The sequence below is a fragment of the Neoarius graeffei genome, chromosome 15 (assembly GCF_027579695.1).
Source record: "Neoarius graeffei isolate fNeoGra1 chromosome 15, fNeoGra1.pri, whole genome shotgun sequence".
Lineage (NCBI taxonomy): Eukaryota > Metazoa > Chordata > Actinopteri > Siluriformes > Ariidae > Neoarius > Neoarius graeffei.
Genome location: NC_083583.1, coordinates 18,641,361 through 18,764,847, shown reverse-complemented (window position 1 = coordinate 18,764,847; position 123,487 = coordinate 18,641,361). Strand labels below are relative to the sequence as shown.

The 123,487-nt window shown below is 41.6% G+C and overlaps 2 protein-coding genes and 1 non-coding gene across 3 annotated transcripts; 1 reads left to right on the top strand and 2 right to left on the bottom strand.

Moving 5' to 3' along the window:
- Window positions 1-4,708: 4,708 nt before the first annotated feature.
- On the top strand, window positions 4,709-54,367 carry pkd1l2a (polycystic kidney disease 1 like 2a). Its single transcript, XM_060940640.1, has 42 exons — window positions 4,709-5,030; window positions 11,333-11,491; window positions 11,575-11,763; window positions 13,429-13,539; window positions 13,816-13,963; window positions 14,047-14,276; window positions 14,366-14,790; window positions 14,903-14,980; window positions 16,783-16,930; window positions 17,069-17,258; window positions 19,531-19,639; window positions 19,723-19,855; window positions 19,958-20,047; window positions 20,105-20,308; window positions 20,400-20,542; window positions 23,080-23,262; window positions 23,347-23,484; window positions 23,575-23,730; window positions 24,171-24,295; window positions 24,755-24,875; window positions 25,042-25,173; window positions 25,285-25,507; window positions 26,701-26,891; window positions 26,978-27,208; window positions 30,142-30,243; window positions 30,325-30,503; window positions 37,289-37,435; window positions 38,064-38,263; window positions 38,363-38,610; window positions 38,693-38,894; window positions 38,989-39,434; window positions 39,528-39,624; window positions 40,440-40,580; window positions 40,661-40,846; window positions 40,935-41,265; window positions 43,962-44,095; window positions 44,180-44,307; window positions 44,415-44,575; window positions 44,703-44,913; window positions 53,844-53,945; window positions 54,031-54,162; window positions 54,245-54,367. Exons 1-42 carry the CDS (start codon window positions 4,709-4,711, stop codon window positions 54,365-54,367), a joined length of 7,449 nt encoding a protein of 2,482 aa, XP_060796623.1.
- Window positions 54,368-56,147: 1,780 nt separating this feature from the next.
- ipo7 (importin 7) lies at window positions 56,148-118,793 on the bottom strand. The gene is made up of 25 exons (XM_060940952.1): window positions 118,565-118,793; window positions 106,944-107,025; window positions 101,554-101,707; window positions 101,311-101,469; window positions 101,074-101,230; window positions 100,888-100,977; window positions 96,011-96,105; window positions 95,760-95,844; window positions 95,526-95,660; window positions 87,626-87,725; window positions 87,439-87,515; window positions 83,297-83,413; window positions 83,084-83,173; window positions 69,050-69,215; window positions 68,773-68,933; window positions 68,462-68,590; window positions 68,052-68,118; window positions 67,840-67,965; window positions 67,325-67,422; window positions 63,853-63,948; window positions 63,517-63,737; window positions 62,880-63,088; window positions 62,545-62,751; window positions 60,366-60,482; window positions 56,148-57,221 (listed from the first exon to the last, which is right to left on the bottom strand). The coding sequence occupies exons 1-25, from the start codon at window positions 118,646-118,648 to the stop codon at window positions 57,124-57,126; spliced, it is 3,120 nt and encodes a 1,039-aa protein (XP_060796935.1). The 5' UTR covers window positions 118,649-118,793; the 3' UTR covers window positions 56,148-57,123.
- LOC132899798 (small nucleolar RNA SNORA23) lies at window positions 85,446-85,624 on the bottom strand. The gene has a single exon (XR_009656705.1). It is a non-coding gene; the product is annotated as a small nucleolar RNA SNORA23 (small nucleolar RNA).
- Window positions 118,794-123,487: the final 4,694 nt, after the last annotated feature.

The following is a 123,487-nucleotide window of genomic DNA, read 5'->3' as shown; positions in this document are numbered from 1 at the left end:
CAGACCCTTCTTCTATGCAGCCATGATGTTGTAATTGATGCAGTATGTGGTTTGGCATTGTCACGTTGGAAAATGCAAGGTCTTCCCTGAAAGAGACGTCGTCTGGATGGGAGCGTATGTTGCTCTAGAACCTGGATATACCTTTCAGCATTGATGGTGTCTTTGCAGATGTGTAAGCTGCCCATGCCACACACACTAATGCAACCCCATACCATCAGAGATGCAGGCTTCTGAACTGAGCGCTAATAACAACTTGGGTCGTCCTTCTCCTCTTTAGTCCGAATGACACGGCGTCCCTGATTTCCATAAAGAACTTCAAATTTTGATTCGTCTGACCACAGAACAGTTTTCCACTTTGCCACAGTCCATTTTAAATGAGCCTTGGCCCAGAGAAGACGTCTGCGCTTCTGGATCATGTTTACATACGGTTTCTTCTTTGAACTACAGAGTTTTAGCTGGCAACGGCAGATGGCATGGTGAATTGTGTTCACAGATAATGTTCTCTGGAAATATTCCTGAGCCCATTTTGTGATTTCCAATACAGAAACATGCCTGTATGTGATGCAGTGCCGTCTAAGGGCCCAAAGATCACGGGCACCCAGTATGGTTTTCCGGCCTTGACCCTTACGCACAGAGATTCTTCCAGATTCTCTGAATCTTTTGATGATATTATGCACTGTAGATGATGATATGTTCAAACTCTTTGCAATTTTACACTGTCGAACTCCTTTCTGATATTGTTCCACTATTTGTTGGCGCAGAATTAGGGGGATTGGTGATCCTCTTCCCATCTTTACTTCTGAGAGCCGCTGCCACACCAAGATGTTCTTTTTATACCCAGTCATGTTAATGACCTATTGCCAATTGACCTAATGAGTTGCAATTTGGTCCTCCAGCTGTTCTATTTTTTGTACCTTTTAACTTTTCCAGCCTCTTATTGCCCCTGTCCCAACTTTTTTGAGATGTGTTGCTGTCATGAAATTTCAAATGAGCCAATATTTGGCATGAAATTTCAAAATGTCTCACTTTCGACATTTGATATGTTGTCTATGTTCTATTGTGAATACAATATCAGTTTTTAAGATTTGTAAATAATTGCATTCCGTTTTTATTTATAATTTGTACTTTGTCCCAACTTTTTTGGAATCGGGGTTGTACTTTCAGTGATTGATATCTGGGGTAATAATATAATGTTATAAACATCTTATAATTATGATTTACTATCTCATAAATATGACTTAATCTCTGATAATAATGACATATTAAGTCATAATTCTGAGAAAATGTTCTCATTATTATGAAATAGTAAGTCATTTATAGGACAAATGTATCTCATAAATATTTTCTCATTACTATGACAGGCTATTTGACTTCATTTTTTTTTAAAGTGGCGGAAATGGGCTTCCATAAATTTTTGTTCACATACTTGTACAAATAACCTGCAGAATATGATAAAAACCAACAATGGATTAAAGGGACTGGCTCACCCTTCCCAGAATCCAGTTCACTGATTTTGTTTTGAAAGCAGGTGATCATGGCGGCACGGTGGTGTTAGCACTGTCGCCTCACAGCAAGAAGGTCCTGGGTTTGAGCCCTTCAGCCAACAGGGGCCTTTCTGTGTGGAGTTTGCATGTTCTCCCCGTGTCTGCATGGGTTTCCTCCGGGTGCTCCGGTTTCCCCCACAGTCCAAAGACATGCAGGTTAGGTTAACTGGTGACTCTAAATTGACCGTAGGTGTGAATGTGAGTGTGAATGGTTGTCTGTGTCTATGTGTCAACCCTGCAATGACCTGGCAACTTGTCCAGGGTGTACCCCGCCTTTCACCCGTAGTCAGCTGGGATAGGCTCCAGCTTGCCTGCGACCCTGTAGAACAGAATAAACGGCTACAGATGATGGATGGATGGATGGATGGATGGAAGCAGGTGATCGCTACTTTTTGAATATCCAGCCTCCCTAAGCTTTCTTGGCATTAAGAACATAAAATACCCCAACACATGATACATTTCTGTATGCATCATGTTGACTATCTATCCAGTCATTTACAATGAGCACTAACCTCAAGACCTTTGCAACTGCTAGCACAAAGTTTGCCTAAGACCATGCTTAGTCATGGAATTCTATTTACTTTTGACCTTGGGAAGCGTAATTATCTGTGTGTCACAGGTGTTGTCCAGTATCAATCAAGGTGTAGATTTTAGTCAGTCGATAACAGTGTCACTTGTGTGAAATTATTGCTGTGTTCCATTAGATGTCTCAGTTATTGGAAATTAAGCATGATTTCTTTTGCACAAACCAAGTGACCAGGTCGCCAGGTCATCACAGGGCCTATAACATGCTGTTATAGGAAAATAAATAAAGTTGATTATTTTCCTATAACAGCATGGCCTAATGTGTTTTATTCCTCTTATACCACAGCATTTGAAAATAACTACAATTTTTAATTTATTAATGAATGATGAAATACGTGTTTTAACTACAATCCCAGTTCCAAAAAAGTTGGGACACTGTGTAAATTGTAAATAAAAACAGAATATGATCATTTGTAAATCTTGGAAACCCTATATTTTATTGAAAATAATATAAAGACAACATATTAAATGTTGAAACTGAGAAATTTTTATTGTTTTTTTGAAAAATATATGTTCATTTTGAATTTGATGTCAGCAACACATTTCAAAAAAGTTGGGACAGGAGCATGTTTACCACTGTGTTGCATCACCTCTACTTTTAACAATACTTTGTAAACTTTTGGGAACTGAAGAGACCAGTTGCTGTAGTTTTGAAAGAGAAATGTTTTCCCACTCTTGCCTGATATACAATTTCAGTTGCTCAACAGTTTGGGGTCTCCTTTGTCGTATTTTGCGCTTCATAATTCACCAAATGCTTTAAATGGGAGACAGGTCTGGACTGCAGGCAGGCCAGTTTAGCACCTAGACTCTTTTACAACTGAGCCATGCAGTTTTAATACGTGCAGAAAGTGGTTTGACATTGTCTTGTTGAAAAAAGGAAGGCCTTCCCTGAAAAAGATTTTGTCTTGATGGCAGCATATTGCTCTGAAACATGTATATATCATTCAGCATTAATGATGCCTTCCCAGATGTAGAAGCTACCCATGCCATGTGCACTAATGTCCCCTCATAAAGTCCATTGTAAAAGAGCTCAGGCCCAGAGAAGGGGGCGGTGTTTCTGGATATTGTTTATGTCTGGTTTTAACTTGCATTTGTGGATGCAGTAATGAACTGTTTTCACAGATGATGATTTTCTGGTGTTCCTGAGCCCATATAGTGATTTCCACTACAAACGCGTGTCTGCTTTTAATGCAGTGTCGCCTGAGGGCCCGAAGATCACAGGCATCCAATGTTAGTTTTCAGCCTTGTCTCTTGCATACAGAGATTTCTCCAGATTCTCTGAATCTTTTAATGATATTATGTACCATAGATGATGTGATCCCCAAATTCTTTGCAGTTTTACATTGAGGATCGTTATTCTTAAATTGTTGCACTGTTTGCCCATGCAGTCTTTCACAGAGCAGTGAACCCCTCCCCATCTTTACTTCTGAGAGACTCTGCCTCTCTGGGATGCTCTTTTTATACTCAATCATGTTACGACTTGTTGCCAATTAACCCATTAAGGTTTTTTTTAAGCATTACACAACTTTTTCAGTCTTTTGTTGCCCCTGTCCCAACTTTTCTGAAACGTGTTGCTGACATCAAATTCAAAATGAGCATATATTTTTCAAAAAACAATAAAATTTCTCAGTTTCAACATTTGATCTTTGTCCAATTTTCAATGAAATATAGGGTTTCCATGATTTGCAAATCTTCACATTCTGTTCTTATTTATGTTTTACACAGTGTCACAACTTTTTTGGAATTGGGGTTGTATTTATAGTTCTGCTTAATGTTATGGAAAGTCCTGTTAGTTCCTGTTATCACTTAAATTAAACACCAGCCATTATTTATTATCTTTCATTAAAGTACTACAAAAAAAGAATACAGCTTGCTATGTTGTCCTCTGCCCTGAAGACTTTCCCATGGTGGAAAACATACAGACACTGGAGACTCTTTGCACAATTTCCATTCGACTTGGTGCTAATAGATTTTATTTTGTACCAATTTTAATCTTGGCCTCGTCTTTCCATTGCAGACATTCCAAAAGTGTAAACAAAATATAAGTTGTGTCATATGAGTTTACAGAACTAAAGAAACAGTTCCTTACAGAAAGTCTCATCATATCATTGATTGTAGATTTCTTAGGTAAATAAGATTATATTTTGTTTTAAATAATTTATTATGTTTATTATTAGCCTTATGTTATGTACAGCATCCACCATACATGTCCCTGTGTATGATCTGTTACTATGGAAATGATAATGTATTGGAACATGTGCATTAAGTTAACCCTCTGATTTGAATTATAGTCAGGACTCTCATTCATGCTCAGTCCCGACTCTTATCTCTGCCCATGCAGGCTTTGTTTGAGATGTTAAGGGATGCCTGTACCAGTAGAAATAATCTTATTTGCGCATGAGCCATTATTGCTGTTCAGCGACAATTCTTCTCATTGTCCTATTGAAAAAGCCCAAAGCCCAGCTAGCCAGAGCGCCTAGTATAATTACACTGTCTTTTGTCGGGCATTGACGTCAATCCCCTTTAAATATAGATGCACACCTGCCTGCTTGTAAAAGTATGCAGGAGAAGAAAGGAAGATGGATACGCATCTTCTCTCCACTCTCCTACTTTTGGTCATTCTCACAGTCAGTGCAGTTGATAGTGAAGAAGACACAGAAACCCTGTTCTGTCTTGAGCACCAAAAAGCTTTTGAAGGCTCCTGCTATGAGTTTGTGACCCTGCAGCGCAGCTTCGTCGAAGCTCAAACTTGGTGTGAGCGTGGTGGTGGACATTTGGCCTTCATCCGGAATGATGAGATGCAACAGTTTCTCCAGAGATATTTGCAATCAGAGCAGGACTGGTGGCTAGGACTCGCACCTGCCTCCTTCAACCTCAGCATGGGCTCCACTGCCACAGAAGGCAAGTGCTTTTGTCTTAAGTAGTGCTACATATTTATTTTCATATGTGCCATATTAGCCCTGTGATGACCTGGCGACTTGTCCAGGGTGTACCCCGCCTTTCGCCCGTAGTTAGCTGGGATAGGCTCCAGCTTGCCTGCGACCCTGTAGAAGGATAAAGCGGCTAGAGATAATGAGATGAGATGAGATGAGATGAGATGAGATGAGATGAGATGAGATGAGATGAGATGAGATGAGATGTGCCATATTTTAAGGTGTGTGTTAAGGTTTTTAGTCATTGAAGTTGTTGAATTGGCAAGGAGGAGCTCATTGTGGATAACTAGCCTTGGGTTATAATCTTAAAGGCAGCTTAACACACATCTAAGTTGCTTACCATAAAGTTCTACAGACAAAAAGCAAAATGTCTTAAAGATTAGAACACCTATCAAGCATGTCATTTTTAATATGCTAGGAATTTAATTCTGGTCAATTCTATTTATTGCAATAGGATTCCAAATACTCTATAAGCATTCCATTCTGTTATGATTCAGAAAAAAATTATAAATCACAGCACTTTTATTTTTTAAAGTACTTCATCTACCTCAACAATGTTACACAAAGATCAATCCATAACAGTTGTAAATGCCACTTAATTCCACAGGGTGTCGATAATGGTGGACACCGATGAAAGTGATCACTATTATCGACACCTCACGTGACTTATCAAACGCGCGTTTAGATACAAAATGGCGACTGTCAAATGAAAGAGTCAGAAACAAAGTAGGGTTCGACAAGGAGATCATGAAATATCAGTAAATTTGGTCAGTAAAAACATGTCCATGATCTTTCCACCATGCTTACCTGCGATGATAACGTCCGGGTTTTCCTCAAATTGCTGATCATGCTGAAAAAAAATTCCATCTCAGGTAACGAGCTGTCATCAGACGACAAGATCAAAGGGAGCGGGGGGGTCTTCCGGTTTATTAATTAACCAATAATAATTGTTGTAACTGAAACTCACCTTTGTAAAATAATTTTTTATTGGTAAAGCTAAAAAGGTGTCGATAATTATGGACTGTCGATAATTGTAGCCGCCGCTCTAGTATCAATTACCACATTATATATGTAATGCTGAATGACAATACAATATTTTAACATATTTTAAACACTTTATATTTCATTGTTTTTTGGTAAAAAAAAAAAAAAACAATGCCATGTGACCTCATCGACTGGATTTAGCAACTATTAATGCCTATACCGGGGATGCTCACTGCAAAAAAGCTCTTCGGAATGTTGCTATTAAAACTCCTTCTGACGACTGAGTTCAGGAAAACCACGTGCAGAGACAACGTTCGTTGCTGAAGAGAGTCTCTCAACTCTCTTTTTAGCTCAAAAGGGCAACGTTATTGCAGTCTTTTGCCCATGCAGTCTTTCACAGAGCAGTGAACCCCTCCCCATCTTTACTTCTGAGAGACTCTGCCTCTCTGGGATGCTCTTTTTATACTCAATCATGTTACGACTTGTTGCCAATTAACCCATTAAGGTTTTTTTTAAGCATTACACAACTTTTTCAGTCTTTTGTTGCCCCTGTCCCAACTTTTCTGAAACGTGTTGCTGACATCAAATTCAAAATGAGCATATATTTTTCAAAAAACAATAAAATTTCTCAGTTTCAACATTTGATCTTTGTCCAATTTTCAATGAAATATAGGGTTTCCATGATTTGCAAATCTTCACATTCTGTTCTTATTTATGTTTTACACAGTGTCACAACTTTTTTGGAATTGGGGTTGTATTTATAGTTCCAAAACGTGCAGAGACAACGTTCGTTGCTGAAGAGAGTCTCTCAACTCTCTTTTTAGCTCAAAAGGGCAACGTTATTGGGAAACCCACCCCTGACTGGTCATAAGATTGACCAATTTTCTAACAATAAAGCTGCTGTAATTCAAATCACAGGTTTATATTACAGCAATCTCATCCTGTATTTTAAGGTTTCTATAGTAACAGCTAATTTACAGGAACTAACGCCTGACGCTATGCATAATGTAAACTTTACACTAAACAGAGTTTAACAAGTGTTGCCAGGCAAAACAAACCTCACCCGGCAGCACTTATTTTATACCAAAATGTTGATAATGGTAATATTCCTCAATCATCAGCTATCAGGTTATAGTCTTCTGAAAATCCATGACCTTGAGTTTGACATTTCAGAGTCATTCAAGGTCAAAGATCATGATGCCAAATGAAAACCCATATGGCACTTCCTATAAGTTGATCATGGTAAATATCTGTCTACCATCAACTGTTTTCAAGTTACAGCCCTCTGAAAATCCATGACCTTGAGTTTGACCTTTCAGGGTCACTCAAGGTCAAAGATCATGGTGCCAAATGAAAGGCCATATAGGAGTTCCTATATGCTCATAATAGTAGTCATTTGTCTATCGGCAACCGTTTTTGAGTTATAATGGAAAATATGTTATTTTGACCGAAAGGTTGACCTTTCCAGTGACCTTGACCTTCATCTTGACCCGATTACCCCCAAAATTTAATCAGGTAATCTACAGACCATTTCCCACCTACCTTGAAAATTTGAAGTCAATTGGTGCAACCGTCTAGATGCTAGATTGTTAACAGACATACACACACACACACACACACACACACAAGCAAACAAATTAAAAGTTGTGCAGAGCACGATACTTGCGAAAATCACAAAGAAGTTATGGTCTATTAGGTGTTTTTACAAGATTTGACCTTGATGATCTTGACCTTTGACCTTGGCCCACCAAAAACTAATGATGTCTTTTTGTGGCCCTAGTGAGTTGTCCTGTGCATTTTGGTGAAGATTGGTCAAGAAATGACGACGCTAGAGCACAAACAAACAAACAAATGGACAGATCAACCTACTTGCCAAAATCTCAGATTTTCGCAAGTAACAAACCACACTGATTACAATACCTCGCCCCGCTTACTCCGTCGCAAGCGAGGTAAAAACAAAGAAAAACATATAATATAATAACTGCTCTAGTCACGTTTACTGTAAGAAGATGGTTATTTAGCATTTATAGCAGGAGTCTCCATTGTCAGTGTTTGCAGTCAGGAAAAAATTTCTGTCATTTACCAATAAGAGTACATCCCCAAGAGTTTTATATCTTTGTTACTGTTATCAGTAATGTGTCTGCAGGTTTAACAGGCACAGCTCACAGTTTGTAATCACACACTATCATGCTTTCCACTGATAACTGACAATCTACCTATTGTCTATTTCTTTCATTAGATATCTCGAATAGCCAGCCAGCACCCTTTTGATTGCTTGTTTGCTTCATTCACCAAGGCCCTAAAAGTGTCAGTCTCTTTGATTTGCTGGAGAGCCTTTTGTTGCCATGTATAAAGAAGCTCGTTTTATCATTCAGACACTCACACAGCCCCTATTGTGCTGCATGCTTTCAAATGCTGTTGATTTCCATTCTTTACATCCTCACTGTAGAAGATGGAACCAACAAATCTGTCAGCTTTTCTTTCTTTTGAGGTCTTTTCTGACTTTGGTTTTAGTACTGCATGATAAGAATGTAGGTAATAAATGCCAATGGTGGGGAATACATACCTAATTGCACTTTGCTTCTATATTTTAGCAGTATTTTGGTGATTTATATTTAAAGAAAAATTTTAACATTTTATAATATGTATTTTATAATTTTATAAGAAGTTATGTTCTATTAGGTGTTTTTACAAGATTTGACCTTGATGATCTTGACCTTTGACCTTGGCCCACCAAAAACTAATGATGTCTTTTTGTGGCCCTAGTGAGTTGTCCTGTGCATTTTGGCGAAGATTGGTCAAGTACATAATTTTACATAAATTTACATAAATTTTATATGTAAAAATAAAAAAGGCAACAAAATATGGAATAAAAGTATTTGATGGCTATGATTGGCTACTCTACTACTAGGCTATCAGCTTATATACCATGAGTAGAGAAAAACAAAATGGTGGAACATTTTGCTGAACCAACCGAAGATGAAATAAAAACTACTTGAAAACAAAACCTTCAATGTATTTGTTACAAAACTCAAAGGTTTCTTTGTCTCTCATCCAGCCAATGACTGTATGATGCACATTGTGCATTTTACATATGGGATCTAGTGCCTTTTATAAACAATTATACATTATATGTATTATTCTATCCACATTCAATGGATATGAGCAGTCACGTGCTCTGATTGGCTACTCTACTACTAAGCTATCAGCTTATATACCATGAGTAGAGAAAAACAAAATGGTGGAACATTTTGCTGAACCAACCGAAGATGAAATAAAAACTACTCGAAAACAAAAACCCCCAAAATAAAAAAGGCAACAAAATATGGAATAAAAGTATTTGATGGTAAGAACGTATCTTTATTTTTCAAAAATTAGTATCGCATTTTTCACAAATTGCTACTGTCATTTCACCAGTTTGTTTACATTCTAAGTGGAAATGATTTTGTCGGACGTTTTGTATACAGTTTTTATTTATCGAATTTGCTAAAAATAAAAATGTTCTGTTTCTCAAAATCCAGTGAATGTGGATAGAATAAAAGAAGTTATTCCACTCAATCTCGTCATACATGGCTTAGAGATGGCTATCTCTGGCTATACCTCGGCTATCAGCTTATGTATGACTCAATTTCGTGGAATAACTGTTAAATATATATTATTTATATCAAATTTTCATCTGCTCTGACCTCTCAAGCTACAAAACGTGAAAGCTCTCTGTGTACAAATGAATATGGATAAGTCACCATACTGTAATGTTGAATTTGAAGATGGCCCTACCTCAGTAAAAGGTATCAAAATGCTGGAGTAAGCAAAGACTTGATAAAATGAGGCATCTCCTTTGCTTCCCTAATTAAAACTCCAGTCTAACTTGAAAAAGCATCTTGAGGTAGGTTTTGGAAATTAATAAGTTAATGTTAACATTAACTGGATACTTAGCCTGTTTTCTTTGCTAATGCTAGGTTAGACTAGCATCACTTCCAATCGTACTATGGCTAGACAGCAAGTCACATTATCACTAATTCTTGTTAAATATTGGTTATTTACATCATATTTCTGGCAGCACGGTGGTGTAGTGGTTAGTGCTGTTGCCTCATAGCAAGAAGGTCTGGGTTCGAGCCCCGTGGCTGGCGAGGGCCTTTCTGTGTGGAGTTTGCATGTTCTCTGTGTGGGTTTCCTCTGGGTGCTCTGGTTTCCCCCAAAGACATGCAGGTTAGGTTAACTGGTGACTCTAAATTGACCGTAGGTGTGAATGGTTGTCTGTGTCTATGTGTCAGCCCTGTGATAACCTGGTGACTTGTCCAGGGTGTACCCTGCCTTTTGCCTGTAGTCAGCTGGGATAGGCTCCAGCTTGCCTGTGACCCTGTGGGACAGGATGAAGCGGCTAGAGATGATGAGATGAGACATCATATTTCCCTTCTGAATAAATCATTTTTCCCAACTTTCTTTTTTATTGAGTTTTAGTATAATCTGCATTACAAAATAGCTGCATTTGTAAATTATACATTAAGTGTATGAAATAACATTAAGAGCAATGAGACAATAGAGAATAAAATAAACAAAACAAACAAAAAAACAAAATAAAATAAAATACTAGCATAATATGACTAAGTTATTTCACAGGTCAACCAGATCAAATGAACAATGTAGTCCACACTCTAAAGTTTTTTACACTGTCAAAGTACAGTGTGTCCTCGCCCCCATACACCAAGAATAGAGATAAGGGAATGGCAATTTTAAAAAAAACCTAATTAACTTAGAATTGCAGTGAAATCCCGTTGCTTAACATAATAGAAAAAAGGAGTCCACATTACCCAGAATTTGTTCACAGACCCTTTCAATGTGTGTTTGATTTTTTTCCAACTTGATGCATTTTAAAATGTCTTGAATCCAAATAGCATGGGATGGAAGTGCAGGATATTTCCATCTGAGCAAAATTTGCCGTCTCACCAACAAAGTAACAAAGGTGATCACATCCTTTTTAATTTTGGTCGCAAGTAGTTGGAGGAACCCCAAATAATTGCCGTTATGAGCTCCGGTTCAATCTGTGTGCCGCTTATTTCTGAAAGTGTATTAAAAATATCTTGCCAGAAGCCAGCCACAGATGGACAACCCCAAAACATGTGCACCTGATTTGCAGGTGACTGATTACATCTTACACAGTTAGATTCCACATCATTATATATCCGGGATAGCCTTGCTTCTGAATAATTCATTAAGAAATTGCAGTGTGTATCATTAGTCATGCATATGACCAGCAAACTTCCTCTTTGCTTCTTGCATCTCTAGGTTCCTTGTCCTGGCTGGATGGATCTGATGTGAGTTACCCTAACTGGCTCCGTGAACCTGAATTTGGAGAAGCATGTGGTTACATTTTGAAGAACTCTGGATTTCAATGGGCATCAACCAAAAACTGTAGCCAAGAGTTCCACTTTATCTGCGAGTTTGGTTAGTCTTCTTTGAACACACGCAGGCAAGTCTCTGAGTCCCATTCCTCTAACAAGAATTCATATTACTCTCATTTGTTTTAGAGTCAGGACATGCTCTAGCCTGTTTGGGACATAACGCCACGCTACAGTGTGGGTCTGGTCAGGTTATAGAGATTGATGACAGCTTCTATGGCAGGAAGACTCTGCACTACTGCAGGGCCAGACACACTGTGCCTCATACATCCATACAGGAGGAGTGCAGCTGGGTCGACATGGTGGATACGGTGTCGGGTATGAAAGGAATAGTGGTAGAAATATTTTAAATATATACTCTGTTAGGAACACATGTACACCTGCTCATTCACGCAATTATTCAATTAGCCAAAGTTGAAGATTGAATAATGACCAGGCGACATTTGTCCTGTCCAGTTTCAGCTGACAGGAGTGGAACCTAACAAGGTCTTCTGCTGTTGTAGCCCATCTGCTTCAAGATTCGACATGTTGTGCATTGTGAGATGCTTTGCTGAACAGCACTGTTGTAAAGAGTGGGTACTTGAGTTACTGTAGCGTAGTTCAAACTAGTCTGGCTATTCTCCTCTGACCACTCTCATGAACAAGGCATATCCACCCACAGAACTGCTGCTCACTGTGTAAACCATTCTGTGTCAACCTTGGAGACTGTTGTGCATGAAAATGGCATGGGGATCAGCAAGCAGTTTCTGAAATACTCAGACCAGCCCATCTGGTACCAACAACCATGCCAAGGTCAAAGATGACAAGTACCCCCCCCCCCCCCCCATTCTGGAGTTTGGAGTGAACATTATCTGAAGTTCTTGTCCTGTATCTGCATGATTTTATGCATTGCATTGGTGCTATCTGATTGGCTGATTTGGATAATCACATCAATGAGCAGGTGAACAAAGTGGTCTGTAAGTGAAAATATTTCACAGTTATTCCACAAAATCGAGTCGTACATAAGCTGATAGCCGACGAGGCGTGTAGTGCTGAGTTGGCTGTAAGTCATGTACTGTACAATGAATCAAAAAAAGGTCAATCAAAGTCCCTCCTACACCATGTGGCACATAGGGCGGCGCCGATCCCCGTTTCTGTAGCCCTCAGCCTCTCGCCTATTACCTAGCTAGAGTTACAGTGGGGGGCTAGTCCTCTGGTAACTGTGAGAGTTTGACTCCCCACTCGTATCTGCATTGCAGCGTGCCTTGCCAGACAGCAGTAGGTACCATTTTTATAATGGTCTTTGGTATGACCCGACCGTAAGTAGAACTCGCGATCTCCCGATCAAGAGGCAGACACGCTAACCACTAGGCCAACTTGCAGTCTCATGTACGACGAGATTGAGTGGAATAACTTTTTCATTCTATCCACATTCACTGGATTTTGAGAAACAGAACATTTTTAATTTTTGCAAATTCGAATTGGAAGGTAAACAAACTGGCAAAATGACAGTTGCAATTTGTGAAAAATGCTATCATAATAATTCTTGAAAAATAAAAAAATTATATGTTCTTACCATCATGTACTTTTATTCCATATTTATTTGCATTTTTGTATTTTTTGAGGTTTTCTCTTCTTCTTCTTCTTTAGGGTTTTTTGGTGGTTGTCAAACCAACTTAAACGTGCATTACCGATACCGACTGGGCTGAAGTGTGGAACAGGAGATATGGGGGGAGGGGGGACTATATTCTTTTAGCTATTTCTGTTTCCTTTAAATACTTGATAGCAATTTTTTTTTGGGGGGGGGTTGAATAAAGTTTTTATTTCATCCTCAGTTGTTTCAGCAACACGCTCCACCATTTTGTTTTTCTCTATTCACGGTATATGAGCTGATATCCTAGTAGTAGAGTAGCCAATCAGAGTGCGCTATTGCTCATATCCAGTGAATGTGGATAGAATAAATTCATATGTACAGTAATTACTGCTACTTTCCTCTCTCTATAGAGCACTGCCATGGGTTGCAGGTATGCCAGGCTGTAGCCAAGGGAGCATTGTTTGGAGAACCTTGCCCAGGACTAGGAAGTTATTTATCAGTGGATTATCACTGCAAAGATGGTCAGAGACCTTTCTCAGTCTTTATCACTCTCCTTGTTTTAATATGCTGCAATAAAAATGAAGTCCCTGTAAATCTGTTTAGATAATTAAGATAATTTTGATTGCAGAGATGGGTCATGATTACAAGAGCAATTCTAATCATATTGCAGCTCAAGCAGTATATGAACTATAACCTTTTATCACAATAGTTATATCTATGATATGTGCCATATTACATGGCTTCAATGTCCTTGCATAATCTACTAGATTCAGGTCTATTGCTGTATTGCTTAACAGGTCTTCACCTGCTGATTAACAAGCAAGCTGCTGTCTTTGATAATGTCACCTTATCCATAAAGTGGTTGCTCCACCCTTTTCAAGGAAATCTCACATGCACCTTGAATGCCGGTGATGGACACACCATTGACCCCTACATGCCTGAAGAGTAAAGTTCAACATCTTTCAAGAATTCCTTTATAATTCATCAAAATGACACAAAAATTAGGCTAAGTCTTCTTTTCTTTTTAGGTTACAGAGTAATGTAGTGCACAGGTACCAAGATGCTGGAGTCTACACTGTTACAGTGGAGTGTAGCACCAGCGAGTGGCACGTGACAGCTCAGAAAACCATTACCGTCCAAGAACCTGTTGGGGAATTTTGCAAAATTGTGTGTCACAGCTCAAACCAGACAACAGACAATGAGACCTGTAAAGGTCTTAAACACCATGTACTGAGAATCCAAGTGCAGCTCAGTGCTGGTAAAATATAACACTCTCATCATCTTCATGAATGAAAACCTCAACAGCTATATTGATCCACTTTAAAATAACCACTTTTATTCCATCAGGTACGAACGTCACATACAAAATCCAACATGGGGTCACTGAGCTTGCCAACTCTTCTGAAGTCAGAGGGATCGTTCCTCACAACATCACTATCCCTCAAAAAGCTTTACAGCTTTTGGGCTTGGGATGCCATCAACTTACTCTCCTGGCCTCCAATGGAGTGACAGCTCCAGATGTTTCTACTACTCTGGAACTTTGCGTGATGGAGCCAGTAGACGGTCTTCAGGTCTCTGTGGCATCAAAACAAGACCTGTGCTCAGACTCAGCTCTATATTTTAATGTCTCTCTGGAACATGGTGCTCCAGTGGACGTGCTCTTTCTGGTGTCTGGGGATAATGACAGCTTCTCTGAAACCCATCACATGTTCAATGGGAGTTTACAGATGTTCAGGGTTTCCAGCAAAATAGAAGGTGCTGTTAATATTGCTGTAATGTTTTGTTTTTCCACCAGGCAAGCTATTCTTTCTAAGTTGTTTTCTTTCCTACTTGTTTTTAAAGTAACCAAAGGAATTTCCTGTTATAGGTCCAATGCAGGTAAAGGTCAGGGCATGGAACTTGTTTTCGTCAGTGGAAGTGGATGCCGGAGACACACTTTTGGATTGCCAGGTGGACAACTTGGTATGTAAAACAAACTGATTCCTTCAGTGGCAAACCGTTACTATGAGAACTGAGACTTCAGCTCAGCCAAAACTTAGCCAGACACACCAAAACAGCAACAGGGCAAAGGATTTTGCAAGGGATTAGTGGCAGGCCGCCAGGTAGCTCTGCTGTGTGTAGTTGTCGATGTTGATTTTAAAAGTAACTAAGTAAATTACACAGGGAAATTAATACTCAAGTCTGAGTGAAAAATACTGGGGCAAGTGTGTGTAATCGGCTACAACCAGTCAGTTAGTCTAATAATAACTAAAAGTTTTTCTGTGGCTAATAGATGATGCAGAGGAGGTGAAGAGTTGATCTGTCAGCATTTATTCTAGAAAACAATGAATGACAGAGCTATCAACACACGGAGACATGGGAAAGAATTCTGGCATCCCTGCAACATAATATACCGGTTAGCACCCAGCCAAATGGCTACTCAGATAAACACTCGACTTTTCACACGGAATTTTACGATGCTAATTTACATATTTGATCCAATACAAACAGCAGATGTGTGTCAAAACATTCTTACATAAAAAAATAAATATCATACTTTAGGAAAAATAAAAAATATACTGTATTAATGAATATTGTCCATGTAGGATTCATGTAGCCAGCTTCCCCCTTTCCAGACAGCCCAAGCACGATAATATCCACATGGGTGTTACACTAAGTAACGCTTCATCAGAAACAATAGTAGAACCATTAATGGAATCCAACATATTAACATATTTTACAATAGAGGGATTTGAGGAAGTTCACAAAAAAAACCTTTATTCATATGAAATTATGACATTGCTACATGTGCGTGGAAGAAGAGTCTGGTGATAGAAATCTTAATTTCTCAGTCATTAGCCTGTGTGGCTTGCTCTTGATAGCACTGGTTTGACCGCCAGCGTTGGCCTTCGAGAAGGCCTAGGGTGATAATTTTTGGTCCCTCCCACTATAAATCAAAATCTGATTGGTTAATTCATCTGTCACTTCCTGCATAAACATACACTGCCATGGCCTTCTGTCCTGGCAATGAAGTCCTAACCAATGAGTGAGCCAGCTCGAAACTCTTCTCAGCCTAGAGACAACAAACAAAAAAATCTCATTGGATAACTCGATTTTAATGTTTTCAGTACAGTAACCCTTTCATTTCTGAAGCAAATTTGACAGAAAATGAGACCAAATCAGAAGTAGAAGAGAATAATTATAATGAAATTATGAAATCAATTAAAGAATGAAAGAAATTAAATATAACATTTGAAATGCTGGGCGGCACGGTGGTGTAGTGGTTAGCGCTGTCGCCTCACAGCAAGAAGGTCCTGGGTTCGAACCCCGGGTCCGGCGAGGGCCTTTCTGTGTGGAGTTTGCATGTTCTCCCCGTGTCCGCGTGGGTTTCCTCCGGGTGCTCCGGCTTCCCCCACAGTCCAAAGACATGCAGGTTAGGTTAACTGGTGACTCTAAAATTGACCGTAGGTGTGAATGAGAGTGTGAATGGTTGTCTGTGTCTATGTATCAGCCCTGTGATGACCTGGCGACTTGTCCAGGGTGTACCCCGCCTTTCGCCCGTAGTCAGCTGGGATGGGCTCCGGCTTGCCTGCGGCCCTGTAGAAGGATAAAGCGGCTGGAGATGATGAGATGAGATTTGAAATGCTGATATGTTTGGGCCTTCTCTGAAGGCCTAGAAGGCCCTGACGGTTCCCCTCTGGATCCCTTCATGTCATCAAAATAATAATATACCAATCCTATTAATATCCATATTCCAATCCTATTAATAATTCCCATGTTTTTAGACAAGAGATCATATGGGAGAGCAAAGTGGCAATAACCTGATGATCACAGCCAACCCAGAGAGCCCAGTCATAGGCGCGAGTAGCGTAATGTTGGACATTACTGGCCTAAATGGAAATGCTAAACTTTACACATTTGCCTGGAACTGCAGTAAGTGGTCATTTATTTGAAAATTAACTAAATAAGATCTGCTGTGCTTTACAAAACTTCTTAGATGCAACTCAGTTTTCTGACCATACACTCCAGCATAATGTTATTGGAATTCACTGCCATTTATTTTTCTTTCAGGTGGATCTTGTCCTTGTAATGTCAGTACTCAGACTCAAACCCACCAGATAAATGCTACTTGTCTCCCTCCACCGTACAGCTTTTCAGTCTACTCTGTGACTGCTACAAAAGCAACAGGGCAGCCAGAGGAACAGACAGCAAGAAAATGCATCTCTGTGTCCTCAGGGAATGATTTCAATCCAGTCATTACGTAAGAGGATGTTTTATTTACTTTCTTGTGCAAAGTGTTTGATATGGAATTATACTGGGACCAATAAAAGTGTTAAATAAATCAAAATTATTTTCTATTTCAATTTCTTAATATTATCCCTGATGAAGCTTTGCACACTCTTGGCATCTTCTCAGTGAGTTTTATGAAGGAGCTTCACCCAAGAGGCTTTTCATATATGCATATACCCAAACAGGCCCATCAAATTCAACAAATGGACAAGTGCACTCTGAAAATTCCTACTAGAGGGCAACCTCACTCACTTCTTCTGTTTATGCACACCTGTTTTATGTCCCCCCCTTATTAGTTCATATATATACAGTGGTGCTTGAAAGTTTGTGAACCCTTTAGAATTTTCTATATTTCTGCATAAATACAACCCCGATTCCAAAAAAGTTGGGACAAAGTACAAATTGTAAATAAAAACGGAATGCAATAATTTACAAATCTCAAAAACTGATATCGTATTCACAATAGAACATAGACAACATATCAAATGTCGAAAGTGAGACATTTTGAAATTTCATGCCAAATATTGGCTCATTTGAAATTTCATGACAGCAACACATCTCAAAAAAGTTGGGACAGGGGCAATAAGAGGCTGGAAAAGTTAAAGGTACAAAAAAGGAACAGCTGGAGGACCAAATTGCAACTCATTAGGTCAACTGGCAATAGGTCATTAACATGACTGGGTATAAAAAGAGCATCTTGGAGTGGCAGCGGCTCTCAGAAGTAAAGATGGGAAGAGGATCACCAATCCCCCTAATTCTGCACCGACAAATAGTGGAGCAATATCAGAAAGGAGTTCGACAGTGTAAAATTGCAAAGAGTTTGAACATATCATCATCTACAGTGCATAATATCATCAAAAGATTCAGAGAATCTGGAAGAATCTCTGTGCGTAAGGGTCAAGGCCGGAAAACCATACTGGGTGCCCGTGATCTTCGGGCCCTTAGACGGCACTGCATCACATACAGGCATGCTTCTGTATTGGAAATCACAAAATGGGCTCAGGAATATTTCCAGAGAACATTATCTGTGAACACAATTCACCGTGCCATTCGCCGTTGCCAGCTAAAACTCTATAGTTCAAAGAAGAAGCCGTATCTAAACATGATCCAGAAGTGCAGACGTCTTCTCTGGGCCAAGGCTCATTTAAAATGGACTGTGGCAAAGTGGAAAACTGTTCTGTGGTCAGACGAATCAAAATGTGAAGTTCTTTATGGAAATCAGGGACGCCGTGCCATTCGGACTAAAGAGGAGAAGGACGACCCAAGTTGTTATCAGCGCTCAGTTCAGAAGCCTGCATCTCTGATGGTATGGGGTTGCATTAGTGTGTGTGGCATGGGCAGCTTACACATCTGGAAAGACACCATCAATGCTGAAAGGTATATCCAGGTTCTAGAGCAACATATGCTCCCATCCAGACGACGTCTCTTTCAGGGAAGACCTTGCATTTTCCAACATGACAATGCCAAACCACATACTGCATCAATTACAGCATCATGGCTGTGTAGAAGAAGGGTCCGGGTACTGAACTGGCCAGCCTGCAGTCCAGATCTTTCACCCATAGAAAACATTTGGCACATCATAAAACGGAAGATACGAAAAAAAAGACCTAAGACAGTTGAGCAACTAGAATCCTACATTAGACAAGAATGGGTTAACATTCCTATCCCTAAACTTGAGCAACTTGTCTCCTCAGTCCCCAGACGTTTACAGACTGTTGTAAAGAGAAAAGGGGATGTCTCACAGTGGTAAACATGGCCTTGTCCCAACTTTTTTTGAGATGTGTTGTTGTCATGAAATTTAAAATCACCTAATTTTTCTCTTTAAATGATACATTTTCTCAGTTTAAACATTTGATATGTCATCTATGTTCTATTCTGAATAAAATATGGAATTTTTAAACTTCCACATCATTGCATTCCGTTTTTATTTACAATTTGTACTTTGTCCCAACTTTTTTGGAATCGGGGTTGTAGATGATTTATTGACATATGGTTACTGAAGCAAAACGTGAAGTAATTTTCAACAAAAAATTTGTTGCTTAGCGGGTAGACGAGTGAAGAAAAAAGAGATACAGTATGCAGTCGAGAAACATTTTCACTGCAAGAAGTTGTCCCACCATATTTCATGTACCTTGGCCCGCTTTCTGCTTCTACTATGAAAAAAAATTTTTGGTCTATTTTATCGAGCATCATTATTAGGTTTTGCCTCGTTTTCTTGATATTTGATGCCATTTTCTCTTCAGATGTTCCAACTGCAACCCAGTGAATGTCGATGCAAAGGTTAAGTTGCAGTTGCAGTGTGAAGGCTGTCAGCAAATTGTTTGGTACTTTGAGGACACAAACCCTGTACCTGTAAGAGTATTTATATTTTCTGTAATAATTCCATATTTATATAATAATAATATTGCATCTAATGATTTGTTCATTTCTTACAGGATGTTTTGAGTTTCTGCTATTCTGAAAAAGGACAGAAGGTACTGGTGAAACAGAAGGAAGGTGGCAGCTCTTTCATAATTGAAAGTGCAACTCTAGTCAATGCACAGCAGAACATAAATGTTGTCGCTTATGGTGGGTATCACTTGACTTTATTTTTATTTGGAGTTCTTCAAGGATTTACAAATGAAAAGGCTACACTTGCTAATGAGACTTGCATCAAATTCTGGATTCTAGGTATAAGAGATGGCTTATCTGGATCAACTCAATTCACCATCCCAATATTTGGTGCCTCATCTACTTTGTTCCCAACATTACTACCTGATAGTCAAGCCACAAATGGGCAACTTGCATCCCAACCCCCAACCCAGGCTTCATACAGAGAGTCTACTATGACCACTTCCAGTATTCCCTTTAGTTCTCCCACCATTATGATTACTAATACCCTGCGAGACGTTTTCCATCCGCCATCCTGTAACATTAACCCCACTGTTGGAGACATTTTGTCTCCCTTCAACATCACGTGCACTGTGGCTCCTTCATTCTGCAAAGCTGGACCCTGCATGTACTGCTTCAGAACATCCAATGGTGTGAAAACCTTTACCCAATGCTCATAATGTTCTCATCATTTGCCAAAACAAAAGAAAGTTTACGACCCTTTGTTCGATCTCTGCTATAGATGACTACTTGTATTGTGGCCATAACCAGACAGCGGAGTCACTCTTTCTCCCTGTGGGGAGTGACGCTAACTACAGCCTGGTTGTTGCGATCATTGTTGAGAATGTGGCAGGACAGAAGATTAACACAACCTTATCAGTCCAGGTTTGCACACAACTATACCACAATCTGTAGCTATACTATCCTACAGGTGGGTTGCAGCCAACATCACATCCACCTCATTAGATATACAAGACATGAAGTGGTGGTCAGCTAAGCTCACTGTTAACAAAGCGTTATAATTGCTGCGGCACCTTGATAGTCATTAAAATGCCCTACGCTTGTGTTGTTTTGCACTGTTCGAATCAAACAAACTGTGAAACTGAAAAGTTTCTTCTGGGTTCCCCGTTAAGTGATAAAGGGTGAAAGAGCAAAGGATTTTCCCAAAAGACGATGAGAACCTTTCATTGCAATGGAAGGGAGCAGAGCCAAAGAACGCTCAAGTTTGCAGCGATCACTTTGTGAAAGGTTTGTAAATTCCTCTGATTTGTTTTGTTTGGATTCTTAAATGACTTTTCTCGCCATTTTCCATTATTTCATGGTGTTTGGAAGTTCAGAAGATGCTTAAGCCCTCAGATGTGTTTTTGTTTACCGTTTGATTGTGGTCGCCATATTGTAAACTAAAGTGTATGTTTTCACTTTATTTATCAGGATATCCTAGTAATCTTTACAAGCACAATGATGTAGATTGGACTCCTACACTGAACTAGAGAGATAAGATAATCGAGATGATCCACGTCAACACAAAAACAGAGCTCACAAGTGAACAGCACGAAACTCCTTCCCTGGCCATGCAGTTTCAGTGAGCCGTGATAACTTCTCCATCCTGTTTTACCAATACCCAGGTCTATAAAGGGGTTTCTGTGGATCTTTGTGAATGGTTTTATTTAGCTGGAAGAGAAGACCAGGGACAATTGAGAATTGAGCGGCTGTGGTTTGTTTACACCCGATACTAAAACTTGTAGCGTTCTAGCAATCATCGCAAAGATGCGTACAAAAAGCCCAAAAATGTGACTTACCCAGGCATAGTGTCCTGATCTCCAGATCTTTACCCCAGCCACATATAAAAAGTTGTATGCCTCCATGCTCTTCTAGGTTTTCATCTGTTTGTCCATGTAGAATGATGTCTGCAGCACCAGGTAGTTTGAGATGTCTGGGAACTCAATGGATGGATAATTTTCCAACTCATAGGAAAAATCCTTCTTTGTGAACATGTAAGGATCTATCCCATCGCAAAGAGCAACTTTTTGAAGGCATCTTGACCATGCATTGGCCTCTAAATTGCAAAAATAGTCATAGATGGTTTCACTAGTTCTTTACATGCCGGAGGCCAAATCAGTTTGCCTGACCACCACTTCATTCACCGGAAGTAAACTCGCAAGCAAAAGTCACATGACTCAATACAACCTATAAAGGCAAGCTATGGTAACTACATTAACACTGAAACTGTGTTGTGGTTAGACAGTTGGCATAAGACTTGCTCCAAAACAGAGCAATTTGTCATAAAATGAAATAGATTTCAAAAAGGCCATTTTCAATTTCATAAATCAATTTTGACCAAAGTGTTGTGATTGAATTTTAGGGGTTTCTTAATGAAAAAAAGGGTACATTTATCACCCTAATGTGTTATCAGCTGGTGAACCATGGAGGACCATGACTATGCAGCGACAAGTATTTCAGAGGCTTTTAAAAAATACTGTAGCAGAGACAAGAAATGCTCCTCTGTTGTGGTTTATTGAGTCACATGCATTTATATAGCTTATTTAACTGAAGGTAGGTCAAAGACATGCAGGTTAGGTAAAAATACCAAAGCCACTAGGGTTGCACAAGCCAGTGTATATTTAGTGCTGGCCCCAAGCCTGGATAGCTTGGAGAGGATTACATCAGGAAGGGCATCCAGTGTAAAAACTTATGACAAATCAAATATGTGGGAAAGGATGATCCGCTGTGGCTATCTCTAATGGGAGCAGCCAAAAGAAGAAGAAGATTTAGCTGAAGGTAGCTCATCAGACCTAGCGACATGGCTAAGGATATTATTTCAGAACTTTCACAGATTTTAAATTTATGTTCTCTGGTCTGATTGGGGCAGCACGCTGGTGTAGTGGTTGGCACTGTCGCTTCACAGCAAGAAGGTTCTGGGTTTGAGCCCAGTTGCCAACAGAGGCCTTTCTGTGTGGAGTTTGCATGTTCTTCCCATGTCTGCGTGGGTTTCCTCCGGGTGTTCTGGTTTCCCCCACAGTCTAAAGACGTAGGTTAGGCTAATTGGTGGCTCTAAATTGACCGTAGGTGTGAATGGTTGTTTGTCTCTATGAGTTAACCCTGCGATGACCTGGCAACTTGTCCAGGGTGTATCCCGCCTCTCGCCCATAGTCAGCTGGGCCTGCGACCCTGCACAGGATAAATGGTTACGGATAATGGATGGTCTCATTAGTTAACTCATGATATGGTTTGTTTAAGCAAACATAAGTGGACAACAAAAAGAGACAAATAGATAAGGAAATATGTGTTTAGACTTCACACATTAAATTCAAAATACTGTACAATGTTCAGAGAAAACAAAGATTTTTTTTCTACGACTGTCGTTCAGTTTCTTGTATTTTTTAAAATTCACTTCCTGTTTCTGTTTTTTTTAATGATCTTAGGTAAATGATGCTAGTATTGGGCCGACAGTGGGGGATCTGCAGAGCTTTGTGTCCAAACAGGTGGATCAGCTGTTGCAGCTTGGGAAGCTGACAGGGGCAACACTAGCCCAGATGTTCCAGTCTGTATCTAACAGGCTGAACAAGGACACAGCCGAGGGCCAAGAACAAGATGCAAAGATGAAGGTGCAAATATAATATTGTTTATAGATTGTTGATAATTTCACATATCCGCACACTCAGTAATAATTACGCCTGTCCTGACTGAAGCTACGAGAGCAGATGCTGTTAGACCTGGGTACAGCTGTGAATGCTGCCCCCCTCAGGAACCCTTCAGAAGTGCAAAAGACAGCTGACGCTGTAGTGGGCCTCACTACACAGAGTGAAGAGCTGACATCTACAGCTCAGGTAGTACTCCTGTTCCCAACAGTAGACTATTCTGGTTAATGTGTAGTTCTGTCAAATATTTTCCCTCAAATGTTTCTTTCTTATTTGCAGCTAGAGGCAAGCTCATTATTGTCAAACCTCAGTATGTCCCTGGTCTCTCTTACCCTCTCTGAGGGGGATGACAAAGAAATAACAAGGCAGGCGGTCACACCCATCATTCAGGCCGCCAGTAACATTCTCAAAGTTTCTGCCAGTCCAAACCAGCAGGTATCATACTCCAGCTAGTCTTTGGTCGAATCTCATTTGTAAATACCTACATATTTAAGGAAGAAAACACTTGGGGTATGCTGTTACAGGAAAATAATCAGTGACGGGGTTGCGTGATGTGGCCTGATGTGAAGCGGAGTTATTGTTACCCCCGGAAGTTAATTATTTTCATATTATTTTATATGTATATATCACAGCAATTTGCCAACAATGACAGATTTTTATTCATTATGTATAATGTAGTAATGAAAAGCATTAAAATAAGTACAATAATATAAACCAGTGAGTTTTAATTACAGACGGCACTGCTGTTATGGAAAATTAATCTATTCTATAAAAAAAATCAAACATCTTCAGGCCAGTCAGATTTGAGAATTCAGCAACATTGTTGTATAAGTTATTGCACCTCTCCTTTGGCTTTGGCTTTTCCTTTGTTGCAGGAAATCATTTCAGAAAACTTGCTAAATGCAGCGGACAACATACAAAGTGCACTGCTGGCTGGGGCAAGCATAGACCAAGAACCCATCATCATTAGCACCTCTGAGATCAGTGTGTACGTAAACAGGTAAGCTACAGGCAATGCAAAACTAGAGACCAGCTTGGCTAAAAACATGAATCATTATTTACACATAATACACAGAAAATACCACCTCAAAATATTATCTGGCTTTCTGTTCACAATCGTCAGTCAGACCCTTACCCAAACAGACCCATACCTCAAGCTCAACCTCCTTCCTACTCTACTTCCTATAAATCCCCAATAAAATCTTTCTTTACTAGTTCTCAGTTTTTCGGTTTATTCTAAAAATGAGGTTTTGCCATGTTTACAGTTTCATAATCACACTTCATTACCTTTAGTTGAGGACATGGTCATCACTTGCGAAATTTCACTTGATCAACAGAGAAGTTTTTCCATTTTTGTGTGATTTGTAACAAATATTACAGTACATGCACTGGGATTTAAGTTTGTATGGAAATTTATTCAAATTGAATGTCCTTTAAAAATCTTGTTTTATGTCATTAGAATGTCACCACTGGCACTTCAGAAACAGTCCTTCAGTATTGAAGACGACAGCTCGGCCAGTTTTGTGCTCCCATCTTTGGGTCCTAATGTGCTGCATTTTGAAGAGCCGGTGGATGTGCGGGTGCGAATTTCAAGTGCCTAGTTTCTGATTGTCTCTTTCTACCAAGAAAGCACTTGCTCATACCTGTCTTTTTATTTTATTTTATCCTTTAATTAATGTATCATTCTGTTAATTGTATATTCAATTTATAATATTGCCCATTGGCCATGTTTTTGTTTGGTCACAGATGCTTAATTTTGCATTAAACCCTTTCCCATGGAGGGAAGGTGAGCCCATAAATGGAGTGGTTGCATCTTTATCCATCACCCGAGAGAATGGTTCTGTTATCCCAGTATCAAACCTTAGTGAGGAGATTGAAGTAAGATGGGGGGTTTTTGTATTAAAAATCTTCATTAAAGCATTAGCGTCTAGGATTGTTTATCGCTACTATATTGTACGTACGTTGTATTTGTGTTGCTTTGTTTTCCAGATTATCTTACCAAGACCAGAGGTTGAAGTTAACAGTACATTTCTGGATCTGGGGAACTACAGTACCTTAGTCATTAATGTGACGACTCCAAACATATCTCTAGTTTTGAAATTGGACCCCTCTGAAGAGATACCTTTACATTTACTCCTGGGTTTTGAACACTACCCAAACAACACTCACTACAAGACCACAATTCAGCTTCCTCAAGCAGGAAATTCAACAGGTTATTCACTAACTGATATTTAGACAGGACTTAAAGGAAAAATCCACCCTGAACAACTTGTTTATTAATCTTTCTCATTAACATGTGATCTCCAGTGCAATGCAAGATTTATTTTGTAATGAAATTTGAGGGTTTTTTTAGTTTAAAACGTCTTTCATTGATATGTTGGCCTACTTTTGTTAATGGTTTCCTACATTATCCATAATGCCATTCGACCCACTGATAGTGGTGCCACTGGGATTTAGCCCTGGCTTTATCTCTACCTAAAGAGTAGATGCAGCAGCACTTTAGTCCTCCGTTCTGTCCAGCAATCTGACCTCCTCGCAAATCACTTCTTTTAGATTCTCTGCTGGGACTCAACACAGCTGTTTCTTTTAGTTCAGTGTTTGCTGTCTTCACTATTCTATGTTGGATTTCTCAGAAATATGACACAAAACATCATGTCCTCCTGTGACATCAGACAGCCACTAACCGCTCATGGGAATAACAGATATATGTTACAGGTCAGAATTGTAGGTCAGGTGGAGTTTTCCAACCTAGGTTAGAATTTTTAACCCAGTTCATAATTTGCTACTTGTATTAGGGAGACTTACTATAACTTGGGTTAGGTTTAGGGTTAGGATTTGGGAAGACCTGGTATTTTAAACTACTTGATGATGTAATAAGACTGGACTTGTTGATAAATTCAAAATATACATCACTTGTTCCATCACTGGTCTAATGGCTAAGGTGTTGGGTTAAGAATCAGAAGGTTCTGAGTTTGAAGCCTGGTTAAGTATGAAAAAAAGATATGTAAAAAATGCTGAATAGGTGGACAGATGAGAGGAAATACTAGGTAGGGGAAGTGGATGGAAGAAAGAGAGACAAAAGAACTGATGGAAAATCCCTTTTAAGAATCTTAGATAATCCAAAATTTTTACCTAGGTTGGAAATTATGAACTAGGTTAAAATTTTTAACCCAGGTATAAAAAAAAATCACCTAGGTTGAAATTTTTTGACCTGTAACATATATAAATACCAACCAATAATTTAGCACCAGAATCGCTAAGCATTCACATCACAAATATTTCAGTATAGATATATTTAATGTGTTTCAGAGTGGAATTTTCCTTTAACTGCTTTAAGATTAATATACTAATCATACTAATTTACTGTGAATGTATGATAACTGTGATTGTGTTTGTGTGATATAGAAGAAAGGTATGCATGGGTGCTGGACCACAGGAATATACCACTTGAAGTCGGGATGTACTATCTTCTGGTGAGGCCTATTGGCCAAGCAGGTGTAAACTCCTCGAATGCCACAGTGTACGTCACATCGATAGCTGCTCAGTGTAAGTACTGGGATGAGACTGAAACCAACTGGAGTGACTATGGCTGCAGGGTAAGTTTAACTAGTAGATGTTCTCAAAGACAGACTAAAAGAAGAGAATATCGATTATAGAACCATTCATTTATCTGTCTCCTCAGGTTGGACCTCGTACCACAGCAGTGCTTACTCAATGCCTTTGTACCCATTTGACATTTTTTGGGAGTTCCTTCTTTGTTATGCCCAATCTGGTTGACGTGTCCCGCACTGCGGAACTTTTTGCCACGTTCGTCAATAACCCTGTGGTGGTGTGTTTTGTGGGTGCCATTTTCCTTGTCTATCTCATAGTTGTGGTTTGGGCACGAAGAAAGGACATCCAAGATACAGCAAAGGTCTTCTTTAGTCCTAATTTTTTTGTCAGATTGGATTTTTTTTATCTTATATTCTGGTTCTAAGCAAGCATAAATATAAAAACAACATGTACTTACTAGTGTTGTAGTCAAGACTACCTAAACCAAGACCAAGTCATGACCAAGAACAAAGTGTATCGAGACCAAGACTTTAAAGGGTTGAGATCAAGTCAAGACCAAGACTTTGAATGGTTGAGACCAAGTCAAGACTTTGAGAAGAAACCTTTATTTGTCACATGCACACTCAAGCACAATGAGATTCATCCTCTGCTTTGAACCCATCTGAAGCAGTGAACATACACCCCCAGAGCAATGGGCAGCCATACTACAGCACCCAGAGAGCAGTTAGGGGTTAGGTACCTTGCTCAAGGGCACTTCAGCCCAAGGCCACCCCATGTTAACCTAACTTGCATGTCTTTAGACTGTGGGGGAAACTGGAGCACCCAGAGGAAACCCAAGCAGACCATGCAAACTCCACACAGAAAGGCCCCCATCAGCCACTGGGTTCAAACCCAGGACCTTCTTGCTGTGAGGTGACAGTGCTAACCACTACACCACCATGCCGCCCATGGGGTTGAAGAGAGGGGTTGAGACCAAGTCAAGACAAAGGCTTTACGTGGTTGAGACCAAGTCAAGATCAAGACTTTGAGGGGTTGAGGCCAAGTCAAGACCAAGACTTTGAGGGGTTGAGACCAAGTCAAGACCAAGACTTTGAGGGGTTGAGACCAAGTCAAGACCAAGGCTTTGAGGGGTTGAGACCAAGTCAAGACCAAGGCTTTGAGGGGTTGAGACCAAGTCTTTGAGGGGTTGAGATCAAAGCAAGACCAAGACTTTGAGAAGAAACCTTTATTTGTCACATGCACACTCAAGTACAATGAGATTCATCCTCTGCATTTAACCCATCTGAAGCAGTGAACACACACACCCAGAGCAATGGGCAACCATACTACAGCACCCAGGGAGCAGTTAGGGGTTAGGTACCTTGCGCAAAGGCACTTCAGCCCAAGGCCACCCTATGTTAACCTAACCTGCATGTTTTGAGACTATGGGGGAAACCAGAGCACCCAGAGGAAACCCATGCAGTCCTTGCAAACTCCACACAGAAAGGCCCCCATCAGCCACTGGGCTCAAACCCAGGACCTTCTTGCTGTGAGGTGACAGTGCTAACCACTACACCACCATGCTGCCCATGGGGTTGAAGAGAGGGGTTGAGACCAAGTCAAGGCCAAGGCTTTGAGGGGTTGAGACCAAGTCAAGGCCAAGGCTTTGAGGGGTTGAGATCAAGTCAAGGCCAAGGCTTTGAGGGGTTGAGACTAAGTCAAGACCAAGGCTTTGAGGGGTTGAGACCAAGTCAAGACCAAGGCTTTGAGAGGTTGAGACCAAGTCAAGACCAAGGCTTTGAGGGGTTGAGACCAAGTCAAGGCCAAGGCTTTGAGGGGTTGAGACCAAGTCAAGGCCAAGGCTTTGAGGGGTTGAGACCAAGCCAAGACCAAGGCTTTGAGGGGTTGAGACCAAGTCAAGCCCAAGGCTTTGAGGGGTTGAGACCAAGTCAAGACAAGACTTTGAAGGATTGAGGTCAAGTCAAGACCAAGACTTTGAGGGGTTGAGACCAAGTCAAGCCGAGACCAAGTCAAGCCCAAGGCAGGGCAAGACGGAATCAAAACCAGGACCAGACCAGTGGGTGTGAAGGGGGCAGGGAGGGATGACAGCCATTAACAGCAAGAAAATTTAAAATAAGCAATTGGTCACATTTGTAGCAGGAAATTTTACATCAAATCACAGTAATGATGTTAACAAATAAATCAGACAATGCACAGGCAATTTAGTGAAATCCCCACAGCTGTGGTCTTGACCTGTCTTGAAATAAAGTCCCAAGTCCTCTATGGCTGAAATCGAGACAAGTCTGAGTAAAAATGTGGTTGATTCTGAGACGAGACCGAGACCTTCAAAAAGTGGTTTTGAGACTGGTCTCAAGTACAATAACACTAGTACTTATTATTTTATGAGTGATTCCATGATTGGGGTCCCATTTGTGTCCCACTTTACCAATATGTATGTAAAGTAAGGGTAAAATACATTTTAAACATATGTAAAGTGACATTTGGAAAAACATATGTATATTTTCTGATAAATAGCTTAAAAGATTAATAAAACCTATCTACAGAATTTAGAAAACATCATTTTGCCCATACCAGTCCACTATAACTACACATTACATTCAAATTTAATCATTAAAATACATTAAATCTTATTTTTGCATTGATGTGTAAACCCATTGAACATATCATGCTTGAAATATCCTTTCCCATGAGTCATCCATTATAGTTTATGTAAAACGTACATTTTAGTTCATTGACCCTGATAAAATATTGGGAATATTCTGCAAGTCACGGATTCAACAGGGCGTTGTGTTATCCAAATTGTCTGAAGATCATCAGAAGAAGATAATTAAGTTAACTAATTTTTTTATTATATATATTTTATGATGTTAACTAGATCATTTGAAAATACAATTTGGTTACCCGAATAATAGACTGAAAGTAAATTATTAATTTAGGAAAACAAATTATAAGTAAATCATTAGAATGCCTCTAGTATTCTTATTCCATTAGCATAGATGCTAATCAGCAACATTTTGAGTATTTGCTAATTGTATGCTAAAATGCTGCCCTGTTATTTTAAAACCTGTTACTCAAATGTGATTACTGTCTGAGATAGGTTAGTATTTTTTTTTTCTTTTAAAGGATTTGATGTATGATTTCTTAGATTCAGTGAAAATAAAAATGATTTTAAAATGTTTATCAACAATAAATGAAACCCTAATCATGAAATCACCTTCATACCTTTTATCTAAATATGTTGTCTGAAGATATTGATGCATGATTTTTACGTATGGTGTAATGTGATCTTTAAAGGTGAAAGTCACAGTGCTAGAGGACAATGATCCCTTAGCTGAATATCGCTACTTATTGACCATCAGCACTGGGCATCGCCGAGGAGCTTCTACATCCTCTCAGGTCAGTGTGTCTACCTCATCCTGAATGTTCAATCAGAAATAATGTATAAGTATTATTCCATAATTACAACTGCTTCAACAGGTTACAGTGACTCTAACGGGCTCTGAGGGAGAGAGTGAGCCCCATCATTTAATTGATCCAGACAAGCCGGTATTTGAGAGAGGAGGAATGGACATGTTCCTCCTCACCACGCCTTTCTCACTTGGAGAGCTGCAGAGCATCAGATTATGGCATGATAATTCTGGGAAACATCCTGCCTGGTAAAATAAAATAAATAAATAAATAAATAAATAAAAACCTGTTCTGTACTCCCATCGCCTACATTTAATACATTAGATTTATACCACAAAACTGTTAAATAATCAAAATTAACTGATTAAATTTCAAAAGCAGCAACTCTGATAGTAGGAAGACAAATCAGATTTATATAATGCTCTCATTCTATTACATCATCTTTCTATAACAACAGCTAATTTGCATGGACTTGTATGGCAGATGCCCCACATAATCGATGCATAATAATAATAATTTTAACTTTAACAGTTTAGTTTAGAGTTTAGAGTTTATTGCCATTTGCACAAATACACTGCTGTACAGGTACATTGGAATTCTTGAGCGTTTTCCACATTATTAAAAAAAGGGGGGGATTACAAAAATACAAAACAACATACATTCTAAAATTTAAAAACACTATAATACACAATTATAACAATAACAAATTAACAGTGAGGGAACTAGATAGACCTATGTAAGGCTGTCATTAAACTGAATGCAACTGTATATGAATAAATATATATAAAAAAGCAGGGCTTTGAACCGGTTCAAGGAACGAAAACGAAAACCGGGAACTTTTTCTATTTCACATGGAACAGAAACGAAACCAGAAACTTTATTATTTTTTATGTTCCGGAACAGAAACGCTTATTAAAAATAATGGTAACCGGTTAATACCGGTTTTTATTTCGTTCCTCAAAGTTTCTGTAGCCTACAAATAGTCAGTCTTCTCCTGCGCAAGTTTCTATGACCCGCTGGGGTTCACTTCCTGTGTGACGTTCGCTGACTGAATGGAGAGAGCGGGAAGGTGGACTGCCATCACGTCTCCATTACTGAGTGTCTGAGCAAAGAAGAGCCTGAACGTTGCAACCTCCCTATTGGCTGTTTGTAAAAATGTATCAGTTGTTGCCCCTCCCACGGGAATCATCGCGGGCTCGAGAGACGAGACCTGATGAGTTAGTTTGTTGGTAGCAGAACAAAATGTCTGGACACAAATCGGGTTTTCAGAAAAGGAAAGAAAATAAACGGAGGGTCGAAAATACAAAAAAGGAGGCAGAAAATGCAAAACGAGTTTTAAGGTAGGACAAATGGTTACTTTTCTGAGGCAGCCCGCCGTGGCTGTAGGCTTATTGATTATAGCCCATTTAGTTAAAATAGTTGATATAAAATGTTTATAGTTATAGTTATGTGATGGTTGTCCTGATTTAGACTGTTTTTTTGAGGGGGTGCGCGATGTTGCACCCGGGTCCAGATTAGGGCAGAACCGGCCCTGGCTACATTTCAGCTGTAGTTTGTTATGAATGTATGTACTTGCATAGATGTGTACTTCCAATATGGCGCCTAACAAAATCTCGCGGTGCGGTGACATCATGCGGTAGCCCTCTATAGGGCCTGACTAGCCTTTGGTAACACACTAAACGAATTACCTTTCATTTTTGGCACTTTTTCTGTTTGTGTAGATGGGAAGACATACTGAGAATCCAAATCGCCAACATTTGAAATAATAATTGTTTTGAATTATTTCTTGTCTTATTTAATGAAGGTTGTAATAGAATTAGCCTACATTTGGCTTAAGCTGGATGAGACAGCGACATAATTTTATAGCCATTTGTTAAACAGCTGACAGGGAACGTAATTAACCGTTCCGGGAACGAAATTTTTTTGTTCTAACCGGTTCGGGAACGTCTATTTAATGGTGGAACCCAAAACCGGAAACGTTAAAATTCCGTTTCTGTTCAGAACGAACCAATAGGAAAAAAATTCCGGTTCAAAGCCCTGGAATATACTAAATTATACAGTGGCATGGTCTTCACCATCTGTTAAATTTGTTCATTATGATATACAAAGCTATATTTGACATCCTCATCCATCTGCATTTCTTTTCTTTTCCATTCTCCTTTAATAATACTCTGGAGACATTGGAACCAACATATTTCAAGTTCTCATTTGTTGCTCATTTGGTAGCCAGGTCTGCATCCCATACGTTAACTCTGATCTTACACATGATTCGAGGAGTTTTCTTCTTATACATAGATTACCATTACAATCCATCGGCATGTTCTGAAGTTCACTGAATTTTGCAGTAGTACTGGAAACAAGGGGTTATGTGAAGCAACCCTCTTTTGCATTCGTTATCACCTGTCCAAGGTATTTAAATTCTTTTACATTTTCTACGATTTGAACAGCCTAGTAGTGCAATGTGGCCTGATACCTGCTATTTTTCTCTGTCTGTTACAAAGTGCTGATACGAGAGTTTTTTTCCAAAAATGTTAACCAAACATCTACAACTTTTACCATTTCAATGACAGTATTGTCCTGGGCGGATGCACAGTGGATGTACAGTCATGTGTGTACAGTGCAAAAAGTTTAGGGCTGAGGCAGCAGCGCTGCGGCATCCCTGTGCTAAATGTAAGCTCAGCAGAGGGACGCTGCAGGGCTGCTGCCTTAGCCCTAAACTTTTTGCACTGTACACACGACTGTGCATCCACCCAGGACAATACTGTCATCAAGTATGTGGACGACACAACCATCCTTGGCCTCATCAGAGCGGGGGATGAGTCATCATACAGGGACTTGGGTCACAAGGTCACTGTCTATGGAGAGGACAATGATCTTATCCTTAACAAAGACAAAACGAAAGAACTCATAATAGATTTTAGGAGGAAAGCCCCCCCCCCCCCCCCCCCCGAAGCCCCTCACCATCAGGGGGACTGAGGTGAAGCGGACTGACAGCTATAAGTTCCTAGGCCTTCACATTTCAGAAGACCTCAGCTAGGCTAAAAACACTGCAACTTTAGTGAAAAGAGCCCAGCGGAGGCTGTACTTCATCAGACTGCTGAAGAAGGCTGGACTTAGATGCCAGCCCCTCGTCCAAGTCTACAGAGGAATTGTTGAAAGCATTCTCACCAGTGGTATCACAGTGTGGTATGGTAACATCACCCTGGCTGAGAGGAAATCACTGCAGCGGGTAATTAAAACAGCAGAGAAAGTTATTGGCTCTGATCTCCCCTTCACTGACACTATACACCCAGCGCTGCAGAGGGAAAGCACAGAGCATCCCTAAAGATAAACACCACCCGGCTTATGCTCTGTTCAAGTAGGTGAACACAGGCTACAACAGGTCTGTAAGTATCAGCACTCACAGGGCCCGCTTGTATAACAGCTTCTTTCCTTCTACTGTTAGGCTGGTAGCACAGGGCATTAAAGGAGATACGCAGAACCTTTATTTTTAAATACATTTCTAAGTGGATAGTATCTCCATCCTTGACTCTTGTATACTGCATAAATGGGAATAAAAAAATATTTTTGAGAGTTAAAATCGACTACAAAGTTGGCATTCGAGCTGCCCCACTGAGCCAGCCAGCCCTGAGTGTGTGACATCACAGCGGTAACCGGTTTTAAGGCAGAGGCCTTTGACAGCTATAGACCAAAGTCATATAAATAAAAATTTATGGTGAAAGTAAGAAATACCGTTACCGACTTGCTCAACTAAGACTGATTTGACTTCATTGATTGTGGGTTGACTCTCATTAAAACAGGATAGGTGTTATAACTTATGCAACATACATGTACATGCATGCATTTTCACTGATAAAACGTAAAAGGCTGATTAAATAATCAGATGAACTGAGACAATCACATTCTGAAGCAAATTAAATAATCTTATACCGGTAACTTAAACACACAATACAAGTTACATGTATTAATCTAAATGCAGGTAAACAATGAGTGTTGTTGTTTTTCTTGTTTTGTATCCAAATGAGAGTTGCAGCTTACCCATCTGTGTTCTCACTTCTTGAAGGCCGACCTTGTGGCCGATTGTTTTGAAGTAATCTGACTTTCAGTTGTTCGTTCAGTTCTCCGTTCATTTGCTTCTTCCATGTAAGGGCAAGATATTGCTGCTGAGGCAAGCATATCCAGCGGAGAAATCAGATGGCTGGTCCACTCATTCTCCATTTTCTCCATACTGAGTACTCCACCATTACTGCTCAGCTCAGGAAATTACTAAAACCCAGGACAAGACAGGACGTCACCGGTTTTAGCAACAATCGCAGGGAGGTCACTCCCCGAGCGATAATATGTCCCGTTCCGTCCCGAGTTTTAGCAACAACCCTCGGCTCACATTCTGGGAGAACTGGTGCAACTGAACTTACTTTCCTTTTCTTATAGTTTTATTTAATTTTTGGTACTGCACCCTCCTTCAGTACGGGCTTATAGCCAACGCTCCTCAACAGATCAGAGGTCTTGTACGAGTCTTCAGTAAAATGTGCAGAGCAGAGGAGAGACCACTTCGTAGGCGCCCAATGTGTCCGTGAACTTCTCGCAAAACACGTCCAAATCTTTGCAGTTTGAACATTCTTGGGCCATGAATGCAACGTAAATCCACCTTCTGTCGTGTTGCTGCACCGACCAGCAACACATCTACGTATGTGGCATGGCGATAAATTAGCTCAAAATGGAGGATCGGAGTTGCAGTCAGCTCTGTGTTTTAGTATAGCGGAAATGGCGATGAGATTGACAGACTTCCTGCTGTGACGTCACGGATGTCAAGGTCATTCACTCAGACCGCTACCTATATAAATCACTTTAATCGTAAAAATTACGATATTAGATTTATTGTTAACACTTAAAACTATTCCTGTGCCATTCTTGAGGTCTCAAGGCATTTATAAACAAAAAGTGAGGCCATGGTTCTGCATATCTCCTTTAAGGAGGGAATGAAGTACCTCTTACTGCAACCCACTCAAACTCTGGACAGCTAACTACCTCATTGATTACTCCCCCCCTCCCCCCCAAAAAATGTCTCTATGTGCAATATAACTGGATTTTCTAACTTTTGTTTCTACCTCCTCAACCAAAATGTGCCAATACTCACTCGATTTGTGTAATAGTCAATATGTGAAATACCACTTCAGATAGATACAGTATTTATTACTTTTTTACAGGGCTTTGAACCGGAATTTTTTTCCTATTGGTTCGTTCTGAACAGAAACGGAATTTTAACGTTTCCGGTTTTGGGTTCCACCATTAAATAGACGTTCCCGAACCGGTTAGAACAAAAAAATTTCGTTCCCGGAACGGTTAATTACGTTCCCTGTCAGCTGTTTAACAAATGGCTATAAAATTATGTCGCTGTCTCATCCAGCTTAAGCCAAATGTAGGCTAATTCTATTACAACCTTCATTAAATAAGATAAGAAATAATTCAAAACAATTATTATTTCAAATGTTGGTGATTTGGATTCTCAGTATGTCTTCCCATCTACACAAACAGAAAAAGTGCCAAAAATGAAAGATAATTCGTTTAGTGTGTTACCAAAGGCTAGTCAGGCCCTATAGAGGGCTACCGCATGACGTCACCGCACCGCGAGATTTTGTTAGGCGCCATATTGGAAGTACACATCTATGCAAGTACATACATTCATAACAAACTACAGCTGAAATGTAGCCAGGGCCGGTTCTGCCCTAATCTGGACCCGGGTGCAACATCGCGCAACCCCCCAAAAAAACAGTCTAAATCAGGACAACCATCACATAACTATAACTATAAACATTTTATATCAACTATTTTAACTAAATGGGCTATAATAAATAAGCCTGCAGGCAGCCACGGCGGGCTGCCTCAGAAAAGTAACCATTTGTCCTACCTTAAAACTCGTTTTGCATTTTCTGCCTCCTTTTTTGTATTTTCGACCCTCCGTTTATTTTCTTTCCTTTTCTGAAAACCTGATTTGTGTCCAGACATTTTGTTCTGCTACCAACGAACTAACTCGTCAGGTCTCGTCTCTCGAGCCCGCGATGATTCCCGTGGGAAGGGCAACAACTGATACATTTTTACAAACAGCCAATATGGAGGTTGCATCGTTCAGGCTCTTCTTTGCTCAGACACTCAGTAATGGAGACGTGATGGCAGTCCACCTTCCCGCTCTCTCCATTCAGTCAGCGAACGTCACACAGGAAGTGAACCCCAGCGGGTCATAGAAACTTGCGCAGGAGAAGACTGACTATTTGTAGGCTACAGAAACTTTGAGGAACGAAATAAAAACCGGTATTAACCGGTTACCATTATTTTTAATAAGCGTTTCTGTTCCGGAACATAAAAAATAATAAAGTTTCTGGTTTCGTTTCTGTTCCATGTGAAATAGAAAAAGTTCCCGGTTTTCATTTTCGTTCCTTGAACCGGTTCAAAGCCCTGGTATATTCTCAGTATCTTAAGTATGTTGGCCATGTCTGCAGAGCGGCAAACACTGCCATTACCAAGAAAGTCCTGTTTGAATCAGAATCAAGTTTATTGCCAAGTACGTTCTCACATACAAGGAATTTGCTTTGGTGGTTGGTGCTTGAACAGTTAAGATAGAAGAACTTAGCAAAGACAAAAGTAGCTATATACATAGAATAAAAAAAATAGAAAAATCTGAAATATACAAATTTCAACCGTGGGGGCATCCGGTGCTAATATGCTAATTTGCCAAACCCACAAGGAAATATTATCAGGGCCCCTGGTTAAAAATTGCCCAGTTGCCTCGAGTTTGTATCGATCAGGCAAAAAAAAAAAAAACTGACGCAGTCTAAGACTGAGTTCATTGAGCTAATCCAGCAATGGTTTAACTCAGCTCCATGACATCTGATGTCATACAGAGTAACTCAAATACAGTATTTGTAGTTGATTATTTTCCTACAACTGCATGTTGTCATGTTTTATTGCACGCATCCATTCCTAAACTGACATTCATATTAGAGCCATGTGATTACCTTGAATATCTGCTATTCAGGTATGTTAATAAGGCGATGGTCCAAGACCTGGAGACAGGGCAAAAGTGGCATTTCTTATGTAGTTCATGGCTGGCCATTGATGTAGGAGAGTGCACCCTGGACAAAGTGTTTCCTGCAGCAACAGAGCTGGACTTAAAAAGGTTTAGGTGTGTAACTTTGGTTATTTCAATGAACAATATCCCCCTGAAGGTGCACTATATGGCCAAAAGTATGTGGACACATTATCGAACATCCCATTCCAAAGCTATGGACATTTAATATTGAGCTTTGCCTATTTTGCTGTTATAATAATCTCCATTCGTCTGGGATGGCTTTAAACTAGGCTTTGGAACAAATTTTGGGTGTAGGAATTTGCTCATTCAGCCACAGAGGTTGGGTACTGATGCCAAGCACTAAGGCTTGGTGTACAACTGTCATTCCAGTTCATCTCAAAAGTGTTCAGTGTAGTTGAGGTCAGGGTTCTCTGCAGGCCACTCGAGTTCTTCCACACCAACCTTGGTAAGCCATGTCTTCATGGCTCTCGCCTTAGTTCCAGTGAAAGGAAATCTTGCAACAGCATACAAAGACATTCTAGACAATTGTGCACTGCTAATTTTGTGACAACAGTTTGGGAAATGTCCACACAAAGCTGTGAGGGTCAGGTATCCACATATGTTGGCCATATGGTGTACATCATACGTATAACATAGCTGATAGTTATTTTATCAGAAGTTATGATAAATACAGAAGTTATTTTTATATAAGTGTTATAACTTTATGTTTCTATTTCAACAGCAATCTGTTCTTTATGAAAACCACCAAGGATTTCCAAGATGGTCACATTTGGTTTTCGGTGATCAATCGGCCACCGAATAGTAACTTCACTCGAGTGCAGCGTGTTTCATGCTGTTTTTCTCTGTTGCTCTGCACCATGCTGACCAGCATCATGTTCTGGGGGATTCCCACTGACCCCTCTGAGCAGACCATGGATCTGGGTAATGGATGTTTGTACCCACTTATTTTACTACTAACTTTGTCATGACAATTTGAAGTGCTTTAATCACGAATAATGCTCTATCAACTTCTGACTACAGGTAAGATTGAGTTTACCTGGCAGCAAGTGATGATTGGAATCCAGAGCTCTATTATTATGTTCCCCATCAACCTTCTTATTGTGAGCATCTTCAGAAATGTCCGACAAAGGGAACGAAGAACAGATCAAACTCCTAAACAGTATAAGACTGATTCTGTTAAGCAAGCAAAAACAGGACAGGTGTCGCCAACCCAACTTCCTTCTCCACAGAGTGACCATAGGGAGATCACACCAGATGCTGTAATAAAGGTACACTGAACATTAAAAAGGAAGAGTCCCATTTTCTGGAATGTTTTAAATATTTGTTCTGTTTGCTCATGTACAATTTTAGGACATCAGAAGGATAGCCCAATCACTCTCCAAGGCTCTGAGGAGCCCCATGCCAAGGATAGACCCTGAGAAAATGGATATCAATGCTCTCCTATCACTAGTCGAAGATATTATTTGTCAGCAGAACCGTGCAGGAGGCGAGTTTTACTCTGATGCCTCCAAAAAGGAGCTTGCTGTATCTCTCGGGGCTGTAAATCTGCATGGTATGGACTGAAAAGCTAAACATGTACAAAACTAGTTTCTAAGATATCTTACATTAGTACTGTATCATTTTGTTTTTTTATATAACATGACCAGAGAGGAGTCCTGAACAGATGCCAAAAGAGAAACATAGTATCTACAGGCAGTATCTCTACAAACAACTCCAGAATGTGGAGAAAGAGTTGAGGCTGCTGGGTCCTTCCCAATTCTCTAAACCAGAGAGCTACATTCAGGCAGTGCTGCAGGTTCAGGGCATGAAAAGATTGCTAGAACCATATCTCTCCTCCAGCTCCAATAGAGACCAGGTATCCTGCAGCTCCAGTCTGGGGGAGGACCATGGAGGTGATAAGAAGTGCTGTCAGAAAGGCTTGCCCTGGTGGTTTGTGTTTGTTGGCTGGATTCTTGTTGTAGCCACTAGTGGAGTGTCAGCATATTTCACCATGATGTATGGACTGACTTACGGAACAGACCGCTCTATTAGCTGGCTCATTTCTATGGTTGTGTCTTTTTTCGAGAGCATCTTCATTACCCAGCCTATGAAGGTAATAGGTCCTGATTAATTTGGCTTTTTATTTTGCATTAAGGGGAATCTAAACAGTGAATCAAATTTTAAGTGTTGCTGTCTTTGTATTTAGGTGCTTGGATTTGCTGTCTTCTTTGCTCTGGTTCTAAAGAAAGTTGATCAAGAAGAATATGGAGATGTTCCAATTGAGGGTGCTCTATCAAGTACAGGTAACCCAGCCATCCATTATCCATAACTGCTTATCCTTTGCAGGGTCACGGGCAAGCTGCAGCCTATCCCAGCTGACTATGGGCGAGAGGCAGGGTACACCCTGGACAAGTCGCTAGCTCATCACAGGGCTGACACATAGAGACAAACAACCATTCACACTCACACCTACGGTCAATTTAGAGCCACCAATTAACCTAACCTGCATGTCTTTAGACTGTGGGGGAAACTGGAGTACCCAGAGGAAACCCACACAGACACGGGGAGAACATGCAAACTCCACACAGAAAGGCCCTCGCTGGCCACTGGGCTCAAACCCAGAACCTTCTTGCTGTGAGACGACAGTGCTAACCACTACACCACCATGCCACCAAGTACAGGTAACCTTTAAAGAAAATTTGCAAAAAAAAAAAAATTCTAATCAGTGTTGGCACATTGGTGTAGTGGGTAGAATTGCTGCCCCACAGCTCCAGCTCTGGTTTAATCCTAAGCTCAAGTGACTTTCTATGAATTTTCCTCCATGTGCATGTGGGTTTCCTCCAGGTTCTTTGGTTTCTTTGCCCCTCCTAGGACCAGTCCAGTAGATGTATTGACTATTGCCCCTAAGTGTGAATAAGTGTGTGAATGTGTGTATCCATGGACTGGAGTCCCATCTTTGGTATATTCCAACCTCATGCCCAGTTTTCCCAGGATAGGCTTAGATCTACCATAATGCTGACCAGAATAAAGGGGTTACTGAAGAGGAATGAAAGAATGTTCACAAAAAAATTATTATGTTTAGTGTTTTGCAAACATTCATCAATGTTATGCACCACAGATAACCCTGATGGCATATGCATTGCCAGGAGGGACAGCACATGCAGTTTCTATCAGCCTCCTCCTCCCTCTGATATTGAGAAGATGAGGAACAACATGATCAAAGAACAGAAAGTCTTTGCACTCATCAGGGAGATTCTCAGTAAGAAATACCTACTTGTAATGCCATGGTTAACTGGGAAACAGCCACAGCTGAGTGTAAGACAGTTGTTTCCTTTCCAGTTTATGTGGGGTTCCTCTGGATGCTGCTCCTGGTGGCTTATGGTCAGCGAGATCCCAATGCTTACTACCTCACTCAGCACATTCAACAGAGTTTCAGGAACGGCATTGCTGACAGTATGAACTACAAAGATGTGTTTACCTGGGCAAACACCACCCTCCTAAATAATATTTTTGGACGACAACCAGGTATACATTTTAACCTGTGTATAAAGTGCATGTCTACTTTTGACCAAATGTATTCATCATGTCCGATATACTTTGGTCATTGTGATAGGCTTCATCACAGATGGAAATTCGAAGCTTGTAGGCGATGCCCGACTCCGACAGGTTCGAGTGCACAAGGATTCCTGCAGGACCTCCAGCTTCATGAGTCATTTCATTCATGACTGCCATGCTCCATACTCTTGGGATGTGGAGGACATGGGGTCCTATGGTCCAAGCTGGAACCGATCAACAGATGTAAATGTGTCTAAGAGTCAGCTCATGCCATGGCGGTACCAAACCCAGTCCAGACTCAGGGCGCACCCTATCTGGGGTGGGGTGGCTTTCTACAGAGGTGGGGGCTTTGTTGTGGACCTGGGGTCGAACAAACAAAATGCAAGCAGGTACGGTATTGATATGTTATACTGATGTGCAGGGTTGAGGAGAAGCTTGTATTATTTTGTACAGGTTACATTTTAGAGACAGTGGGATTTCAATTGAATTGTCTTTATTGGCTACGACACTAGCCTGTCCTGGGTGTCTTTGAGTTTGTGTATGTAGAAGAGGGTAGATCGTGCTTCCCTAAAATAAAAATAAATCTATATAGTTTTACAACTATTCTTAACATTCAGAGGGATCACTTTCATTTCCGATGCACAAACCATATACAGCTTCCTGTAATTATTTGCCTACACAAAGAGCAAAACATGACAGGGCATACTATTATAGGAGGATCAGTGAGTGTGCTGTGATGCCAGTTTTCCAATAATAGTACATCCCAGAGTGTTTTATTCTTCTTATACCACAGCAGTTTGCCAGTGATTACATCATTTTATCATTTTTTTTAATAAATCAAGGAATGTCATACTTTTTATAATTATTATTGTGGAACGTCTGCGAAATGAGTTTATTTGTGGTATCATTACATTATAGTAGCAACAAACAGTTGGTCCTTCGCCAACTGGTTTTTTTCTCTCTTAAAGTGAACAAGACAAATTTTATACATACACACACAGTATATCTGTCCATCCATTATCTATAGCCGCTTATCCTGTCCTACAGGGTCGCAGGCAAGCTGGAGCCTATCCCAGCTAACTATGGGTGAGAGGCAGGGTACACCCTGGACAAGTCGCCAGGTTATCACAGGGCTAACACATAGACAACCATTCACACCTACGGTCAATTTAGAGCCACCAATTAGCCTAACCTGCATGTCTTTTTGACTGTGGGGGAAACCGGAGCACCCGGAGGAAACCCACGCGGACAGCATGCAAACTCCACACAGAAAGGCCCTTGCCGGCCGCTGGGCTCAAACCCAGGACCTTCTTGCTGTGAGGTGACAGCCGCCCTACACAGTGTATATATATATATATATATATATATATATATATATATATATAAAATTTTCTATCCACATTCACTGGATATGAGCAATTGTGTGCTCTGAGTGACCACTTTACTACGAGGATATCAGCTTATATACCGTGAGTAGGGAAAAACAAAATGGCGGATTTGTTATCAAGTATTTTTCCCCCAATATCTCCTGTTCCACACTCCAGCCCAGTCGGTGGTGGTAATGCACCTTTAAGTTGGTTTGCTAGCCACCAAAAAAAACCTAAAGAAGAAGAAGAAAATGGCGGAGCGTGTTGCTGAACCAACCGAGGACGAAATAAAAACTCTACTCAAAAAGAAAATCCCCAAAAAATAAAAATAAAAAACCCAATAAAATGTGGAATAAAAGTATTTAATGGTAAAAATGTGTCTTTTATTTTCAAGAATTATTATTCACAAATTGCTACTTTCATTTCGCTGGTTTGTTCACACTCTAAGTGGAAATGATTTTGCTGGACATTTTGTATCAAGTTATTTATCAAATCTGCAAAAAAAATAAAAATGCTCTGTTTCTCAAAATCCAGTGAATGTGGTTAGAATAAAACAGTATTTCCACTCAATCTCGTCGTACATGGCTTATAGCCAACTCGGTGCTACACACCTCATCAGCTATCAGCTCAAATATGACTCGATTTTGTGGAATAACTGTTAAATGTTTTCATGTTACCGAGTGTGGCAGCAGGGGCGTGGCCAAGCATTGGTTTGTGAATAGAGGGCGGGGTCAGGGAAGGTGAGTGGCAAAGTTAGTACACCTGCTGTCAATTAACGTTGTGTCTGTGTGAAGGTAGAAAAGGAGGGAGAGAGCGACAAGAGAGGATCTCTCCTGACCAGAACACGTGTGTGTGTGTGTGTGTGTGTAAAAGCTTAGTGAAGCTGAAAAGCAGCAAAATCAAAAATAAAGTTGTTGGTGAACAACATCTCCTGCCTGCCATGCTTCAGTATTCCGCCCACATCAGGGGCTTACTAGGTGCCGAAAGCCGGGATACTGAAGAGAACCACACATGGAGTCCTCCCCATTTCAGGACCTGATCCATGCCCTCGCTACCACCCAACAGAACCAGCACCAAGTGCTAATTGCCCTCCAAAAGGAGCAGGAACAATGTTTCAAAGCCTTGCTGTTGGTCCAGCAGGAAGATCGCCAGGTGTTCCAGCACCTGCTCGCGTCGGCCGGGTCTTTGACCTCCACTGCAGCAGGTGTACTGGCTTTGCCACTCACCTTGCCTGACCCCGCCCTCCATTCACAAACTACCACTTGGCCACGCCCCCGCTGCCACACTGAGCAACTGCAAAGATGTCTGTCCTGAAGAATTTCCTGTGTCTGAAAACTGTTGCAAAGTGCTGACACTGGAGACTCCTTCCAAAAAAATTTAAATAAACATCACAATAAACAAATGTCACCATATCAGCAGTCCATTTATGTGGAGACCATGTGTACTTGATACTATAGAAACGGTAATGTATTAGAATGAGCTACTGCCTGAGCCATGCCATTATAGATAATTCAAGACCTTCTGACCAATCAGAATTGAGCACCAAACACTGCTGTGGTATAAATTCTAAGCTAAATTTTACCAAGGTTCAAGTTTGTGGAATTCAGTCTAACCAGTTCCCCACTCAACCTTTTTGACTTCTTCACCACCTCTAATTTAGCTGTAGCCTATTCAGAACTGTCAGATATACTCTGAACCCTGGTGTTTCCTTTCCACAGTTTGCTTCAGTACCTTTTAGACAACATCTGGGTGGACAAATACACTCGTGCTATCTTTGTGGAATTCACAGTGTATAATGCTAATGTCAACCTCTTCTGTATCGTCACGCTGATGTTCGAGACCACAGCAGTGGGTGAGTCTCATTTTCTTGCAAATTCAGGGTTTCTTTGGTTTATATGAGATCCAAGAGCTTCCTGAGATATTTTTTGTTTCACAGGAGCATTTCAGTATCGCAGTGATCTCCAAAGTGTCCGCCTTTATCAGTCAACTGGTGGTTTTCATATTTTCATGATGGCCTCCGAGGCCACCTATTTTCTCTTCATTCTTTATTACATGTTTCAGCAGGTCAGTCTTCTCACATCAAAACGGTCAATAATTATGCTTTTTAAAATTAAATATAGAATTAGAGTGAGATGGATATCTTGTATTTTGTTTTATTTTGTTTATTACAGGGCAAGCTTCTGAAACAGCACAAGTGGGAATACTTCAGGAGCAAGTGGAATCTTTTGGAGCTAGCCATCATTATTTTAAGCTGGAGTGCACTGTGTGTTTTTATCAAAAGGAAACTGTTGGGCATCCGGGACATTGAGTACTATCAAAACCACAAAGACCAGTGAGTGCATTTAGCCATTTAATCCCTTGAATTCAAGATATGAAACTAAATATGAATGAGTTATTTATCAGCGAACATTTGCTTGTCAAATGTTCATATCTCCTGTAATCCTTTGCTCCTCTGCCAGACATGCTAGCTTCCACGAGACTGCCGCAGCAGATGGAGTTCTTGGATACCTTGTAGCTTTCCTGGTTCTGCTGGCTACGGTCAAACTGTGGCACCTGCTGCGCCTCAACCCGAAACTGCAAATGATCACAGCGACATTGCGTCGGGCGTGGAACGACATCTCTGGCTTCATCATCGTCATGACAATTATGTTCTTGGCTTACTCCATTGCTGTAAGAATTTTAGAATTGAATTCGATTTGTATTTTTTTTCCTCAGCAATAACAAGCTTAAGCTATGTTCACATTACAAGCTTCATTGCTTATTGCTTTGTTTTTTTGTTTTTGCTCAGCCTTTATCTTGATGGTTCATATTTGTAACTGCAAGTGACCCCTACCTAAATCTAATGAGAACACACCTTTCCCAGTATGCCCTCTATCGTTTTTGTGACACGTGTTTCACCACCAACAAAAAAATGTCATATTTGTAAGACAATCATGCATAGCAGAAGCAACACATGAATATAGCTGCAAGTGGCGATGAAGGGCCCGAGCACCTCCAGTACACCAAATCTGGCATGAATCCAACAAACTGCCCAGGAGGAGAATGTCAAAATGTAACGTGTCAAAACGCACAAAACCAAAAATAACTCGTTTCCTGTTGAGTATGGCTAATACAACATACATTACAATTTTTTTCGTCTTGGGGCACCCCACACACCTACCAAATTTGACATAGATCGGTGAAACTATATACCGGGAAAAAGTCTCAATGACATGTGGGAGCACGATGGAGTCCCCCGGATATACCCAGGGCCAAGCCTCTATCCCTGAGTAACGATGGCCAGGACTGATGTGCGTACCAAATTTCATGAGTTTTCACCCATGGGAACTACCTAAAAAATGACCAAGTCTTGAAGAAAAATAATAATAATAGGGTCATTCCATGTCAACTCAACCGGAGCCTCCCACCTCAAATTTTTTATTTTGCTTAAACTTTGCACACTGCAAGTAGCATGCCTTGGTAGTACTAAGGCCAAGTATTTAAGCTTAATTATTGCTAACTGTTGAGATTCAGCCTTGTTTTTGAAGTAGGGGTCATTTCCTTCTTGAATGCTTCAATTCTGGAGCAACTTTGTGCATCTAGAAAAAGTACTTGCAGAAGTGTTAGGTCTATGACATGGATTTTATTATCAGAAAAGTTGGTCCTCTCCTGATTTTAACCATTATTGTCTACATATTTTGTCCAGTTTAGCCCTCAGGTGGTATAGAAAAAGCAAAAATCACAGAGACGAAAATTCGCTAGTGTATTTTTACGATTTTGATTTCTTCATTACTCTTAGCTTAGTGATGATAGAGACTTAAAATTTTTAATGTACATTGTCAGTAAACTTCTTAAGCATATTAAACACGCTCGAGGCCCCAGTGGTTATATTCACTGACTTATTAACCCCTGAAGTTGGACCCAGAATGAAAAGTGATATTTTTGTCATAATTGGATACATTTCTCAAAAGGGACACATTATAGCAATTTCAGTTTTTTTTGTGCTTGAAAATATATGCCTTGGTAATAATATGTGAAAAAAATGGAAGATGTAATGCTCTCCCTTTTGTAGTTACAAGACAATTGGACCCGGGGTCTGACATTAACCAACTGCTAGAAATCCTCTGAAAAAGGGAACACTTGTTTTGTTTAACACAAAAATGTTTATTAACCTAGAGTCTAGCCATACTTCAAGTCAAACATATCTGGCTATCAAAGATAAATTCCGTACAAGCCAGATCATTGATCAACATGTATTAATTATCACAGCAAAATATGATAATTTCCAAAAAACTCTAGGTAATGTTCAAAACAAGTCACTCATCTCGTCTTCTTCTGCTTTATCCAGGGCCGGGTCGCGGAGGCAGCAGTCTAAGCATGGAAGCCCAAACTTCCCTTTCCCCAGACATCTCGGCCAGCTCCTCGGGAAGAACACTGAGGCGTTCCCAGGCCAGCTGAGAGACATAGTCCCTCCAGCGTGTCCTGGGTCTTCCCCAGGGCCTCCTCCCGGGGGGACATGCCTGGAACACCTCCCCAGGGAGGCGTCCAGGAGGCATCCGAAAGAGATGCCCGAGCCACCTCAGCTGATTCCTCTCGATGTGGAGGAGCAGCGGCTCTACTCTGAGCTCTTCCCAAGTGACTGTGCTTCTCACCCTATCTCTAAGGGAGCGCCCAGCCACCCTGCGAAGGAAACTCATTTCGGCCGCTTGTATCCGCGATCTTGTTCTTTCGGTCATTACCCAAAGCTCATGACCATAGGTGAGAGTCGGAACGTAGATCGACCGGTAAATTGAGAGCTTCGCCTTTTGGCTCAGCTCCTTCTTCACCATGACGGACTGGTAAAGCGACCGCATCACTGCGGAGGCTGCACCGATCCGCCTGTTGATCTCACGCTCCATCCTTCCCTCACTCGTCAACAAGATCCCGAGATACTTAAACTCCTCCACTTGAGGCAGGACTTCTCCACCAACCTGAAGAGGGCGAGCCACCCTTTTCCGGTCGAGAACCATGGCCTCGGACTTGGAGGTGCTGATTCTCATCCCAGCCGCTTCACACTCGACTGCAAACCGCCCCAGTGCATGCTGAAGGTCCTGGTTTGAAGAAGCCAACAAGACAACATCATCCGCAAAAAGCAGAGATGAAATCCTGTGGTTCCCAAACAGGATTCCTTCCGGCCCCTGGCTGCGCCTAGAAATTCTGTCCATAAAAATGATGAACAGAACCGGTGACAAAGGGCAGCCCTGCCGGAGTTCAACATGCACTGGGAACAGGTCTGACTTACTGCCGGCAATGCGAACCAGACTCTTGCTCTGTTCGTACAGGGACCGGACAGCCCTTAGCAAAGAGCCCCAAACCCCATACTCCTGAAGCACCCCCCACAGAATACCACAGGGGACACGGTCGAATGCCTTCTCCAGATCCACAAAGCACATGTGGACTGGTTGGGCAAACTCCCATGAACCCTCTAGCACCCTATGAAGGGTATAGAGCTGGTCCAGTGTTCTGCGACCAGGACGAAAACCGCATTGTTCCTCTTGGATCCAAGGTTTGACTATCAGTCGAATTCTCCTCTCCAGTACCCTGAAGTAAACCTTCCCTGGGAGGCTGAGAAGTGTGATTCCCCTATAATTGGAGCACACTCTCCGGTCCCCTTTCTTAAAAAGAGGGACCACCACCCCAGTCTGCCACTCCAGAGGCACTGTCCCCGACCGCCACGCGATGTTGCAGAGGCGTATCAACCAAGACAGCCCCACAACATCCAGAGACTTGAGATACTCAGGGCGGATCTCATCCACCCCCGGTGCCTTGCCACCGAGGAGCTTGCAAACCACCTCAGTGACTTCGGCTTGGGTAATGGACGAGTCCACCTCTGAGTCATCAGCCTCAGTCTCCTCAATGGAAGACATGACGGTGGGATTGAGGAGATCCTCATAGTATTCCTTCCACCTCCTGACAATGTCCCCAGTCGAGGTCAACAGCTCCCCACCCGCACTGTAAACAGTGTTGGCAGAGTACTGCTTCCCCCTCCTGAGGCGCCGGACGGTTTGCCAGAATTTTTTCAAGGCCGACCGATAGTCCTTCTCCATGGGCTCCCCGAACTCCTCCCAGTTCCGAGTTTTTGCCTCCACAACTGCCCGAGCTGCAGCACGCCTGGTCTGCCGATACCCGTCAACTGCCTCAGGAGTCCTGGAGGTCAACATGGCCTGATAGGACTCCTTCTTCAGCTTGACGGCATCCCTTACTTCTGGTGTCCACCACCGGGTTCGGGGATTGCCGCCACGACAGGCACCGGAGACCTTGCGGCCACAGCTCCGAACAACTGCATCCACAATGGAGGTAGAGAACATGGTCCACTCAGACTCAATGTCCCCCGCCTCCCTCGGAAGCTGGGAAAAGCTCTCCCGGAGGTGGGAGTTAAAGACCTCCCCAACAGACTGCTCGGCCAGACGTTCCCAGCAGACCCTCACCATACATTTGGGCCTGTCAGGTCTGTCCGGCTTCCTCCTCCGCCAGCGGATCCAACTCACCACCAGGTGGTGATCAGTTGACAGCTCAGCCCCTCTCTTCACCCGAGTGTCCAAGACATAGGGCCGGAGATCAGATGAAACGACAACAAAGTCGATCATTGACCTCCGACCTAAGGTGTCCTGGTGCCACGTGCACTTATGGACACCCCTATGCTCGAACATGGTGTTCGTTATGGACAAACCATGACTAGCACAGAAGTCCAATAACAAAACACCACTCGGGTTCAGATCGGGGAGGCCGTTCCTCCCAACCACGCCCCTCCAGGTGTCACTGTCATCGCCCACATGAGCATTGAAGTCCCCCAGTAGCACAATGGAGTCCCCAGTCTGAGCACCCCTCAGTACCTCTCCCAGGGACTCCAAGAAGGCCGGATACTCTATACTGCTTTTCGGCCCATAGGCACAAACAACAGCAAGAGCCCTCTCCCCAATCCGAAGGCGCAGAGAGGCGACCCTCTCGTTCACTGGGGTAAACTCCAACAAATGGCGGCTGAGCTGGGGAGCTATAAGCAAGCCCACACCAGCCCGCCGCCGCTCACCATGGGCGACTCCAGAGAAGTGGAGAGTCCAGCCCCTCTCGAGGAGCTGGGTTCCAGAGCCCAAGCTGTGCGTGGAGGTGAGGCAGACTATCTCTAGCCGGTACCTCTCAACCTCCCGCACAAGCTCAGGCTCTTTCCCCCCCAGCGAAGTGACATTCCATGTCCCAACAGCTAGCCGCTGTGTCCGGGGATCAGGTCGTCAAGGCCCCTGCCTTCAACTGCCACCCAATCCACACTGCACCAGTCCCCTACTGCTACCTCTGTGGGTGGTGAACCCACAGGAGGTCGGGCCCACGTCACCTCTTCGGGCTGAGCCCGGCCGGGCCCCATGGGCAAAGGCCCGGCCACCAAGCGCTCGCATACGAGCCCCAACCCCAGGCTTGGCTCCAGGGTGGGGCCCCGGCTGCGCCATACCGGGCGACGTCACGGTCCTTGGTTGTTTCTCCATAAGGGTTTTGGTGAACTGCTCTTGGTCTGGCCTGTCACCTAGGACCTGTCTGCCTTGGGAAACCCTAACAGGGGCATAATGCCCCCGACAACATAGCTCCTAGGATCATTCAAGCACACGAACCCCTCCGCCACAATAAGGTGGCAGTTCTAGGAGGGGCAAAACAAGTCACATTATATATTATTAATGCCAATCCATATACACTGGTAATATTTCTAAGAGTTCATCCATGCACACTTGTGAACAACTTATAACACTGTCTCTGATTTTGTCAATGTCCATCTGTTGGAACTTGTACTGTCTGCCTGTAGTTGTACTGCGAAGTGGCAGCAAGCACAGCACATGGCCCACAGGAACCCAGCACTCGTCCTTCTGCCTGGGCCATTTGTACACGCAAGGATTCTGTGTTTGCCTCATGAAAGTGATGAGTAGATCATCCTTGTCTTCGTCTACCTCAGGGGTTTTCAAAGTGTGGGAGAATCACCCTCCCCCTGAGAGCAAATAAACAGCGCCCCCCTACAATTTTTGTTGTTGCTATACTTAATGTTCCATTCGTATTTTTAAAAAATGGTTGTTGTACATTTTTATTTTTTTCTTTTACACATTTTAAGCATCTGTGCTTTTTGAAAAATCTTTTTTTACGCATTTAAAACATATGAGCTTTATTAAAACATCTTTTTTTTACACATTTTAAACATCTGTGCTTTTTAAAACTTTTTTACACATTTTAAAACATCTGTGCTTTTTAAAACCTTTTTTTACACATTTTTAAACATCTGTGCTTTTTAAAACTTTTTTTTTTTACACATTTTTAAACATCTGTGCTTTTTGAAAAATCTTTTTTTACACATTTAAAACATATGAGCTTTATTAAAACATCTTTTTTACACATTTTAAACATCTGTGCTTTTTAAAACATTTTTTTACACATTTTAAACATCTGTGCTTTTTAAAAAAAAAAAAACATCTTGTTGAGAGCTAGCACCTCTCAGCAGACAACACACTGTGGCAGTGGAGCATCTTCAGATCCAGTCCATGAAAATCCAAACTTTAAATAATCGTGGTCATACTTCCTGCTTTTTTTTGCTTGGCCCAGACTCTGTCTCCTCACTCACTGTAGCTTTAGGTACTAAAAATCGATCCACTTTGTCTCTGGCAAAGGCTAGCTGAAGTTCGCTAAATGTCCGCAATAGTAACTTATTCTGGTTTATTTTTCCTCACGTTGCGCCCCCCTGAAGAACTCTGGCGCCCCCTAGGGGAGGCACGCCCCACACTTTGAAAAGCCCTGGTCTACCTCTAGCACACTTCCTATGTACCAGACCTGGTCATAGACGGCTGCCACATATGCACCAGGCTTGTATTCTTGGATATCATAATGTGCTAGAGTCCCACTTGTCATGGAAATACACTACCATTCAAAAGTTTGGGGTCACCCAGACAATTTTGTGTTTTCCATGAAAAGTCACACTTGTATTTCCCACCATAAGTTGTAAAATGAATAGAAAATATAGTCAAGACATTTTTCTGGCCATTTTGAGCATTTAATCGACCCCACAAATGTGATGCTCCAGAAACTCAATCTGCTCAAAGGAAGGTCAGTTTTATAGCTTCTCTAAAGAGCTAAACTGTTTTCAGCTGTGCTAACATGATTGTACAAGGGTTTTCTAATCATCCATTAGCCTTCTGAGGCAATGAGCAAACACATTGTACCATTAGAACACTGGAGTGAGAGTTGCTGGAAATGGGCCTCTATACACCTATGGAGATATTGCACCAAAAACCAGACATTTGCAGCTAGAATAGTCATTTACCACATTAGCAATGTATAGAGTGGATTTCTGATTAGTTTAAAGTGATCTTCATTGAAAAGAACAGTGCTTTTCTTTCAAAAATAAGGACATTTCAAAGTGACCCCAAACTTTTGAATGGTAGTGTATCTGCAGAGATCCTGTACATTCTCAGGTTAGGCCCATCAGGTATGAAGCTGTGATGGCTTCTAATGCCAGGCACCTTCTTTGCACTGTTCTTCTTGGGCCTGTGATGCTTCTGCCACATCTTCCTTAGAGACGTACAAGAACTTGATACCTTAGATTTCCCTGACAGCCCATTCATAGAGTGCAATAGGCGACAGGATGTGGTTACTTGTAGCTTGGAGGCTTGCCCGACCAGCAAGCCTTTTTACGGTACCCCTAATGCGAGTTGCCGTGACTACATACTTTATTTCAACCTAGAAGCCACTATAAAGACTTTATTGTTTGAAGATTTAAAACCCTCCTGTGACCTTGAAAACAAGGTCAAGTAGGTTATACGGGTCAAAAGATCTCGTCAAAGTCTATTAAATCATATCACAAAGTAAATGCAACTTGAAAAGGCCACTGAAATACAGGCCCAAATCCTCCCCATTGGGAATACATGTAAATTGCCCCAAAAACAATTAACTTTGGTCTATAAAGTCAGTAAAATAGGTCACAGTGACCCAGTTTTTGGTGAGCTAGGTTGTGGTCACCCAAGGTATAATCAGGCCATATATGAGCCTCCTAGCTCTTACAGTGTCAAAGCACACCCTGCTAACGGACAGACGGATGCCGGACTAAGCTATTTGAACAGCTTTGCTGCTGAAGTCAGCAAAGCTAAAAATAAATTACCACAAATTTAAATACCACAGATCATCATAATTAACAATTTATGCAAGGTCAAAGTTGGCTCAGAAGAGAAAACTAGCATTTTTTTGTGTATAAATGATGCCAATATTTTTCTAAGAAGGAAAGACATTATATACGTAATTATTATATATTATTTGATATTATTAACCTACTTGGGCAGCACGGTGGTGTAGTGGTTAGCGCTGTCGCCTCACAGCAAGAAGGTCCGGGTTCGAGCCCTGTGGCCGGCGAGGGCCTTTCTGTGCGGAGTTTGCATGTTCTCCCCGTGTCCGCGTGGGTTTCCTCCGGGTGCTCCGGTTTCCCCCACAGTCCAAAGACATGCAGGTTAGGTTAACTGGTGACTCTAAATTGACCGTAGATGTGAGTGTGAATGGTTGTGTGTCTATGTGTCAGCCCTGTGATGACCTGGCAACTTGTCCAGGGTGTACCCCGCCTTTCGCCCGTAGTCAGCTGGGATAGGCTCCAGCTTGCCTGCGACCCTGTAGAAGGATAAAGCGGCTAGAGATAATGAGATGAGATGAGATTAACCTACTTTAAATATAAATAATACCAGCTATGTACTGCGTGTCTCTCCCTGGATTTTGACCCCCTAAAATAAGGGATAATTTGGCATTTTCATTCTGGGTCAAGTTTGCATGTTCCTTCCTTTAAGATATATAACATCTACAGCCATGCAAATACACGAATGGTATAAGAAGTTGGTCCACAATAGTATGGTGTTAAAGATATGGACAGCTGTGGTGTAGTTTTTTCATAATAAGCACTTTAACTTATTAGAAAATGCAATTATGACTGGGTAAATTATTTTTTCTATTTTTAACATGCTGCCCTTCATACATATGTTCAAAGCTGATGATAATGAGGCCCAAATCCTAAAATATACCTTCCAAACGTACACTACAAGCAAAATAATGAAGATATGGCCATCATAAATGTCTTTTTTTATAGCCCTAATTTTGCTCCAGCTTATAGGCAAAAATTGAAATTTTGACACCCCCCCCTTATACAAATTGTGCTGAAATGAGCTCATAGATCATCACAGAGACCTAATATTTGGGCTTTGGTCATCATATATGTGTATCTATCACTGGAAGAAAAATTATCAAAAAAATTTGAGGTGGGAAAACCTTTGACTTTTGGTTGATTTGACATGGAATGACCCAATAATAAGATCCCTTAGTAAAACAATAGTGCCTTGCACCTTGGTGCAGCACCTTCTGGTGGACACCGGAGGCCACATACCTCTGGTGCGCGAGCCCTAAATACACGAGTAGCCCGAGTCTGCAACACAGCTCTGACAAGAGTAATGGCGTACAAAAGTCATTTCCATCAAAAAGGTTTGAAGGACTCAGAGAGAGAAATAGTTTTCAGAAAAATAAGACTAATAATACTGATAAAATTTTGAACTTAAATCATGTTTCTCATCTGGTTTGTCCTCCCACAGTGTAATTTAATGTATGGTTGGAAGCTTTATTCATACCACACTCTTCTACATGCTGCCAAGACCATCGTAAGCTTACAACTGGGGATCTTCAACTATGAGGAAGTATGTGAGATCGTCATAGACATGTAACTCAATAAGGAATCTTAATGATCTTAAATCTTGTTTTCCCCCCCCCATAAAACCCCAGGTTTTACATTACAATCCTGTTCTTGGTGCATTCATCATCGGTTCTTGCATCATCTTCATGACGTTTGTGGTTCTGAACTTATTTATATCCGTTATCCTGGTGGCATTTTCTGAAGAACAGATCCACCATAAGGTACAGATATTTACCTGCATTTTTAATTAAACTATACAAAGAACAATTTAAACCCAGTTTTAAAAATTTGTCTATTTCTTAGCCATCTGAAGAAGAGGAAATTGTGGATCTGATGCTGATGAAGATATGCAGCCTTTTGGGAATCAAGGTTAAGAAGAACCAGTTGCCTGAGGAACCAAGAGCAACACCTTTTGCCATCTCATAAAATGTACAACCGAGAGAAATATAATCGTAGTATATGAAGTGGATAATAGAAGCTTTTATGTAATGCTCTTTTTGTCTTTGGAAATTGTAGAGTTATTAATATCTCCATGCACAACGCTGTAATTAGCGTTAAAGGCTTGATGTGAAAGGTGTTACATGTACTAAGTGTAGGCCTTTATTATATAACCTGTAAAACAGCCCTACAGGGTTCTGTACAAGGCTTTTAACTGCTTGATTTCTTTCTGGTGTCCTTAAATAATAATTAAAAAAAAAATCTACAAACCTTGGTCTGTGTTGAATAGTGTTGTAGTGAAGACCACCTCAACCAAGAACAGACCAAAGCAAAGGCAGGGCGAAATCATGTCACGACCAGAACCAGACCCATATGAGTGTGTGAGAAGGGTGGGGTGGGGAGGAGCGATGGCCGTTAACAGTAACAAATTTAAAATTAGCAATGAGTCACATTATTGGGTGCATTTGAAGCAGAAAATTTTACTGTTCATCCAATCACAGTAACTAACTATGTTAAATAAATCAGACAATACACAGGCAATTTCATGATATTCCTGCAGTTGTGGTCTTGACAGGTCTTGAAATATAAAATCCCAATACCCTCCATATCTGACACCGAGACAAGACCGAGTAGAAATATGGTCCAGTCTGAGACAAGACCGGGGTTGTACTTGATTGGTCTTGGTCTCATCACTAGTGTTGGATACATGAAGCTCCCCCCCATAACAGTAGGACCAGCTGTAATATCTCTTTCTAACTTGTAGCTGAAGCGTTATATAATCCAAGCTGAATAAACAATTCATTTACTAAATGTATAAATTATTGATATGAAGTTTTCTGTAACGTTTGTTTCAAACTAATGGAAGGAGTCTCCAGCGTCACTGCTTTCCAAGTCAGTTTTCCACCATGAGAAAGTCTTCAAGGGTGAAAATCTTGCACTTGCAGGTTTCTCAGTAACAATCCATCCATCCATCCATCCATCCATCTTCTGCCGCTTATCCGGATCTGGGTCGCGGTGGTAGCAGCCTAAGCAGAGTAGCCCAGACTAGCCCGGGGGGGGGGGGGGGGGGGGGGGGGGGGGGGGGGAATACCGAGGCGTTCCCAGGCCAGCTGAGAGATGTAATCTCTCCAGTGTGTCCTGGGTCCTCCTCCAGGTGGGGCACGCCCAGAAGACCTCCCTTGGGAGGCATCCTAACAAGGTGCCCGAACCACCTCAACTGACTCCTTTCGATGTAGAGGAGCAGTGGTTCTACTCAGTCTCTCCCGAATAAATAACAAGCGGCATCTTATTTACTTCAAGTGAAAGAAGAGAGAGGCTTACATTACATTACAGGCATTTAGCAGACACTCTTATCCAGAGCGATGTACAACATACCCTGGCAGTTAGGTACCTTCCTCAAGGACACTTCAGCTACTCCTGCTCGTCCAGGGACTCGAACCTTTTGGTCCGAAAGCTGCTTCTCTAACTTCTAGACCATGGCTTCCTCAAAGGTGATGGAATGAGTGTTGAAAGTAGCCATGTTTTAAGGTGATAACAGGAACTAGCTTGTTTTATTGAACATTGTTAAAGTAACTAACCTGATGGTAATTATTAGCAAATTGCTGTGGTGCAAGAGGAATAAAATTTCAAGGCATGCTGTTATTGGAAAATAATCAGTCCGTTTTTCTTTAACAGCACGCTACGTTGTGTTTTATCATTTACGTAGTAAAATAACTTTGAAAACCATCTCCAATGTGTTTGTAGGACACCATATTACCAAAGAAGCCAGTGAAGTCATTTTTCTTTTTAATGTTATATATAGATGGTTCATCCATACATCAACCAAATGCTTGAGACCTTCACAATCCAGCCCAATTGTACATGCGGCAATTAGTTACTCAAACCTTCAGTGCTCTTAACGCAAATGTCCTGAACTGAACGCCAAGAGCATTCCGTTTTCCGGAACCTTAAACATTTCCATTACAAGCAGCAGAAATACTGCCCCGCCACCGAAAACTAATTCATCGGACAACCAGATATCATGGGACAACCTGCCTGCCAAGTAACAGGTACTCTGTTTTAAATAGCATCGTGTTTTTAAAAAAAATTTGAAGTCTGATACAGAAGGCTAAGAGACCTGAACATTATGAAAGTGCTAGTTATTAATTTACAGATTTCAGGCATCACATAGTGCTATGACAAGTATCCAATATGCTACATTTGAATACACATTTGTCACCTTACAAATGCCTCTGGTTGGTTGTCCAGGCTGCTTAAAAATTAAGAGCCTTTCCTTGTATATACATGATTTCCGTTTATGCAGAAAAAAAGTGGACACTACTGCCAGAGGTATAATCTTACAGAGGCCCCTTGGCCAGAACAGTGAAAATGATGAGCTTCAGTCCCACGATCAATTTCAATTATTTATAGCCCCCGATGCATGTAGGTGGGAAGAAAAAGAGCTGCCGTCATGGTATCCCTCTTGTAAATGGATTCCATAAGACAACATTGTTCAAAGCTTCTTTTTACGTCTTGAAAGTTCATCGTTTTTTGTCGTCATTTGTTTTGTTTGTTTTTTTTTTCCCAGCCATTGGTTGCATTTAGTTGCTTTCCCACATCTTCTGGTGCTGTCTAGAGTGATAGTCAGATTGAAGAGTGAGTGAGAAAACCAGTTCCGGAACCACTACTTGAGGGAACAACACAAGCTTTTTTTTCACTTCACTACAATCAGTCACAGGGTAAGAAAGGGGAGGAAAAGGGACGACTCAGTTCATTCCAGGGGCACTGCCGCCAAAGTTGAAAGTGGATGGCACCACTGGAACCGTGAATTTGTAACCCCCGTGCTTCTCGATCATCTTTGATTCTGGAAACAGACAGGGAGAAATACACGGACACAAATTAGCAAAGACAACTCCGATTTCAATTATAAACCTTATATGCTGTTGATTCCATTAAAGAAAGTACTGCAAATGTCTGTAACCTAAATATGAAATGTACTGTGATGAAACGTCAATGCTGGTGTTAATGCTGACAAAATTACCGTCCCCCCCACTTTTAATTTAAAAAATAAAAAAATAAAATTAGCAATTCATGGGTTGAAAATTGGCTCAAAACACCATCTACTGGTTAAATCATCCTGAACCTTGCAAGGCCAATGATGAGGTAAAAGTTGCCCATTTCATACTTCTCCACATCATGAAATTTTGATTTAAAAACATTTCAGCACCCTCTGACCAGAGGTGGGTAGCCTACTTCCCCAATATACCCCCTATCCTTGAGTGGGAGACTGAAACTGTGCTCATTTTCAAAATATGCCTCATACATGCATGCCCCTTTTTAACATCTTTCAAAGCTAGACTGCCTTTCAGATTTTTCAAGTTTAGGTCATAAAAAGAATTTTCCCTGACACCCAATTATTTTTGTTGAGTGGACCGAAAGCTCCGGAATTCGAATCACAGACTTCCAATTTTATTAGTCTTTTTCTTTTAAAAAAAAAAAAAAAAATTAATGAATTTAGGGCCATGTGGCCCTAAATTCTCCATTTTTTTCCCCTGCTTCACTATGACCCAATTCAAGATACTACATTATGCACCACGTGGTGGGCTTTCCCCGTTCACGCAAGGCATTGTGGGATACAAATTTGAAACAAGAGAGGAAAATGGAGGATGCAAATGAAATGTGGAAGACTGACTACAGTCATGGAAAGCGAGAAGAAATGTGTTATTTACCAGCTGGGAGGTCCGTATCGTGAAATACCGTGACCGAGGTCTTGAAAGTACTCCGTATTCAAGGCTGAGGTCACGGTATTTCACCATACAGATCGACCTTAAGCTGGTAAATAATGTATTAATTTTTTTCTTTACCAAATTCTAACAGAAAACGAGAGCACCCGAAAGGGAAAACTGAGCCGAGCCGCCATTTTGAATCCTCATTCACGGCTGTAATGCAAATGGCTTCCTCCTCGGTATACAAGTGCACTTCCATGGCAGGGAAAAAAAAAAAACTACATTTTGCTGCCTATGTAGTCCCCTATTTATACAAAATTGAGTCATTCAGGATTCAGCCATGTTTTTGCTCGGCGTTAGCAACAGTTACAAGTTTTTAGCTTTCTCCTGAAATGTTTTCTTTTATTTCTTCTTCCTCAGGGTAGTAAAACTCGCTTTCGCTGTGAAGACTGTCGTTATTGCTATCCATGCTGTAAAATTAATGCTATTCTCCTGAGAAATGCGAAAATAAACATTGACAAAAATTGCTACGTTTGTTGTGAACGAGCGAGTCGTCAGAGGTCCGCATCGTAGGATACGGACCCGCTCGCCAGCCAATCAGAGTGCACGATTTGATGGAAACCAGACAAAAAAATATATATATATGTTATGTTGCGAAGGAAAGGAAACACAGGACCAAACTAATAAATATCGATGGTCAGCGAGCACCTCGGTGTGATCAGCTGTTCGTTGAGCGACAGAATGCTGTAACTGTCGGTGCACGGTCAAAGGTAAACCTGTAGATGGCAGTAATGCAACACTGGACGCCGCATGCCGGAAAACCCAACAGAAGAAGGGAAAAAAAAAAGAAGCAGGAGGGATCTGGAGCATGCACACACTGGACTTCCTCTGTCTGCTTGAAGTGAGTGATTTCATGCACATTATTTGCTGGTGAATCGCCGCAAATTAAACAACTTCCCAGCCACAGAATGGCCTGGGGTTTTTCTTGTTTGTTTTTTTTTTCTCTGAGATATTGCAGAAACAAACATATCACAATGACCAAATTTCAGTGGGAACTAAATTTCACCGATTTGACGACATCGAAAGGCCGTACAGCTTTAACAGATTACTCTTTGAGGCTAAAGAAGCAGGAAAGGAGAAAAAAAAATGCATTCATACTGAAATAATACTACATCAGAGGTGGGCAATACGATATTGATACTGTTCGACTTCCTCACAATATGCTTTCCTGACACATTGCAATCTCTCAGTTTTAGAACAACCCCCCTGACAAGGAGGAACTGACTCGATCAGGGTGTAATAAAGCCTAAGAACAGTTACATTTTTTTTTCCTCTTTTTTTTTTTGCTGGCCAGGAGTCCAAGAATGTAAAAGGCCATGCTCTGACAAGCAGTTAACAAGATACAAGATCCTTTACATCCAATCAGTGCAACATTAATCAATCATGTACAGCTTGCTTCACATTTCTCAGAGAATACACATTTTAGCCATCATGTGGATTTACAAGGGGGGGGGGTCTGGCTAGTGGGTGAGAATTAGCCAACAAGTGTCATGATATTCGTTTGTCATACTGCCCACTGATAATCTCTAATAATTAACACACACACAAAAAAAAAAAAAAAGACCTTAACTATTAAATAAGCACATCTCTGGCACAGTTAGTAGACATTTCACAGTAGGATGTTGTAATATTTATTAGTTTTTATAGTGATCGTAGGGCGTTTTACCATAGGACAAACTATTCTATATCGGTCATTTTATGTTGATTTTAATCTTGTAATGCACATATCTCATCTCATCTCATTATCTCTAGCCGCTTTATCCTTCTACAGGGTCGCAGGCAAGCTGGAGCCTATCCCAGCTGACCACGGGCGAAAGGCGGGGTACACCCTGGACAAGTCGCCAGGTCATCACAGGGCTGACACATAGACACAGACTACCATTCACACTCACACCTACGGTCAATTTAGAGTCACCAGTTAACCTAACCTGCATGTCTTTGGACTGTGGGGGAAACCGGAGCACCCGGAGGAAACCCACGCGGACACGGGGAGAACATGCAAACTCCACACAGAAAGGCCCTCGCCGGCCCCGGGGCTCGAACCCAGGACCTTCTTGCTGTGAGGCGACAGCGCTAACCACTACACCACCGTGCCGCCTAATGCACATATGATCATATGCAAATTTGTCCAATCGAAGCTTTAAATATTAAACTTATTGTAATTAGTGAATTTGAATTTAATGATGTATTTAGTATGCATGTTAGGTTTTTTCATTACGTACCATGTGCTGCTCTTCTCTGATCTGCAAGTGTGCCGATGTCCTGAAGCTGTTTACCCTGCTCTTCATCCAAAGCTTGAGTGAGCGCCTGGTACCATGTAGGATCACGGCTTTGGATATCTACAGAGGAGAAAACCCGTCGAGTTAAAGGAACAGTTAGAAAATGAGATTTTTCCATACCCCACAAATGCCGTCGATCATCCAAGATATGCCCAGGGTCAGCAATTCACGTTTAAGAAAGCAATGCAGCTAACATATGGGAAATAATCTCCAGTTTAATACCGTGATAACTACATGCCTGAATCACACTCTCGCTTCAAAAATAACCTGTATAAATTTAACAAGTATTCACACTAGGACTGACTGCTTGGTACTGCTCCTGAGAGAGATTTGCCCCCCCCGTAGTTTGCACTCACGTCACGATGCAGCTTTACTCGCCGACTACAACTCATGTTCATTAGTAAGGTGAGAACCAGGGCTGTAACGATATGCGTATCGAAATCAAAATCGCGATAGGCAGAGCCACGATCCGTATCGCGGTACACCCTTTCAAACTTCTCCTCAGCCCAAAAACAGAGGCGCTTCCAAACTTCTATTTATGAATACTTTACTTTTTATTTCAATTACATTTTAAACTTACTTAAATTACTTTTATTTTTTTATATCTATTAGTAAGTCGTTTTTTCGCCGACCTGCGACAATCTTCTGCGAGTCACGCAACGTCCACTCGCCACTGGCAGAGCATTCATTTCTTTTAAGCGGTCGCCATTCTGGTTGCGACGCGGGGAGCGAATCTGTAAACAAGCAGCTCATTGGCTGGCTATGTGCCACAAGCCAATCACAATCACTTGACCGTAAAGGCATGCAGTGTTGCCAGATTGGGCAGGTTTAGGTGCTTTTTGGCTGGTTTTGAACATATTTTGGGGTGGAAAACATTAGCAATATCTGGCAACACTGAAGGCATGTCTGCTTGGGCGGAAGCCTTCTGCGGTAGTTACATTTTGACACGCGAGCAATGTTTCACCTTAAAAATTCCGTAATTTCCATCTGTTTTCCGCGATCACAGAAAATCATTGGCCCTATGAGAGTGAGACAGTGAGAGAGCCACCCCTATACCCCCCCCCCCCCCCCCCAAAAAAAAATCTTAACGGATTTACACAATTTGGAAAAATGACTTTTTCAGAACCGAAAAAAACAGAGCTTCCGGCTCAACAGTATTATTTTGAGAAATTAAACAATCTTTGGATATACATTTGTTCATTTTTGCATACATATTACTCATTCTCTGCAGTGGTCTGAATTATTTGTTATTAAATAGTTAATGTAAGTAAGTAAGTAAATGTTAATAAGTCAAATTTACTACTTTAAAAAAACATTTTAAAAACAATCGTGGGCGTATCGAATCGTGGGTCAAAAATCGCGATACGAATCGAATCGTGAGTTGGGTGTATCGTTACAGCCCTAGTGAGAACCAGACCCGTTATTAACCCAAATAATCGCAGATGAATTGACACGTGCACGCTATAGCAGTAGAGTTCCGTGCAGTTAGCGATCATACCGTGCACAAGCCCAATTAACCACGGTACACAATGATTACACGAATGAAACTAATCAAACTTTGGGGGTCGAACGCGCTCGACTGTAGTACAAATCACCGAGTATGAACAGACCCTAAATAATAAACATATTGAACAGAAGGTTGAGAGTTCAAGTCCCAGTAGCTGCCACTGCTTGGCCTTCAAGCGATCCTGAAATGCTCAGTTTATATAGATTTGGATTTTAAAAAATGCTAACGTAACAATGGGTTCAACACAGATGCCACTATTGTTCAGTGCTGATGTCCTTTGCTCCATATCAAATTCAGTGATACTGGACATGCAAGTTGTTAACAACGCCAACCTTGAGGCAATAAGCTTCCCTTATTTATTAGCGCCATTATCCTCAGGATCTCATGCAAAATTAAACTTAAAAAAAAAATCTTGACTACTGGAAATAAACGAGTACTTTCAAGGCAATATTTGTGCAAACAGCATAAAATAAGGCCTCTTATAACAGGGCTTCTTGATTAAGTTCTCTCTAGGCCCCACAGACCTGAACCAACTTACAAGCCAAGTCCAGCATCATTTCAACGAGGCGTATAGAAACTTCGAGGCAGTAGATCTCAAATAAAGGGAGTTCTTACTCTGTAATATGGCTTTGAAGATCTGGTACTCATCGACAGGATTCTCGTCATCATCGACAGCGGTGGTGTATCCTTCTAACGCAGTCTCTTCAGCATCGTCTTCCTCCCAATCCTCATCACAACCATCTTCTCCTGCTTGCTTGGCGAGCATTTCAAGGTATTCTTGCCCTTCTTCGTCAATGTCATCCTCATCGCTTCCTAGTTCAGCTAAACACAAACGCCATGCTAAATGATGGGGGACACACCCTCAACACAATGCTAATGTAATAACCTGAGCAACACAAGTACACTATTTGCTACTTGGATGCTTTCAGTAGCACTTCGGTATCAGTTACCATTCTCATCCTCTTCTTCTCCGTCTTCGTCGTCCTCATCCTCCTCGTTCTCATGCTCGGCCCTGCAGGCGTAGGCCCTCTTTAAGCCGCTAAACAAGAGGATGGCAGCAGGGAGGAGCTGTCCAGCTACTTGATTGACAGCTTGTGGCCTCTGCTCCAAGTCCATTAAAGCGCACAGCCCCAGTACACACATCTTTCGGTCATGAAGCCTACAAGAGCAAACGGAGAACTTCTGTTACAGTAGAAGCACAGACACAGCCCCTTTGGCTTCGTGTGCGCCTCACGGCTCAGTTTAGCAGCTCGTGTCTACAAAAACGCCTACCTGCAACCCAAAATACAATGGTATGCTTGTTCGATTCAGAGTCAAAATGCTTTCTCACTGTAATCGAAACACTTGATTTCACTTGGAGCAGGACAGATACCACCTCACACAGACTTTGGCCAGTTGTTTCGATCTGCACCAAAGTTTGAATGCGCCAGGGTTTAATTCAAATGGACTAAACACTGCACACATTAAACCAACGATAAAGGTTTTGTGAACCCCTGCTCGAGAGGATTATTTCTAAAAAAAAAAAAAAGTCCAAACAAACTAATTAAATTTTGTTAAATGAAGAGGTTAAAGCCACAAGGCAAGTACCCAAGGAAGCAGTCGACATCTTTGAGCCACTGAGAGATAAAATGGTTGGTGATGGGCTCCGTGTTGTTGGGAAAGCGCAGATTCTCCAGAGTGTTGAGCAGCAGAGGAGGGTTATAGTACAGTGCAGCGATGGCCACCTGCAAGCACATGGTCCTCAGCTCACTGGTCTTCACCTCTCGCGTCAGACGCTCCAGCGCTGTAGTTACAAACAGTGGAACCACCTGCATGGGGGCAGTATTATTATTATTACTACTATAAGAGACTATGGATAATACTGACAGAGAGAGAGAGAGAGAGAGAGAGAGAGAGAGAGACAGTAAAGCTGCCTTAACGTACCTGGTCAATACCACGCCCTTTGCACTGCAGGATGATGACTTCAAGCAGCTTGGCAGCATGGCACTCTGGGTCCTCTCCTGGGTCACCTGATAGAACCTGGTAAAAGAACATACTACAATTTAGATGAAGCCGAAATCACTTGCATCCATTTATGATTATTATTATAACAATTATTATTAAAATATATACTAGTGCTGTCAAAGTTAACGCGATAACGCGATCTCAATTTAATGCGATTAAAAAAAAAAAAAGTGACGTTAACGCAAATTCTAATTTGGCCCTGCGAGTCACCCGTAGTTCCTGTTGAGGCTTGTCGCTTGTACTCTTCAATAAGAGTACGTGTGAGTGATGGAGAAAGGCATAGACATAGAAACATCCTCGCCGCCATATTGGATGGGGCAAAGTGGAGATTCTTCAGCCGTCTCTGGTATAGCGTCTAGACAGTAGCCGAGAATAAAGATGCCTCATTCATGTGCTGCGTTTAACTGTACCAACAGGTTTACCGTCCAAACGAGATCGCATGGGATTACCTTTCACAGGTGAGACTGGAAAAATACTTTTCAATACTGTTCCTTCAGTCTTCAGTTTCCCAGCTCATCCCCACCGGGTAGGTGTAGAGTTATAAGCAGTGAGAATTAGATAATACAGTGCCACACTATGATGAACGTTTTTGAACGTATGATGAATGTTTTTATTTTTATCTGTTTTTTTTCTTCTTTTATGGCAAATACTTCTCTTCAAAAGAAACTAATGAGTAAAATAAAACTTTATTTTTACAGTGATATGCACTTTTTCATCCCTTGGTTTTCTCATCGAATATGGAAGTTATGGATGTCAGTGGCTGTGACAAGACGCGTTATGCTCTGCAATTAAAAAAAAAAAAAAACCCACACATTGGTACAAAGCAAGCCCATTCACTTTATGCTGATAAGAGAATTACAATGGTTTTTCATGTGACAAAAATGTGCGATTAAATTGCGATTAATCGCGAGTTAAGCTAGCCGCACACTACGCCGATCCACGCGGTACCGAACCGACCCATTTCAGAGCCGACTCCCGACAGGGCACGCACATATCCCCAACTCACGACTGTTGACGAGTGCAGCCGCGATTGAAGCAACACCAAACGAGATTATGCGAACTGAGCATCATAAACATTCCGCTAAATATCACGTAACAACTTAATAGCTTTGTGATTGGCTATTGGATATAGTTACTGTTAAATCCAACACTTGAAGATGCTACAGGCTGAATTACAAAATGACACAACATGGAATATGTAGCGCACTATCTAGGCTGCATGAGCTATTATTTCCAACCTTAAATAGTGCACTTATATAGGGGAGTTAAAGCGATTTGGAATTCAGCCACACAACTTGAGCAGAGTGGCTTTCCAGCCCACTGTGTCTATGGAATTACAGTGTATACCTGCATTAAGTGCTACCAACACGTATTTCTCGTGCTAGAAATTGTGTTTAATGATGTCACGTGTTATATGCGAAAGATATGATTGGCTATTGCTAGCGACTCTCGCCGATCAGTCTGACTCCCGATTAGTTTTTCGAATCGGCTGTGAGGTGAGTCGGTACCATCGAAAACTAGTCTTTACACCTGACTCGCGACTTCAGTTGGCTCGGTACGCTGAAAAATCGGCGTAGTGTGTGGCTAGCTTTAACTATGACAGTCGCGACATTAATCATGATTAAATATTTTACCGTATTTTTCGGACTATAAGTCGCACTTTTTTTCATGGTTCGGCTAGCCATGCGACTTATACTCCGGTGCGACGTATATATGTTTTTTTTTTTTTCACCGCGGAATAACTGGAACTGATGCCGAGTCTGACGACAGCCACGCAGAAGAAGAGGAAACGGCGCTTCATCTGCTGCTGGAGGCAGAGTTGTTCAGAAGCGACACCGAGGATGAGGAATTCAATGGATTTGCTGATTTGGAGTGAAATCGCCAGCTTGATAAACTTGATTGACCTGTGTTTTATTATTAATGATAGGCCTATAGTTATTTAAATAAGTTATGTAATGATTTTAAGCAGTGCTTAATTTGTGAAGTGGGAGGTCCCGGAACGCAGGAGGTGGGTGGGTCCGGCGACTCAAAAAAAAAAAAAAGGCGGGGGGTGGTTTACTATAACTTGACGCACACGCGCTTATTGTGTGTGTAAAAAAAAAATAATAATATCAGACATTATGATCTTAGAAAACACTTTAGTGACGAACAGTTACAGACAGTAATATGTCGTGATATGTTATAAAATATTTTTATTAGGCTATATATTAAATTATATATTAAATTTATCTTCTAAAATAACAGACTACTCATATCACAACCGGTTTATTTCACCATTGGAGATCAGATCACACAACACATGAGTTAAATTACTCTTTTTAAGGATACAAGTAGGGGATTTAAAAGCGGTTGTTGTTTTTTTTTCACTAGACGGTTGTCTTTGGAGATGATATACCTATAGCCTACTTGACCTCTGATTTAATGAAATAAAATTCGACAAAAATGAAGAATGACACTCCTCGATGATGACTACAGCTTTAATAACAAAGATGAAAGAGCCATGGGGCGATAATAAGCCCTACCGGTAAAAATAATCTAAAAGCAAACTGATTAATGCATCAGTAATAGGCTACTAATATTAGTTATAATAATAATAATATAGGCTATTAGTAATAACGATAGTGATAGTATTAAAGATAGTAGTAGATATTTAAAATAATCAGACTAGGCTACTTACAGGGCAAAGGGCGCGTTATCACTGCTCAGCTGTTCGTTTATTAAATAAACAATGCAGTCGCGCAGTAACCACGCGCCGCTTATCAGATACAATCACAGATTCTATGGATAGAATAACCCTTCAAAAAAAGTGCGACTTATAGTCCGGTGCGACGTATATATGTTTTTTTCGTCTTCATAATGCATTTTTTGGCTGATGCGACTTAAACTCCGGAGCGACGTATAGTCCGGAAAATACGGTAATCGCTTGACAGCACTTATATATATATATATATATATATATATATATATATATATATACATACACACACACACACAAAGCTGCCTATTAGCTGAATCCAAATTAAAATAGAATCAATACATTTCCTTAAAAACCCTTAAAATGAGAATATACTAAACAGATTATTAAATCTAAATGAAATCCTTCTAACAGCCCATTTAAATTTGCTGTACTTGAAAATTCCAAGCAGAGTCACTGATACCACCAAGAAGTGGATCGTTTTCCTATAACAGCATGTCCGGATACGTTTTATTCCTCTTATACCACGGCAATTTCCACAATAACTACGATTTCTGATTTATTCAAAGGACAGTCCTAGTTTTATCCATTTACAGTTACATTTAATGTTGGAGTATCTGCAGCTCATGTGGAATCCACAATCAGAACAAATTCACTTGGACTGATTAACGCCTCTGCATGTAGAGGTGCTCGTACCTTTTTGCACATGCTGTAGATGATTTCAAGATACTTAGTGTCCGATAGAAGCGTGTCTGTGTCGACTGTAATGTAGTTGTGGAGGAGTGGCATCATGTCTGCAATTAAAGCATTTCAGTGTGCTTAGAGAAGCAGCAAACGAAGTTCCGTCCAAACCTTTATCTTTTTACAAGAAATCTCTTTTGTCCAGCTTTAAATGACGAGAATCCCTGTTTAAAAACTCCACATGGGCAGAAAACATTAAAAACACAAAACCTTTTGTAGAATTCACCATTCAAAGATACAAGTTACATTCTGAATCCAGAAGGGTCAGGGAAGAAGGTACACATGTACCACAAAACCATTAGGAAAGCAGAAATAACCAGAAGGACTTTTTTACTGTACTGGGAAGTTGGTTAAGCCATTTTAACATTTTGTTCTCCAAGATCTACACAGTGTAAGAGTTGTAATTCTAAGCTTCACGTTCAGGGTTTCTTAAATATAAAAAGCTATTTAAATCCGCAACCTGGATTTACCTGTGAAATAGTCAAAACCATCTTGCTGGAAGACCTCATAAACCAGAGGAAGGAGCTGCCACATTTGTGGGGACACTTGCTGACACGTCAGACTGTGAGCCAGTGACAGGATCTCTTCATAGAATTCTGTTTATTTAAAAAAAAAAAAAAGGCCAGAGTAATTAGAGGCTGCTTTGTGGAACTGTGGTAGTAAACTAAAATACAACACTCACCTAGGACGTGCTGCTGCAACACCGTGCCGATTACTTGCAGACAGATCCCTTCCAGCTGCTGCGTGATCTGGAATGAGCCAGTAAACTAATTAGCGATTGGCTAGCTACCTCCAGCAACCCAAGCTCAAACTGTACTGTAATCAAGACAAAATTTTCCTTTGCACAACTGTCTAAATATCAAGCACTGAATATTGCCATTATGCTATATTTTGAAAGCTTGGTCTTGCCTATGAGGCATGTTATACAAAGCTGGAGAAACAGTACGTGTTCCTTGGAACTTGTGGGTGGCAGGAAGTCAGCACTATGATGCACAGCAGGGAGAAGAGAAGGATGGACACACACACGCGCGCGCGCGCGCGCGCCTGTTCTGTTATGAGAAATCCAGCGAGTGGGCGTGTTGCTGCACTGACCTCTTTATGGTCCTCCACCACACTGAGCAGTGTGTCGATGGTGTTGAGGATGCCCATGGCTGTGACTGCTTTATCGTCACCGCCTTCCTCGTCTGGGCCAGTCTGAATCACCTGGTTGAAGGTCATAGCCTAGGATCGGAATATCAGGCATTCAGGCAAGTTTTAAAAAAATAAATAAAATATAATAATAATAAACAAAATATTCATAAGGAAACATTAGCAGCTACACTACGTACTTGTATTACATAAACCTAGGAGCAAAGTTTTAAAAAATATATATATTTACTTTTAAAGTCATTCCGTGACCTTACCAAATGCTGAGTCATCTCCACAGCGATGGGAGTCACCTCCTCACTGTACTCGCAGATCATCTTTTGGATGACGTTAGTGAGATCGTCATTCTCAGTCTCACGCACAATGTGAAGGAGAGCCTGCATCACTGGCCGGATGAAGGGGGTGATGTACTCTTTGGCTGTTGGGGGGGGGGGGGGGGGTTGTTCATTATCACTGGCATTGCTCCTTAAGAAACTCCTACGCTGCACTAAAGACGAAATGCTGAGGAGGAGAGTCAAAAGGAAAGGCGCCTACCTTTCTCTTGATTGCTGATGAGGACCTGCAGGGCGATAGCTGCCTCCACTTTGACGGGCATCTCGTTGTCGTTGATGAGGCAGAGGCGAGTCAGCTCCAAGGCTGTCTGCAGGTTCTGGTCACTCTTAAACTTCACCTCGCAGAAGTAGTGGAGCACCCAACAGGCCTGGGCACAGAGATGGTCATTTCATAAGCAGTTTTATTTTTTTCGTGGTGCGGTTTCCATCAAATCCTGCGCTCTGATTGGCTGGCGACTCGCTCGTTCACAACAAACATAGTAGCATTTTTTGTCAACTTTTTTTTTTTAATAAAAGATTTATAAGATTATCAAAAATCTTAAATTTTTGCCAGCATTTCTCAGGAGAATAGCATTAATTTTACAGCATGGATAGAGATAACGACAGTCTTCACAGCAAAAGCGAGTTTTACTACCCTGAGGAAGACAAAACAAAAGAAAACATTTCAGGAGAAAGCTAAAAACCTCTAACTTGCTAACGCCGAGCAAAAACATGGCTGAATCCTGAATGACTCAGTTTTGTATAAATAGGGGACTACATAGGCGGCAAAATGTAGTTGTTTTTTTTTTTCCTGCCATGGAAGTGCACTTGTATACCGAGGAGGAAGCAATTTGCATTACAGCCGTGAATGAAGAGTAAAAATTGCGGCTCGCCTCGGTTCTCCCTTTCGGGCGCTCTTGTTTTTTGTTAGAATTTGGTAAAGAAAAAAAATATATTATTTACCAGCTTAAGGTCGGGCTGTATGGTGAAATACCGTGACCTCGGCCTTGAATACTGACCTCGGCCCAGAAGGCCTTGGATAGTACTTTCAAGACCTCGGTCACGGTATTTCACCATACAGACCTCTCAGCTGGTAAATAACACATATATTTCTCGTAATATTAGACCCAAACTAGCTACACTCTCCACTGATAGCAGATGGTAATTATATAAAAGTAGACCTGAGCGATATGGAAGAATTTATCCTCATGAATATTCATTGGCAAAGGCAGTTCTCAAGCCATAAGTGGAGATACTCGGATGAGGGAGCAGCATAATTTTTATGAGCTCCCCTTGCGACATAGAAAGGGGAGCTAAATCTGGACTTGTTGAAGCATACAATTCCTGAAAAAGGCACAATGGGTTGTCTTATTTCTGAGTTTGTTGGATGGTAGACACTCAAGATAACCAAATGTATGTGAACAAGCACTGAAAACGTGAGTATTTCATAATAGGTGCTTTTTAAAAAGAAGCCCAGCATTACAAAAAAAAAAAAAACGATCAGCTCCAAATCCTGAAAAGCTTCAGCAGGTTCTCACAGTTGAATGTGCAGCATGGCACTGAAACCTAAATATGGTAACCGGATTCACAGCCAGAAGCAGCTCACTGACTGTTTTGCATGTAGCAGGATGTGTTGAGGGCAGCAACAGCACAGAAGGATGCATGCAAGTTCAACTGCTTCTAATGTCATTTTCAGAATGTGAAATGAAAAGCTATTCATCAGTTTAATAAATCTGTTCGACAGCATTAAAAAAAAAAAAAGCTGAATTACTTCACCTTACAATTTACGGTTCTTTGAGCTTTTAAAAGGCAAACATTGGCTTCAGAGTTCAACACCACATTTAAATAATAATAAGGCACAAATCGCCAACCAGGCCAGCATGATCATTGGACGGACCTAAACAAGTTCCAGGCCAGCATGATCATTGGACGGACCTAAACAAGTTCAATTCCAGGACTTGCATTCTCAGGTGTTAATTAAAAGCAGGGCTAGAATTTTGTAGGAATCTGTTTGGATTCTCGCAAAACCGTTTTGCGAGAATCCTGAGAATCCAATAAAAATAATTTCAACAACTTTTGTGTTTGTTGTGACTGTGTGTACGAGTTTGAATTCTTTTCACAAGCAGTCAGTTGGCCTCCAACTCAGCCCATACACACCATCAAGCTCATTATCACTTTATTTCACTCCTTAATCATCAACAACTGAAGAATGAAGCCGAGGACAACATCTCCAAAAGCCTGCCGCAAATACAGTAACTGTTACAGTAAACATTACAATACAGAGTTATTCACAGTAACAAACTCATCATTATTTCAATCCTTAATCGTCAAAAACTGAACAAAGAACATCTGAATGTCAGAAACCTAACTGCACCAATGTGTCAGGGTCATGCCAAACTATCATTTAGTTTACTCTGCCTCATCACTGACAGCTGAGTCTGAATCATCATCACTACTAGCAACGACACCAGAGTCAGGGTCAGGATGCAAAACGGCATACAAGTCAGTACTGGCAGAAGTACAGCTTGCACTGTCCGAGTGACATTCTGGGGTCAAGCCATGGAGGATCTTGTTTATGTCTTCTCATGTCAGTTTATCATATATTTATTCATTTCATTGGTCTTGTCTTTCTGATTCCGAATGACTGCACTAGTGTGTGTGTGTGTGTGTGTGTGTGTGTGTGTGTGTGTCAGACTCCTGTATAGGCTATATACATGGATTAAAGCAAAAAAAAAAAAAAAATCTGACTGAAAAAAAAAAGCTCCATGTCATTGGCCCCTACCACGTCAGCAATGCATCAAATTTTAAACGCCGTGTTGTCCATTATCCCCTAGGCCCCTACTTATAGTACATTTCCATAATTTTAACAATGACTAAAGCTAAGGCAAGACTTAACCAGTGTCATTACTGGCTATTCATGATGAAACATCAAGTTTTCAGCGCAAAGTGCAAATTTATTTCAACAATACTTTAGTAATGCACAGCAGTGGTTCAGAGAAAAGTGCAAGTGCAGTCGAACTTGAACCATGCTTTCAAAAGAGTGGAACAGAAAGAAAAATAGGAAAATCTGTTGAAATAAAGCCAGGAAACAAGAAAAGTAAAGTGAAAGTTCACTTTTTCTGCTAATTCGCAGTGAAGCCAAAGGCATCTAGTTTGGCAAAACCTGATGCCTGTTTTTGTTTCTTTTTCCTTGGCACAGCAGCAGGAGCTTGCCATTATCGCCCATTTCATTTTGCCAAGCCCATCTCCACTTATTCTTTACCGTTTTGTCGACACATCTGTGCCTTCATTTAAAAGAAGCGCGTCCATGCTGGCAAAACCGAAAGTAATTTGACGCGCTCTAGTGATGGAAATCGAAGGGCCTATGTCCGGTGAAATATGGCCTTATATGCAGTACTCGAGTTGAGGGGGGATGTGAGGGGAGGCATCCCCTTCTGAAATAAAAATCTCAAATCATCCCCCTTATAAAACGGCCATCCCCCCCCCCCCCCCCATCACATCCCTTGGGACATTTTACCAATTAATGTGGAAATTAGCCTACTATTATTTTAACAAATGTTACTACCATTTCATCATTAGAGGCTTTGCGCAGTGATGGCCTACATGTAGCCGGATAAAAAAGACACATTTATTTATTCGGTTGCACCTCTCATTCACACCTATACGGAGGTTTCAGTCACTGAAAACAGCTACTTTTGCAAACTCGGGGCAGAGTGGAGATTTCTGAAAACTCCATCTTCAGACACTCGTGTAAATCGGGAAAACGAAGCAACAGTGGGCGAGAGGGCGCGCGCGAATATAATGAGTCATAGGTGTGAATCTTTCACCGAATGCCAATTGTCCCGGTTCTTCATGAAATCGCACGCGCAAATTCATTAGGTTAACTTTCAAATAACTGTTCTTGTGCACTTGCGACACCAGAGACACTTTCCTGAATTTTGAGCTTTGGAGTATTGGCTTCTTTATCTATTTAATCAATTAATTTGTCACATACATTAAATTACTAATGTAAAACATTAGTAGCCTATTTAAGCAATAGCTGTTTTCTCCACTGTTTTCCGACCTCTTGTGCTTAGTGAATGAGACACGTCATTACACTCCACTGACCGACTTCCAATTCTGGACTTTTTTGAAAATGTAAAATATAGGCCTACGAGATGGTTTTTTGGCACTTAATTCGCGTTGGTCCTTCACTATTAATTTTTGAGACTGACGAGGCACTAAATACTGTGGAATTATTTTCTCCTTACTATGAAGTTTGGCATCTTAAACAAGTGTAGGGAAATCTTGCAGCCCGACTCTGCAGCCTCCAATGTTTAAGTGAACTGCTGAAACCATAATGTTTAAAGATTAAATCGTAGGCTAATCAAACCAAAGAGAGGAAAAGAAAAAAAAGAAAAGAAAAAAAAAAAACAGCCTTTCCAGAACGTTGTCTGCCGAAGCCTGTTTAACCTACAAAAGGCTTAATAGCATAGATCTTGCTGCGGCTTCAACAGGGCTGTTTAGATTTTTCACCTGATCACCTTTCAATAGGCAATTATTATTATTATTATTACTACTACAATAGGCCTAGTATTAGTAGTAGGCAAGTAGTTGCCTAGTAGTAGGACAGCCAGATTGTTTCATCAGTGGAGCCGCCGTTAAAAGGAAACTGATGCAGAGCGCCGCGGCTCGCCTCGGGGTGAATCGCGTCCCGAGGCGCGGGGCTGGCCCGCCCTGGCAGTGCTGGTTCGTTGGGGAGAGGGCAGAGGCTGGGACCTCTCCTGGCCGAGTTACGAGCGTCCAAAGTTTGGCTGGAGCCGCTGATAGAAACGAAACTCAACCCCCCTTTTTTTTCCTCAGATCTGCATCACTCTCATTATTGACCTTTAGCGCTCCCAGTTGACGGAAATCCGTCGTAGCGACGGAAAACTTTAATCCATGCTATACATCATTATATGCGTGACAATCAATCAATCATCGACCGTGAAACAGAATGCCCACCGTGCTTTGATTTTGTCATAGTGCAGGCTGCATGTCTTACACCTCGCTTTGACCGCGAAATAGTCTTCAAAAGTTGAAGTCATAATTGTCTAGTACAGTGTTTCCCAACCTGTCTTGAGCCACGGCACATATTTTACATTCAAAAAATCCCACGGCACACCACCAAACAAAAATGTCACAAAAAGTATATATAATGAAATATAAATGATCATCTAGTCTCAATTTACTCACAATTTACTTACTCAGTGTGAAACCTGGGCCTGTTTAGTTGAACACAAAGCTGATATACTCGCAGGAATTGAAGAAAGACACACGAAGATCTTCCTCAACAGCTCCGAGTCACTCTCCTTTTTTAGTTTTTATAGCAGTCATGCGTGAAAAGCCCAGCTCGCATAGATAGGTTGTGGAAAATCACTTTCTTCTGACCTCTACTCATACTAGGGCCTTCATCTGGGTCAGAATTTTCTCCAGGACCCAGTTTGGATTGTGTACTTTTTCTTTTCAAATATTTATCCATCGCCATCACCGCTGTCACACCCGAAGCATTACTAATTCTATTGTTTGAATGGCAACAGGTAGATACACAGGTTAATTAGCTACCTGCTGCCATCTAGTGGAAGAGTATTTAATTGTTCTGCCTGTCACTATACGTCACTGGCATAGATGAACGAAGACAAATTATTTGCAGTAAATAAATAATTTTCAGAACAATTAAGTGAAATTGGATAATTTCCCACAGTACACCTGATGATCTCTCACGGCACACTAATGTGCCGCGGCACAGTGGTTGGGAATCACTGGTCTAGTAGGTCATCGCCCCACGCCTGTAAACCGCGCCGCGATATTCTTTTCGTTTTTTCAACGGATTTCAAGGTGTTTGGCTGACTATCACTTGAGCTGGAGTACGCCATCTTGTTATTCTTGACAACAAAAGCCACCTGGCAAGTACTCGGCAGACTAGATGCAAGCGACACCAAGCGAGTGAAACACACTTTGCACATGCGCAGAACGTTTGTTTATCAAAACCGTTTGTGGAATTTGTGTTGAAGTGATTACTTTGATGTTTTACGATAAAATTACGATATTTCTTGAATATTTTGCATGAATCCGTTGAGATTCGCCTGGGGAACAGTTTACGCGAATACTCACACGAATTGATTAGCGCCAAAATTCTAGCCCTGAAAAGGACAACCCAGATCTATCAGGATCCCACCCATCCTCTCCAATTGGCATTTCAGCTGCTGCCATCAGGCCACAGACGACAACTTCTTTTGCACGTGACATCATGGCTAATTATGCATGAGGCTTTGAACCGGAAGTGGGCCGTGTTGGAGGATATACACACACGGCGCACATTTACTATAGAAGATATGCTTGAGAGCTTGTTGCGCTCAAGAATTTCTTTTGTTTCTTCGCTATGCCGACTTTGTGTTGTAACTGGATGCAAGCACAATTCTATTCGAGACAAGGGGACTTAAGCTCTAGAATTCCAGCAATTGTAAATAATCGAGAGAGAAAAAGAACCCACACACGAGAGAGAGTTGTCCAAGAAATGTAGACGTCAATGGCTGTCCAACATAAACCGGACTGATCTAAGCGATGAGAAAGCAAAACCCACACGAGTCTGCAATGAACATTTTATCAATGATGAGTGCTACGAACTTAGGAACGAACAATCGCAATATATATTAAAAATTTTTTTAAAAATAAATAAAAATACTGGATCGTTTAATAGCCTGGTTGTGCAGAAACTCGCTGCTGTCAAACGTGACAAAGCCGTGATCGGGTGCGTGAGCAGACAATCAAAGGCTTCTACGATTACTTCATTTAAAAAGAGCTGTATATCATTTGATGGCGCTGCTTTTATTTTGCTTTTTCTTTCCATTAGGGAAACCAAATGATCTCTACAATTTTACGGATCCAGACTGGGTTCCAACACAAAATCAAAGATGGTACGAAAGCAGTAGCTCAAAATGCTAGGCTTACAGAGTGCAGAAAGAAACGCAAAATTATTGAAGAATCTTCCCAAACGATCACAGAGTCAGTGGAGCAAGATTCATGTCAATCCACTACCTCAAATACCGCAGCCTCCTCGCCCAATGAGTGCTCTTTTATAACCATGTTATAGAGGAGTGTTCGATACCTGTCTTTTGAAGCAGTCAAAATGATGGTTTTTAAAATAGATTTGAGAAATGACGAGCTTCTAAATTTAACTCTCTTGGAAGGGCCATCCAGTGAGTTAAAATAAAAAGTTGAATAAGTTACGTTATCGCTTGGAACGCTGTTTACAGACGCTATATTGTTCGCATATCCTCAAACATGGTGGCAGTCAATGACACAAACAGTTTTGATCACGTGGTTGCAAATGAATAGTCCCAATGGCCAAGAAGAACAGCTACAAAAAGGTCTTTTATCCCATCAGCTGTGGCCATTCCAGGGATGAGAGTGGGTCCTGATGAAAAAAGCAGAAAATCTGTAATAAGGGGGGTCCGGGAGGACACCCCCAGGAAATTTTTTTCAAAATGAGACCTTACACACCCAATTTCCTGCAATCTGAGCTGTAGTTAATTAAAACACCTGATGCCTATTTTAGTACTTATTGAAATAAAAACACTATTATATAGAACAATATGTATCAAAATCAACATGTGTATTGCATTAATTCAAAATAATATCTACATTTTATGGGGATTGGTTATTACTCATTGTCAACACTTGTTTTTCTAAAAAAAATGTCCATTAAAATTCAGTTATTTACAGTTCCATTAATAATTCAAATTTTCATATATTCAATATTTTGAATTACCGTATTTTCTGGACTATAGAGCGCACCTGTATATAAGCCGCACCCGCTCTATTTATAAAAAAAAAAAAAAAAAAAAAAAAGAGATACAAGCCGCACCGGGCTATAAGCCGCAGATATCCATGTTGAAAAATTAGATATTTACTGCATGTACAGAACGATTTTGTACTGTAAATATACATGTATGTACCTGAACAGATTCTTTCCGAACAGTGCCTTTTAACACGGCAGCAACTTTGCTGATTAAAACGGAACAGAACCAAGAGAAAATAACCGGTATTTATCTACCTTCATTTCTCCTGTGTTTGAAACCACAAGTCACTTTAATCATCTTCGCTGAAACCCATGAAGCCGTCTTCTTCAGTGTCGGAGTTGAACAGCCTCAGAAGCGCTTCGTCACATCTGTCTCCATCAGTCTCGCTCTCCGTGTCACTGTCATCCTCCGGTGAAGTTAGCTCTGAAGGTGCGCCGCTCTCTTCGCGTAGCAGTCCAGCCTTTCGGAACCCGTTGGTGATGGTGGATTCTTTCACAGCACTCCACGCTGTTAGGATCCACTGACAGACATCAGAAAAGGATGCTTTTCGCATGCGGCCAGTTTTTGTGAAAGACTTCTCACCACTTGTCATCCAAGTCTCCCACTCAACCCGGAGTGCAGCTTTAAATGCCCGATTCACACTGATGTCAAGTGGCTGCAAATACTTTGTTGTACCTCCAGGAATCACAGCTGGAATGGAGTTTGTTTTCTTGATCGCTGCTTTCACAGAATCTGTGATGTGGGCCCTCATGCTATCCAAAACAAGCAGTGCTTTTTTCTGGTGAAAAAATCCTCCCGGGCGCTTACCGTAGCACTCTGTTAACCATTCATTCATTAGGCCTTCCATCATCCACCCTTTGGTGTTAACTTTGACCACTATGCCTTTCGGGAGTTGTTCTTTCGGCATAGTTATGCGCTTAAAAATCACCATTGGTGGAAGTTTTTGTCCGGATGTCGTGCATGCCAGAACGCAGGTCAAGTGCGTCTTCTCATGGCCTGTTGTTTTCAACAACACGGATGATGCACCTGTCTTGTTAACAGTCTTGGTCAGTGGCAGATCAAACGTCAAAGGGACTTCATCCATATTTATGATGTCGTCTGGTCCGATGGAGTTTTCTTGTATCTTTGTTTCAACGAATTTGTGGAAGTTTTCAATTTTTTCCTGATAGTCAGGGGGGAGTTGCTGACAGAGAGTGGTCCGTGCCCTAATGGACAGGTTTTTACGTCTCAAATCTGAAACACCATGACGGCCCAGCTTTGAAATCTTCAATATTCATTTCGTGGGCGATTGTTTCGGCTTTCAGTCGGATCTGTATAGTGGATACACCTCGGCCACCTGCTCTCTGTGTGTTCACCCAGTCCTCCAGGACATTTTCAAGTTCAGGCCACCTGCTTTTATGTCCTCTGAAAGCTTTTCTCAACTTTTGGCATTGCATGAGCTCTTCCCGCTGCCGCCTCCAACGTCTCACCATAGATTCATTGACGCCAAGCTTGCGTGCAGCAGCGCGGTTTCCTTCCTGGATAGCAAGCTCGATGGCCTTCAACTTAAAACTTGCATCATACGAACTTCTTCGTGTGGTTTCCATGATGAAGGGGCGAGGATTTGAAAATAATTACCGTACCAGTTAGCAATTTGTCGTGCGTGTTCTATCTGCTAAAGATCTGCTAATTCTTCTTTGCATTGATTTTTCGTCGATCTTATTTTTGATTCTACTTCCGGTTAGAGCGCCCCTAGCAGTGGAAGAAAAATCCACAGAATAGCCGCACCTTTGTATAAGCCGCATGGTTCAAAACCTAGGAAAAAAGTAGCGGCTTATAGTCCAGAAAATACGGTAAATAAAAACATTCATATCTTATGGAAACTGACCTTTTCCTAAATGTCCACATTACTTGTATATGATTTCTTCACAACGTCTATTTAAACTTAAGTTATATCGTTATCAACACTGTCAGCTATAATTCAAATTATCATATATTCAATGTATTGAATCAAACAAATGCATATTTTATGGAGACCGTCTTTATCTTACTGTTCACATCACTTGTATGTTTTCTTCAAAAGGAAAATGTCTATTTACACTTTTTACAGTTAAAAGCTATTTACAGTTCCCAGTTATTTTTGAAACAAATTTTCATTTGATCATTTAGACTTCAGCTTCTTGGCCAAAACCTTATCAGTCCTCTTTTTTTTCCCTTTTTCTTTCATTAGCCAGAGCCTCCTGTGTTTTTACATGCTCTAACCTGGCTCTCTTCTGCTTAAATTTTCATTGGCTTAAATTTTGTGAACTACTACAAGAATCTTTATAGTCAACCCTTAGCAGCAAATGTTAATCAAATGAGAACCTTTTTACAGAATCTTGATCTGCCATCTATTGGGAAACATCAGAATGACCTACTCACCAAACCATTTACAGGTGTTGGAAATAGAGAATGCAATAAACAGATTAAAGTCAAACAAATCCCCAGGTAGCGATGGTCTACCCTCAGAATGGTACAAAACATTTAAGGAACAACTTGTACCATTACTTTTGTCATCTTTTAACCATTCACTTGAGAAAGGCAAAATACCCCCATCATGGAAAGAAGCAGTGATATCAGTTATCCCCAAGGGGAATAACAACGAGACATGCTCAGGTTATAGACCTATATCGATTCTCAACGTAGATTATAAAATATACACTTCTATTATTGCTAAAAGATTTGACCAATTCATGAAAGACATTATTGACGAAGATCAGACAGGTTTCATTAAGGGCCGTCAAACACGACAATATAAGAAGAACTCTTCATGTTCTAGAACATGTTAAACAAAACAATATCAGTGCTGCATTTATAAGCCTTGATGCCGAAAAGGCTTCTGACTGTGTCAGCTGGGTTTTCCTTTATGAGGTTCTTAAAAAGTTTGGACTGAACACAAAGGCAATTGAGTGTATTAAGACACTCTATCAAAACCCAACTGCAAGGATCAAAATCAATGGCAGCTTGACAGAGACCATACAACTAGAACGATCAACCAGACAGGGCTGTTGCCTCTCTCCAACCCTGTTTGCAATCTTTATAGAACCACTGGCGCAAACAGTTAGACAGAGTAAGGAGCTTAAGGGCATCAGAATAGATGGAGAAGAACACATTATCGGCCTCTTTGCTGACGATGTGATCTGTTATCTAGAAGAACCGGATGTATGTCTCCCTAAACTGATTAGTCAACTGGAGGTCTATGGTTTTTATTCTGGATACAAATTGAATTTGACCAAAACACAAGTTTTAACATTCAATTACTCTCCAACCAAAAATATACAAGAAAAATTCAAATTTAACTGGAAATCAACAACAATGAAGTACCTTGGGGTAACTATAACAAAAACAACAGAAAGCCTATATGGCTCAAATTATGACAAAATAGATAAAAGTATCAAAAAAGACATAGATAGATGGACCGTCCTGTCTCTGGACTTCAGTTCACGAATAGCGACAATAAAAATGAATGTCCTTCCACGCCTGCTCTATCTTTTCCAGGCTTTACCTGTGGAAATTCCAGAGAAGCAATTTAGAGCATGGGACAAAACCATATCCAGATTTATTTGGAATGGACAAAGACTGAGAATTAAATTTGTGACTTTACAGTTGGAAAAACAAAAAGGAGGAATGGCATTGCCCAACCTCAAGGTGTATTTCCATGCAGCGCAAATCAAACACATAGTCTGCTGGTGTGATAAATCCTATGAAGCCAAATGGAAGAACCTAGAGCAGTTTGCGCAAAAGAGGGAAATCTCAAGTCTTATTGGCGATGCTGATGAAGCCAAAGACTTTTATAACCACATGGGCACCATCACCAAATTTACACTTAAGTGTGGTATGACATCACACGTAAACGTAAATTAGTGTCAGATACCAGGATGCTTAGATGGCCAGTATATGATAAATGTTTCATTCCAAATACCCAAGATCAGAGATTCAAACATTGGGCCTCATGTGGAATAACAGCTCTGTGTACTGTAATTAAAGAGGGGAGAATTTTGAGCTTTCAAGACTTGAAGGAAAGGTTCTCACTGGACAACCAAGATTATTTTAGATATTTACAGCTTAGAAACTATTACAATAAGGAGGTTAAACCAAACATAAATGTGGACAAAAATAGGGTAATCAAAACTGTAATAGGGGCATATAGCTTCAAGAGTAAAAGAATAATATCTGTGCTATATAAACAACTAACGGAGAGCAAAGGAAACACCACATATGTGAAACATAAATGGGAAAAAGAGTTAAATGTGGATATTTCTGAGGATGATTGGGTACAGATTTGGAGAACCCAGCACTCTACTGCGTCGTCTTGTACATGGAGAGAACATTGCTGGAAGAATGTAATACGATTTTTTATTACCCCTCAACTTAGAAGTAAGTACACATTTGTTTCCCAACCCTGTTGGAGAAAATGTGGTGAGATGAATGTGAATCATGCACATGTATTCTGGCTTTGCCCTAATATTGTTCAGTTTTGGGATGAAGTACATTCTGTTATTGTTTCGGTCTTGGGTTATCAAATACCCAAGACTTCCACAGTATTATATCTTGGTAACTTGGGAGGAAACATTGTGGTTAAGCCAGACAGATATATATTCAAAATCTTGATTGCAGCCAGCAAAAAGGCCATAACGAAAAAATGGTATAAGCCAGAACCACCAGACAGGGATGACTGTTTGAAACTTGTGAAAGAGATGTACATAATGGAGGACTTGACACATAGGATAAGACTGCAAGTTGACACATGCGTAGAAAAATGGATGAAATGGAATGTATGCATATCAATGACAGAATGACTGAAATTATACTATATTGAATACTTCAGAAACATGCCCATCCAGATTGTACCGTATATATTTTTTAATTTTTTTATTTTTTGTTGGTTTGTTCGTTTTGTTTTGATGTGTTTTTGTAATGGTAACTGATGGCAATTATTGTTTTTTCTTTACCCAAGTGTACCACTAAAAAATATAAAAATAAAGTGTTAAAAAAAAAGAATTTATAATAGCAGTCAATACACTAACACTTCTAGAATGATGTAGGCCCAGCTTTGTCATGAAAACATGTTTGTGCCATGAATGCGAGTTAGAAGACCTTTCAACTAGACTACAATGCACAGGCATCATATACACATCTGCACCCTGGTGACCAGATGATGAACTATTTGTCCATACACTAACAGTCCATACACTAACACCGGGGTCTGTTTGTGTACTGACTATTGTGTTAGTGTATTGACCAATTTGATAGGATGACAGTTTGATGTCTCTCGATCCCTTCTGTCAACCTACTAGTATATAGGCCTATACCTAGTACATGTATCCTACCAGGATATCTTTAAAGGTTTTCTGATTAGGCCTAGTCAATTTCTGAGAGTGTCTGTGTACTGACTTAAAAATTTGAATTTGCCCCTCCCCCCCAGTACTCACCTTTTACAAACTGTTAATTTTACTTCCAGCTTCCCCTACTTACTACCTGGTTGAATGATTGATCTTTACTGTTCTGCTCAAATAATCAACTTCGTTGTCTTATTTTTGAACGTCAGTACACAAACATGCTGTCAGTACACAAACGCTGCACCCTTTTAATACATATATTTATTGTTCTATTGTGATATACATTTTCAAATAGAATTATTTATAATAAGGCCCAGATTTGTAATTGGGGTCAATTACATTTTGATTTTGGTCAGAGTTTATGGATTTATTAGGCATTTCAGAGACCTGTTTGTGTACTGACAGAGACAAGGGCAACCTTGACCTTGAAATGACCTTGACCTTTGACCTTGAATTTTGCCATATCGAGCAATAAGAAGATACTTTGATAAAACTCCAAAATTGGCTACCAGAATTCTGCCTTATGAACTTATCAGTTTGCTCAAGGTCCATATCCCAATTTGCAACTCTAGTGGAGAACCACCCGTAAACATCGTTGGAGTTAATAAAGCTTGAACAGCATGAAGGAACATACCCCAACCCCCCAAAATTAATTAAAAAAAAAAAATTCTCAACGGATTTGACATAATATAAAAAGCTCGTTTTTCTCAGAAAAAGCAGAAATCTGTCAAAAAGCGGAAAACTCTCATCCCTGTATTCTCAAAAAGGGACCACTCAAATAAGTCCCACTCAGCGCACACACCCTTAATTTTCTCTTTTATTCCCACTTTATTTTTTCCCCATTCATTTAATTGCTTTTTAGACTAAACTGTGACAGACTCTTCCATTTGTTTATTTTACAGTATTTTATTGTAATGTATTCTTAAAATGTCTTTTGTATGACGTATTTGTCTTTTTGTCTTCCATGTCAGTGCCAACGACAACCTTCCATTTTGTCCAAGATTAATGGACAATAAAGTAGTCTACGACTTTTTTTTTTTTTTTAGAGAATTATCACATTTATTCTGGCCTGCTCCTTACCCTTGCTCTCATGTATCCCAGCTCACTACGGAAGAGAGGAAACACATGGCTCTGCAGCATGAACTCCATCTGGTCTTTGTAGATCTTTTTCTGTAAGCCAGAGAGGAAAAAAGAAAAAAAAAAATTTTTAAATGGATCGTGATATCAGCACAACTGGTTCCATGATTGACTTTAGCTACTAGACAGACAGATAAATAGGGTAGCTGTTAGGACCTTGAGCAATATCTCAGCCAAGGAGCCGATCATGTGTAGCGCACCGTCTTTCTTGCGGGGATCTGAGGTCAGCTCAGTGAGGATCTGATAACAGAAGCCCATGGTCTTCTGCAATACCTGCAATACAAACACAACATGCTCAAAAACATGCGTATCTTCAGGATTTCTAAAATGGACCAACTCAACAACAGCTTTTAAGTTTCTCTTACACCGGTCTTATCCGAATACCTGCAGATCTTGTTATAGTTATGCGTGTATTAAAAGAGCGCTTCAATTAGAACATTAAGCAAATCGCATAGAGGCTAAAGACGGAGCTCAGGTTTATATTTAAAAAAAAATAATCATGTATTCCTTTATGACAGGCCATTTGTTAGTATTTTTCATACAAGACGACCTGGGTACTGCTACCATTTGCATATCCTGCATTCCTGGTATTGTGTGTTCCATGGGTTCTGCAGCCATCATGCAGAATATAACCAGAACAACTAAAATAAGAGACAAACTGTACACTTAGGGCTGTGCGATATGGGAAAAAATGAATATCCCGATACATCATCTCCATTTCACGATATACATCTCGATATATTGAAATCTCCTCTAAAGGACCCCATGAAATCTAACTTTTACTCTTTACTGTTTTCACTACAATCCCTGCAGATTAAATAACATTCTTGGTTAACTTTACAGGTGGTTTTCAACAACACATTTAACTGTAAAATGTCTGCGACCAGGCAACTCATATTTGGGATCGAGTGTGTTTAGTAATTTTTGGAAGCCTGGTTTTTCCACAATACTAATTAGGATCATGTCTTCGGCAATGAAGTTAGTGCTTGCATCCGTTTTCACACCTGGTCCCCTTTAAAGGAACCAGACTCAGTCCTCTCTAAGTGGACCAAAAAGTGGACCAACAGAAAAAGAACTCAGTTCTTTTTGTGTTCACACTGAATTTATTACAAAGAGGACTGGGTTCTCTTTCTGGTCCAGTTAAGCTTTGATGGGGCCTCAGTCCTCTTTCTGTTCACACCAGGTCCTCTCGAGCCCTCAGACCCCCAGTGCACAGAATTCTGGATAATTTTCTCTTGAATCAAAATGTCTGCTGCCATGCTTGCCCTGCTGTATTCTTTGATCAAAATAGTGCGGATTAAGGAAAATAAATTTATTATATTAATTTATTATATCTCTCTCTCTCTCTCTCTCTCTCTCTCTCTCTCTCTTATATATATATATATATATATATATATATATATATATATATATATATATATATATATATATATATATAAAAAACACACACACAATCACGTGACCAACTACGGCAAACGAAGGTTAAACTACAGTGAAAAAGACGAAGTGAACCCGGTGTGCTTTTTGTTCACAATGCGCAGATTAGGCGAACCGTACCGTTGATTTTTAGCGAACCGTACTGAGACCACCTCCTGAGGTGGTCTCAGTTTGGTTCGCTTTAAAGGGGTCTGGGTACGGTTGGAGTGTTCACATATGCACAAAAAATGCTGAGTCATCGATCTGAGTTCGGTTAGATGGCTGAAAGGGACCAAGTGTGAAAACACCCTGAGAGACTCTTCATACTGTACCGGGTGAGTTTTCAGGTGATGGAACATATTTGTAGTGCTGCTGCCTTTCGTGATGACAGTTTTTTGCACACTTCACAAATTGGCATTTGCTGTTCTACGTCCTCCTCGCAATATCCAAAAAAAATGCCAGATGACTGACCCCTTACTAGTTCTTTTAGGAACCAATTCGTCCACTTCCATTTTTAAATTTGTCGCTGAAATTGACAGATCTTCCACGGTAGCCTATGCAACACCAGTTATTGCACGAACTGAGTCAGCACTGTAAACCGAAACTAGAAAATCTTCCCGCAAGTTCCTTTCAGCACCGAGATGTCGCCCGGGATTGGTTGGCGAGTGTGTGACGTTATTGGGTTTTTTTTTTTTTTTTACCCTTAGGCAGCCTGAGGGACAGGGAGAAAATCACCGGAAAATGTTTTCAACAAACGCAAGTCGGCAGATGACCATAAAATACTCGATAGTTACGATATAAAAATTTTATGTATCTCACACAGATTTTCAGAGATATATCGAGTATATTCGATATATCGCACAGCCCTATGTACACTATCCCTTATGAGTTTTGTAGGAGAGAATGGAGGCTGGCCAGTGGTGGAGGGTCACACTGACGTCACTAGACCAGTACTATGATCTCCAGTGGCTCTGTGGCTGCAGGTATGGTGTGAGCACAGTCACAGACTGTAAAACACAGACTGGAGACGGCACTAAACGCAGACAGGCACCACGCACACCGCTTTACCCACAGCCAGCAAGAAAATAACAAACAGGAAGACCCCAGCCATTCTGCTTGCCTTATAATCAATCTTCTACCAAGTTAGAAAATTCACAAGCTTTAACTTGTAGGAAATGTTCACAGTGCAAAGTTAATGAAGCTGGTTGTCACTCGGGCAAATATCAGACCCTCCAGGATTTCGCGATGTTGCGATTTGCAACTTCAACGCAAATTCAACCAATCCCCACGAATTCAGGGCGGTGTTGCTATTATATCCAATCACCGCAACTTTCCCGCAAATTTGACGAATCGTTGGCTTCGTCTTGAGGTGACGTCGACAAACTACCTTCCGCCTTACTTCCGTGTATACGTTCAAGAGAAGCAGCATGTGCGAGTCAGTGTTTATGTAGGCTTAAATTCTGTTACTGAAAGTGTGTTATGTTTACAGTGAAGGACTGTGTGCACTTTACATTATTTTTTTACTTAATACAAGAAATTAATGGATGCCAACATTTTTGCCAAAATGGTATTTTATTTTCCATTGTTTAGGCAGCTTCAGCATCATACTGTGAGATTCTGTTCAAATTGTTTTTTTTCTTCTATGAAGCCTGAGCCATTTATTTTATTAGTTTATAATTGTTTAATTTAGTCTTCGGGGCGGCACGGTGGTGTAATGGTTAGTGCTGTCGCCTCACAGCAAGAAGGTCCTGGGTTCGAGCCCCGGGGCCGGCGAGGGCCTTTCTGTGCGGAGTTTGCATGTTCTCCCCGTGTCCGCGTGGGTTTCCTCCGGGTGCTCCGGTTTCCCCCACAGTCCAAAGACATGCAGGTTAGGTTAACTGGTGACTCTAAATTGACCGTAGGTGTGAATGTGAGTGTGAATGGTTGTCTGTGTCTATGTGTCAGCCCTGTGATGACCTGGCGACTTGTCCAGGGTGTACCCCGCCTTTCGCCCGTAGTCAGCTGGGATAGGCTCCAGCTTGCCTGCGACCCTGTAGAAGGATAAAGCGGCTACAGATAATGAGATGAGATGAGATTTAGTCTTCAGGAGAGACTGCCTGCACACAGCACTAGTATTAATAGTTTTTTTCTTACATGAAAGCTGAGGCATTTATATTATATTTTAAGGTAACTTCATGTTGTGCTGTGAGGTTCTCTGCACTTTAACTTTGGAACCAACAGGTGCATTTGGATAAGTAAAGCCTATTTTTCTGCATTTTTGTAGTCCTGGTAATCTTTTATATTGGTAAAGTTGTTTATAGGACCATTTCTCAGTGTGTTTTTTTAAATCAATAGTTTTTCAGTAGTAACTTAATATTTAACATATCACTCAATTTTAATCACAAAAAGAGAAAATCGCAACAATTTCTTGCAACTTTCACTTCCTCCCGCAATGTAATCGCAACAAAAACCTAAAAAACACCGCAACTTATCACAATTTTTTGGAACCCCCCCCGCAACATCAGACATTTTAGCCCACAACAATCACAAAAAAGGCCTGCGAAATCCTGGGGGGACTGAAATATAACTTCCGTTTCATCTGACCACTCGTGGGTTAGTGTTTTTTTTTTTTTTTTAAAAACACCTCTTTCAATATCCTGGTTTTTGAATTCTACAAAGACTGCAATTCTGTCCATCCAAAAGGCAGTCCTATGTGATCTCAACCAGCCGCACTGTTCTAGTATTCTCAGCCCGCCTCAGCAGCTGCTCAACAGTGACGCTATAGGAACAGCAGGGCGCTGATTAGATACATCAGCATGCTGGCAGTGAGACCTATACACATGGAAGTGAGCCCAAACTGTCAGAGGCCTTGTAGTGCCAGATGGCGTTTTGTGAGCACTCACTTCTTTCCTTTTGTTACAGGCGGTGAAGAGCAGGGTCTGAGCAGCCGTCGTGGGCGAGATGAAGTCCTCGAACACATCTGAGCAAAGGCAATAATATAAAAATCCAAATAGTGAGGAGGCTCTCTCTTTCCTGTGGTTCACTTTACTATAAGTAGACTCTGCATCACGTTGGACTGGATGCTCTTACCAAACTTCATGCGGATGTACTCGTAGGGATCCTCCTGCCACAGCTCCTCATCACCGTCTGTGTAGCACATGAGGGGGAAAACCACATCCTGAATGATGCCCTGCAATCACACACATTCACAGGATCTAAACCACATCATCCATAAATTCCTTTTTTTTTTTTTTTAAATTGATTGATCCAGGTGTTAATCTAAAACCATTTCAGCCAAATTCCATCCAAATACATTTTCACTTTACTTCCAACAAATGGATTCTCAAAATCCATCACATGTAACAAAATCACCTCTGATGGTGTCCCCCCCCCCCCCCGTGTGAAGATTTAATTGTCCATTACTTATATTTCTTGTAGTTAAATCAAATTTTTTGACCTTGCTGTATATGCCTTACATGAGGCCTATATTCTGATGGACTTAAAAGCACACAAAGGACTCAGGAACGTGGTTTCCATTGGAACTTCCAGAGCCGATCCAAGCTATTGGGCAACAGTTCCTGCCACAGAGTGGGTGCTTTGTGGACCAGGAAATGTGTGTGTTGAACTAAACCATAGAGAATGCATCACAGCTGGAGGTGGGGGGGAATCTAAATAAATAAATAAATAAATAAAAGCTTTATTTCTATAAGGGGGGGAGGGGGGCATGCCACAGGGCACACAAATACACTGCCAAAATAAACATCAGGCGGATACCTGATGTTTATATACACAACAAAACTTGACGGCATTTTTTCCCCCCTTAAGGATGTATTTTATTTAGGGCTGCCTATCAATTAAAACATTTAAATCGCATTATTGGCCATAGTTAACTCACAATCAAATTAACTGTGCCTTTTTAAAATCTGTTCTAAATGCATCTTAAAGTGCATATTCTGGACCAATATATATATATATATATATATATATATATATATATATATATATATATATATATATATAAAGTATGTCCCTTTACACACTCATCCAGAAGGATAATTTTGCACAAGGCTATCTGTCTACAGCAGAAAAAAAAATTAAACGCGTCTGGAAAAATCCCGAGGGAGTCTGGAGCCAGATTCGTGACGTTACCTGTGAAAGCGCCAGCAGGCTGCGCAAGTTTGCGCAGTTTCAGTGCACAGCCTGTGTAGACCAAGCGCTCCCATTTCTCTCTCATTCAGTGCGTTTACATGCACATAGAGAAAATCGAATTTCTGCCGTAGCTCGACTGAAATTGAAGTTCTAAATGCCATGGAAACACCTTAGCTCGGCTGAAATCGAACCGAACTGGATTTCTCGTAATCGAGCTACTTAGTGCATGTAAACCCTATCGAGCTACTTACTTCAGCACTGCCCCTTCCAGAAGTGACGAGACCACAAGCAGGAAACACAACAGCCTCGGTCGGCATGACAACAGTAGTAGTAGGTAGCAGCAGGTCAGGAGGAACAAGGAGAACGAACGTCGTCGTTCTTCTTGTGAACACGGAACTGATAACTTTGTTTATACTCTTGAATAGCTCTTCTTCATGACGACAACCAGAAGTGTACCAACACAATGGGGCGTGTAGCGCCACCTGTGGCTCGGGTGCACAACGTACCTCACACAATAGCTCGATTTCCTTGTGTGCATGTAGGATTGGATTTCTCTGGCACCCCTGCTGGGACCCTTAGCTCGATTACCGACAGTAGCTCGATTTGGATGTGTATGTACACGCACTGAGTGTCCGGTCTTTTGGGAAACGATGAGTACTAATCCCATCAAGATTGGTGTTGCTACACCCTCCTACGATACATCTGTTAACCATTTTAATAATTACGCGATAACGTTGAAGAAATTTGCAGAAAACCACCAGGTTGTTTTCTCATAAACAAACCAGCGCTGGCGTAGGATTCCGAGCGAGGCGTCCCGCACGCGACGTCACAAAAATCAATGTTTGCCGGGAAATCCAAATGCCAAGTTCTCTCAGAGGCGGACCAATTCGCCTCAAATGGCTTAACTTCAACTGAATTTTTCTGGTATTGCGCAAGGTTTAAAAAAGAAATAAAATAAAAAAAAATAATAAAAATAATTGCACAAAATGTGACCGATATTTGACCAAAGTTTAATATAAAATAGGAGAATTACATTGATTTTGCTCCTGAATTTACCCGTGATGTGGACTTTAAAGGGATACTTTATGTTTCTGGGCAGTGGGAGTGGACAAATATGCTTGCTTTCTGGATGTGGCCAGGTCAGAAAGGATGAGGCTGGACACTAGGGCTGCACGATTCTGGAAAAAATGTGAATCACGATTTTTTTATACAAAATGTTTATTGCACAAAACAAAAAAAAAAAAAAAAAAAAAAAAAATTCAAATGGTCATTCAAGTAGAGTATCAAACGTTTGAACAATAGGCTTGTTAGATGGTGCCGGTTGTCCGTCCCCCCCGCCGTGCGAAGCCTTTGAAAAATTGAGGCTGCAATGGGACATTCTGAGGCTATCTGAGAGGGAAATTGTAACAAATTGTCTGTCAACATTGAAAAAGAAAGAAGTAATCATCTTCTGCCCCGGACAGTCTTTGGCTTTCTTCCGTTTCGTGCCGCGGGACGACATCTTTAAATGCCCAAGTGTCAACAAAAACAACTCGCGAACTACTTGTCAAAAGCTCCCGCGCCGGTGGGTGAAAGGTCATTCAGTCTCGAGAAATCTCGCTCTACAAATCAGCTGACCTTGTATGTAACCCATGTCAAATCTCGCGAGAGCAACCGCGACAAGTAAACAACATGGCGCCTCAGTCTGGAAAACGCCAATTCGGATCGTTTTTGCACCGTCTGGCGGTGTATCTACTATGATTGGAATATTTTGGAGTAATTATAACGTATTTGATGATCAGACATCGTCACGTGGTGTTGCTGGGATGTTTTCACGGAGAAAAGATCGTTTTGAGAAAGATTGCATGTTGTACAGTAGCATATAAGTGCATGGCCTAAGTGTGACTTGGGGTTCAATCGGCATTTCTGTAAGGGGGCGCACGCCGAGAGTAAGAGGGTGCAGTGCCCCTGTTCCCTGGTTTAGACGAAAGCCTGGAGGCACAGTAGTAGTAGCAAAAAAAATTGAGATGTGGCTTATTTTTTATTATTATGACTCTATAAAGGAACCTCACCTATTGCCAGCTGGAGTCGATGTCCAAAACATTGGAGCCTGGTCCAATCGTTGAGGGAGATGGCTTTTACTATGTTTTGACCATTGTCTGTTGTGATGCAGGTCAATTTATCCTCGTTCAGACTCCAAGATGCGAGGGCATCTTTTAATCCCTGTGCTAGGGCCTCGCCTGTATGGTCTTCGGGGAAAAAAAAAAAAGCTGTCTGTAAGCACCGTCTTTTGATAGTGAAATCAGGCGCTATAAAACGAGGCTCAAATACGGTTCCATGGTCCGACTGGACCATAAAATCAGACGTAGCGGAAAAATGATCGATTTCCCGCAATTCTGCCTCGACCACTGTACATATCGGGAAGCGCAACGTTTGAAAAGAAGTTGCGGGAGGGGATAGAGTACCGTTTGTCGAGTGTGTTTATCATCGTCTGAAATCCCTCATGTTGTACAGTGTTTGTCGGTGCCATATCTTTTGCCAGGTGATATGTGATAGCTGCTGTGATCTCCTTGTGTCGACTGGAGTTTGGTGGGTGTGGCGTTACATTGTACAAGGTCCTGGTTATTGTCGTCTGTGTTTGTTTCTTGCCTTGTACGGCTTCATCATACTCTACTTTGTGGTGACGTTTCGGGTGATTGTAGAGATTAGTGGTGTTGCCTTGCGGTGCTGCAACGAGGGCAGAACACACTTTGCAATGCACCTCAGACCGTTTGTCATCGTCTGGCTTAAACCCAAAATACTTCCACACCGCCGAATGCGAACCCTTTTTGGGCACGAGCTCGATTCGGGTCTTTGGGTGACTCTTGCCACTACCACCTGGGGTTTCTTCGCAATCCATTTCTTCTGCTTCTCTCCCTCACCGTTTCCACGCACTCAACTGCAGGCGGGCTTCCTCCACTGACAATCACGTGTTGTAAAGATGCTTTACCATAGGTCGAGGGAGGAGTCAGCGGCAGTGCTGCCTTGAGGGGCGCTTGAAAAAAATCCAGGAAGAAACGGGAGCATGCGTTTGTGATGCCGCTCATGAAATAAAATGCTTAAGAATCGTTGTGTTTCGAAATGAGATCACGTGTGTGTGTGAATCGAGATCGCAATTTTTTTTAACAATTTATCGTGCAGCCCCACTGGACGCAACATAAATAAAAATGTGGGCATTTTATTCCCCCCACTGCATTTAAAAAAAAAAAAAAAAAAAAAGCACCGTTAACGAAGTTTGAGGGTTTGGCACAATTCAGCATGAACAAAATCTAGTATTTTCCTCTAGTTCAGTCCTTAACTTCCAGCCTCAAACTATGCAATAAAAAACTAAACTAACACCGTGTTGTGGACTGTGGACAACAGTAGTGGCCATCTTTAAAGAATATAAATAAAAATACAAAACTCAAATCCATTTGTTAAGCCACACAGCTCAAAAAGATATCTTCCAGTAAAATGCAATAACTCACAGATAAATATACAGAACATTCACGAGCAAAAATTGCATTTATAAATCCTTGCATAACTCCAACTCTCTCAGTCTCGCTCCAATGTGCAGCCTGCGCGCTTCACACACACACGGCTCTTAAACACATCATCTTCTGGGCCATCAAAAGCAAAAGAAAACACATTTTATACATACAGTCAGAATGCAACAACACAAATTGATTCTGTACATAAGTACACCATCACGACTTACACCGACCAGCTACTCTCTACATCACTTGGCCGCGCTGTCTCACTTCCTGATTTCCCCAAACTACAGGTGAGGGTCACAGAATGTGCATGCGTTAATTGCGCATCATAAAATTAGTCGCGTTAACATTTAAAGTGGAATTTGCATTATCACGTTAACGTCAACCGTTCTAATTTTATTATATTTGCAAGACAACTCATTTTTGTAGGAATAGGTCTGTGAAGGTTCTCCATCATCCAGGTCATCGTAAACCGTAGGTGCTCAAGAAGGCAACTAGACTTGCCTGAAATCCTTGAAGACGTTTCACCTCTCATCCAAAAAGCTTTTTCAGTTGTCTGTCTGTCTGACTAGCAGGGAGTTCCAGGTATTTATCCTCTAGTGGACCAAAAGCAACTCCAAGGAGAGTCGTTGAGGTCACACGGGTCGTTGACCCTCTCAGGCCCTGTCCACACGGCAACGGATTCAGGTGAACCTGATAAAATTGTTTATCGTTTCGGCCTGGCGTCCACACGGCACCGGCGTTTTGGGTGCCCCAAAACGAAATCTTTTGAGAACGGGTTCCAGAGTGGAAAAAATCTGGCAACGGAGCCGTTGCGAAGTCGTCTGGATGAGTAGAACGGATTTGTTTACAATGACGTCACAACCACATGTGCTTCACGCCGGGTAGAAGTGTAACGAACTCGATGCGAGTTGTCAACAAATCCTATAACTTGGTTCATGAAACGCGCTTACAAAATATTTTCACTGTGAATATTTATTGTGTAATGGTGCAAAGTGTGTGAGAGAGAGAGAGAGAGAATATAGCCCTTAGGGCAGAGTCAATCCCGCCAGCAAAAATAGGGAAAAAAAAAAAGGAGCGATCTCACCTCTTCAGATGTTGGTTTAAGTCCAACAATACATTCCTCAAAAAGGGCATAGAAGAACAAAGTAATTCATCAACGTGTAGCATTCAATTTATTCTGGACCATTAAAGAATTCTGGAGGATATCAGAATGTTGGCGTACCGGCTTCCATCTACCCACGTTCATTCTTCTCTCTCGCCATCTACCCCCATTCATTCCGCTTTCCGCGTCTCCATTCAAAAAACGAGCACGTGATTTAAAGAGACTATATCCATAGGATAGGGAGTGAGAAAGTGTGTGCGTGTGACAGTGACAGGGATGGTGACTGTGCGCATGCGCAGTTATGCGCATGCGTCTACTTCTATTGTTCTGGTGTCTCCGATGGGACCGTCTTACAGCACACGTAGAGGTGTGGCATGTGTATTGCATCGTTTTCAGCAAGCGTTGTGTTGCCATATGAACCTGATATTTTACTGATCCGTTGCCCATGTGGACGCGATATTTAAAAAATTTTTTTTTTTTTAAATCTCGTTGCCGTTGTCGTGTGGATGTAGCCTCAGTCATCCTGTAGGTGTTCGGGTCACTGAGGGCCGGGTGTGAACCGTGTTAGTAGCCTAGAGGGTCGTTAGGGTGATCTGTGGGTCATTAGTTTTCTCTGCCATCATGTGAGTCACTGAAGTCATTTGAGTCTTGGTGTGGATGTGTATTCAGTTTTCTGGGAAGTGTGCCAAGGACTGCATTGTAGGTGACTGATAAGTGATGTCTCAGACCACCTCATCTGTTCAGTGATTGCTGTTCCAGGTTGACGAAGATGGCTTCTTTTACTCCTCTTTCAAACCACCCGTCTTCCCTGGCTAGAACGTATACACTGCAGTCCTTTAACAAGTGTCCTTTGTTATTGAGATGAAGATAAGACTGCAGAGTCCTGGCCTGAGGAACTGGCACTCCTGTGTTGAGTCATGCGCTTGTGAAGTGGTCGTTTCGTTTCCCCAGTGTACAGGTCTGTGCATTCCTCACTGCATTGCTGTCCTGTTTGAGTATTCTGCCTTTAGGGTGGACCAATTTCTGCCTTAGAGTGTTACTGGGTCTGAAGTGTACAGGGATGTTGTGTTTGTAGAAGATCCTCCTGGGTTTCTCACATAGTCCAGAAATGTAGGGAATGTAGTGACTTTTGGTCCATTACAGGATAAATACCTGGAACTCCCCACTAGTCAGACAGAACTGAAGAAGCCTTTCAGATGACAGGTGAAACATCTTCAAGAATTTCAAGCAAGTCCATTTGCCTTCTTTAGCACCTACAGTTATTTGTCGGAAAGTTGCACTTTGGTGCTAGTTGTATTTTCAACAATATAAAGTGCTTCAGTTAAAAAAAAAAAAATCATCATTTTAGATCATTTTGTGAAGTTGTCGTTCAAGGAAAAACATCAGCTGGGGCTTGATAATGCTGGATACTGAAAGTTTCTGTATCAGTATCAAAGAAAAAAAAAGTGATATTGTGCCATCTTGAAATAAAATACAAGACACGTACATTAGAACCACATAGATACATAAAGCGAACATTAATTCAATAAAGCTTGTTTTATATCCAGGGATGCAAACGGCGCACCTTTTGGCGGATGCCGCCTTTTTCACTGCTGAATCATGCAGATCCGATTTTTTTTTTTTTTTTTTTGGGGGGGGGGGGGGGCGTTGGAGTGTCTGATTATAATTTCATCAGCTTTCGCGCAAACGTGCGCAGCTTTCTGATTTACTGTTTTCTTCTCATACTTATACTTCCTATGTTTCATGGACTGTAACGGCATTTGCTTATTTAGTAATTTTAATACAGAATTTACTTTGATGAAATTATAATCAGACACTCCAACGCCCCCCCTTAAAAAAATAAATAAATAAAAATAATCGGATCTGCACGATTCAGCCGTGAAAAAGGCGGCATCCGCCAAAAGGCGCGCCGTTTGCATCCCTGTACATCAGAGGGACAACTGACAAAGCAAACATCTGATTGACACTTTGGTTTTAGTGGTTCAGGGGAGAGAAAAAAAAAAATGCCATGGGAAGGCATTCTGAACATTTCTAGTGCCACATATGTTGGCTTAAGTAGCCCCCCCCCAAAAAAAAAAAAAAAAAACTCCAAGCCCTAGAGTGAAAACTAACTACTTCCTCAAAAGATTTGGCGGAAACTTGCTGAACTGCAAGTTTCACAGTACACCAATGGCGACAACAAACCCTCAAGGAAAACATCATCTGACAAGTAAGAAGTCACACAAGCAAAGTAAAATCCCTTTACCTGGATGTGAGGCTTTAGGTTCTTCCAGGTGACAGCATGAGCGATACCCTGGTTAATATAGTTGAGGGCCTGCTGCAGGACTCGGGGTGCTACGTATTGCTTCTCTTTATAGTGATACAACACTTTCAGCAGCACCTGTGAGGAAATGCGGGAAGAAGATTTCAAGATCACTGCACCAACGATTCAAGGAGATGTCCAAGGTGACGGTGTATTCATCCTGTATTCACTCCCTACCTGCTGAGCAGCCACGGCATAACCCTTAAGGAAATGCTCGGCAAACTCCGTGTACTCTTTGGTCGTGTTGCCAGGGCTGCCATATCTTAAGAGACCAACAAAGCCATTGTGAATGATGTCAGTTTACAGTTTCAAAAAAACACAAAAGACTGCCAAAAATAACCAGTCCAGTATTTCACACTGTTCAGTGTGGGCTGCTAATTCAGCAGTGAGTTATCACCGAGAGTTGCGAGAGCGAGGGCGTGCTGTACCTTTCAAAGAGCCGAGCCAAGATATGGAGAGCCCACTTCTTACACTTCCACCAGGGCAGCTCAGGTCTCTCGTCCTCATCCACCTGCAGGGTCTCCTGTAGAGGAATACACAAGCATGCATCGGTCAGTGCGCTGTATAAGAACGGACCAAGACAGACAGACAGAGGTATCAAACTCTCAGTCAGCATCATTTTGTAAATAATTAATTGACCAAATGCCAAAAAAAAGTAGCTCAAAGCATGTTCTTACAGAAGATAAGCCTGGATGATTTATTTTCTCCTAAAAGCATGCAAAGAGATATGGTAGAATGTATACAAAATTTACGTAATCAGAAAACTAAATTTATGACCATAAGCATTAGAGAATGATGCTTATAATATACGATTCAAAGACTCTAAGGCCAAAAGGAAAGCCTGTAAGATCATCCCTTGTGAGGCTTTTATCACTTTTTATAACATTATGATATTCCCCCTGCTTGATTACTGTTCAGCTGTCTGGGATGGATGTGGAAAGACTTCAAAAAAATAAAAATAAATAATTTTTAAAAAGGCATGCGGTCATTACTGAGGGTCACAATCAAAACAGAATGAAAATCAGTTGCATTCTTAATTGAGATTCATTACGATCTCACAGAAAATATTAAATTTGCCTACTAATTTTCAAGTGCCTAAATAGCCTCGTATACCGCGAGTTGGCCTAGTGGTTAGCCTCTCGATCGGGAGATCCTGAGTTCTACTCACGGTTGGGTCACACCAAAGACCATCATAAAAATGGTACCTACTGCCGTCTGGCAAGGCACGCTGCAATACAGATGTGAGTGGGGAGTCAAACTCTTGCGGTTACCAGAGGACCAGCCCCCCACTGTAACCCTAGCTATGTAATAGGCGAGAGGCCGAGGGCTAAGGAAACGGAGATCGGCGCCGCCCTTTGCGCCACATGGCGTGGGAAGGACTCTGAAATAGCCTTGTGCCTTGCTTATCTTTTACATTACTTTTGCTACTCACACGATCTTCATACATATACTCTAAATAAAGATCTTCTCCGCTTGCCCCTTGCTAAAACTGCCAAATATCAGTTCTTTTCGCTTAAATGGGGCTAAAGTCTGGGACACACTTCTGAAGAGTTTGAGAAAGGAAGCATCATTCCCTAAATTCAAGAAGAGCCTCACTTTATTTGTGTCGTTTTTTTGGCTATACAAAATGTGTTCATATCCTATAGGTTTTTTTGTTCGTATAGAGAGCGTGCACGTGACGTCACGTGATATTTGTTTATCTGCCATGTTGGACGGCAAGGCCGCGCATAGAACTTAGACGAACCCGTTCTAATTATCAAGTGTGTGGGAGTAGATCTTTCGAGAATGGTTATATCTTGTTCAGCATTTGGTTGTACCAATAGACAGGGCCAAAAGGAGGGCCTGTCATTTTATAGATTCCCCGCAGACGAGGAGAGACGTGCAAAATGGGCGTCCGCTGTGCGAAGAGAAAACTGGTACCCCAGTTCTACCAGCCGAATTTGTAGTGAACACTTCATATCAGGTAGGTGTAATCTTCTAATTCAATACTCCTAGTACATCTGTTAAGTTGATTTTCGGATTGAATGATAACTGCATACTTAGAAACTAGACAGTACAGTGTTTGTGGCAGTCAGTCCGCTTGATCTCTAACGTTTAAAATGGCTATGCCTAGCCCTACTACCCTGGCCTAGTCTATGACAATCTTTTATCTTTTTGGCTCATATATGCCTTTGAAAGGCCAATCCATAGTAGGGATGGCGAAAACAAAAAAAATCTTGACCGACCACCGAGCCTCATTAGCCAGTTAAAGTCGGTTAACCTATGAGTTTAAACAAGGATGCAAACGGCGGATGCCGCCTTTTTCACGGCTGAATCGTGCAGATCCGATTTTTTTTTAAGGGGGGGCGTTGGAGTGTCTGAATAATTTCATCAGAGTAAATTCCATATTAAAATTACTAAATAAGCAAATGCCATTACAGTCCATGAAACAGGAAGTATGAGAAGAAAACAGTAAATCAGAAAGCTGCACACGTTTTCGCGGAAGCTGCGCAAATGTGCGCAGCTTTCTGATTTACTGTTTTCTTCTCATACTTTAGAGTTTAGATTTCGAACATTCCTACGATAAAATGTCCTGCATAGTCTCTTTATGATAAACGTCTTAATGCCACTTACCCATGAGGTCATCAAGTAGACATTCTTCTTCGGAACCTTCCAGAGGTATAGTTGGGATACCCGTCCCGCAACAGAATATTTATAACAGGGATGAGAATGAAAAATATTTAAAAAGTCTGAAAAAAACAGGGCGGGGCCCATGGCCCAGGGGTTAATGATTTTTGGCTATTTTTTTTATTTATTTATTTATTTTCTTTATTATTAGACAGGGAGATTATTATTAGACAAGGAGGGAGATGATTATTAGACAGGGAGGGAGATGATTATTAGACAGGGATATTATTATTAGACAGGGATATTCTTTTGTGTAATCTGAGCTGAAGTGGGTTTTGTACTTTGGTTTTTTGGGGCGAACGCGCGCTCTCTCTGCCATGCCGATCCTGTAGGCTGCACTGACTCAGCTGAAAACTCCGGTCCTCGAGAAAAGGGATAAAAGCCCGCCCACACTGAAAGCTGATTGGCTTATTTTGCTGAGTAACCCAATCAGGATGCTCTTTGTCTGGCATGCGCTACATGAACAAGCACACAGGCAGTGTTGCCACACTGGGCGGTTTTAAGTGCATTTTGGCGGGTTTGGAACATATTTTGGGATGGAAAACGTTAGCAGTATCTGGCAACACTGCACACAGTCTCCCTCGCGTGCGCACATTCTAAGATGCATGATGCAGACCTTAATGTTGCGCGCGCACGCTCAAAAACTATCATTTTGGTCTGAAAAAGTCGGAAATCCACCGATCGGCGGAAAATTCTCATCCCTGTTATAAGCTTCCAGGCTCTTGTAAGCTTTGAGGGCTTTGCCAGTGTAACACGATTCACGATTAACAAGAAAACTGTAAATGTCGTGGTAGGCCAGATCGGGCAAATCGCCGGCACTGCAGCTCCGAATTTCCCTGAACAAGGATTGTGGCAAGTTGTACGGATCTGCAATCCCCAACCTGGAACACTTTTCCACGTAACGCTGCCTCACGTCGTCTTCAAGATGCTGAACAAACTTAGGCAAGTTATCGCGCGATGTAGATGGGGTATTTTCCGAATTTTCTTGGGGATTACTCCCTGGATCCATTACGCTCGCGCAAGGTAAACAATCCTGATGCCGTCCAATATGGTGGAGTACACACGTGCGGGTCACGTGACTGCACATCCTCTATACACACACACTTATGTACCTTTTTAGGTGTTTGAATGTTTGGTTATATTACAGGCCTTCATTTAAACCAGCCTTAGCTGAACTGGACCTCCTGTTTAAGTATGGTTAATAAATAAATACAAAGAAGCCTTTGTCACGTGCACACTCGAGCACAGCAAAATTCGTCATCTGCATTTAACCTATACACACGAGCAATGAGCGCACACATACCCAGAACAGTGGGCGGCTATACTACAGCGCCCGGGGAGCAGTTAGGGGGAGGGGGGTTGGATACCTTGCTCGAGGGCACTTCAGCCCAAGGCCACCCCATGTTACCCTAACCGTATGTCTTGAACTGTGGGGGAAACCAGAGCACCCTGAGTAAACCCAATCAGAGACTGAGAAAACATGCAAACTTGACACAGAAAGGGCTGCGTCGGCGGCTGGACGGGGTTCTGAACCCAGAAACTTCTTGCTGTGAGGCAACAATGCAAACCACTACACCACCATGCTGCCCTGTGCAGACTCCTGACCATCACACCATCATGTGTGTCTGTTAACCCTCACTCTTCTGGGCAGGCTTTCCACTAGATTTTGGAGCATAGCTATGGAGATGTGTGTCCATTCAGTTCGTTAGTGTAGTGGAGGTCAGAGCTCTGTGGAGAACAATCGAGTTTGCTGAACCATGTCTTTATGGAGCCCGCCTTGTGTACAGGGGCATTGTGATGCTGGAACAGGTTTGCACCTCTTAGTTCCAGCGAAGGGAATTTAATTCTACACCATACAAAGACATCCTACAGTGTGCGCGTCCAAATTTGTGGCGGTACCCCATACGGTTGGAACAGTCAGGTGTCCAGTGCACATCAATTAGCTCAAATATTCTCAGTGTCAACCAGTAAATTGTATTGACTGCCATAGTTTCAGACTTTAAAGGAACAGTCCACCGTACTTCCATAATGAAATATGCTCTTATCTGAATTGAGACAAGCTGATCCGTACCTGTCCGAGCTTTGCGCGACCTCCCAGTCAGTCAGACGCAGTCAGACGCGCTGTCACTCCTGTTAGCAATGTAGCTAGGCTCAGTATGGCCAATGGTATTTTTTGGGGCTGTAGTTAGATGCGACCAAACTCTTCCGCGTTTTTCCTGTTTACATAGGTTTATATGCCCAGTGATATGAAACAAGTTCCGTTACACAAATTGAAACGTAGCGATTTTCTATGCTATGGAAAGTCTGCACTATAATGACAGGCGTACTAACACCTTCTGCGCGCTTCGGCAGCGCATTGACTGCGTCTGACTGACTGGGAGATCGCGCAAAGCTCGGACAGGTACGGAGCAGCTCGTCTCAATTCAGATAAGAGCATATTTCATTATGGAAATACGGTGGACTGTTCCTTTAAAAGGTGGAGAAAACAGATGCTGGCCAGCGGTCGAGCCTGTGGCTGCAGTTGTGGTGCGAGCGCAGTCATAGACTGTAAAAGACAGACTGGAAATGGCACCACACACACACACACACACAAACACACCACTCCACCCAGTCTGATTAAAAACCTGAATAGCCTTACCGGAGGCACGTCTCTGTCCACGACGGTCTTCAGGATCTCCATCCATTCGGTCAGGTTTTGCCTATTAATCAGCTCCAGAGGGAGATTGTACTGTGAGAAAAGAATGAAGATAAAAGTGTTACATGTCCGAGTTAAACCCTAGCTCAATTTTAAACTTAAAAAAAAAAAAGCATCAGGCAAGACTACCTGAAAGAGAGCGTAGAGGATCTTGAAGATCTGTTTCTGCACCAGCACCGAGTCGCTGGAGGGGTCTGGGAGCAGTTGGATAAAGCGGTCTTTCAACATGGGCATGAAGATTTGCATGGCAGCGATTAATGGCTGCCGCTCATCAGGTTTCTTGTACCTGTCATGCATAAAGTCAAATCAGCGACTCGTATCCAAAGGACAGTGTACGAACATGTCCGATTTGTGCTGTAGTCTTACTCGTAGTTCTTCACGAGCTGGTAGAGGCACAGCAGGATGCCCAGCCAGCAGGCACTGTTGTCAGACTGCAGGTAGAAGCCTATCTTGTCCACGATGGCTGTCCATTTGTTGGGGTAATCGTGCTTAATCATGTGGTGAATGCAGGTGGTGAGCTGCACCCTGGAAGCGAACAGGAAAGCAGTTAGGAAAGCAATTAAGGAACAAACCAATCCCCTCTGTAGCTTGTGTGCACACGCGTGTTACCTGATGCGCTCTGGGGAGTGAAGGATGGCCTCCACGATGTTGTCTCGGATGAACTGGCGGTCCTCTTCGGGGATGTTGCTGCCGGGCACTTCGTTGTGCGTGTTGTCGCCTTCGCTCCAGTACTGTGTGACCATGTTCTTCAAATAGATCACGCCTAGATGAGAAAAATAGTTTTTAAAGTGAATTTTTATGCAATCATAACAACAGGAAAATGCAGTCATGCATAAAAACAGGTTTATACAAGCCAAACGATATTTGTGTTCTCATTATCTGAAGCTGCTCCTCACAACAGATCCAAGGACTCTGTGCAACACGTACGACAAAGCTAGACAGACGGTCTTTTCACCGATTTAAAAACACCACAGTCTTGACATCTGTTAAAAGCAATGATGCCAAACCTACACAACCACCTTACCAAGTATATGAAGGAAATTCGGCACGGACACGGTGCATGCCTTACTCACTAAACTGAAACAATCCTAAAAATAAGAACGTGGGTGTTTTGGCAACGTGAACGACTGGCTGTGTTCAGTTGTCTCTTGAAAGGTTGATTTATGGCAGGCTCCCTGCATCAGTGCAGCTGAGCTTGCACTCAATACGAGCAGGTGTGCTTTTCAGGCACAGCTCCTTACTGTATTCATCTCCAGACACACACACACGGTCAGGATCCGTTACAAAACCTCCATCCACTCGTGTATTCAGACAACGGCTTGTGGATCAGCCTCTCCTTCATGTGGAAATCGGCACTGCAGGCCAGATGACGGGAGGGTAAAACAAGCTCTGCCTGATGACAATGGGGTCGCTCTGAAAGAGTGTGTGTGTGAGAGAGAGAGAACATGTGAAATGAGGGTTTAGACTCATTCTGTATGGTCCATCAAGCCACCCTGTAGCCTCCAGCTATATGGCTATGAGATGCTTTCGATGGGTGTGAATCAGATCGCAGACTGCTGACACGGACAAACCCGCGGAGCCGAAATCCTCCCCCCTGCTGATTCAGCAGCTCCATGTCTGCATTACTGCATGAAACCGGTTGGTAGTTACAGAACCCTCTGTAACTAGGAAGTACCTTTACCAATACACAACGATGTGTGAGAGATGGTTCTCCGTAGTGGGGGTTTTGGAGACAAAGCAGCCGACCAAACAGAACTTTCCAAGTCCACTGTACTTAATTACTTGATCGAAACATTAGATACTACAACAGTGGAACACTGCAGATCTAATGGAATGGCTACTGGTCAAAATGGAAAATTATTTTATAACTGAAACTAAGCTATGTCCCAAGCCACATGCTATATTATTCTAAGTAGCATTATAGAGGTTTTTTTTTTTAATTCCTCTCCTAGAAGGAATCCTGACGGCTTCCGCAGAACGTTTCACCAATCCTACTTGCTCCTGGAGTCATTTCTGTTTTCATCCACCTGTGATATTTTATCTCTAACAAGCTTGGATCGCAAATAAACTGCCACCTAAAATAAATAATTGTCATTTAAACCTTTGCACCCGTCTCGGATGGTACAGCGCTCAGCGTAAATGAGGACACCCCCTTTGAAAAGTAACATTTTAAACAATATCTCAATGAACGCAAGAAATTTCCAAAATGGTGGCAAGTTTAATATAACATCTGTTTAACTTATAACGGGAAACTAAGTAAGGTTAATAATATAACTTAGATTACACATTTTTTCAGTTTTACTCAAATTAGGGTGGTGCAAAAATGAGTACACCCCACAACAAAAACTACGACATCTAGTACTTTGTATAGCCTCCATGATTTTTAATGACTGCACCAAGTCTCCTAGGCATGGAATGAACAAGTTGGCGACATTTTGCAACATCAATCTTTTTCCATTCTTCAACAATGACCTCTTTCAGTGACTGGATGCTGGATGGAGAGCAATGTTCAACTTGTCTCTTCAGAATTCCCCATAGGTGTTCGATTGGGTTCAGATCAGGAGACGTACTTGGCCACTGAATCACTTTCACCCTGTTCTTCTTCAGAAATCCAACAGTGGCCTAAGACGTGTGTTTAGTCATGTTGGAAAAGTGCACGACGACCAAGGGCACGGAGTGATGGTAGCATCTTCTCTTTCAGTGTAGAGCAATAAGTCTGTGAATTCATGATGCCATCAATGAAACGCAGCTCGCCGACACCAGCAGCACTCATGCAGCCTCACATAAGGACACTGCCACCACCATGCTTCACTGTAGGCACCGTGCATTTTTCTTTGCATTCCTCACCTTTGCGATACCATACAGTTTTGAAGCCATCAGTTCCAAAAACATTTATCTTGGTCTCATCACTCCAGAGTATAGAGTCCCAGTGGCCTTCATCTTTGTCAGCATGGGCCCTGGCAAACTCTAGGCGGGCTTTTTTTGTGCCTGGACTTCTTTCATGGACGGCATCCATGCATGCCATTCCTCTGCAGCGTACGCCATATTGTGTCACGGGAAATAGTCACCCCAGTTTGGCTTTCTACTTCTTTAGATAACTGCAGTGAACTTGCATGCTGAGTTTCTTCAACCCTTCTCATCAGAAGACGCTCCTGTCGAGGTGTTAACTTCCATGGACGACCTGGACGTCTCTGCAAGATGGTTGCAGTTCCATCTTTCTGAAATTTTTGTACCACTTTTGCTACAGCATTCTGACTGATGAGTAAAGCTTTGCTGATCTTCTTGTAGCCTTCACCTTTGTGGTGTAAAGAAATTATTTTCTTTGGGGAATTCTGAAGAGACAAGTTGAGCATCACTCTCCATCTAGCATCCAGTCACTAAAAGAGGTCGATGTTGAAGAATGGAAAAAGATTGATGTTGCAAAATGTCGCCAACTTGTTCATTCCATGCTGAGAAGACTTGGTGCCGTCATTAAAAATCATGGAGGCTGGGGGCGTCGTGGCTCAGGTGGTTAAGGCGCCATACCATGAATGCGGGCGACCCGGGTTCGATTCCGGCCCGAGGTCATTTCCCGATCCCTTCCCGTCTCTCTCTCCCGCTCATTTCCTGTCTCTACACTGTCCTATCCAATAAAGGTGCAAAAAGCCCAAAAAAATATCTAAAAAAAAAAAAAAAAAAATCATGGAGGCTATACAAAGTACTGGATGTAGTAGTTTTTGTTGTGGGGTGTACTCATTTTTGCACCACCCTAATTTGAGTAAAACTGAAAAACGTGTAATCCAAGTTATATTATTAACTTTACTTTCACGTAATCAGATGTTATATTAAACTTCGTCTTTTCAACATTTTGGAAATTGTTTGTGTTCATTGAGATATTGTTTAAAATGTTACTTTTCAAAGGGCGTGTACTCATTTACGCTCAGCACTGTACATTTCCTAAAGATAAAATGACTGACTCCTATAAATGAGTCACAGCATGAAATAAAACAACCAGCTTCTCTCTGGGTACTTATAGTATGGGTCAGTTAGCAATGGAAATGCCAAGCTGTAGAATCAGAGTCGTTACTGTACCACGCTGTGGTCTAAGTGTGCTAGAATCATCCTAGGGTGTCCAGCTCCAACCCTGGAGAACCAATGTTCTGTTCAAAGCAGCTCAATTTAACTCAACCGATTCTCATTCGAGTTCAACAGCTTTAGATGTTTTCGAATTAGCAAGTCTGATGGACTCTAAGAGTTGATCTCAAATCACTAAAGAAAGAACGGAGAGAAGCTTAAATCAAATGTGCATCTGGACAATCCTGCAAACATGACCAGGCTTTCATCTAAACCGGGGAACAGGGGCGCTGCGCCCTCTTACTCTCGGTGTGCGCCCTCTTACCGAAATGCCGATTGAACCCCAAGTCACACTTAGGCCTTGTACTTGTACGCTACTGCACAACATGCAATCTTTCTCAAAACGATCTTTTCTCCGTGAAAACATCCCAGCAACACCACGTGACGATGTGTCTGATCATCAAATACGTTATAATTACTCCAAAAATATTCCAATCATAGTAGATACACCGCCAGACGGTGCAAAAACAATCCGAATTGGCGTTTTCCAGACTGAGGCGCCATGTTGTTTACTTGTTGCGGCTGCTCTCGCGAGATTTGACATGGGTTACATACAAGGTCAGCTGACTTGTAGAGCGAGATTTCTCGAGACTGAATGACCTTTCACCCACCGGCGCGGGAGCTTTTGACAGAAGTAGTTCGCGAGTTGTTTTTGTTGACACTTGGGCATTTAAAGATGTCGTCCCGCGGCACGAAACGGAAGAAAGCCAAAGACTGTCCGGGGCAGAAGATTACTTTTCCTTTTCCATGTTGACAATTTGTTACAATTTCCCTCTCAGATAGCCTCAGAATGTCCCATTGCAGCCTCAATTTTTCAAAGGCTTCGCACGGCAGAGGGGGGGACGGACAACCAGCACCACCCCCCCGCTTCGCTCCCTCACCATGGTGAGCGCCCTCATACTAAATTTTTCTAGAAAAACCCCTGATGACCACTTCCAAACAAAGGAAAAATAGTGACGCTGAAAGAGCTTCGACGTCCTGACTGCTTTTCTTGCATGACCAATACTAGCAGCTCATTTTACACCTTCGTAAAGGTTCTCGCATTGGAGGACAGAGAAAGCCATGACCTAATGGTTAGAGAAGCAGCTTTGGGACAAAAAAGATCACCGGTTTGATTCCCCAGACCAGCAAGGGGAACCTAACCCCCAACTGCTTCCCAGGCTGCTCTGGGTATGTTGTACATCGCTCTGGATAAGAGCGTCTGCTAAAGGTCATTAATGCAACGTTGCTCAGTTCTCAGAGCGCCGAACACACAAACGACTGCTACAGTAACTAAAGCTGTGTTCCTGTGCACCCTCCGGGTATTAAAACCGCTCCATATTACGACAGCGTTATTCTTTTCCCTGAGCGGTGCGTGTGACAGCTGTGAGCCGACAGATGTGGCAATTCAGGCAGCAATGTGCTGAATTGAAAAAGCTGCAAATGGTAAAACCAACTTAAAAAAAGGTCATCCGGCTTTCTCGAACTCAAAACGTGCCGAGCAGCTGTTGCAAGCGCTTCATAAAGAACTCGACATACACTGGAGCAACATAGGCTCCTCCTGACCCCAGACATCCAGTCGATCTGTCTTACAGCAATATAGTGCTGAACATAACTGAATTAAGGCCAAAGACAGGAAAGAATGGTGCTGAAGGAACGTCTCAGCGTGCGCATGTCACCGAGCCATATAAAAACATGCAAGAGTGTATAAACTAGGCATATAAAATCACAAGCAGACTGCACGCCAGCTGTGCAACAACTGTACTACTCCACTTATTAGACGGCCACAGGTGGTAGGCTGAGCTAATAACACAGTCGACGTGTTGCATCTCTTTCAGTCGTGAGAAAGGAACGGGAGGGTGTTGTGTCTCGAGAGCAGACGCTGGAACATCTGTGAATGCATGTACCTGCTTGTCGGACCGGCAAATCCAGCTGTTCGGACATGGTCACCTGCAGTAACGTGGATGTGAAGTTCACCTGCGTGTGGCCCTGTTAGAGGGGGGAAATACATACACAGATTAACTCTTGGCATGAAAAGGTTGAAAAACAGATAGAAATCCAAGAGGCAATTAAAAAAAAAAAAGAATTAGATCTTCCTTCCAAGAACTGGTCATGATCCTGAAATGCAGTAACGCGAGACCATGGATGAACTTCTGAGTCCTTAGCGAACCCTACGATCGAGCTCGCAGTAAAAATTCCCTGTTTATTAAACCCTTTGTCGCCAAATGAACCCGCTAATACGTGATGTAATACTGACAATCTTTTCTACTAAAGTAGCTAAAAATAGTAGCACGCTCACTGGGACGCTCCTGATTAGCCAAGGGAAGACTTAAAAATAGTGTGTTTTTTTTTTTTTTTTAATTTAAAGGCCTCACTTACAGACACTTCACACAGACTCCCAGTGCAGCCTCTACATTTCCTTTTACAGAAAATATTTCATTAGTGATCCTTCAACTGAACCATAAAAAAAAAATGGAAGGAAAGTGAAACGCTCCGTCACTGGTGCTGCATGTTCTCTCTCTCTGCACAGAATGTATCAGCACCCAGGAATCTAAGCCTGCTGTCCACATGGAGCGTCTGGAGCAGGGCCAGCACAGTGGCTTCGGGAATGGAGAACACATACCCCGTTCGAAATGACACTCATTTACAAAGCATTTCCTCTTTAACAACCGAGTGCTTGGCACATTAGGAGGCCACGGGGAGGACGAGGAACAGATCACCACAAATTATTTGCAGTAAACATATTAGACTGAGGACATTTATACAGACAACGGGGTTGGACTGAATCCCAGATGGCTTGCTGTGCAAACATGAGAATGATTAAACTTCCTGGTCGAATTGAAATAAACACGGACATGAATACGAATGTTACAGAAGGATTCGCATTTCTTCAAGTAGGGCTCAGCGAGAAGGCAAGATAATTATCGTGATGCCTTGACAGCATGTTTTTCTTGCGCCTAGGCCCGTCACGATAAATTTTGTTGGATGATATATCGTCTCAGAAATTATCGCGATAAACGATATTATTGTTGACGTCTTTACGAGAATTTTATGCCACGAGTAAAATAATAACGATCATGCAAATACACCCTTTCAAAGAACAGTAAACTTTTTAATCAAGTCAACTTATTCAATTCAACAGTGGAACGTAAAAAAAAAAAAAAAATCAATAAATAACCTAAAGAAATAAAAACCACCACCAAACAAAAATAAATAAAATACAACCTATGGCTCTTAAAAATTGCACTTAAGTAAATATTAACTTGGCACAGGGTAATAGAAAGACAATTCTTTTCTTCACAGGCAACATTCTGCCAGTCCAGTTTCTCAATGGTTAGTACCCAGATAAACAAAGTGCAAAGTAACAACGTATTGCCAGCCATCATTTGGATAAAAGTAACAATTAGAACGAGCCAACGTGTAGGCAAGGACGTGGGTTTGGTATTAACATTGGTGGGGACAAAAACCCAATGCCAACCCCCAGTGGCGCCAACTTCAGGTCAACATTAAAGGGCCACAATATTTTGCTCCCTTGTGTTCCACCAAAAGAGTATCCATCATCCAAAGTCCAGACTTTTAAAATTTGAAGTTCAGAACAGTAGTAACTCATGAATAACAAAAATATGCAACTTATTTGATTAATTGCAAATCTTGCATGTGATGATTAATTCATTCTACCAAGCTGCAAATGTGCTTTACAAGCGATAGCACCTGACTGTCGGGAGGGTGTATATCCTTTTCCCCTCATAAATGGAAGTAAAACACATACGGAGCCTTAGGCTACGTTTACATTACGTCGAATCAGCGGATCATCAGATTAATGTTCTTAAAACGATTCGCGTTTACACTAAAACCGTTAGCCGTGCACATAGCAACGCCAATACGCGGATACGCTCGGCTCCGCAGGCATCCTGCGCTCCAAATCACTCCGCCCTGAACAGCGAGTACCCTCTGGAGGGTGTGCACTCCGGCCCTGCGCAGCTCACAGAGCGCGCGAGTGAAGTGCACAAGCCACGATTCGGGACTGAGCCGCTGTGTGTGATCCCAGCGCATATCACTTACTACTTGCAAGTGGAAGGATGGCAAGCCTAAAGACAATCATAACTACACAATGGGCAGTATTTGCATCAGTATTTGCAGTATTTTCATACTTTTATACTCTTTAATGAAAGGTGATACAAGGCGGAAGTCCGCGCCGTTTTTCAGCAGTCGCGTCACATGACCAACGCCAGCGAATCAGGAAGGTGGATGTCACAGTGACGTCCAATGAGACGCCAGCTAGAGCTCAGCACAGCGTATCCGCGTATTCTGAATGTTTACACAGCACCGGACCAGATACGATCTAGATTGAATACGTGGACGCTGGCGGATTCCCGTTTCCTGGCTTTTCCAGGGGGTTTAATGTAAACGGACAGTGCATCCGCGAAGAAAACGAGACAGATACGGTCTAATGTAAACGTAGCCTTAAAGTGCACATCACGGGTAAATTCAGGAGCAAGATCAATGTAATTCTCCTATTTTATATTAAACTTTGGTCAAATATGTGTCACATTTTGTGCAATTTTTTTTACCTTGCGCAATACCAGAAAAATTCAGTTGAAATCAAGCCATTTGAGCCAAATTGGTCCGCTTCTGAAAAAACTTGGCGTTTGGATTTCCCGGGAAACACTGATTTTCATGACGTCACGTGCGGGACGCCTCGCTCTGAATCCTACGTCAGCGCTGGTGTATGAGAAAACGACCGTATTATTTACATCCCCGGTGTTGTCTCCGTCGTATTCACTACTTGAATCATCCAAAGGTGAAGTAACATTGTGCTCAGGTGACAATTCCATATTTCAATGCAAAATCGCTAGCTGCTAAACTTGGTCTACACAGGCTGTGCACTGAGACCCCGTCCACACGTAGCCGGGTATCTGCTAAATCGAAGATATTTTTCTACGTTTTGGCCTGTCATCCACATGAAAACACATCAAAAACGAATATTTAAAAAAAACTCCGGGCAAAGTGAAGATTTTTGAAAACTCCGTGTATGCCTTTTCGTGTAGACAGAGATAACCGGAGTTTTGCGTTTTAGAACGTCACAATCTGCCCTGACGTCAAACGTGCGACCTTTGTTTACTGCAGAAGCCAGATTAAGCATGGACAAAGAGTAATGGATCGGAGTAATGCCTTGAAAGCGTTAATTATTGTGCAGGTGCTATTTACATGTTTAATTTTAGAAGCCCAACTACTGCTCCAAAAACAGGGTCAATATGTCCACATATTTGCTTTGACAAGATTCCCAATCAACATTTTCTTGCGTCTTTTGAAGTTTATACTCCAAAATTGTGTTTAGAAGCAATTCTGTCTCCGAGTCTGTCCAGACGAACGAGCTTGGCGCCATGTTTTATGTTTAGGCGGAAGTGACGCCAACAGAGGGCTATTCTGATGTGATTAGGGGGTAGGATTTGGGGAAATAATGCCATCTACAGGTTTGGAATGCTTATGAATGTGATTGAAAACGCAGATGTTCGGTTATGTGTGGAAGGGATTTTTTTCGAAGACGAGGTGGTGTGGATAAAACATTTTTATAAACGGGGGGGGGGAATGTTCGGTTTTAAAAATACCCGGCTACGTGTGTACATGGCCTGAAACCATGTTAGCTCTCACAGTCTGCTGGCGCTTCCGCAGGTGACGTCACGAATCTGGCTCCAGACTCCCTTGGGATTTTTCCAGACGCTTTTTATTTTATTTTTTTCTGCTGTAGACAGATGGCCTTGTGCAAAATTACCCTTCTGGATGAGTGTGTAAAGGGACAGACTTTCATATATATAAAAAAAAGCACGAAATTGGTCCAGGATATGCACTTTAAACACTGCGTTCCATTAGTCTGGCAGGGGGAGTGGGCTCTCTTCTGTGTGACCTTTAACTAGTTTTAGAATGCTAGTTTAAGCTGATATGTGATTGATCTAACGGTAAAACAGGACGAGGGCTCGAGAACTTTGACACGTTGAAAGGTTACAATTTTACTTGGCAACAGAATGTATCTGAATTCTGATTGGTCGTTATATTATTGCCCTTTTGTTGTCTTCTTGAGCCCAGAGCGGAGACGGGAGGGAGAGGAGGGAGGGACAGGGTTCTACAGAGAAAAGTTTTTAGCCTACCGCTTTCATATGAACCCCCTCGAAAACCAATCAGTTCAGCGTATGTATGTACTCGGTATGTGACGTTTTCAAAAGAGAGGCGGGAGTAACCGAAAATTTCTGATCAAGAAGGCGGAGGCTGTTATTCTTATTACGTGAAAATGTTTTATTTGATTAAAAAAAAAAGTGTCTGGGCCACGAACAATGTCCACATCACAATCGGGTTGTTGCTTACATGGGTCATGTTACACGAACTTGGTCAGGACTCTGCAGGTCTTAACTGAAGCACTTCGAATTAAGGGTTAGCGGGCTGCTAAAGTTTGCAGGCACTTCACAAGCAAGACTCGGTGCAATATTAGCCAACATTATTAAATCATATCAAATTGTGCTAATGTCTTTGTGACCTGAATGAACACCAGTTGTTGGTGTCAAGTCGGATTGTTATTTACATGCCACACAAACTGTTGTTAACTGATTAATTTTACGAGCTAATCTAACGGTACATTCTTCAAGGACAGTTTGCTAGCTTACTAGTTAGCAGCCGGTCACTGCACTGCAACCGCACTTGCTAATTGACATGGCAGCTTGCTGTTTTCACGACCACGCCCCCAGAGCGAATATTCATGAGTGAATTTTGACTGGTTTCACACAGTGGAACCCTACAGTAACCATTTGTGTCCAGCACACGGAGCGTGATATTTTTTTTCTTCTATCAGAAATATTGGTAGGGACACGGCCATTCCTAATTCTACGCCTATGGTCTGTACAACGGAGCAACGTGTTGTCTTTTCCCCCATTCGGTGGATCCCCTGGCTGGATAACTGTTGCATCCTGGGAGGCCCTGCCTCTGACAGACAGCCGCGTGAGACGACAGAAAACAGCGCAGTGTTTTCAGTCAATGGGTCAAGCTAATACTCTGGCAACTTCCCTTTGTAGATGTAAATGCCAAAATCGCGGTTAAAAAAAATATTTACCGAGTGCATTTTCATTTACCGTACGATAAGTCGGTATATCGAATATCGCGACAGGCCTACTTGTGTCAACATTCATTTTATGAGAAGTAACTCTAGTAACTCAAAAAAAAAAAAAAAAAAGTTACAAAAGCACCGACACACAATAACTACAATATATGATGCTACATCAATATTGGCATAACAAAGCTCAAAGACAAGGATCTGAACATGACCGCAGTGACGTATTTCTTAAAAGAAGTGAAAAATCCTTCTCTCATGAAAGTCTTTTCATTTTCACAACCTGAGGAACCGAGCTAAATATTCGCTCACAATCAACACTTCTAAATGGTAACAAAGGAATTTTCTAAACTCGGAGACCAAATAGGCCAAAATGACTCTTATAGATTTTATATATATATATATATATATATATATATATATATATATATATATATATATATATATATATAGATAGATAGATAGATAGATAGATAGATAGATAGATAGATAGAGAGAGAGCACTTGCATGTGACGTCACAGCCGATCCAGATTGTGACAGAAGCCATCTTGTCGGGCAAACGCCATATTCCGCCTTCTACTTCTGCTTTTACTTCTTCTACCTTTTCTTCTGGAAAACCCTACTATATACAATTCTACTACAACGGCTGCGGCTACAAGCTCTCCCTACCTGTGCACGTTTATGTTTTTTGTGTGTATTTTTGCGTGTTGTTCGTCTGTACCGGACTTCAATATCCACTACAACCATATGGACTTACTGGACATTGGTTTCCAGCAGAAAATGACGGTTTGTAGCGATTTCCATCGCATGCACAACATTCCGGACGAGATAGCGAGACCAGCGGGGTCTTCGTGGATTGTTATCGGAAGCAAAGCGAAGGAGGCGGCGCCAGGAGCGGAAGCAAAAGCGACCTGTTGACCAAGCTCAGAAAACAGCCACTCAAATCTCCACTGCCAAACCTCTAACTCTCCAACTCCAGATCCATGTAAACAAGACGGACGATTTGGAATTACAGCTGGAATTACCTTATTCTATAATCGGCTGGTCAGTGCTCTACTCAATACTTAAGTGACTTACCCATCCAATGAGGATTCTTGTTTACAAGATGCCACATCTGAGTCGCTGACAAATCCTGAATTTCTGTAAAGATAACTGTCCAGAGATTTATAGGCATGCAGTGCTTCACCACTGAACAGCGAGGGAAAGTTAATGAGGTAATTATACACGTCCGGGTATTCCACTGGCAGTTCAAAATCCGGTCGTGAAAACTCCGTCCAGTAAGCCATAAGGGTCACTAATCTGTAGATCGTTTATTTTAGACATATATCTAGTTATCTGTTCATTAGAAAAATGAGCCGTGTAGTCCGTCGGTTGAAATTGATCCATTCTGTACACAAGTGCAGCAGTATTCAGCGGTGTTTTTGACCAACAAGATGGTGGTTATGTACTTTCCAGTCACGTGACTGCAAGATCTCTATCTCTCTCTCTATCTCTCTCTCTATCTCTCTCTCTATCTCTCTCTCTATCTCTCTCTCTATCTCTCTCTCTATCTCTCTCTCTATCTCTCTCTCTATCTCTCTCTCTATCTCTCTCTCTATCTCTCTCTCTATTTTTTTTTTGCAAAAATCCCAAACAGCTGATGGGTCAAGTACTTGGAAGCATTTGAGTATAGCTCCAATACAAAGTATGAGTAATTACCACACATCAGCCCGATTGATAAGGACCACTCAAGCAGCATCAGCGCATATCAACAACCTCATCCATATGATCATCACTGTTCCTCAGCATTAGAGCTCCTGTAGGCTTCAGAGATACAGGGCATGATCCATCATGCTGTGCGCTCGAGATGCAGCTCTTATGTAAGGAATAAAACACTTTGGGTGCATGCTGTTCTCGGAAAATAATCCACGATCGGGTGGCGTGATGTGGTCTGAGACAAAGCTGAGTAACTGTTACCAACCCAATGTTTAATCTTTTCCTATCAAAGCATCTCTGAAGGGTTTCAGTCCTTTATTGTTGCAGCAATTTATGTGCACTAACAATCGATTAACTCATTAACCTCCCCCCGCTCGTCTTTTGCGGTGAAAGCAATCAAAACCAACCTTTTATTTTAAACAAAAAACAAACCAAAAAGGCATGACAAGTGCTTGTGTTTCCTACTCCCCAAAAACAGACGTGCATCCAAAAGTCTTCATATCTAAATAAATTCTCTCAGGAAGGGCCACATGACCCATGAAATGTACACTTATTGCTTAGTAGTGAGCAAAACAAGGATGACGGCATACTTTTATCTGTTTACAGGGACATTTCATGTTTTGGAATGTCAAACAATACGACGAAGGAAAAAAAAAAAAATGCAGCTCGTCATGTTACACAGAAACCTACAGAGACTTTCAGGGTTCCCGCTGGCACTCGTCATTGACAAACATAATCCATCAGTGACGAAGAGAAAATTACTCGCAGTTGTCACAGTCATCATTATCATAAGTCATCTTTTCTATAAATCCCTCCACAACCCCCCCCCCTTTTGCCAAAATCCAACCACAGTGAAGACGGTGGGAAGCCAGAGTGTAAACAATGAACACGTGCTTGTGACCAAGAAAAACCGACTGCACATAATGACCAAATGAGCATCAAGCTTTTGACCAATCGCAGTGTGTCTTAATTGGCCTGGTGTAGTGGTGTAATTATTTCTGCATGAACCAAACAATGGTTGCAGTCTAAAGCTGGTGAACATTTTTTGGGCGAGCTTCTTTGAGCACTGAAGATAATTGAAGAGGCGAAACAGGCGCGGTGGAGGTACACGCAGAACCCCTACCACCATCCCTGAGCACACAGGACAGGGTCAGTAATACAGGGATTCGGTTATTTAAATTTTAAAAAAAGGGGGGGGGGGGGCGTCAGCTGGCAAGAGACTGACAGGAGGTATATTTCAGGCGGCATGGTGTGTTGAGTTCCCATGGCGAACACAGTGATGTCATGGGAGGGATATACCCTGGGTATTTTCACCCTCCCAAAAAAAAAAAAAGACTAAGGCCATTATTAAAAAACGTTCTGTTTCCGGTCCACCGGCCGGGTGAGTGCCGTTTGTGCGGTTGAAATTTTTTTTTTTAACACCTGTTTTTCAACATTTTTTTCGGGTTCGTAAATCTAAAATCGAACTTGACATTTCCGCATTCCCAGGGCTTTCCGCTAAGGCTCATACTAGCCAGCCATGACAAATAAGTGGGGGGGGGGGGGGGGGGGGGGGGAGACACAAAAACTCCTGTGCACACAGTTCCCAGGATTAAATTTATTTTCCACAGACCATTTATTTATTCACTTTACTCAAATACAAAGTAAAATGGCAGTAAATCTTCTCTTTTTTCTTGCGTACTGCATCATGAGGCGTTCCTGGCTTGTAAATCTCTTATTTTCGGTGCATGACACATTCACGCAACTGAGCATGCTATGAATTAACAACGACACTCAGCGAACAGTTCTCCATTAGTGTATGAAAATACACTCCAACCACTCAGTTTGGTTTCATTTACAACCAACGGTGTCTTTTGATGCCAGCACGTAATTGAACGAGAGAAGACTGGTTTACCGGAGACAAAATAAGCGTAATCTCTGCTTCTGTTCCCTCCGACACACTACTGCCTCCGCCGAGTGCGCGCGCACTCTGAACTGAATCAGCTCTGCGCATGCGCCGTGCGGCACAAAAAAAATGGCAGCCACCATGAAGGAAGGAGATCCGGAGTTTTCAAACATTTGCTTAAGTGTGAAATCGCAAAATGGTATTCTAGCAAACAACAAAATAGTAAAGATCAAGAAAAACAAATCATTCAGTGATCGTTTTAGCGTAATTTCATCCGAACTAGGCCTAACAGTCGATTTAGAACTACAAAAAGTCCGTGTCTCGGACATTTTAAGTACCTTTGTAAAAGTTTTGCAAATGTTGCAGTCAGCATTTAAAATGCTAACAAAGTTTTTGTACAAGTTTCAGTTGATTAAACTGTCATTTTATTAAATGTGTCTGCTTTTGTAATAAAAAAAGTACTGAAAGCAAAAGCAAACAGCATTGCGATTTCTTATCCATCCATATATTTAAAAAAAAAAAAACCTCCCTCCCTCCCTACTGAAAATTTTTTTGCTCACCCGGTGGACAGGAAACGGATTTTTTTTTTTAAGGATGGCCTAATAGAAAACAACCGACTTGGATGCCATCTGGGATTTTGAATGTTGTAATACGATAATTCCTCTTAGAATTGGTGTCTTTGTGGTCCTAAACGGGATGTATGCGAGTCGGAAACAAGATTTTTTATTAAATTGATAAATTTTACTAGCGATATTTAAGTCAATGCCTCAGAAATTATGGGTGTTAACTTAAGAATGAGATAGAAACTGAAGTACACGCATTTAAAAAGATCAGTACAAGAGTCAGTAATAAAGATGTCATAACCTTTGAAAGCGTGTGAGTGATCAGATCTTGTAAAGTTAGATTTCACCTCCCCAACCTATTAAATGCCAATCTCCTTTAAAAACATGCAATCTCCAGGAAAACCTGACTGAACCCCTGGGCTTTTCAAGAACCAGAAACACCACTGGGCTAACGAACGTATGAAGAAGAACGCGGTGTCATTCTGTGTTCGCCTTCTAAATCGACAAAATTCTGATTCCTTCGCTGCTGTTTGTTCCAAGATTCTTCTCGATTCTGTTCGACTGGGAGTCAAGTTTTGCGCTCAAGTAAAGGCGAAAGGGAGTCCCAATACCGCTTTTGAATAATTCCATGCTAAAATAACCTTCAAACTAAAAGAAGTTTATTTTAGCTTGATGGTACACAGGCTGCCCAAAATCAAGTCTCTCTTATTAGAGGCTGGAGTGGAGCCTAAATTTTATATGTAACGGAGAGACTTGGCTGTATCTGTACACATTTTGTTTGGTATAAACATGTATTAATTCCACTTTGATAAGTCGGTAACTAAGAAAAAGTGAAGAATACTTTAACTATTTTTCAAGGGGGGGTGTAAAAAAAAGCCGAGAATATTTTTCAGAACCCAGGGTGAATGCTAGACTTTCCTGAAGTGGAAAACTTGCTGACTTATTATGAAGTGCTGATGCGAAAGACTCCTTCCTTACCGTTAAAGAAAAATAAAAAATCAACATCATCTGATCAGACAATACTATGGAAGTATACATTACACACACACCTCATTCCTTTCTTGCTTCCTCACACACATGACTCACACAAGATGACACTAAACATTTCCTCAACATTGTTTACTGCTGACTTACTTTTTAGTCAAACTATTCATATAAACAGCTGTAAAAATAAATAAGGAACAATGTAAGAATACTGCATTAACCAACTTGACTAGGTATTAAAAGAGGAGTTAACCAAAAACTCAGTTAGACTTCACATAACTACACAAGAGGGGGAAAAAAAAAAAAACATTTAGGGATCCTGAACACAACTTACAGAGCATTTAGCTACTTCAGGTCATTCTGCTTTGTCCATTAGAAAAATAAATATCACACCTCGACAAGTTCTTAGCTAACATCGATTAGCACCTCAAAAAAAAAAAAAAAAAAAAGGACCAAGACAGTGCGTTTAATCCTAACCAAACTAAACTAAACTAAACTGCTTGCTAGTGCTAATAATGAAGCTAACTCCTGTATCAACTTAGCACACGGCCCAAACAGTCCTAGCTGCATAGCTAACTTTTCCTAATGACATTTTATTGCTGTTAAACACTTTGCTAACATGGCCGACAGGGTCGAATGGTGAGCTAACATTTATCAGGGTGTTTAAATTTACAAAAGACGGTCCGAGTCGCCACGAAGAGGAGCAAGAACAGCAGCGATAGCAGCCACATGACACGTGAGAGACTCGGGGAACCAAGCTAAGCTAAGCTAAGCTAGGCTAACCTAGGCTAAGCACTTTAAGCTAAGCTAAGCCGCGCGCAAGCTACATGAATGTACGTCAGTAGGGAAATGTTAGCGCGTGAACGTTTTGCTAGCTCGAAAATGAACAGGCTACACAGCGACCGAGCCAAAATAATCTGTCGTTAGATAACCAAGTAAAGAACTAAACAACGCTGCCATTTCTGTTTCCACTACAAGAGCTCTGCTGGTTCATTTCTCCTCGCTATGCTAGTTAGCTTTCTGGCTAAAAAAAAACGAAATCAAAGTGGCCTCGCGTGATAAAATCACTAGTGATTCGTCGATTCAGTGACAAACTGCTCGCAGTGCGGGCCAACAGCGTCCTGTAACCGCGTCCTGTAACAGCGCCCTGTAACAGTAACAGCCCCCTGTCCTGCGCGCTGAAACCGAGGGCCGGAGAACAGAATCACGCGCTCAACACAGACTCCATGCTGCCCCGCTGAGCGCGAGGCCCGGTGTAATATACGCGCGCGCCGCCACAACCACCACCACATCATCCACTTTACCTCATTGAGCTGTCTCTCGGCGGCCTCCCGCAAACTGGGGTCCATGGTGCCCCGAAGGGCCTCGATCAGAGAATTAGGATCCATATGAAGGATTTTAGAGAAAGGGCTCGGGTGTGGAAGGGGATCAGCGAGCTTCACAAGTCCGGGGCGATGCGCACATGGGACGCGCGGCTCTCCAGCTACCGGCGCGAAAGGAAGAAGGCTGTGACCGGGCCGGATAGATCAGCGCCAGAATTTCCCCATACTACTTCCGTTCGGCGCGTGAGGCATTCTGGGATATGTAGTTTGTTTGGTTTTGCCCCGTCTTCAAGTGTTTCAGCCTTTTCACCCCGTCTTCAAGTGTTTGGGCCCATTTTTCAAGTGTTTTAGTCTTTCCACCTCATCTTCATGTGTTTTAGCCCTGTCTTCATGTGTTTTGGCCCATTTTTCAAGTGTTTTAGTCTTTTCACCTCATCTTCATGCATTTTGGCCCCGTCTTCAAGTGTTTTAGCCCATTTTTCAAGTGTTTTCGTACCATCTTCAGGTGTTTGGGCCCATTTTTCAAGTGTTCAAGCCTTTTCACCCCGTCTTCAAGTGTTTTAGCCCATTTTTCAAGTGTTTTAGTCTTTCCACCTCATCTTCATGTGTTTTAGCCCTGTCTTCATGTGTTTTGGCCCATTTTTCAAGTGTTTTAGTCTTTTCACCTCATCTTCATGCATTTTGGCCCCGTCTTCAAGTGTTTTAGCCCATTTTTCAAGTGTTTTCGTACCATCTTCAGGTGTTTGGGCCCATTTTTCAAGTGTTCAAGCCTTTTCACCCCGTCTTCAAGTGTTTTAGCCCATTTTTCAAGTGTTTTAGTCTTTCCACCTCATCTTCATGTGTTTTAGCCCTGTCTTCATGTGTTTTGGCCCATTTTTCAAGTGTTTTAGTCTTTTCACCTCATCTTCATGCATTTTGGCCCCGTCTTCAAGTGTTTTAGCCCATTTTTCAAGTGTTTTCGTACCATCTTCAGGTGTTTGGGCCCATTTTTCAAGTGTTCAAGCCTTTTCACCCCGTCTTCAAGTGTTTGGGCCCATTTTTCAAGTGTTTTAGTCTTTCCACCTCATCTTCATGTGTTTTAGCCCTGTCTTCATGTGTTTTGGCCCATTTTTCAAGTGTTTTAGTCTTTTCACCTCATCTTCATGCATTTTGGCCCCGTCTTCAAGTGTTTTAGCCCATTTTTCAAGTGTTTTCGTACCATCTTCAGGTGTTTGGGCCCATTTTTCAAGTGTTCAAGCCTTTTCACCCCGTCTTCAAGTGTTTGGGCCCATTTTTCAAGTGTTTTAGTCTTTCCACCTCATCTTCATGTGTTTTAGCCCTGTCTTCATGTGTTTTGGCCCATTTTTCAAGTGTTTTAGTCTTTTCACCTCATCTTCATGCATTTTGGCCCCGTCTTCAAGTGTTTTAGCCCATTTTTCAAGTGTTTTCGTACCATCTTCAGGTGTTTGGGCCCATTTTTCAAGTGTTCAAGCCTTTTCACCCCGTCTTCAAGTGTTTTAGCCCATTTTTCAAGTGTTTTAGTCTTTCCACCTCATCTTCATGTGTTTTAGCCCTGTCTTCATGTGTTTTGGCCCATTTTTCAAGTGTTTTAGTCTTTTCACCTCATCTTCATGCATTTTGGCCCCGTCTTCAAGTGTTTTAGCCCATTTTTCAAGTGTTTTCGTACCATCTTCAGGTGTTTGGGCCCATTTTTCAAGTGTTCAAGCCTTTTCACCCCGTCTTCAAGTGTTTTAGCCCATTTTTCAAGTGTTTTAGTCTTTCCACCTCATCTTCATGTGTTTTAGCCCTGTCTTCATGTGTTTTGGCCCATTTTTCAAGTGTTTTAGTCTTTTCACCTCATCTTCATGCATTTTGGCCCCGTCTTCAAGTGTTTTAGCCCATTTTTCAAGTGTTTTCGTACCATCTTCAGGTGTTTGGGCCCATTTTTCAAGTGTTCAAGCCTTTTCACCCCGTCTTCAAGTGTTTTAGCCCATTTTTCAAGTGTTTTAGTCTTTCCACCTCATCTTCATGTGTTTTAGCCCTGTCTTCATGTGTTTTGGCCCATTTTTCAAGTGTTTTAGTCTTTTCACCTCATCTTCATGCATTTTGGCCCCGTCTTCAAGTGTTTTAGCCCATTTTTCAAGTGTTTTCGTACCATCTTCAGGTGTTTGGGCCCATTTTTCAAGTGTTCAAGCCTTTTCACCCCGTCTTCAAGTGTTTTAGCCCATTTTTCAAGTGTTTTAGTCTTTCCACCTCATCTTCATGTGTTTTAGCCCTGTCTTCATGTGTTTTGGCCCATTTTTCAAGTGTTTTAGTCTTTTCACCTCATCTTCATGCATTTTGGCCCCGTCTTCAAGTGTTTTAGCCCATTTTTCAAGTGTTTTCGTACCATCTTCAGGTGTTTGGGCCCATTTTTCAAGTGTTCAAGCCTTTTCACCCCGTCTTCAAGTGTTTGGGCCCATTTTTCAAGTGTTTTAGTCTTTCCACCTCATCTTCATGTGTTTTAGCCCTGTCTTCATGTGTTTTGGCCCATTTTTCAAGTGTTTTAGTCTTTTCACCTCATCTTCATGCATTTTGGCCCCGTCTTCAAGTGTTTTAGCCCATTTTTCAAGTGTTTTCGTACCATCTTCAGGTGTTTGGGCCCATTTTTCAAGTGTTCAAGCCTTTTCACCCCGTCTTCAAGTGTTTTAGCCCATTTTTCAAGTGTTTTAGTCTTTCCACCTCATCTTCATGTGTTTTAGCCCTGTCTTCATGTGTTTTGGCCCATTTTTCAAGTGTTTTAGTCTTTTCACCTCATCTTCATGCATTTTGGCCCCGTCTTCAAGTGTTTTAGCCCATTTTTCAAGTGTTTTCGTACCATCTTCAGGTGTTTGGGCCCATTTTTCAAGTGTTCAAGCCTTTTCACCCCGTCTTCAAGTGTTTGGGCCCATTTTTCAAGTGTTTTAGTCTTTCCACCTCATCTTCATGTGTTTTAGCCCTGTCTTCATGTGTTTTGGCCCATTTTTCAAGTGTTTTAGTCTTTTCACCTCATCTTCATGCATTTTGGCCCCGTCTTCAAGTGTTTTAGCCCATTTTTCAAGTGTTTTCGTACCATCTTCAGGTGTTTGGGCCCATTTTTCAAGTGTTCAAGCCTTTTCACCCCGTCTTCAAGTGTTTGGGCCCATTTTTCAAGTGTTTTAGTCTTTCCACCTCATCTTCATGTGTTTTAGCCCTGTCTTCATGTGTTTTGGCCCATTTTTCAAGTGTTTTAGTCTTTTCACCTCATCTTCATGCATTTTGGCCCCGTCTTCAAGTGTTTTAGCCCATTTTTCAAGTGTTTTCGTACCATCTTCAGGTGTTTGGGCCCATTTTTCAAGTGTTCAAGCCTTTTCACCCCGTCTTCAAGTGTTTTAGCCCATTTTTCAAGTGTTTTAGTCTTTCCACCTCATCTTCATGTGTTTTAGCCCTGTCTTCATGTGTTTTGGCCCATTTTTCAAGTGTTTTAGTCTTTTCACCTCATCTTCATGCATTTTGGCCCCGTCTTCAAGTGTTTTAGCCCATTTTTCAAGTGTTTTCGTACCATCTTCAGGTGTTTGGGCCCATTTTTCAAGTGTTCAAGCCTTTTCACCCCGTCTTCAAGTGTTTTAGCCCATTTTTCAAGTGTTTTAGTCTTTCCACCTCATCTTCATGTGTTTTAGCCCTGTCTTCATGTGTTTTGGCCCATTTTTCAAGTGTTTTAGTCTTTTCACCTCATCTTCATGCATTTTGGCCCCGTCTTCAAGTGTTTTAGCCCATTTTTCAAGTGTTTTCGTACCATCTTCAGGTGTTTGGGCCCATTTTTCAAGTGTTCAAGCCTTTTCACCCCGTCTTCAAGTGTTTTAGCCCATTTTTCAAGTGTTTTAGTCTTTCCACCTCATCTTCATGTGTTTTAGCCCTGTCTTCATGTGTTTTGGCCCATTTTTCAAGTGTTTTAGTCTTTTCACCTCATCTTCATGCATTTTGGCCCCGTCTTCAAGTGTTTTAGCCCATTTTTCAAGTGTTTTCGTACCATCTTCAGGTGTTTGGGCCCATTTTTCAAGTGTTCAAGCCTTTTCACCCCGTCTTCAAGTGTTTGGGCCCATTTTTCAAGTGTTTTAGTCTTTCCACCTCATCTTCATGTGTTTTAGCCCTGTCTTCATGTGTTTTGGCCCATTTTTCAAGTGTTTTAGTCTTTTCACCTCATCTTCATGCATTTTGGCCCCGTCTTCAAGTGTTTTAGCCCATTTTTCAAGTGTTTTCGTACCATCTTCAGGTGTTTGGGCCCATTTTTCAAGTGTTCAAGCCTTTTCACCCCGTCTTCAAGTGTTTTAGCCCATTTTTCAAGTGTTTTAGTCTTTCCACCTCATCTTCATGTGTTTTAGCCCTGTCTTCATGTGTTTTGGCCCATTTTTCAAGTGTTTTAGTCTTTTCACCTCATCTTCATGCATTTTGGCCCCGTCTTCAAGTGTTTTAGCCCATTTTTCAAGTGTTTTCGTACCATCTTCAGGTGTTTGGGCCCATTTTTCAAGTGTTCAAGCCTTTTCACCCCGTCTTCAAGTGTTTTAGCCCATTTTTCAAGTGTTTTAGTCTTTCCACCTCATCTTCATGTGTTTTAGCCCTGTCTTCATGTGTTTTGGCCCATTTTTCAAGTGTTTTAGTCTTTTCACCTCATCTTCATGCATTTTGGCCCCGTCTTCAAGTGTTTTAGCCCATTTTTCAAGTGTTTTCGTACCATCTTCAGGTGTTTGGGCCCATTTTTCAAGTGTTCAAGCCTTTTCACTCCGTCTTCAAGTGTTTTAGCCCATTTTTCAAGTGTTTTAGTCTTTCCACCTCATCTTCATGTGTTTTAGCCCTGTCTTCATGCATTTTAGCTTTTTAGCCCTGTCTTCATGTGTTTTGGCCCCATCTTTAACTGTTTTAGCCCATTTT

What these genes read in the sequence shown, in the direction of transcription:
- pkd1l2a (XM_060940640.1), top strand. Translation starts at nt 4,709, where the DNA reads ATGGATACGCATCTTCTCTCCACTCTCCTACTTTTGGTCATTCTCACA. An exon ending in GATTTCAATCCAGTCATTAC is followed by an intron (nt 17,259 to 19,530) that starts GTAAGAGGATGT and finishes TTTTCTCTTCAG; the next exon opens with ATGTTCCAACTGCAACCCAG. An exon ending in TATTTTTGGACGACAACCAG is followed by an intron (nt 40,847 to 40,934) that starts GTATACATTTTA and finishes TCATTGTGATAG; the next exon opens with GCTTCATCACAGATGGAAAT.
- ipo7 (XM_060940952.1), bottom strand. Translation starts at nt 118,648, where the DNA reads ATGGATCCTAATTCTCTGATCGAGGCCCTTCGGGGCACCATGGACCCC. An exon ending in TGGTGGAGGACCATAAAGAG is followed by an intron (nt 68,119 to 68,461) that starts GTCAGTGCAGCA and finishes GGCTCATTCCAG; the next exon opens with ATCACGCAGCAGCTGGAAGG. An exon ending in CTTCAAAGCCATATTACAGA is followed by an intron (nt 60,483 to 62,544) that starts GTAAGAACTCCC and finishes TCTCCTCTGTAG; the next exon opens with ATATCCAAAGCCGTGATCCT.